This window comes from Lacerta agilis, chromosome 6 (assembly GCF_009819535.1).
Source record: "Lacerta agilis isolate rLacAgi1 chromosome 6, rLacAgi1.pri, whole genome shotgun sequence".
Taxonomy (NCBI): Eukaryota; Metazoa; Chordata; class Lepidosauria; order Squamata; family Lacertidae; genus Lacerta; species Lacerta agilis.
This window is the reverse complement of record NC_046317.1, coordinates 38,297,068-38,441,246: the sequence shown is the minus strand read 5'-3', so window position 1 is coordinate 38,441,246 and position 144,179 is coordinate 38,297,068. Positions and strand designations below refer to the sequence as shown.

The window sequence follows — 144,179 nt, the reverse complement described above, 5'->3', positions numbered from 1 at the left end:
TCTCTCTCTCTCTCTCTCTCTCTCTCAGCTTGAGGATTGCTTACAATAAATAACTGAAATGATAATTCCTTAAGGGGCAAGGTGACACACATTAATGTTCATTTAAGAAGTGCCTTCAGCAACCAAAGCTCTGGCAAACTTCACATCTGGAACCCTCAAATTAAGTTTCAGGTAATTCGAGGAAAGGCAGCATTGTGTGCAGTGTGGTATCTTCTGTCACATGTTCGATCAATTCTTCCTTCAAACTAAAGAATAGGTTATGTGGGTGTTAGACAATGGATCTGGCAGCATCGGGAACGCAATTAAGTCTGGTATTTTTAGCAGGGTTGCACCCTTTTATTGGTTAAAGGGAAATATTCTACTCTGAAATTAACTGCACACAATATTAGATTATCTTCTCTGTATGTATTCTTGTTTCATCTTTCCCCATGCTACCTAGTCAAATGTAAAGCACAATCCTATGCAAGTTTACCCAGAAGTAAAGTCTACAGTGTTTGATATTAGACCGTATAAAACCGGTCCTAAAGGATCTTCACTGGTTCACAATATGTTTTTGAGCATAATTCAAAGTGTTGGTGCTGACCTTTAAAGCCTCAAACAGCCTCGGCACAGTATACCTGAAGGAGCATCTCCACCCCCATCGTTCAGCCTGAACTCCGAGGGCCTTCTGGTGGTTCCGTCACTGCGAAAAGTGAAGTTACAGGGAACCAGGCAGAGGGCCTTCTTGGTAGTGGTGCCTGCTCTGTGGAACGCTCTCCCTTCAGATGTCAAAGAGATAATTAACTCTGCAACCTTTAGAAGACCTCTGAAGGCAACCCTGTATCAGGAAGTTTTTTTTATGTTTGATGTTTTATTATGTTTTTATATGTGTTGGAAGCCACCTAGAATGGCTGGGACAACCCAGCCAAATGGGCAGGGTATAAAACAACAACCACCTTATGCATTCATGAAGAAAGGGCTGCCAGTGTTTCAATAGCCCTGCTCCTGTGCCTTTCCCCATTGTTTTGTCTCTCTATGAGGCAAGCATAACTTGTTTAATTTCTTTACTTTGGGCTGTTGCTCAACGCTCAAGATCAGGGCCAGGAGAAAAGCTGGCAACCCTAACATGAAAGATGCCAAGCTGGTGAAATCACTTCTCTTCATCTGATTTACCATCTCTAATTTCATTGAAAAGTTAATCCTTCTGCAGTAAAATTACATTAGTGCTTCAGAGACAAAATATAATCTCTTCGTAAAAAGCAGAACATGGGGAGGGGGACATCAGCTCTTAAAACATGCTGGATTTTGCTAGTGATCATTTCAAATAAAATGGACTTTCTTCAATGCAGCTCTGAAATTTCTCAGGGGCTTCCACATAAACCTAGCATGGATACATTTCCCATGATACTTTACTCCTGATTTGTTGCTGTAATTATTGTTGAAAGCTCTCCTAACACTTTAGGATTGGTAATTCTTCAGTGGCTTGGAGGTGTTGTGTCTGACATAACTATCATGAAGATCAGCAGGATTTGTCAAACACTTCATGAAAACAGCTTTAAAGGGATGGTACAAATAATTCTGGAATCCTAAATAATTATTACTCCTTTCTTCCTTGACTGAAATATCCAGCTAGACCAGCCTCATCAATAATTCCCATGCTTTCTTACTGGAAGGGAATGTGGGACAGCCATTTGCAGCATAAACTGTGAGAAGGGAAACCCCAGATCAAGTGGCAAATAATTATAGGAGCGTCTAATCTTGATTTTTCAGCTTTCTGTGCAGAGGAGTTACTACTTCACACATTGCAAAGATGCCTCTTGTGGATCATGCACTCAGCCGGCAGCCAACTTTTAGGTTCATCATGAGTTTCCTGCATTCCATTGTGCTGGATTACACACATTTTCAAGAAGCAAAAGTTCAAGAGACTTTTAAAGATAAGACTTTGCTTGCTTTTAAAACAGAGGATTAACCTTGTGCGGAAACAAAGGACAATGACTTTAATTCCTTTGCCCTTAAAGCGATTCAGGCAAAATTTTGAAAAGATTTAAGGATGGATTTGAATAACCTGTACTATGCCAAAGGGGTGGTATGGGGTGCTAGGGGAGGGGTAGTACTTTTGGTGGGGGACACGTCATGCTTCTTCTAGGGTAGTTTGTCCTCTTTTGGTCCCTACCCTGCACTCAGCTCTCACCTGTGGCTCCTAGAACCAGCTGAGGGTAACCGCTTGGCCTCAAACCCTTGGTGAGTTAGGGATTTCCCTTGCATGTGAAGACAGGCTCTGGCAGACTGAGTGAACAAGACCAAGAGCGATCCAATGGTCAAGAAGGTGGTATCTTCATGTGCTATAGAGGAAAGTGAGGTACAGATGGGGTTTGTCAACCTGGGAAGGTAGCCCATCTAAGAAGGAAAACTCTGATCCTAAACCTCCTCTGCCTTGTGGGACATCTTTGGGAGAAAAAAAAAGGGTAAGGAGTAAACCTTACACAATCAGGAACAGAGTCCCTAAGATGGTTGGATGGTGCATTGTATACTTCCTTCTGGCAATTCCTGCGGCCAAGCTGGTGCCAAAAGTATTGCTCTGCTTTCCTTTGTACCACATCAGCAAGCCCAGGACCTCTATACACACTGACCAGGCTTGCATCCTGGGAAGGTCACTTCAGTGCTGCTAGCACATGGGTTTGACTTCACCCCTGGAGGCACACTCCATTGTCTCTTGAGACAGGCGGATGCTAACAACTACTCCAAAGTGTGTATCCCCTACCCTACGTGGCATAGATGTATTCCGCTCCTTCCTCCCATACACCTGAAAGGATTGCTTGAGATATGATACACATATGATATCCTGTGCTGAAAAATGCTACACATGTACAACCCAAATGCAATCCCCAAATACAAAAGCTGTACACGCAGCAAAACAACCTGAAGCAACTGAAGTGCAACTACTGCTGTTATTGACAGTTGCTTACCACCCACTTGAATCTGGTTATAAACTTAGCCGCATGATTGATTGATTTTGCTTGTATGAAATTCCTTTTATGGTGTCTCTTTCCTAAGGTGCATTAGATGGTTTGTTCACCACTTGATTGCCTGGGACAGAGTGGTGTGAAATGTGCAGGCACCTCAAGGGCTGGAGAGAGGCCACAGAATCCATGATTATGTGGAATTTCCATTTTTGGACAGAGCACACCACTACATAACCAGAGGAACACTTGTGGAGAAGGCCTATAGCTTCCATGCCCTGCTTGCAGGCTTCCTAAAGCAGGGATTGGGAACTGGTGGAACTTCCAGATGTTGCTGGACTCCTATTCCCATCAGCCCCAGGTAGCATGGCCAGCAGTTAGGGGTGATATGATATCCAACATCTGGAGGGCCACAGGTTTCTTATCCCTGTCCTAGCATATGGTTGGTCATGGTGGGATGCAAGTTTGAGAACCACTTCACACATCAGCTTATACTGGCTCAGTTGCGTCCATCTTTTATCAAAGCTGGACTTCCCAGACTGCTCTTCAGGGTCTATTGTGTATCTAATGCGTGTTGTAAAAGCTGTGAGTAATGTCAACAGCTGATAACGGTGAGTTTCAATGACTACTGGAGAGCAAGATTCATGCCTGCCTCGTCTGGTGTCGACTCTCTCAAGAGCTATTCTTGTTAGAGAAGGATATTTCCACTGGGGGCTAGTAACTGAAGCCAAAGCTCCAGAAATATGAACTGAAAATATATGGATGGCCAAATAAAGATAACTTCTTAGGAGCTTGGGGAGCTACCTTACTTGGGGCCTTACTGCTTTTACCTCTATGGTGGAACAGTTGCTGTTTGATCAGATTCTTTTAAGAGTGAATTTGTAGCTGATTGTGTGCCCCTTTGGTCATATGCCGCTGCTATTAGAGTGAACATGGGGTCTTTCTTTCCACACTAATGGAGGGTTTTGCCTGAATTGAGGGAAGTTCCACGGTTGTCGTAGCAACTCTTACCTACCCCCATATTCACCCAACCAGTAAATATTGGAAGTTATGAGCATGAGCTAGGGGGATAGCCCTTTCATGGCTTAAAACATATTTATGCCTAGTATTCTAGGATTCTAATCTTGTGGGAGTATGGGAGATTAGCAGAGGAACTACATGTCTTTGGTGAACCTGGTTATTGTGATGAAATGTTGTTTTCTGCAGCTTACAATTGCTGTCACGAACAGCGCTTGGACTCAGTAGCACCATCTTTATAGGCCATGCCTTTCCTCTGAAATGAGTTCACAAACTGATAGCTTGCACTGGTCAGAGGGAGGTGGTGTAGAACAGATGTCTTCCAAAACATACCCACCAACCCAGAAACCGGGATGGTGCTTGTTTACATACTGCACAAATGAAGATGTTGGGGATCCATTACAGATCTTTCAGAAAAGTCAGGGCTTTCTCGTGGTAGAAAAAAAATGTCCGTTTGTGAGTTCATTATTCTGGAAGACTCAGCTAAATAATGCTGACACCATGTGCCAGCATGGCAAAATATCTGGAAACTTCTCCCCCAGCAATTATATCTATAATTGGTAAGTTTAGAAATGCCCCCAAATCAGACAATTTGTCCAGCATCATTCAGACTGACTGGCAGTGGCTCTCCAGGGTTTTCCCCACTGTCAATGATGTAGGTTGCTAATAAACTGGAAGGGTATATATGCACTTGAAGAATCGAGAAACAATAAGAAGAAAGGCTTGGAGGGAGGATTATTCAGATTTCTGATTTGTGAACAACTTCCATTTTTGACGGTTCATAAATTAGGCTGGTTTTCTTACATTAGGCTAGCTTTCTTCAGCTTTCCGCAGCACTTTTGGTGGAGCAGCTGTGTAAAATGCCCACTAGATGGCAACCTACTCCCAAAACTTTTTCCTTCTACAAATCTCAAAGGTTTTAAAGGAAGGGAGTGCGTTGGAGGCGGACGGGGACCCAGCAGAATATTATCAGCTGCTTGAGGAGAAAAGGCCATAACCTAAGCAATCTCCCTTGCCTCCAAGCCTATAACATTAAAAAAAATAAATCCGTATTATTTCTAATTTCACTGGTGTATCCCCTGGCAGGTGGGAAAGAAGATATGAGCAACTTCATTATAAAGCCATGCAGAGGCAAGAAAAGGGTGGCGATTTTTCATTCATCCAAGAAGAAAATTGTAAAAATGGACCGATTATTAAAATCCTTCATATAAACTCAAAACTAGCAAGCACCGACAAGGACTGTGAAAATGGTCCCTAAGGCAGGCAGGCAGGCAGGTGCGCGCACACACAATTTTTTATTTTATTTTTTGGAAGGATGAATAGGAACTTCCACCTTATCACTATTAAGGCTAGTCAAATGACATAGTGGAATCCTATACAGGTCTACTCAGAAGTAAGTCCCATTGAATTAAACAGGGCTTCCTCCTAGGTAAATGAGTACAGGGAATGCAGCCTGAAGTTTGTCATTATAATTGTAAATGAATGATTTTGAGAAAGCGCTTTAAAGGGTGGGGCTATGATTGACATTTGATAGTGAATGGCTCATTTCCGTGAGGGATTATATTTATCCTGCCCCACATAACTGAGTTATGAGGCTCTTGCCTCTGTGAAAGCAATGGGGTGGGGAGGCGGGGGGGGGGCTGACAGGAGGAAAATGTAGCCATTGTGATAACAGGTCTGATTGAAAGAATTCATGGGGGGGGGTAAGCGATCTTGTGAAGCCCCCTTCCTATTTGCCTTTCATAAGCAACAACTTCATTATCCAGAGCCTGGGGGAGCCACCCATGCCATCATCCATGCAAGATTGCACACTGCGAAGGCCATGCCATCTGACAGCACACAGGGGCAGGAAGGTTATTGTCCCACCAGAGAGTCCCCTTAAGGTCTAGACAAAGGACCGGACTGTGGAGCAGTCAGTTGGCTCACTGGGTACTGTTTTCCTAATTCACCAGTGAGCCTCTGAAACCTGGCAACTGGGATCCGGTTCTAGAAGGGTCCTAAAACCTCCCTCCTGAGTCCACACCCCTTTGGCAAAGCATTCTCAGCTTTTTGCGCTGTATATGCCTAGGGGGAAGGTTATTGTAAAGTGTCCCTGGGCAGTGTTACTCATGTGTGAATGGAAGGATCTTGTTTGCATTCATTACAAACCCATTAAAAGCTGGCTGGCTGAGACCTGGGCAGGACTGGTCTGAAGGTTGCAGCTGACACTTGTCCCATTGCAGGCTCCCTGCACCATCTCCTTGCAGTGCACCAGAGTGTGGAAGGCTGCTGTCTGGGTCAGGGATAGGTGAAGGGCTGTCCAGCCTTCCTGGACTCCCCACCACCACCCACGCTTTCCCAGCGCAAGCTCTTTCCATGAATTAGCCTGCCCAGAAATTACCTCGATTTCAATTTCTCTTCCTGGATCCCAATGGCTGAAGAGAAAACTTTTCGCCATGGGCTCATCGTCCTGGGAGTTTTTCTGGTGATGATCGGAATGTTCATCATGAGTGTGGAGAAGCCCCAGATCTACATCACCTTTTGTACCTTAGGCGCCTTGGTCATCGCTGCGGGGATCATTTGGAGCATGTGCCAGTGCTACCCGAAGGTAGGAAACAGTCTACTTTCTCTTTTTTTCCTAAAGAATGTGCCTTCAACAGTTGCATTTTGGGGGTATCAAACTCAGACTTCCCAATAATATATTTGGAAGCTGCAGGAATCTTAAAAGATTATATGTTTCCTGCTCTTTATTGAGCTTGTTAGCCTTTTAAGAAGTACAAACGTAAAAATATTTTACTTGCAAAGCAATCAATTTTTTTTTGTATCCGCTCGATTGATAAATTACTTTACACATTGGTTCCCTTACAGTTGCCACAAAAAATAATGATACCATCGCAGGATAGGTATTAGAATGGTGCCACAATATAATGCAGTGGGAACTGTAGTAAGAGTAAGTTAGGTAATGGCGAATGTAAGGCTGTTCCCTGTTGGAGTTGCAGCTTGAATCTTCTTTCTGAAAATCTAGGATCTGATTGAAGACACAGTTCAGAATGTAAGAATAAAATGCCTTTCTTCTAGGGAACCCCTACATCTCCTTGGAGGTAGGTGAGAAAGAATCACTTTGCCCAGGGTGGACTACCTCCTGAGCTTTATCTGAGATCCAAATGATACATCACATTTCCTTAATTAAATTCAGTGTTTGTGCATGTGTTTGTGTGTAGCTGCTCATTTGATGGGAGGAAATAACCCCCTTGTTCCAAGGAGTTATCTTCTCTAACTTCCCCGCTTTCCCTCCCCAGATCAGAGTTGTTTCTGTTGATGTGGAGTCTGAGAAGTTTCTTGTAAAGAAGACTGCTGCTTCATCTGTTCAAAATGAGATTCCCGAGAAGAACAGGTATGTTTGTGGAAACCAAGCCTGTAAGCTTCAACTCAACAGTCTGTAATCTACTTTTTAATTAGGATACAGTACTCGACTGTGCACATCGCAAACTGTGTTCCGCAGAGGGACAAGGTCAATGTCTGGAAACGCTGGCACAGGGCAGTGAATTGTACAATTTAAGTGTATTTTTAAGCAGGAGAAAAGCGATGTCTTTAGGGAAAATATAAAGCTCCTCAGAGGTATGTGTGTTTGTGTGTAAAGCATGGAACAGCTTTGGAGACCCATGCGTAGGAAAGCAAAAGGCTGCAGCGTTTACAGCACAATCCTATACTTGTCTGCTTAGAAACAGATCTCATTGAGTTCAATGTGGCTTACTCTCAGATGTGTGTATAGGATTGCAACCTCCATCTCATTTCAGTGTCTAGCCCTGCTGTATATAATCCAATCCAGAAAAAGAATGTAGGCCTCCTTAGGGTTCGTTCTGCACTGGCCATAAGAATAGCAGCTTCTTTGCCCTCGTCTCTTTGTGTTGTGCAGAAGCTATAACTGGCCAATCAAGATAAAATTATGGCAGCTTGAAAGAGCTTCTTCTCCATCTTCCACCTCATATCCAAGCTTTTTCAGAACAGTGCCTCCCTCACCCTAGAGATGGATAAATCCTGGTGAAATGGTATTTGTAGGAGGTGATCTCCTGCAGAGTGCAGTGACAGGTTGGGTATATATGGGGTGGATCTACACCCAGGGGAAAACCGCTATAAATAAATCAGAAATTAGATCTGTTATAATAAAAGAAAGAAAAAACCCTATGGAAAATCGCATATAAATTTTTTCTGCTCTCTGGCACCATCTGGTGTTGCATGTTTATAGCGCATTCAAATAGTTGTTTCTTTACTAATGTAGCTGAGTCCCAGGGGTGAGATAATCTTTGGCTATCCTGGTCACAAGCTGCATAGAGCTTTGTGCCAAGTTCATTAGTCACTTCTTCCCTTCCTCTCAACATTGACTAAGGGCAAGAGCACAGCCTGCTGCCAGAAGGCCTATTTTATGTGCTTCATAAGCAACTGTTTTTCTGATTGAAAACCTGGACCCGGCACCAGTCTATTTTGCATTAGCCCAGCCTCAGAGGCATCCATGAGCCACCCCATTCCTGGCTATATGTCATTTACTTGCTCAGATCTCCCTTCCCACAAAAACTCCATCCATCAACTTCCCTTAAACAGGCTTGTTAACAGTGCAAGACAATTTTCCACAATACTCCAATTGCCAACAACAGAAAGGAAAGTGAAACTAAAGTAGCTGAAGGCAGCATAGCCCTGGCATACAGACTGATGGATTTTGCATGCCCCTTTCTCCTAGTCAGCCAGGTGGGAATGGAGGACAGGTAAGAAAAGCAGGTCTCCTGACAGCTCAAATCCAGATAACGAACAACTGCAACACACTTAAGAGGAAGCAAACTTGACTAGAGAAATGCTAGGTCCTCTGAAGCTGCTCACATTTCTGAATCGGCAAATAATCAGATTCCTGCCCCCTGTTAATAACAGATGTAACAAATCTGGTGAAGTAATATACCATTTTCTCATGTTGTTCGCTCAGTTCCCAGACACCTTACACCAGCCAGAAACAAACTGAAGTCTATGAGAAAAGCCTGCCGTCCTACGAACAGATCCAGATGAAAGTGGCGGGTGCAGAATCTGCGGGTGTTCTGTCTGCCTCCGTCCCACCGGTCATGGCAGAAGGATGTATCCAGCCTGTTGTACAGGCCAAGGCAGAGGTGCACAGGGATTCAGAAAGTGATGGAGACTCCTGCAAGGACCCAATGCCCCAGAAGGATGCTACCAGGTTGTGCTGGTGAGTAGCTCATGCGGTGCGTTCTGGGGCTGGTTTAAATTGCATACCACTCTGCACCTTATAATTGCTCTTGGTGATTTCTGTTAGGCACTCTGGATAGAGAAAAGCTTGCAAAGGTGGGATGGTTTTCAAATTGTATAAGCATTAGTTAGTTTTCATTGCTTGATTAAACAAAATGAATAAATGAACATCTGAATAAAACAATGTTTCTAATGCAGGTGTCAGAACCAACACAATCTTTGAAAATATATAATATTCTATGTTAGAAATTATATCCTTTTCTATGTGTGAGATATGGTGCAATGATATATATCTATATATGCACTACACACACACACACACACACACACACACTGTACATATATAGAGAGAGAAAGTGAGAGAGAGAGAGCGCCACTGATTGTTTAACTGGGAGCTCCTTTCAAACTGAACAAAACTGAACAGGGGTCGGCCACTATGACAAGAGGATGTTGGACTAAATGGACCACTGGCCAATTCTTACGTTTTTATGTTCTTCAATTGATTAATCCAACTGACTGGCAACATTAGTTGATTAATCTGTTAGATTAATCAGCTAATGTTACCATCCCCATAGAAGGTGGAGCTAAATATAAGATGCATGCTAGCTCTGTATCAATGAAAAGCCAACACAGTCTGTACTGCCCGGTGTTGTTCCTTCTAGTTAAAGCAGGCATCATAAGCGAAATACCTTCCAGGTGGAGTGCAACTCCTTTTAACTCAGACCATTGGGCCGGAGATGATGGGAGTTGGGTCCAAAAACATCTGGAGGGGACCACAATGGTGACTCTTGAGTTCAAGATCAAAACAATGCTGTTGGGCTGGCATGGTCAATAATATTTAATTTACCCTTAAAGGTAAAGGTCAAGGGACCGCTGACCATTAGGTCCAGTCGTGAACGACTCTGGGGTTGCGGCGCTTATCTCGCTTTATTGGCCGAGGGAGCCGGCGTACAGCTTCCGGGTCATGTGGCCAGCATGACTAAGCCGCTTCTGGCGAACCAGAGCAGCACATGGAAACGCCGTTTACCTTCCTTCCAGAGCAGGGACCGAGCAACGGGAGCTCACCCCGTCGCGGGGATTCGAACCTCCGATCTTCTGATCGGCAAGCCCCAGGCTCAGTGGTTTAGACCATAGCGCCACCCATGTCCCTTTGAATTTACCCTTAGAAACCAAGTTAATTAAACCAACAACAGCTGGTCATTCCAGAACCAGGGATGTGCCGGTGAAAAGCACAGCATCTGCTGTGCTTGATTTACTATAAACGTCCTAGTAGAAACACAAAACACCTCAACAAATCAGCCTTGGAAGCTATGTCCTTCAATGAACCTTCTCTTTAAATTCTAGTGAGTCGGAAAAGTTTCCTAACCAGGCGCCACTTGCTTCTTTCCAAGAGGAAGCAGACACCTCTTCTGTGGAATCTACAGCCAACAGTTCGTTTCTACAGGGGTGGGAAAATGTCTCGAAGCCTATGTCTGCAACAGAAAGCCAGCTCAAATTCAAACTTCCTTCCTATGAAGATTTTGCCCTGATCGATTCCCTGACGGCGGAAGGTCAAGGTCAAAGCAATGAAAGGATAATGGCACCCAACCAAAGCCGTTGCCCTATTCCTGCCCCCAGAGGAGATGGGGCATTGGCTACAGTAGGGCCTGAACGACTGGAACACAGAGCTACGCATAATGTAGAAGAGGATGACATGTACTATGGAATAAAGGAGGGAGCAGGAGATGTCCCCTCATCGGTTGGTGCTGTCTCTGAACCAAAGGACTAAACATTAAAAATGAGGAATGAGCCCGGGAACATTCTCATGGGAGTCCAAATCCAAAGAGATGGAAGGTTGGGTGGGGGTGGGGAGTGGCTCAGACAATAAAAGGGATGCCCAAGCAATGGTAAACTTGTCCTGGTCTCTGGGGATTTGTAGGGAGCGAAGGAGAATAAGAGTTCGGACCAAAGCAGAAGAACAAAAGTTTGGCTATCTGTTGAAGTGTCTTAAGCTGTCCCTTCGCTTATGCTCAACCTGTATATTTGTAAATAAAGTCAAATATCACCAAATCCCTGTGGTTTTTTCCCAAAGGAAATCAAACCTGGGTAGCACTGAACCCCTAAAAGTTCTCACCAGCCAGAGAGATGATTCAGAAAAAACACTATAAAGGGGAAACAGACTCTGTATATGAGAACGGCACCCCTGTTGAGAACATATATATCGTCCCAAGGGGCAGAGTCATGACTTTTCCATGAGAGTGTGGATGGAGGATCCATGACTCGCTTGAACATCACCTTTTGGCGCTTCTTTGCCATTTATGAAATGATACTCTATTGGGGTGCGGGTGGTCCTGTGGTCTAAACCACTGAGCCTTGGGCTTGCCGATCAGAAGGTCAGCGGTTCAAATCCCTGAGACGGAGTGAGCTCCCGTTGCTCTGTCCCAGCTCCTGCCAACCTAGCAGTTCGAAAGCACACCAGTGCAAGTAGATAAATAGGTACTGCTGCGGCGGGAAAGTAAATGGCGTTACCGTGCGCTCTGGTTTCCGTCGCGGTGTTCCATTGCGCCACATGACCCAGAAAACTGTGGACAAACACAGGCCTGAAAACGAGATGAGTGCCGTAACCCCATAGTCACCTTTGACTGGACTTAAGTGTCCAGGGGTCCTTTACCTTTTACCTACTAAGGCTGCCATTTTCTAAATATACGAAACTGGGAGAAAGTCCTACTGAATTTAGTAAGACATGCTTTTGAGTGGAAATGCACAGAATTACACTGTAAATGTGTTTCTAGTCTTTTAGAATCCTTTAGCATTCTTGCCCCATCTGACTGTATATTGGTGTGATTGTACTTGATGTCCATGGACTGCTCTGCTGAGGACATGTTTGATGGTGGTGGTTTCTGGGGATTGGATGATATCCTGAACAGCAACACTTTTAACATGAAAAAGAACTGGTTGGAGGTTTAAGAAGTGCTTGCGTGTGGGCGCCAAAGCAGCTCAGGGCTCATGCTTCATTAATTGGCCCGATCACTATGGAGCGGCTGACGTGCAGGAGCAGCAGCAGCCAGACAGAAGGCGGATCGTGTGCCCTCAGCACCTTGGCTTCTGAGGTCCTGCTTTCTGCTCCGATTCATGCCTTTTGGCCATTGGAGGTCTGCTTGCTGCAGTGGAAAATCCGGAGTGATTTATGTTGCTTTCGGAAGCCTGCCAACTGCTCAGCTTGTCAGATTGCTTCTTCCGCATGGGGAGGGAGCCAAGCTCCCAGGCAGCTGTGGGACAGCAGCTCCGTGAAACTGACAGCGTGAGGCAACAAAAAGGTTGGCATTGGCTCCATCTTAACTAGGCTATCTGAGTATAAAGCCAGTAGGGCCTGTTTTATAAGTTGAGCTCGTTCCTGTTCCTGGGGGGAAGACACCATTTGGAATATGGCATCAAGTTCAACAGGCCTTACCTCCAAACAACTTGTGCTTAGCATCACAGCCTTGGGAACCACACACAATAGTTTATTCTGGATGGATTAATGAATCTTAATAATAACCCCTGTACCCTAAGATAGCAGCATACCCTCCAACATTTCCCCAGTGAAAATAGGGACTCCCTATTCAATAATAATAATAATAATAATAATAATAATAATAATAATAATAATACCCTGCCCATCTGGGCAGCTTCCAACAGATATAAAAACATAATAAAACATTAAACATTAAAAGCTTCCTTATACAGGGCTGCCTTCAGATGTCTTCTAAAGATTGTAGAGTTACTTATCTCTTTGGCTTGGGGGTCGCATAACTCCATACCCTCCAACATTTCCCCAGTGAAAATAGGGACGTCCTAAGGACATGTGGGGCATTCTGGGATCAAATCAGAAACTGGGATGGCTTCTGTAAATCTGGGACTATCGGTGGAAAAAAGGGACACTTAGAGGGTTTTACAAGTTTATATACACTGCAGACACAACAACCATTAGGAAAACGTATTTTCTTCAGGAACTGAAGGGTGCTGCAGATCTCAGCAGTCTTCATGCATGTCTTGGCTTCTCCAATAAGTTTTCAAGTGACCTGGAAGCTGAGTATTTTTAATGTTTCAATTCTGCAATGGAACAAGACACTACTTGCTTGTAAGTAGACTGCAGTCAAATGCTCCAGGTAACTAACAGCAGAAGCGTTTCACACAGTTTAAATATCCTATCAGAATCTGGCTTAAGACGTGACCTGGAAGAGGTTGGTTGTCTCTAGCCTCAATTTTTACAAAACACTTGACAATACCAGAAGCAGTCTCGTGTTGCGGCCCCCTGACTCAACTTGTTCCATTTTCCATTTCTGCTCCTGATACATCACTTCCCCACCCCTGACACCCGCAGGAAATAATGAGGACTGAAGACAGATCGTGAAAATGATGGTGTAATGATGTCAGAAGTGACCTCAATGGCTGTGGATGGTTTTGTTGCTCGTTCCCTTATGTCCTGCCAGTTTTAGTACTTTGCTAAAGCATTGTGTACTTGGCATAAACCGCCCTGACAGTGGTAATCCGAAGGTGGTAATCCTATTCGTGTACTGTGTCAACAGCCATTTTAAATGTGTTGTTTGCACTAAATAGAAAAGCCTAGTTTGTGACCCTGAAGTGTCCTTTGTAGCTTCACCTGACGTTTGTAGAGGCTGCAGCCCCAGTTATTTATGACTCTTCCATCTTGGCTCTCCTGGCTATTTTGTGCGCATGCGTTGTGTCAATATGTGTGGTGTGTGTGCTGCATGTTGTGTGCCTATATGTATCCCATATCAGCTCTGACTACACCCACTTTCATTTTTGCCACACCCACTGTTTCATTTCCCTGTTCCTCTGGCATGTGGCCCCCAGAAGGCTGGATTTGAAGGAAGGTGGCACCTGGTCTGAAAAAAAAATGTTCCCCTTTCCTGGCTTAGCCCATCAAAATAGCTTTTGAGGGGTGCCAAACGGAACCATCCTCTTCTGGAGCACTGTCAGGCTGGATGGAACAAAACGGAAAACACCCTCTTGCGATTTCCAGCAAGAGCTCTTGATCTATGTGCTTTCCTAGCATTGCTGGGTGGGAGAAAGAAGTCCACAGTAGGCATGAATTTTTAAAAGGGGTAGAGAGGTTGGGGTGGGTGGGTTGCAAGGAGCAATGCCACCTTCTCATCAGCTTCTCAAAATAGATAGTCTGGTGGTCCAGTTTCATAGTGCTGCCCTTTTCTGTCTTCCTTGTGTGCCCTGGTTCCCTCTTATATTCATTGCATGCATCTCTTTTAAAGCCAGACTATAAATTCAGCAGGTATCTTTGTACTTTGCTCATTGTCTACCACAAGAAAGCACACCGCCTTCCCTGCAGATGTTTGGCCCTCTGCTCACGTACACAGAAATAAGCAGCCAAAGGTGAAAAAATGTCAGGGAGTTGAGGAGGATTGTTTATACAATTATGAGAAACGCTTGTTGGGTGTCACAGCAAGAAAACAAAAGAAAAGAAGAAAAGCACATGTTTCCTAAACATTGTTTGCAGAAGTGAGAGCAGCACACAAAAGAAAAATGGACCCCCCCTCCTTGTTTAGACCTGACTCATGTCCCTGCTCCCAGCTCCCCAGCTGCCCCAGGCAGGCCTTCCAAGTCGTGGCCAAGCTAGATGGAGTTTGCTGCTGTTGGGTAGCTGAATTATGCTAAACAAATAGCAAAGGCAGGGGGGGGCGTGGGACTGGGATCACAGCATGGTTGGAGGGTTTATAAAACTCCCTGCCCCTGTCGCTGTTCAATTTGGTATAACCTGCCCCCCTTCACACACAAGGACAAATTCACTCCAGATCACTTTTAAAGGTGAACTTGAAAGATTTGCGTTTTCCAAAACAATATGCAAACCGAAACGCTGCTCTCCTTTGAAATGTGAGCTTCTCTGCAGTTTGCAATGCAACGCTCCAGGCAATTAATGTGTACAAAAATGAATATACTATGGTAAGGCGTGCATATAAATGTGTATACTATGGAAAATAACATAGGAATGTGCATTATATGAGGAGAAATTGCTTTGCAAAAATGCATACATTAGGCAACACTGCACATAAAAATGTGCAGAGTAAGAGAAATTTCCAGAGAACTGCTGACAATTAAAAAATAAACAAATCACAAGATGATGTAGCAATGTGAAGAACTGAATTTAAGATTGGAAAAATGAGAAACAGAGAGAGACTGAAAAAGGCATATGCACTCATGCAGAAGGGTGACTCAGCACTTTTATTCACATTAACAACCTACGGTAAGCCTAATTTTTCTGGTGTGCCTGGATCCCTCCTGCAAAATACTGACAGTCTGGAGGCTGCCTAAGATACCAACAGCCACCATTTTCATCACAGAGACATAAAGCCACCAGTGTTATTGCAGTACATTCTTCCCAACAGCCACAGTGGTGTTGCAGCCATTGTTTACATCAACCTGTAAAAAACATATTTTCATTGGATTCCTTGTCTTAACAATTAAGGTACAACTAATCTGTGCTAAGTGAACATGGACTCTGGCTTAAGAATGCAAGAAGTGCTTTGCCCGGTCAGTTGTCTGTCTCCATCTAGTCCCTAATGCTTTGCAAAATCGCAGTGTCAAGCCAGTGTGAAACGGTCCACTAGAGACTGGCCAGTAGTCCTCTCATGGATCTGATGTAGGCCACTTGTGAGATGAGATCAGTGTGGCAGTTTTATTGTTACTGAAAAGCAGGATTCAGCCTCCTGGACCATTGGGACAGCACTGTCCTGTTATATGGAGTGGTAATTCCTGTTAAGTCTTCTGTGTCCTGCTGCTTTTGGCTGCATAGCTCAAACCTGGAATTATCAGCTTTGGCAGGGGTTAAATATGGCAGGGAAGGAGACATTCCTGCATGAAATTAAAACATGCAAACAGAAATCCCTGAGCTTTTTCGGCTGCCTAATTGTAGAAAAGGCTGAGGCAACACCCAGAGCCCTAGTAAATAACCTTGACATAGGGCAAGGGAGGCAATAGGCTTTGCAGCATTACCAGAAATAACTCACCTGTGAGGAAATTAAAACCAGGTGCTGAGCTTTTCAGGCACTGCAGGGTATTCCCTGTAGAATAGGCATGAGGCACTTGGCTGGGGTTGTATATAACCTACTAAGAAGCTCCAGTATTGCTCTGGTGATCCTGTCTTCCCAAGAACATAAGCGGTGCAGTGAAAATGGAGGACTTGTGGGAAATATGCGCCTAATATCTGGAGGTAATGTACCAAGAGGTCATCTATTCCAATCCTTTGCATTGAGGTAGAATCCATTTGTAAAGAGGCACCTTAATAGTTTGCGTTTGATTTATTTACTTAAAATATTTTCTATGTTGCCTCACATTAAAATAATACCAACCCCCTGCCACCCAACTCAGTGTACAATAAAAACAATCCAGAAAACAAACACAAACCGAAAGTTCTAGATTCAGGTAGGTAGCCGTGTTGGTCTGATGCAGTAGGTGTGTGTGTGTGTGTGTGTGTGTGTGTGTGTGTATATATATATATATATATATATATATATATATATATATATATATGTATGATTAAAAATTGTCCACTAAGTTTGTTCTTGGTATGAGCTTTTGTGTGCATGCACACTTCTTCTGATACACTGAAACAAAAGTCACCAGACCCTTAAATATAGTAAGAGGGTGGGGGAGGGGTATTACTCAGAAGGGAACTTTCATATTTGCTGTGCTATTCTACTCCTTGTTTTGGTTCCATTTAACTGCTTATATTAAGCAGAGAGACTGTGTGAAGTGGAGGTTAAGATGCTGGTCTTGTATGAGGGAGAGTGGGGTTTTAAATTCCTGCACAACCATGAAGCTGGTTGGGTAACTGCCGCCCAGTCACAGACTCTCAGCCTAACCTACTATTAAATGGAGCAGCCCCTGGGCTTATGGAGGGCGGGCTGTAAGTATATGAGAAATAAATACGAAGAGTACAAAAGCTCCTCTTAATAGTGGGTTGTTCTTGCCTGTACCCAGGCATAGAAGCAGGCACATCGGAGAGTATATGGTTATTTACACAAATTATTTGTGTTCCATTTTTCTCAGTGGGATCCAACACAGAGAACTCCAGAACTGGGAATCTTGTAGCAGCCTGCCCTCTGCTGACCACATTTGTACACACACCACTCTGGATACTTTATAATGCAGTACAGTACTATTGTGCTTTGGTTCCCGAACGGCTTGGCTCCCGAACGCCGCAAACCCGGAAGTAAATGTTTCGGTTTGCAAAAAAATTTTTGAAGCCAAATGTCTGTTTCAGCTGTCGGCATTGTTTCCAGTGCCAATCAGCCAATCAGAAGCTGCGCCTTGGTTTGCGAACATTTTGAAGTTGAACGGACTTCCAGAACGGATTGAGTTCGGGAAGCAAACTACTGTAGGGTTGCCATACACCTGGAATTTCCCGGACATAGCTAGGTTTGGGCCGTCAAAAACTGTGTCCGGGTGGAAATCACTTAAAATGTTGAGGGAAATCCAGATGTATAGTGTAGATTTTGGCGAACATCCTTAAAAATAGCTCAAAAATTAACAACCCCCCCCCCTCCCGATATTTCACAAAAACCCCCTCAACATTTTGAGCAAAACTACAAAAAACTAACTCAACAACTTTGGTGAAAAAGAAAAAGAAAACTAAACAAATTTGCCATTTTGAAATATGGCAACCCTACACAGCTTTTAATCCATTACCAACCCACTAAGTACAGAGGATCATCGAATTGCCCCTCAAACCACAGGTAAAAAATGAAGATGTAAAAGGAGCACTTGAGATATGACAGCTTTATTCCGTTATGCAGTATATGTATAGGCCTACTTATGATACACAGCCCAGCACAGGCAGTCGATAAGTAGGACTAGAGTTGTTCTTAGGTAGTAGAATGGAGAGCTTGATGGCAGAAATGGAAAAGACAGAATATGAGCTGGGGGGATCTGGACGCTCATACCGGGCCCTGCCAGAAGTCCTTTGGATTGTGCATTCAGGATGATTTGCGCTCAGGATGTCATATTCAGCCCTGCTATCAATACTGTTTAACTGCTTTGTGCTTGCAAGTTTTGGGGTGGATGTACTGCTTTGTTTCTGATCAGTGCATGTCGTGCTCTTCCTGCTGAAATTTCTTCTCTCTCTCTGGTTTTTCTTGTGCTGTGGGGCAATTCCCCCGCCAGGTGTCAATAGTGTGGTAACATTGTGGAAGCATCGCAGAACTGAAAAAGCAGAATGGCGTGTGGATGGTGATAGTCCCATACAAATGCATGCACTGTGTCAATGGCACGTGGCAGAAGACAACCACAAACAAGCCAGTCTGCAGTGGCCCTCAGATGAAGGAGAAACTCTAATTTCTGGTCCTTCAAAAAATAACAATATTTATTGGAGCCTAAAGTCACTTTTTGGAGAACCCACTTCTCCATTGCCTCAGTTGCAGCTTTTACAGTACCCCCTCCCCTTTGTTGTTGTTTTTTCTGGAAGCTCACCACACATACTCATAATCTCATTCATTGTTGTAATTTCCCTCAAGTGAGGAAGGGGCTGCTCCTGTTCAATTCATCTTTTCCTTGTGCCCATTTTATAAAGGGCCTGGTGGAGAAATCCTGGATCTGGGATTGAGAGCAGGATGCAACAATTCTCCTCCAGAGGCTGTCAGAAGGCATTGTAAGAGGGCACAAGGGGCAAATGCCCCCAGTTGCTCCCCCAAAGTTCAGAATTTGTAGATGCCCCTGTGGGAGCAATATGGACCTGGTCCCAAATATCAGTGTTCTGTATATGTGTATCTGGATGATAGGTTGAGGCAGAGATTGGTATATTGGTACAGTATTATGGCACTTGCTTTTCCGATTTTCTGATTCTATCAGTTTGTGCATGTCTATAGATGTCTGTTTGTATACATCAGGCATGTCCAACAGGTAGATCACTAGACGTCTGCAGTAGATCACTGGTAGATCATTGGCTCCCCCCAAAGTAGCTGAACATCTGTGGCTCCCCTAAAAAACCCTCAACATTTTATCCCCTCCCTGAAAAAACTCAACCACTTTGATCCGAACCCCCCCCCAAATGGGTCTTCCTCCTTCCTAATAAAAGCTCAACAACTTTGACCTGAACCTCAAAATTGGTAGATCACTGCCAGTTTTTAACTCTGTGAGTAGATCGCAGTCTCTTGGGAGTTGGCCACCCCTGGTATACATGCATACATATACATACATACATACATACATACAGTTAGTTATATAGCTGGTTAGCTAGAACTGATACTCGTTTTTGGGTAACTATTACAGTGCTTCCAGATTGGCTGTTTATTTGCACAAAATGTGATTGTTACCCCTGCACTTCCTAGTGCAATTTCCCACCCCCTTTTTAACTGCAAAAAAATCTGGTAAGAAAAGTCATGGAAAACTGCATTGGAAAGTGTGAGATAGCAACCACTAGGTGCCAGCGTCCTATAACCTCCACATGAGGAATGCTTGAGAAGCAGGAGACATCAAATAAACTCCATGCAAGTTGTGGATGTTAGCGGCAGGAATGCTCAGTAATCAGCCTGCCTGGGAACTCCCTCTCTCACTGATAAGAGTCTTGCCCTGCTGTCTATATTTGTGGTGAGCTGTCTGCCTGCCTTTTCGTCTTGCTATCAAAGCTTAGCTTGGGTGCCAAAGCAATCAGGATCTCATTCATGACATTCTTTTTGAAAGCAAGCACAGCCAAGTTTTTTAACACTGCAAAATCACGTTGAGAAGAGAGCATTCGTGATGTCATGAGACAGCTGCCAATCAACACTGGAGAGGATTAGGTACACATGACAATGATGTGAGTGTGCTTCCAGAACACAGCGACGACTCTTTCTATGTCTGTGCATCCCAATTCTACTACCAAAGTCTCTCCTATACAACTATTGAGCCCTGTTTCTTTCCCTGTCCTTCACTACCCTCTCATGCTTTGATTCTCAAATGAATGGTTAACCGCCTTATGTACTGAATACATGCTTTGCACATCAGCTGTCTGGATCCTTCCTTACATTCCCATAAGCAAGCAAGCGTTGAACCAAGAAAAGTCATACCATAAGAAATGGTTTGGTGCCACAAGGCTCCTTGGGCTCAGCTACATTAGTAAAGAAAAAGCATTCTATATGTGTTATAACACTGTGACACCAGATGGCGCTGTGGAGTCCCATCTTTCGCCAATGTGATTTCCCATAATAAAGCTTACAACACATTTTCCTGAAACACTTTTTTGATGTGTCTAGATCCAGCCCCAGTTGCTTTTGACCATCCCAACTGGAATTTGTCCCTCTGGAAGACATTAATTTAGCCTTCTGATATAGAATACTCATGCATCAGAAAAAGGAGACTCTTGCTGCTGCAAGATGTGTTAATTGGATTATTCCACAGGGCTCCTAATTTGCTTTCCCCCAATATAGTCTTAACATTGGCTACCCTTTTGGAACAGGATCTCAGCCCACCAGGTTACAAACATGCTGACCACTTTTACTCCATGTATCCTGCGAAGTAAATTCGTGCTTCTGGTCGAAGCTGATTAAATCAATTTCTGTTAGAATCCAGGAATATTCTAATATGAGCAGGAGCAATTAGCATTTGTCTTTTGGATAAACGAAAGCAGGTCACTGAATCCAACTCTTTCCATATCTGTTGGCTTTCCTCTTATTTTGGCACAAGGAGCCTTTGCCGTTTGGTGCCCAGCAGATTTCTTCCTGCTCATGAACAAAGATGAAAAGATCTAGCCTATTAACTCATCTTGCACCACCAAGAAGTTCCTGATGTGAAGCCTCCTATACAGGCTAAACAGACCCACTTTGTGCAGAACCTCCCAGCCCCTCGTGCTCCCAAGATCCCAGTTTCTGCTGTCTGGGAGGCCTTGTGGCCAGCTCCCCACAGTGAAAAACTGGAACAACTCATATGTGTTTCAGGATCCAGCCAACTGCCGGCTTTCTTGGCTTGCCAGTTTGCCTCTACTCCATAGAGAAGGAGCCAATCTTTCAGGGAGGCATCAAGCCAAGAGCAGCGACTGTGTGAAATTGACCGCAAGTGGCACAGAGATTCTCTCTTCCTCCTCCTTTCATTATGTAACACGATTTCAAATGTAACACGGGATGGGCTCAACTTTCCATTTTGTGTGTGTGTGCATTTTAAGCTAATCAGAGAAATTTAAATCGCCCTGTTCAGAATTCTGCAGAGTAGGAATGCATGCTATTTGCTGATATTCATTCACTGAAAAGGAGCCCTTTGTTGTTGCTGTCCAAAAGATGCAACATAAACATCTTCACTAGCTATCCAAAGCATTCTTTTAAAGAGCCCAGACATTACTTAGAAGCTTGAAGACAAAGGTAAAAGACCTTCCCAGGTGGTCATAAGTGAGGTACAGCCATTACAGGGGAGACACACTCCTTTCCTCATAATAGTGCACGGTCTGGAGGAATATTCATTCCTCAGAAACAAATTAAGGTGTCTTATATTTGCCCCTTCCAATCCACAGGTGTGAGAGCTGGATGGACTTTGATTGTAGGCAGTCCAGGAGAGGCCCTTGCCTGAGTCCCTGGAAGCTCAGGTGCCTAAGAAGCTGCCAAGGAATGAACCCTAGTTCATTCAGTCTAGAGGATTGTGGGTTCACAGAACTGTAAGATTCTGATTGGATAGTACCATGTGGCATGACTTGTGACAGGAGGCGCATTTGTGCACCTCTGAGCCCAGGCCAGTTCACACAATTCACAAACACTTTGTTATCGTACTTCTCAAAAAAAAAAATTAAAGGTTAAACAACTTAATAAAATTATTCATCTCTCCCAGCTCTGAATGTGACCCTCAGGCCTTTCCCAAGGCAAAAATGCCGCCCCCCGAGCGACAACACTGCCCCTCTCTTCTACCCAGGGCCAGATTTAGGTTTGATGAGGCCCTAAGCTACTGAAGGTAATGGGGCCCTTTATATGTCCAGTTGTCCTTTGTCAACAACAAATTGTTGCTGTTTTTTGTGTTGAATATATGCTATATGGTAATTTATGGACCTAATGGGTATCTAAAGCCATTTGCACATAACAAAATATGTATTTTATCAAAGCAGGCAGGGCCCATTACTTACATCATAGGAGCCTACACAACACAAAACACTGTTGCTGTATCTAAAGGTAAAGGGACCTGTGACTGTTAGGTCCAGTCGCGGACGACTCTGGGGTTGCGGTGCTCATCTTGCTTTATTGACCAAGGTAGCCGGCGTACAGCTTCTGGGTCATGCGGCCAGCATGACTAAGCTGCTTCTGGCAAACTAGAGCAGCGCACAGAAATGCCGTTTACCTTCCCGACGGAGCAGTACCTATTTATCTACTTGCACTTTGACATGCTTTCGAACCGCTAGGATGGCAGGAGCAGGGACTGTGCAGCGGGAGCTCACTCCGTCACGGGGATTCAAACCACTGACCTTACAATTGGCAAGCCCTAGGCTCTGTGGTTTAGACCACAGCGCCACCCGCGTCCCTGTTGCTGTATCTAGGTTTTATTTTATTTGTTTTTTATCTCATATTTTGGAAATGTACATCCAGTGTTTTTTTTCTTTAATTTTTTTGGGGGCCCCCAAGAGAGTGGGGCCCTAAGCTATAACTTGTTTAGCTTATACGTAAATCCGGCACTGCTTCTACCCATCTCTGTGCTGTCCTTGAGTGCTTTTGTCTGATAGGAAATGTGCCCTTGAACTATGATAATGCCTCTTGTTGGCCTGGATGGAGAGAGAGGGTTGTGTAGAAACCTCTGCTTGTGCAAGGCCTGTGGTACGAAGCCTGCAGTACGAAGGCAAGAATTACATCTGTTGCTCTTCCCACTTTTTCCTCTAGCTCTCCCTTCTCCTCCAGAAGGTTGTCCCTGAGGCGATGGGGTCCTTGGACTGAGAAAGGTTTGTCAAAATTTTAGGCATTCATGGGCGTACCCAGGGGGGGCAGGGGGGCAACTGCCCCCTCCCAGAAGCAAAAAATAAAAATAAAAATTAAATGGTTATCGGCAGCCTAAAAGTAAAAAAAAACCTCAAGACTGGTCTTTCTCCCCCTCCCAAAATCTCAATAACAATTGAGCTCTTCCGTTCTTGCTGAGGCAGTTGGCCACTGTGTGTGTGTGTTGCGCCGGCTGTTTCCCCCTCCCTCATGCCGACAAAGAACTATCAGAGACCGGATCCTAGCCTGCACCCTGCTTGGTCAAATGGGGATGCAGGCTGAGACTTGGGCAGTGTCAGGGGGCGAATTCATTGTTGCCGGGATTCATCGTTGCAAGGGAGCTTGGCAAACTGAGTTCCCTTGCATGGTGAGTAGTTCCTTTGCAAGGACTGAGGATCCTGGGAAACTGAGTTTTTCAGCCATTTGGGGCTTTCTGTTGGGGGGGGAGTTTTTCTGTTTTTTGAAGCTGTTTTTGTTTTTGAACCTGAACGACCATGGCTTGCCCCCCCCCCCCCAGTTTTGATCCTGGGTACGCCCCTGTAGGCATTCCCTTCTCTCCAGAGTAGTCCGATTGGGAGCAAATCATATGGGTTAAGTCCGAAGAGGTGGCCAACATCCAGAGTCACAGCGGCAACCCACAAAAACAGACAGACAGAAAAATCAAAGGCACTGCAGCATGTTGTGGTCTTTGTTGGAAATGGGCTGAACTGGATTAAGCCCCAAACATCTGAAGGAGGAGCCACATCACAGGCTTTCCAACCAAGGCCATCCGCTGAGCTCTTCCTGGTGGTTTTTCTTGCCAGCTCCCCCTCCCCCCTTCCTCCAGCGCACAGAAATTATTGCCCAGAGTTTCACGATAACACTGTTTTGAAAATGTCCTGGCCAGAACATAAAAAAGAGAGGAAAACACTGCTGTTTTCTTTTCAGTTATTCTTCCAAAAATATGACTTAGTTGAGTTTTGATCATTCCACAGCACTCTTATTTGCTTGAGAGCACATTGTGTAGCTCCTTTGGGCATGGTATGTTACGGCCTCACAATTTATGTGACAGAGCAATTTGCAGCAGAACAGCAGAACCACGGAGTCAGAGGTAGGGTTGGGGGGAGAAACTTGATTCAGCTTGCATTTAAAGGTGAATCTACCTAATTTCAAAACAGAATGAAAAATTTAAAAAAATCCTTCCAGTAGCACCTTAGACACCAACTAAGTTTGTTCTTGGTATGATAATAATAATAATAATATTTATTATTTGTACCCCGCCCATCTGGCTGGATTTCCCCAGCCACTCTGGGCGGCTTCCAACAGAAATCAAATACAAAAATATCAAACGTTAAAAACTTCCCTAAAAAGGGCTGCCTTCAGGTTTTTTCTGAATGTCAGGTAGTTGTTTATTTCCCTGACCTGTGATGGGAGGGCGTTCCTGAGACCTGTGAGCTTTTGTGTGCATGCACACTTCTTCAGATATCTTCAGGTGTCTGAAGAAGTGTGCATGCACACAAAAGCTCATACCAAGAACAAACTTAGTTGGTCTCTAAGGTGCTACTGGAAGGAATTTTTATTTATTTTTCATTTTGTTTTGACTATGGCAGACCATCACGGCTACCTACCTGTAATTCTACTTAATTTGTATTTTCCAGAGCAACAGGAGAACTGAAACATGTCTTTTGAAAGATGTGTTTCTCCTAATTTTGCAACACAGTTCTCCTTCCAGTTAAAGTGGACGGAAATCCGTACACAGAGGTGCATAGAAATGAATATATATACCTAAATGAAAATGGCACACAAAGTGTATTATATAAGGGGACATTGCATACAAACTTGTGCATATTAGAAGAAACAGGCACTAAAAGCCTGATTATTTTTTTGGAGGACTTTTTTTTTTAAAGTCACAAACTGCTGTGACAATGTGGAGAATTGAACTTAAGGAGAAATGAGAAACTGAGAGAAAATGAAATTGACACATTCACTCATCCTTAGTCAGTTGGAAGGGGTCTTATAAGTCATCTAGTCCAGGGGTCGGCAACCTAACTGGCCCATGAGCCACCCCCAACCTGAGCCACCCGCTTGGTGAGTCGCCCCACGCTGTGCTAAACCGGTGCAGCATGGCGCTGGAAATCACGGGTGCACACGCTCATGCACACGCACGATCCGGCCCACGGAGGGATCTCCGCTGGAGTGAACCAGCCCAGGCAAGGTAAACCTTGCCGACCCCTGATCTAGTCCAAACCCATTCAATTCAAGAAAGTCAGAGATCTCAAGCATCTGGCCTCTGCACAAAGACCTCCAGTGACAGAGAACCACCCCACCCACCCAGATTAGGTTTCATTGTCAACTTGCTCTTACCACAAAGACATTTCTCCTAACAGTTGACCCAAATCTACATTCTTTGCATTGATCAAGTAATTCGATTGTGTGGCTGGTTCATTTGCTCAGAAGCTGCTTCTAATTCCTTTGCTCTCTCTACTTCTGTGTTCAGGTGACAGCTGCACAGTAACTCTTAAGCCGGAATGACCTTCTAATGCTGACCATGGAATCCTGTTTCATTTGTAGCAGAGAAAATCTGAAGCTGTCCCTTGCTGCCGAAAGCCCTGGATGCAGCGCTGCTTCTGCACAAGAGATCCAGAAGCACTGAAAGGGCGTCCTGGCATAAGGTGTGTGAACACCAGGGTGAACTCTCTGACGGCAAGAGCTGTTTGACAGTGAAGGAGACTCCTTGGGAAGGCAGCGGGCTCTCCTTCCTTGGGGATCTTAAGAGGTTGGGTGGCCATCTGTCATGGATCCTTTAGCTGAGATTCTTGCATTGCAGGGGGGTGGACAATACTATGCTTATTTGATGATGCTGTTGGCACAACGCCCTTCCAGAAAGAAAGACTAGGACTTGTGTCCAGTGTTAGACCTACTCAGCAGCAGACCCAATGACATTAATGGGCGGGACTAACTTAGGATTGTTCGTTTCAGTGGGTCTAGAACGTAGTTGGATATACTGGTAATTAAAGGCTGCAGCCTTAATTCGCATATGTGCTGCAAACTTGGTGTGACTCAAAGTGATGCCACCGAGTGTGAAAGGGGACATAAGGCGATATGGAGGCTTTGTCTGTGGCAGTAGCAGCCGGTGTTGTGGGGCAGAGTCATCCTCCCAATTCTGGTGGCCCAGCAGCTTACAGAAATGGGGCTGAGGCAGCAGCAAAGTGGGGCTGCGTACCAGATTGGCTCTGCCGGTGCATCTATCCAGTGCCTTTGCCCTCACCCTGACCATCCAAGCAAGGTGCAGAAATCGGGAAGGCTGCTCCCTGTGGCTCTTTGCTGCTCCACCCCCCATGTTTCATCCTTTCTTATTTTTTTAATTGTTATCTAATCTGCTTTTATAAATGTGTGCCATGTGAGTTCATGTCAATATGGAAAGTGGCAACTAATATCAAAAGCAGAATAAGAATGTGAAAGAAAGAAAGAAAGAAAGAAAGAAAGAAAGAAAGAAAGAGATATTTGCAGGCATAATTTTACTTATTATTTTAACATTATATTGCAATCGTGCCTTGAACATACGCTGATGGGGATTAAATGATGATGATGATAATTCATAATATTTGACCTGGGCTTCATAAGGTATTCATTCTTTCTCTATAGGCTCACCTGTACTTGACAGTGTCATAGGCAGGATTCATAGCTCTGTGGTTAGGCCACATGCTTGGCTTGGGTTCGAGCCCCATGTTGGGCAAAATATTCCTGCATTGCAGGGGGTTCGACTAGATGACCTTTGGGATCTCTTCCAATTCTATGAGTCTATGATTTTAAGGTTACTAGGTTCAACCTGCAGGCCTTTCAGCAAAGAGGAAATCGACTAGCATGAGTGGGCTACATATGTGCTCTGTTTTGAGTCACTGCAGGCCAGTGGTGGGCGGAGCCAGAGTCAGAAGTGGGTGGCTCAATGGATGCCACTCTGACTTTTGTACAGTACAGTATAGCAGGCTGCCTCTGCCCAACTCTCCATCCAGGCAACTAACTGAGGCAAGCAAGAAACATTCTGGCAGTTCAAGGTCACATTCCAGCCAAGCAAAGGCACTCTGTCAGCGAGAGGGGCTGTGCCCTAGTGAGGGCCCTGGGGTGGGGGATAGAGAGGCCTCACAGCCTTTCTTTGTGTACTATGTTCATTCTAGTTCTCTTGGGAAATTCATGTTGTACTTCCATGGGATGGAAGTACTATCGTACCCTGAAGAAACAAGAGTCTGAGGAGTGATGTGGACATTTTTTTCCCCAGGTTTCCTTAAAAAATGCTTTCCGAAGCCCCATACCATAACATGCCTAATGCTTCTCGAATTCCTTACATACAAAACTTGCTCCCCCTTATCCCCTCGAGACGCTTTCCTCCAATCGTGTTCATGCATAGAATATATACATTTTTCCTCCTGGAAGCTATGCAATGGAATGCGTTTGAGAAAGAAAAAGGAAAAAAAAAAACCAGGCGAAAGTAATCTTGTAATTTGACGCCAGGAAAAGCAAAACGGGGCAGCAACTTGATCTCCAGGGATGAGAGAAACTCCAATTAATGTTTAACGAGATAGGATGGTCCGATGGGATAATAGTGGCGTGATCCGGCACATCCACGCCCCAAAAAGATTTAGAGGAGCACATGGAAAGGCAAAGGGGAGGAGGGAAAGTCGAAGCAGCGAGAGAGAAGAAGCGGGCGAGGGGGTGTGTGCGCGCGCGGTAGCGAGCGAGCAAGCGAGCTGTGGGATGCGATGCCCATTTGCTGATCCTTCGCCCGTTGCAAGGGCAGCTCGCGCCAGTAGCCCGCTGAGTGCAGGGCCCCGCCGGGTTCTAGGCTCCGCCCGCGCCGGGTTCTAGGCGTCGCGCTGCGCTCCAGAGCAGAGACTTTCCGAGTGCGGCGGCTTCTTCTCGGTCTCTGCAGACTCCCGCGTTCTTCCCAAGCGGGGGACACGATGGGCGGCCGCTGCTTGCGCGCCCCGCTGCTGCTGCTGCTGTTCATGCTGGGCGCGCTCTTTCCGGCTGCCGCCAACCTCGACGATCCGGACGACGACGACGACGACCTGGTGGCGTCCTTCGCCTTCGAGGAGGAGAGCCAGGCCGACTTTGGGAAATACCGGAGCGGGTCCGCCGCTTTCCATCGGAGCAATAAGGTGACCGTGTGGCGGAGAGGAGGACCAGAGGGACTCTGAAGGCTCCGGCTCTGGCTGGTGCCCTTGCTTCTTCTCTCCCACTCGCCTTGAGGGGTGGGGTGGTGGCCTGGAGGGGCACCTCCGTCCTCCGAGGCTCGGGATCTAGTTTGAGGACTCTGGTCGTTCCAGACAGGCGGGATTTGGGCGGCCGCTAGAGCCCCTGCAAAAGTAGCTTTACGCGCTGCAATGGAGCTTATTGATTATTTCATAAAATGTATATATCCCTCTTGACTGCCGAAAAAACACATCGAAGAGTTAAAAAAAAAAGGCTTGGGACCTTAGGCTGCAGTTGCCCGGGAGTATAAGCTCCAGCGAATTCCGTGGGACTTCTGAAGGGGATGGCAATGTAAGGATTGCCCAAAGGACCCCATAGAAGCCACGGGTTCGCATTGCACAGATGCTCGTTCCTTTGCTTGCGAGCAGTCAGTCCCTAAACCAGAGAGGGTCTTGCCTGGCTCTCCTTTGCTCCCTCCTTGCCCTCTGGTGGACCCCCCCCCCCCAAGCCGAATGTGCGTTGTTGAGAAGGAAGGGCCTCTGCTTTGCGTGCCTGCTTCCAACCCCAGCATCTCCAGGCAGGACTGGGAATTGTTCTCTGCGTGAAAACCCTGGAGGGCCGCTGCCAGTCCGTGCCGGCAACCCTGAGCTAGAAGGGTCTGACTCGGTTTGAGGCGGCTTCTTAAGTGGGCTGTGCTTTCTTGGGCGGGAAGGAAAATAATCTCTCTGCACATTATCTCTTTGCACGTGCCCCAGGCTGCTCTAGTCATTGTAGTCAGCTTCACTTATTTCTGGGCAGGGCTCTGGCATTCAGAAACATTTCCATGGGAGGATCCTTGGTGTGCTTGAAGAAGCCCTGTCTGTGTGACACTGTTTCCCCAACCCCTTCTCCTGTCTGGAAAGTTGTTTTCCCCATTTGGAAAACATCATCATCATCATCATTCATGAAGCAAAGGCTGTTGTGGGAACAGGGACCCAATTACACCCCCCCCCCGTTATTTTGGACTTATTCTGTTTCCTTATGAAGCCACTCCTCTATCCTCTATGCACGCGAAAGCTCATACCAAGAACAAACTTAGTTGGTCTCTAAGGTGCTACTGGAAGGAATTTTTTTTTTTATTTTGTTTTGACTATGGCAGACCAACACGGCTACCTACCTGTAACTGGCTCTATGGAACTGTAATTCTATCTTTTTGGGGGAAGGGGGGGTTTGTCTCTTGAAAAAGGGGCATTTGAAATGTTACATTCAGGCAGCAGGAGGCAAAGGCTTGGTGAAGCATCCATTTTGGGAAATTTGGCCAGGCAACAGTCATATACCATTGTAACGTTGGACATGCCTTAAAGGCTTCCAGGATGTTTTGCAACGAGTGCACACCTGTTGCATTTTGCCTTCACTCAGAACCTCCTCCTCTCCTGAAAGGTAGATCTGAAAGGTCTTGCAGTCTCTGGTGACATGCCTTCTATTGGAACTATTCGTTTTAAAAATGCCTGCTTTGTCTTGCATGTGATTCGAAAGATCTGGCATCCAGGGAGCGGTTGGGAAATGCAGGGGTTGTTCTCCTGGCACTCTGTGTTGTATTGCCTTTCTTTTGTCTTTGGGGCACTTCTGAGCCTTGCCTGTTTTGATTGGATCCTTCGTGCAGTCCACCTGCATTGCAAGCTTCAGCTGTGATAGAGAATATCTGCAGGGTTGACCAACCTACCGGTACTCTCACTGCAAGGGAGTGTCAGGAAGAGCCAAGGTGTCCTTTCAAATTCACTTCCCTTGCTTTGAGAGGTGGAGTCTGCCCAGCGATGAACCAGGTGGTATGGTCAATACTGGAAGCGGTGAGCAGTCAGCATCTGGATTTCCTAGATGTGCATGCAGGTTCCCAAAAATAAAAAATGGGTCACTGTATTTTGTTTTTGACTTCTTCTTTTTTTAAATCAGAACAGTGTAGGGGTGTGCGAAAAATGAAAAGAGAAAGGAACACAAGTGGAGATTGCTAAAAGATTGGGGGGGGGGAGCCCAACTATACGTGATCAATGCAGGAGATCTATAATTCGATCTCCCAGCATCTTAAGAAGCACTTATAGGTGGGGTGGGGAAATGATTTGGATCAGGACTTAGTGCTGAAAGACAGGTTTTAAAACATTTTCCTAATCCTGTTTCCACAGTTTAAATTTTCTCTCCCCAACGCTGCCACAGAGACGAGAGAAAGCACATCCTAATGGTTTCTCTCCCCCCTCTCCCGCTCCACAACTACCCAGCTTTTGGGAGGTGGGGAATTTTAATCATGGAAACAGTGCAGAGAAGAAGCTCCCCCCACCCCAATTCACTCAGCATCCAACCCTGATCCAGATCGGAGGATGTGACTGCTTTTAAGCAAAGATGTTGGGAGCTCTGATTCTGGATCTCCCATGTCCCATTCATCTTAGCCCTGTGCGATTGACTAGAAGATGGGAGAATAATTTGTGCTGGATTCAGCAAGATTTGCTTCACAAAATTCCTGGACCTTCCCCCTTTCTCATAGTTGCTTCTGATATAGGGTACAGAATCAGCTTCCTCCTAAGGGGGGTTATACATTACATGGCGATGTGTGTAACAAACCCCCATTTTTAAAAAATAAAATAAAAAGCAGATTTTTAGTAGAGGTGTGTGAGCTTGTGTTTACATAATCCTTTCTCTGCTGATCAGTTTCCTCACTCTAAATCTCTGCCTGCTCCTGCTATTTCTTACACAAAGTTCCATATGTTTGTATCCCCATATCTGTGGGTGGAATTGCTAGGAGGGAGATATTGTGAGCTGGAAAAACAACCAGCACATCTTTCCTTCACTTTCAAAATCACACCAGTTCTTAGTTGTCATTCACTACGCAAATAAAGATTGTGCTGCTTTTTGTGTGTGCGTTTAACAAGGTGTTGTTTGCTTCTTGAACTGGCTGTGTTGAGCCAAAAAATGTTAAGTCAGAGGAGTGGTTGAGTCGAATCTGTTTCCTTTCCAGTGGGGTGTTAAATACAGTGGCGCAGTAGTTAATTTTGAAGTGCAGGCCCTCTTCGTGACAGCACCCCCCCCCCCGGCCACATCTCTTCCGAGGCTATAAATCAAAAATGATTTTTGGATAAATGCAGGACCGCCTTTCCAAGCTTTGCTTAGTTTGCAGCCTGATGAAGAATTCTGGTGGACCTCTAAAGCTTGCTTACTATTTTGATCAGCCATAATAGAGGGTGGTTGGTTATCTGGTCATTTTCTCTTTTGGAAAAGCTTTATTTGGTTGGCACGCAGAGAATGCCCCCCCCCCTCAGGGGGATGTTGCTGTCATTCCTGCTGTGAAATCGGTGACGCTTTGCTCCTTCTCTGCCACACCACTGGCTCATTTTATGTGCATGTCAAAAGAACCAGGCAGAGCAGCGAGCGTGAGGAAGAGGCAATGCCCAGTGTGCGGGATTGGGAGCAGGATATCGCGCTTTCTGGAGGGCACCGGAGCCCCACCCTGGGTTTGCGCATCCTCTTAGTGGGGCACGCGTTCCTGCAAATCATCTACCGACTCTCTACTTCTGTTTTGTCTAAACGCAGGACTTGTGGCGCCTGCCAGGGCAATACATTGTGGTGCTTAAGGAGGAAACCCACAAATCTCAGACGTCGAGGACCGCCAAGCACCTGCAGGCTAGAGCTGCCAGGCATGGCTACTTGACTAAAATCCTGCATATCTTTGAGGACCTGTTCCAGGGCTTTCTCATGAAGATGAGCAGCGACGTACTGCACATGGTAAGTCCCTCTTTCTGCATCGGGGCTGGGAAACTCACCACCTCTCCAAACGTGGTTCGGCCCCAACCCCCATAAGCCCCACCCAGCATGGCCTACGGGCGTGGACGGTGGGAGTTGTAGTCCATCACGGCGTTATCAGGGATGTCCAGAGTGTGGAAGAAACTCTTTATTGTTAAAAGTATACTTACAAGTTGGGAAAAGGCAGGCCCACCAGTCCTGTCGTCTCCCCGCAGTTCCATGTCAGTCTCCTATCTCCTTCTCTTGGTCCCTGACATAGCCTGGCAGTATTTACAAGCACAATAGGTATTTATTTACGTCCAGATGTTAGCGTGCCTCTCATCCAAGGCTCCCCTAGCGCTACAGTTTTATCAGATGCAGCATAAAATACACCTTGTGGGGTTCCACCAGTCGAATGGGCGTTGTTGGCTCCCCACAGCTCCAATATCTGCTCCAGAGGGTCGGAGAGATTTGGAGAGGTGTAGGGGACCTATACTGGGGGAAGAGGAGGGGGAGAAGGAGAAGACCCATCCTGCAAGTGAAAGGCCCCCCCCCCCCGTGCCATGCCAAATGCCACCCAAACCCTGGGTCTTGTAGGCCACCTAGTCGAAACCTCCCTGCTAAGAATGGAGCAAGACTCTCTTGTAAAAGATGGATGTCTAGGCTGCGTTCGAATATATTTTGTGCAATGCCATATCAACAACAAATATAGATATTTTAAAGAAATCTGGCTAGGAAAAGCAAGGCACCATCATCTCAACAGCTGTTAACATCTGTAAAGGGGGAAAAAGGTTAAGAATTTGGCTTTTGCGGAGCAGAATCTGCTGGGATCTTTTGCTTAGTTAAAACCAGCTGCATGTATACAGGTGTTTCTTTTTCAAGTGAGATTTCTTTCAGTTTCAGATTCTTCTTTTGGTGCACCAAGCAGAATGCTTAAGCGAGCAGAAAGAAAAATTCCCCAAAACACATTGGGGGGGGGCTAATACTTGTGCATCTGTCTGCTTTTCGGTCCTGGTTTTTGTCATCCCTACAGTTATTTTTTTTTAAATCATCTCTGTTGTATGAACTTTCACTAAGTCCCTATTCCCCATTGCGTGGGGGCAATGATGTGGGTCTTCTGGCAATGTGCGACTGGCCAGGATCTACTGAGTGGTGTTTTGAGTTGTTTTTAGTACACAAAACTGAACAAGTACACCATGTGCATTCTACTTTGTTGTATAAATATCTCAAAGTGTTATTCCCATAACCAGTAGTGGGAAGGGTGTGTGGTTGTGTTGCTCTCCTGTCTTTCCAGGGCTGCGCACTGGTGCTGCTCATAGGCAGGCAGGGAGGGGGAACAAGGCCGCAGGAACCTCAGCAGGGGCAGAAGGAGCAGCTTGGCTCTGCTCTGCTCCCACACCATACTGAACGCCTCCTTCTCTCAGAAAGTGGCAGGGGAGGCACAGAGTTGTGAGAACTAGGGGTCAATGGTAGGCCCCCTACCCCTGTGCAGCTTTAGCAACAGCTACTGCCGGTAGGCCAGCTGTAGTTGAACTAAAATACTGTATAGGATTGGGGTAAGAATAAATAAATCAAGGAAGTGCACTTTTAAGAGCTTCGTTTGAAAATTATGCTTTCGTTGGAATGCTTGAAAGTAAGTTAAGACATCACAACTCGGCAGCATGCTCTTCCTTTATATTGTTTAAATCTTAAAGAGAACAAAAATGGAAGATGGACCAGTTAACACCCCAATATTAGTACAGTAAGCGTCCAGCTTAAACTTGTGCGGTTTCAGCTTTGTGTGTGGTAAAAAAATAAAGAAAAATTTAAAAGGGGGTTGTGGTGGTTCTGGGGATACATGACCCTGGCAATCCCATCCCCCATTGAATGGGATAGCTAAGGTGGTAGAGCATGTCTCTTAATCTCGGGGTCATGGGTTCGAGCCTCACATTGAGTGAAAGGTTCCCTTCCAACTCTACAAGTCTGTGATTCTGTTTTCACCATACGTGACTTTGGCTTTCGGCGGTCTCCCTGGAAATAACCATAACATAAGTTGCGGACTTAATGTATGGCCAAAGACCTGTGCACAATCACACACACACACACACACACACACACACACACAGATATATTGATTCTGTGGGAATGTTTAGGAGTGTGGATGAGTATATATTATTTATATATCTCAATCCCAGCTTGTGTGAGCAAGCTCCAAACTTAGCAGAGTTTACATTCCCTTTTAAAACACAGCAGAAAAACGTTTGCATAGGCTTGCTTAAGCCAGCTATATTCCTGGTATATTCCCCTTGTTCCCTCTTAAAAGTAGAAAGACACAATACTGATTATAAGATATAAAAGGAGTTTACTTACAGACATCCATGAGTTACAGTACATGCTTCAAGGAGGCAGACAAACTTAGATAAATGTATTTACATGCAGTGAAGCTGCTTCCATGAGGGAACAGGCTTCACCTCTGCTTCTCTCAGCTGCAGGCTGAGAGAGAGCATGCTGCTTCTTCAAAGGATGAGGCAAAATGGAGAGTGATCTTTGGGATCTTCCTCCCAGGCTTCAATTTTGGCTAAATCTTCTTCTTTATCTCCTGTAGGCTTTTGCTCTTTTATAGCCTGCAGAACGTTCCTTGCACTCAGATATACCATTAAGCGTTGCTTCCAGTGCACAAAATTATGGTCGTTCAGCAGCATACAGTTTGGCCTTGCTTCACTATCAAAAGCTACACTAGCCATCTTAAAATTCAAAAAGTTGAAAAAATTTCAAAAATCCAAAAATTTGTCAAAAATTCCAAAAATCAAAACCTCAAAAATGCTCAAAAATACAAAAACCTCAAATAAATCTTCACTGCCTCTGAGTACTGTAAACTCTGAGGGAGGGGAGGGGGTTAATCCCTTTTCAGCACAAAGAACAAAGACAAAGAAACATGTGCTCACCAGGAAGTACTTTAAAAAAAAATCTAACTCAACTCAAAATACAATCCAATGCAATCCTTCAAAAATACACAAAAATATGCAATACTGGGCCCAATAACCCTTTGTGGGAATGTTTAGGAGTGTGGATGAGTATATATTATTTATATATCTCAATCCCAGCTTGTGTGAGCAAGCTCCAAACTTAGCAGAGTTTACATTCCCTTTTAAAACACAGCAGAAAAACGTTTGCATAGGCTTGCTTAAGCCAGCTATATTCCTGGTATATTCCCCTTGTTCCCTCTTAAAAGTAGAAAGACACAATACTGATTATAAGATATAAAAGGAGTTTACTTACAGACATCCATGAGTTACAGTACATGCTTCAAGGAGGCAGACAAACTTAGATAAATGTATTTACATGCAGTGAAGCTGCTTCCATGAGGGAACAGGCTTCACCTCTGCTTCTCTCAGCTGCAGGCTGAGAGAGAGCATGCTGCTTCTTCAAAGGATGAGGCAAAAAAAATGGGGAGTCTTCTTTGGGATCTTCCTCCCAGGTAAGACCACACCTACTTCTGGTTCCTGTAACTCAGTCCAGGTAAACAGGAAGTTAAGCCTGGAGGACTGAGTTACCTTCATGTCCTCTCTAGGAGTGTTGTGTTTGGCTGCTCTGTGTTTACATCCCACAGATTCCCCCTTTAAAACTGAACTATTTGACTGGCATTGTACTCACTCCTTATGTTACTAATTGATATTATGAAACTATGCATTTTTTAAAATGGATCTTATTTTTCTGCAGAAAAATACTTAAACTTGTTCAGTGAATTTATTTCCTCCCCAGGGCTTCAGGTAGACATACAATTTGAAAGCAAAGCAAAAACACTCTAAAGCAGTTTAAATATTCTAACAAACAGTAACAAATAAGATCTAAAACTTTTGGTTAAAAACGTTTGGTTAAAAAGCAGTTACAGCTAAAACATTCTAAAAGCAATTGCTTTACAGTTAAAAGCGTTCTTCCATCCAGTGATCACAGCGTTGCCGGGAACGATATTCTTTTGCCACCAAACTGATGCTTCCCAGTTTCCCCAACCCCCTGCATTTGAATGACTGTAGTGTGGTGTTTTGGCTCAGAGTGTTGGGTTTGTTGTGGCGATAGGAAAACCTGCTCAGCCACAACATTCTCTTGTTGACTTTGTGAGATTACAGCACGGCTCATGTTCTGACCTCCTTGGCAAGATACAAATAAGAAGCAGCTTTCCTGTTTGTCCCCGTGGGAAGTGTTTGGGAGGTGTTTTGTGATGGCTTTCCCCCTTTCGTTTTACGAGAAGGGCATATTTGCATGGACTCCTATGGCTTTTTACAGGACAACTGATAACCCGGTGGTCCTCTCCAAACATTTCATAATCTTTAGATAAGGCAGCTGCCATTTGAGAAATCCAAAGTGAGGCAAGACTTAGTGGAGGCAAATAGGTTTGCTTAATCACTTCCTAGCTGCTTACGATGCCAGATACGCTTCAGGCTGGTAGCTCTGTGAAAGTCTGCTAATCAGAGAACTTGAGAGCGTTGCAACACTAAGGATGATGCCAGGTGTGCCGCTGCTTGGGGGAAATCATCCGATGCAGAATGCAAACACTCGTGGTTTGGGTTTTCTAAAACAACTCGTCGACACGGCTTTCTCTGCAGGGTTTCAGGCACCCAGGTGCAAGTTGCGACAGGTGCAGGGAAGAGCATCTCATGCCCTCTGTTTGGCTGTGCTTGCAGTCACAAAGGCTTGTCTGCACACGCATAAGGAAAGTGGAAGGGAAAATATTCAGGAGCGCTCGTGAATGGATGTGTGCGCATGCATGCACATACCCAAATAGAGAATGGGCGAGAGGATTAGAATTGTGTGGGAGCGTGAGAGATACTGAGATTGTGTATGCGTGTTTGGTGTTATGTTTGTGGGGGATAGCGACCACAGAGTTAGCCTGCAGCAAGGAGATTCTCCCACAGTCCATTGATGGAGTGTTTCCTGCATGCAGTAGATATTTACCAACAAAGGCCTCAAGCGCTGATCGCACACAGGAGAATTTATGTCTTGCCGCTACAACAGTTTGAGCTGCTTTGAAAAAAAGAGGCTGGCAAGGCTCCCTAAATGGTGGCAAAGGGGAAATTAGCAAATGTGAGCTAGAAGTCAGACAGTGGAAGGATTTTTGTCAGACATTGGAATTGCTATTAGAATTATCCAGAATTGGAGGAGTGTGTCTTTTTCCATTTGTTAAATACCCGCCGTAATGCTGAGTTCAATAATAGCTGCATAACTTTATCAACAACACTAATGGCAATGACAAGAAAATTAAAAACAAAGCCATCAGAGTTGATAGAATCAGAGAATTGTAGAGCTGGAGGGGGGACCCCCAGGGTCATCTAGTTCAACCCCCTGCAATGCAGGAATGTTTTTGCCCAATGGGGTGAATGGCCTCACAAGAACATTTATTGGAGCAAGTGTCGTTGCTGGATGTCAGGCATAGTTGAATACATTTATGAAACAGAAGCATGCACAATTTTTTAAGGAGGACGTGTTGTGCATAGAGAAGAAGAGAAGTACTTGGTCTCTGTCCTGCTATCTTTCTGGGTCTGATGGGAATCGGAGTCCAGCTACATCTGGAGGGCCAAAGGTTCCCCAGTCCTGCTCTCAGCCACTCCAAGGTTGGATGGGCAGGTCACCACACAAGGCAGGGCCTTCTCAGTGGAGACACCCTAGTTCTGTTGAGATCAATGTAGGCCGCACTCACGGCTCCTCCAGTTCACCTGTTAAGCATTCATCCTGATTTGCTTGCACAAGGTTTACACAGAGGTTAGATTGTGTCCAGTCTTTATTGAGCATTCATCCTGATCTGTTTGAGCACCCGGTGTACACCATCTGCATGTTAATCCTCTGTTGACCTACTTTTCAGTGCATTTCCTGGTCACTTTCCAAACCAGTTTCTTTTTAAAAGTGGATTTGTTGCTCCAGGGCACTAATTGCATAAATCTGAATTTGCAGATGCTCTCTCATTGGTGGGGAGAAGCCACAGGGAGAAGAGGAAATTACACAAATGGCCTCTCTCCACATTCCGTTAGATGTTTTTGGACTCCAGCTCCCATTAGCCCCAGCCAACATGGCCACTGCTCAGGGTGATGGGAGTTGTAGTCCAACAACATCTGAAGGCCCACAGGTGCCCCATTCCTGTTATATGCTTTGTATACCGGTACTTTTAGGAGAAGAGTAGGATGATGGCAATGATATTTCTTGCATGACTTGCACAGTTGTTCCCGTGTTGTCTTTTGTTCAGGCTTTGAGACTACCGCATGTGGATTATATAGAAGAGGACTCCTATGTGTTTGCTCAGAGCATTCCCTGGAACCTTGGCCGGATTGTCCCTGTGCAAGACGGATCTACAGAATATAATCCTCCCAGTAAGTGATCTTCCCGTTCAACCATTTGTTCACGAGATGCCAAATATCTATGGAGTCAACAACAAAATCCTATGCAGAGGGATGGCTCTACCTATCACTGATCGCTCGGACTGCCACTGTGTGGTTCACATGGGACTGCATTCCATGGGTGTGGGGCCACCAACAATAAGGCCCTGTTTCACATGCTTGCTGCCCTTACCAGCCCTATTTGGACCTGAGACCGTCACATGACAATACCGAGACCAGCTCAGGATCCAATGGATCTCAGGCTGGCTTAGTCCTGCTCCTCTTTCCCCCAGGAACACTCCATCCGGGGGCTTTCTGCTGGCGAATAACTTGCCAGCATGACTCTCCTTCCCATGCCTGGCAGCTGATGCAGGGCTGGGCTGAGCCAGTGGAGATGAGCAGAGGAGCAGCCTTGCTGAATCCACCCACCCAACCTGGCTTGGTGTGAGGGTTGCTTTGAATTGCTCTGCATGCATATACACGCACCTCTTCTTTTTGTAACATAGTTTTTATTCATTTCCTTCTCTAAACCGTTCAACATGATTGCATTGGGATACATCTTTGTTTACTTTAGAGCATATGACATACAACAATTACATGAAATTTAAAATGGAAATAAAACAACCCTAAGTACTCAGATAAATGTTTCTGAATCTATTAACAAGGTTGTGTCAGAGTGTAGACTTTCGGGTGACAAGCAACTAATAAGTTGAATAAATGAATGAAATGAGTGTTTGTGCCAAAATGATTACAATTGTTGCAGATATGAAATTATATATAGTAACGTGCATTGATTGTTTCGATGGGTGACCAAAAGTAAAAGGTATTTTGTATCAATAAAAATTAGAATTTATAGGGAGGGAGGAGGAAGCGGGGAAGGGGGAGAAATTAAAACATGTACTTCATTATACACATATTTCTGATTAAAAAATAAGCAGAGTGGATTTTCTGAATATCTCTTTTTGTTTTCTGTTAAAACCACTAGATGGTTAAATGCTGAGACCTCAAATAATTACTGGAAAGGCTACTTCACTTTTTAAATACCGAAGTAGACTGACTCACCCCCACCCCAATTTCCGCTTTCCAAATATTGCAAATCTGGCCTTACGACACAGGAACAGAGCAGCTAACTCACTTGTATTGCCTTTGATCACCAGAATAGAAGGGATAATCATGTTAAGTCCAATCTTCCATTTCATTTCCTTTCCTGCCTGCTGCGTACAAGTCAAAATTGGAGCAGCTCCCTTTATAAATTGCTTGCGCAAGATAAACCTCATTGTACATTGTCATACTGGGATGCTGTGTTGAGAGTAATGCCTTCACTGCCTCCTCTTTGTAGACAGAGGAGACCTGGTTGAAGTTTATCTGCTGGACACTGGGGTCCAGAGCAACCACCGAGAGATCGAGGGCAGAGTGTTCATGACTGAATTTGAGAATGTCCCAGAAGAAGACGGCACTCGCTTCCACCGACAGGTACCCCAGCTCTGTTTCTCTTCACGAGCAATGACGACTTTGTTGCCACCTTCCCCTTTTACCAACGACGTTTATTATGATGGCACAGCCCTGAAACCTTTAGCCCTTGGAGGAGATTTGTGGGGTCAAGCACCGGTTACGGTGTTTCTGTGGGAGCGGCATGTGTAATTCAATCTGCCAGTTTCTTCAGGCCCACTTCTTCGTTATGTTGAAAAGGGATGCTCGCAACTGTACTGCTGAGAAGTGGGTGAGTGTGGGTGCTGATTGTGCTTTTGTGCATCCCACTGAGATGCCATTTGTGGACAGACGGAATCCCTCTGACCAAGATGTTGGGAGTCCTAGTCTTCCCATTGGGTCTCTTCCTCTCCTCCAGGGCGGAATGGCCTCTTAAGGTGGTTTCAAATATGTACATTGCATGGAGATTTCCAGATTGAATGGCACAATTGCTGTGGAAATCTATGCACATCCTCAGTGCCATCTTAAGAGGCCTAAAGCCAGTGAGATAGGGTCCAGGGCAGCATTTTCCAAATAAAATTGAAGCAAAAATTTCACACCAACTAATTTTTGCGCTGCAATTTGACACCTGAGGCTGGGCTTTCATCCTGCCTCTGTGGGTTGAATTGAGGGGAAAGCCCACAGAAGGGGTCTGGTGGAAGCTGACTTTTCACCCCTGATGGCCTACACCCCAGAAAAGCCACGCCTTTGGGTTGGGGTACCTTGTTGAATGGGGCGGGCTGTGATGCAGTGGGCTCAGGAGGAAGGGGACTGCTCCCGCACACTGAGCAGAAGCTACCTCCATCTGACTTCTGAGGATCCCCCCCCCCCTTAGCCCTTTACACCAGAGCCTACTCTGGTCCCCTTTCTCTAGGGAGAGGTTTTGGTGGAGGTGGAGGGACTGTCAAAAGGTGGGCAGGGTGTGAAAGCCAGCTTCAGCCAGCCCCCTTCTGCAGGCTTCCCCCTTCATCCAACCTTATGGATTCTTCAGTCACAGTGAGCTTTTGTTCAGGCATTATCAATCTACGTGTTTGTGCTTCGCTGAGTTATTGTCGCATCTGAAAGGCCCCACATCCTGCATGTGCTCTTGTCATGCTTTCTCCATATGTGTATGGCAGGGGAGGCCCCGTAACATTCACAACTGCCTTTTTAAAAAAAATTAAAGATTTTCTTGATTTACAAAAGTGTATACTCTGGTTTCTCTTCAGATCGTATAAATCTTTCGCCTTTTCACGACTGCTTTTTAACGTGAGCTGTTCATGCTGACAACTTGTTCCCTTATTCTGTTGCTGTTGGAAATCCCTCATAAAAACCGTTACTGCGTTTGGCGGCACCACTGGGATGGCGTTTTCTTAAAGCGAGAAGTGTCAGTTGAGCAAGTAGGCCAGAGGCAGTTCAGTTGCTTTTTATCTGTAATGACAATCACTCCTTATGTGAAGGATCAAGGGGATTCCAGCCTCTCATATTTGTGGCACAACCTGGATCTGCTTAAAGCCCCCAATCTGTTTCTCGACCTCTGCAGCCCCCCTCTGGATTTAGTGAGGGAGGGGGGGAGCAGTCAGCTCTTCATAAGATGAAGGGAAAGGGTTTGTTTGTTTTTGGCTAGTGAAGGGGTGAATAATGGGGCTTTTTCGACAGCATAGATTTTCAAGATAGCTTTGAAATGATGAAATTATGGCTCTGGTCATGCATACCCTTTTACACTGGGAGCATTTATTCTCTTCCCCCCCCCCCCAAATAATGGTAGCATTTGTCCAGTTCCTGTTCTGAATTATGTCATATGATGGTCACCCCTGACATTCTACCATTGTTCTTTTTCCAAATAGTTTTCAGTAAAAAATAATTTAGAATTCTGTAATATAATTCAGTACTTCACATTCTTTGGGTTCCTCTTTTTCCTCATGTCCGTCAAAGGCAGCGGAACCACTCGGTTCTTTAGCCACGCAGAGGCCGCGGGGTGGTTTTGAACCCGGCGACATGAAGGATTGCCGTTCATGGTGTGCGCGAGGGGGAAGAAACAGGTGACAAATGGCGAACTTTATGCTTTGTGGCAGGCCAGCAAGTGCGACAGCCACGGGACCCACATGGCTGGCGTTGTGAGTGGGAGGGATGCCGGCATCGCCAAAGGAGCCAGCGTGAGCAGCCTCCGAGTGCTGAACTGCCAGGGGAAGGGCACTGTGAGTGGCACTCTGATGGGTGAGTAAGCAGCAGCTGTAGGCCAAGGGGGAGCGGAACTCTGGAGTCCAGTCTGTCAAATCCCAGCCAGACTTTGGATGTTGCTGATCCACTATTGCCTGGCGGAGGAGCCTGTTAGGTTGAGCAGACAGATATTCAGCCCAGTTCTTATGAACTCAGCTCTGAGTTCTTTTGAACTCAGGTTTAAAAACAAAAGGAAGAGAGAGAGAATGCAGTCAAAATCTAATTTATATTGAGAGACTGAGCTTATTTTGTGGTTTCATATTTGAGGACCCCAAAGAAGAAATACTTAAGAAATTAGTGGAAGTTTCTTGGACGTTACGTTGACCTCCACAGCCCACTTCAATGGGTGCATGGATCTGTCAGTTGGACTCTAGCCCAAGAAAGTTTCTGCCATAACAAATGTTTGTCTTTCAAGTCCCACAAAAGTCTTCTTGTTTTACTTTTTGTACTATCATGGGCTAACCCTTTTGTCCATTGCACTTACATGGTTCCTAACTTCAAAACAAACAATATGTTTTCTTCTTCCTTTTCTGCATAGGACAGATGTGTGTACAAAAAGCTCCTTCCCCTCTTTTCACATGTGCTCTACTGGTTTGTCTCCCCAACTCGGAAACAGGGCAAAGCACACACTGTGAAAAGATGTGCCCTTGTGCCCTCTCTTTTGAGTGAGAGATAAGCTCAGCTGTCCGTTTCCTTTTTTCGCACGGCAGGATTGGAGTTCATTAAGAAGACCCTGGATGTCCAGCCCTACAGCCCTCTGGTCGTCTTGCTTCCCTTGGCTGGTGGTTATAGCCACATCCTGAACACAGCCTGTCGCCTGATGGTCCGGATGGGGGTGGTGATAATCGCTGCAGCGGGCAACTACAAGGAAGACGCTTGCTTGTATTCACCGGCATCAGAACCAGAGGTAGGTGAGAGGGTTAGCTTGCTCCCTTGTTCTAGGCCTGTAGTAAAGTAACCCAGTAATTATTTGTGGTGCCCCAAGGAAGGTTCCAGATCATCTCATCACGGGTACATCTTTCACATGGTTTTAAACACAGTGCTCTTCCATGGCGACAGTTTGCCACATGGAACTGCCACTCATCCACTGTGCGGTTGCCAAGTACTGGACTAGCCTACCCGCCATTTGATGGAATATCAGCACTCCAGGGCAAGGCATGGAAAGATGGGCGACTGCTGCCACCTGCATCCTCCAATCCAAGGACTGGGCAGCTTATGGATGGAGAAAGATTCATTGGCTGCCCTAGAGCATGCTGTATCTTCAAAACCTGCTTTGGATATCTTGGCCAAGCCACACGTTCCTTTCTGCGACTACATTGACTCCAGATGTAAAGAGGGGGAGGCTGGCACTTAGAGCAGTGATTCTCAGAGCTGGGTGTACATCACAGCCCACTTACAGAGTTGGCTGAAGAGGAATGTTCAAATTAACTGGAATCTCTAGTGACATTTTTTTGGGGGAAAGGTTTAGGGAGGAAAGGTAAAGGTAGAGGTAAAGGGACCCTGACAGTTAAGTCCAGTCGCGAACGACTCTGGGGTTGCGGCGCTCATTTTGCTTTACAGGATGAGGGAGCCGGTGTTTGTCCACAGACAGTTTTTCCAGGTCATGTGGCCAGGCCAGCATGACTTAAGCCGCTTCTGGCGCAACGGAACACTGACACCAGAGCAGTGCACGGAAATGCCGTTTACCTTCCTGCTGGAGCGGTACCCATTAATCTACTTGCACTTTTTGGCGTGCTTTTGAACTGCTAGGTTGGCAGGAGCTGGGACTGAGCAATGGGAGCTCACCTTGTGGGGATTTGAACCACCAACCTTTTGATCAGCAAGCCCAAGGCTCAGTGGTTTAGACCACAGCGCCACTCTGGAGTCTCTGGTCACACTCACACCTTGCTCTCTGTCTATGGCACTATTATATCGCTTGATAATAACAGTCGTGGAGAATCTAGAGTGCTCTAAACATCTGGGGGTGGACACGACCTCTTTCTTCCAGGTGTTTCTGGGTGTTTTCCCGTTGACGTTGCACCCTGTGCTTGTGCTGTTTAAATATACACTAGAGTTTAAACATAGGTTTGACAGAGGAATTAATTACGGTACTGAGGCAGGTTGGCAGTGGGCTGTCGCTTGCAGAGGCCAGACATCCACATGCAGGAGGTTTCCTGCATTGAGTGGAGGATTGGATTCGATGGCATCTGCCATCTAAGGCACTCTGCACCTCTAGGAGTTTGTCTTTGTTCTTTGCTCCGCGCCAGCCATGATTAGGTCTCGTGTCGTCATAGGTTATCACAGTGGGGGCCACCAATGTTCAGGACCAGCCTGCTTCCATGGGCTCCTTGGGGACCAACTTTGGCCGTTGTGTGGATGTTTTCGCCCCCGGAGACGATATCATCGGTGCCTCCAGCGACTGCACGACTTGCTTCACGTCACAGAGCGGGACGTCCCAAGCAGCTGCGCACGTGGCAGGTAAAAAACCTTATGGCAGAATTTGTGTGACTGCTGCTCAGCTCCCAGCGGGGTCGAACTCACGGCCTCTCTGTGTCTTTGGTCACACCCACTCCAAACATTTAAGCCACATGGCTTCCCCCAAGGAATCCTCTGAACTGTAGTTTGTCAAGGATGCTGTGAATTGTAGCTCTGTGTGAGAGGTGAGCTGCGGTTCCTATAATTATTTTTTATGGGAGTGGGGAGCTGTGTGCTTTACATGTGTGCTAAATGTGCTTCAAATGGTATGGTGCAGATGTGACCTTTGAATTTGTCATTTTGAGCCTCCTATTCTCAATGGTGAAAGGCAAATATTTTCTCCTGCCTCATTTTCTCTATCTCATCAAGCAGTCACCAAAACCCAAACACAGAACAGTGAATTAATGAAGGTTTTCCTCATAGTGGCCCCCATCACTCAGGACTGCATGCAATTGCAGATATGCAGCCACTCCTGCAGCTTCATGCTTCATCTATGGCTGTTTTCCGCACACGATATTCCCCTGCCCCCATCCCACATATTAAGCACAAGCATGATGGCGGGAGGAGGATGGCACTAGCTAGCCACTGCCTTGGATGTAAATGCACCTGTTGGATTCACCTCACACTTGGCAGTAGTGTGAAAGGAACCCCATGTACATAGGGCTTCTCCATGGGTCTAAGCCTAGTTTCAAGACTAAATCTGCCTTGGTTGCCCTGATGGATTACCTTTATCACAAGATAGTGGGAGAGCAACCTTGTTACTCATACCCAGCCTCTCAGCTGCTTTTGAAAAGGTTGGTCTCCTAGATGGACCGAGTGGGGTGTGTGTGTGTGTGTGTGTGTGTTGGAGGCTCTATATTAAAGTGGTTCTGTTCTTACCTGTGTGTTCAAGCCTGGAAAGTAACATGGGGGAGGTGCTTTTTGGCCTGGTCCTAATGCTATGGAGCTCAATAGGGTGCCATCTTGTTCCCAATGCTATTTAATATCTATATGAAGCCATTGGGAGTGCTAATTAGGGGTTTGGGAGCACAGTGGCGCCAGTATGATGACGACATGCAGCTCCGTTTCTTCATAACATCTAAAAACAGGAGGGGCTGTGCAAGCCCTGGACTGGCGCCTCAATGCAATGGTGGACTTGATGAGGGCTGATGAACTGAATTTGAATCCTGAGAAGACAGGGTTTCTGTAGATAGGTGGTTCCATGTCTGGAAGATAGGGCTATTGCCTGTTATAGTTGGGATTGCACTCTAAAGGAGCAGGTACACAGCTTGGGGGTTTATTTGTCATTTCAAACCTGTTAGAGCACGGGTTCCGAAGGTTTTGGACTACAGCTCCCATCATCCCTGACCACTGCTCCTACTAGCTAAGGTTGATGGGAGTTGTAGTCCAAAAACAGCCAGAGACCCAAGTTTCAGAAACCCTGCATTAGAGGATACATCTTTTTGTTATTAGAGCCTCTGTAACGAGAGAGGAAAATGGGGATATAAATTTCATAAATAATAAATAAGCAAGTGACCTCTGTGGTTATAGGTGTGCCTTTTACCGGCTTCATCCAGTACACAAGCTACAGCTGTATCTGGATCGGGTCAGCCTAGCCACTGTAGTTCATGAATTGGTAATCTCGAGACTGCATTTCTGCAATATGCTCCATGTACGGCTGCCCTCGGGCCTGGTCCAGAAATTCCTGCTGGTGCAGAATGGAGGCAGATGGCAGACTGCGTGTGACACCACTGCTAAAACATCTGCATTGGCTGCCCACGTGCTTCCAGGCACATTACAGAGAGGCCTGACTGGACTCAGCTAGAAGCTGAGCATGTCGTGTTGCTGGTCCCATGGCATTTGAATTTTGAAGACCTGTGCATCTGCTTAAGTTTTTGGGGGATTAGCCAGTCATTTTCATGATTATTTTGAAATGGTTTTTAAGGGTGTTTCATATTGCATGGTGGACATTTTGTTGTACATCGGCCTGCTATTTTACGAGATGGGTGGCTGCATATAAATACATTGATGAATAACTAAGTAAGTAGCTTGGAAGCTGCCCTGTGGCCCATCAGATCCTCGATGTCCGAAAGCTGTGGCCTTGGCATGGTACATCCATGTGAAATGACAGCCTGACCTTTATGCCACAGAATATTTTCCTGGCATGTGCACATGTGCATGCTCTCGCCCTCCTCCACTCCTCAGGCTCATTTGGCAGCTTTGTGCGGATGCAGCTGGGAATGCCAGCGTGTGTGTCATGGTCTGATAGTGACATGCCTCGTGGACTGCTGGGCCGAAGGCTGAATGCTTCAAAGAGTTAACTGCTGCCAACACATCTCCTTACTAAATGGTTCTGTGCATCCCAGAGGGTCCCTGTGGCGAGTGTAAAAACAGATATTTTAAAGAAATGAAATATGCAGCTTGAAGGGGAGAAAAGGAAAAGGCATTTACTTAATGCAGAAATAACCCCTCCAATTAGGCTATACTGGAGGAAAGGAGTTCCAGATGGCTGAATAATTTGTATTCTGAATTATCAGCAGAAGTAAACGCCCAAGAACAACAAAGCAATTTGCAGATTAGAAGGTGGTTCTTGCTCTTTGCTTTATCCTGACCAAGACCACCTGGGTGTGTGCGCCATTCCGTTCCATGGAGAAATTGGCTGTTCCATCCATTGAAGTGAATGGGGAAGCTCTTTAGAGTAAAGCAGTGCACCCATCAGAGAACCCCCTCTGCCCACAGTGAATGGCTGTGTTGTGCCAATTATCTTCTGTGGGGCCCTTCTAAAAAAGCAGACATTTGCCTGAGTTTGCCTCTTGTTCTCCTCTTTCTTTGGCAAGAGCATCAGACCCAGTTAAGTAGCCTGGATGTATAACAGACTATGGGGTACAATCCAGCCAAAGTTAAACACTTCTATGTCTCATTGAGTTCAATGGGATTCAAGCACATGCCCAGGTGAGTGGAAGAGCGATGCAACTGGATCCAGCCCCCTCACTTCTTACCAAACAGCTGATCAACTGTTAATGATTACGTGAACTCCATCTAAACAGCTGCACACACAGAGAGCCAAAACACTGAGCTGTTAATTTCACAACCGGTGCCAAAGAATGCAGAGTAATATGCACGTTTCTATAGGAATTGCAGCCATGATTCTGAACTCCAACCCTGACCTGTCCATCTCCGAGTTGAGGCAGAAGCTCATCCACTTCTCCAGAAAAAACCTCATCAATGAGGCTTGGTTTCCAGAAGACCAGAGGCTACTAACTCCAAACAGGGTAGCTGGGCTTCCCTCCAAACTGGTAGCAGGTGAGTGATCCTTATTCTCGTTGGCTTCATGCTTTTGTAGAAGAGCTTTGACAGGCCGTGACAAGGGTCCATTTGACTTTCCCCTCCCCGCCTTCCAAAATGCCACTTTTCCAGCTCAACTTTCGAGTGGTTCCCAAGCACCTCCCTGTGATAGGTCTTGCGAATACTTGTGTGTTCTCCAGTTGGCTGAACCAGGGAAAACGTAACAGGCTGGAGAGCTGCACTCTGCAGGGCACTGCTAGGCATCTCTAATGGCCACGGGCCACTTCCTTTCAGATGAGCAGCTGTACTGTCGTTCCGTGTGGTCTTCCCTGTCGGGGTCAACCAGCAAGTCGATAGCTGCTGCCCGCTGCAACAGCAACGAAGAAATGTTCAGCTGCTCAAGCTTATCGAAGAATGGCAAGCGGCGAGGCGAGCGCATGGAGGTGATGTTCTGTGGGGGCGAGGCTACATTTTGGAGTTGCTGTTTTACATGCAGACACAAGCTTTTCAGTGGGTTAAGGAGGCTTGCTGGCACTTCCCTGTGTCTCACTGCTGTGCTTTCCAAATTCCAGGATTACGGAGGCAAGAAGGAGTGTGTGGCTCATAATCGATTTGGGGGCCAAGGTGTCTATGCCATCGCCAGGTGCTGCATTTGGCCCAAAGCCGACTGCCAGGTTCATGCCCACTCGCAGACTGAAGAGGGCACAGCACTGCAGAGTGTCAGCTGCACCAAGGACGGCCATGTTTTGACAGGTACGTGACGACAGCTATGATGGATGCAATCCATATTGTCGTGCCAAAGCATCTTTCCCACGTGGGCTCTGTGTCGCCAAGTGCAGGGAAGAGGACTCCCTTACTGGATCCAGACTTAACGTGGCCAATAATGTGTTGTGGCACACTTGCAGATCTTATAGTTTGATGCACCCACAGCCCCAATCAGCATTGTGCTGTGTGGGTTGGGATGGGCTTTCCCACCTGCCATCTTATGACCACTGTGCAACATTTGCATGCAACTCTTTCTGGGCTTGCATAGTTTGCACAATAACTACTGGTAATGAAAATGGAACAGTTTATAAGTAGTCGTTCCTTGGATCCCAAACGCCTTGGTACTTGGACATTTTGGCTCCCGAACGCTGCAAACCTGGAAGTGAGTGTTCCAGTTTGCAAACCTTCTTTGGAACCGGAATGTCCGATGGGGTTTCTGCAGCTTCCAATTGGCTGCAGGAGCTTCCTGCAGCCAATCAGAAGCCCTGCTTTGGTTTCCGAACGTTTTGGAAGTTGAACGGACTTCCAGATCAGATTCCATTCGACTTCCAATGTATGACTGTATTTGCACTTGGGGAATTCTTCAAAGCTGGATAGGATTACTTTGGAAATTGACTAGCACTTTCTCCAAACTCATACAAGCAGAGTTTATTTTTTTAAAAGCAGAGGGAAAGTAAAGCGCTGGTCAGGGATCCTTAAAACAGCATGTAAACCTATTGCATGGTCGTGGCAACATCCGCACACATAGCTTACGCATGCACAATGCCCATGAGCAATACAGTGCATACACACCCAAATGGGCAGACTAGCTTGTGGAAATGGGCCTTTCAGTAGGTCTGAACAGACAGGGCTGTATCCCACACTACTGCTTGGTCTTTTCAAGGACTGCAAATTGGGTGATCTGGGTTTATATTTGGGTTCTTGCAAAAGACAACATGTGGTAGGATGATGGTGTGAAATGGAGCGGGTGGGGACAGACAAGCAGAGTGTGGTGCTGATGCACAAACCTCTTCCATACCCCAGCTAATTTCTGACCTGCAATATAAAACAAAGCAAATAGAACAAACAAAAATGGGGATTCCTGGTGTGAATAATAATAATTTATTTCTACCCCGCCCATATGACTGGGGTTCCTCAGCCACTCTGGGCAGCTTCCAACAAAAGATTAAAAATACATTAAAACATCAGTCATTAAAAACTTCCCTAAACAGGGCTACCTTCAGATGAACACTCCAAATGTAGCCATGATTGCATTCATCTACACACATCTGTGTCACTGAGCATATACCTTAATATGATCTAAACTGGCAGGTTGCAGCTCTCATTCTCTGGCTGGAGATTTCAGTGACAGCATCAGACCAGAACTGGGGACAGAAAACCGTCGTGACCAGTGTGTCGGCCAGGCAGGTGCAACCGTGCATGCTTCCTGCTGCCATGCGCCCAGCCTAGAGTGCAAGGTGCAGGAATACTCTTCTCTGGAGTACGCAGCAAAGGTATGTGGGTGTCGTTCCTTTAGGGCATGGGTCACCAAGCATTGTGGGTCCATGGGCCCATTTGTGACCTGGAGAAGCATGCATCCCACAACTTACTCTGCTGGCTATGACAGACAGCTTCTTTCAAGCCTAGCTTCAACCTCTGGCAGAGTTTATTCACTTTTGGGCCTCAAGTGGAGGCCACTCACCACGATTACTGGAACTTGCTCTATACCGAAGCTAAGAGAGACAACAGTGGGGATGGGGGCGCCTGCAGGCTTATCACTCACTTGGCTAAAAGAACACAAGACCCTTCTACACAGTGGTCTTGTGGTCTTTTAGCTGCAAGTCCATCTCTTTGGGCAGGGGTACTTGAACCAGGTGCAGTGGCAGCAGGGTTGTGGGATTCTCTGTACAAGAGGCTGCAAGGGAGAATGAGTAGGCTTATTTGAGGATGTCACCTTTGGGGCTGCCTTATCTAGAGGTTTTCATCTTTGTCAGTGTTGACTAACCTTGCCTTCTCTATCACAGGTATTGGTGACTTGCGATGATGGCTGGACTTTGACGGGATGCAGTGCCCAGTCTCATGGCCCCAACACACTTGGGGCGTATTCTGTGGACAACACGTGCGTCGTCCTGAGCAGCCCAAGGGGCAAAGGAACAGCAGCTCTGGCCATCTGCTGCAGAAAGAGACTCTTGGAAGATAAGCATGGTTCCAATTATAAGTGACAGACCTGTTCCCACCCACCCTTTATTATCTATCCCTGGAACTACTGTCTTAAGACCACACCCCCATAACATCACCCTGGTGAAGAAGATATTGTTCCAGGTGGGACTCTAGAAAGTGTTTGGGGTGGCCTCGATAGAATGCTCCCAGTGTACCAGTTTGCCAATAGTACCACCATCTTCACTATGGGGAGATGGTTCTAGTGATGCCCCCTCAGTAATACCAATTGAGATGCATCCACAGAATGATGTTGACAGTAGCTTAATCAATACATCCCCTATCTGCCTTTTATATGTATGGCCAGCCACTTCCAGTCCTTTAGGATATATGATAGCATTGGCTCCTTCCAAGTTTCTTCTTGTCCCCAAACTGCAGAGTAGCCAACCATACTCCTTATTAATGTGAACCACCTAGAGTGGCTTCCTGAAAACAGCATGGATTGGGCAGTGCTCTGAGCTCAAAGTGATATTAATGCATATTACATGTGTTCACTTAATGTGTTTGACTTCTATGGTTTTTGAAGAACTGTTCAGTGTTTCTTCAAAAGCTGGAGATAAAGAAGAAGAATGGGAGCTTTGGAGAGGACAAGTTTTTGTGGAACCTCAACCCCTTCATGGTGTCTGAGGTATAACCAACAACTCCCCTTTTGCAGGAATTAGCAGCTTTTGAACTATAAATGTTGAGTATCCCCCTTAAGACTTTTAATCTGGTATCTGAAGCAGGATTTTGGATGGACATAATCAACTAAGTAACTGCATTAGAGATTACGCAGTGGGACTGCCCCCCTTTAATATGTGCCCTGTGGTGCCCCCAAATCTACTGCAGAGGGTTGAAGGAACTCTCGGAAGAGATATAGGGTGTGTGGGGAAGAAGGACCCATTATGCAATTGGAGGTTGTTCCACTCGTGCAACAAGTTTCCTACGACTCCATGTCATGCATTGTATGCTCAGCTTCTCTCCCTCAAAGGGGTCATTCAATGTTTTTTTAAAAACCATTTACTATGTTAAGTAGCATTGTACCTATCAGACCAGTCTTGTTGTTTTGTAAACGTTTTGTTTTCACCTTCTCTCCCCAGCAAACCATGGTTAACAAGGTTGCCTGTCCAAGACAGAGTAGGAAAATAAGGTTAGTCCAGAAGACCCTCTACTGGGATTCTTAAGCCATAACCTTTTACAAGAGGGAAGGGGAGCCTGTGGTCCTCCAGTTGTTGCTGGACCTACAACCCCCATCTTTGCTGACCACTGGGCATGCAACTGGGGAGACTTGGGAGGTCCACAGGTCCCCCACCCCTACCTAAACACAGAGAAAAAGTTCCAGTGCCTAAAGATTCTCTCCTGTGTTAAGGCTGAGGAATCTCAGTATCTTGCTGTGGTTTAGCAGAGATTGGGGGAGTCGTCATGCCCATGGAGGTGCAGCACTCAGCTCATGCAAACACCCCCCTACATTTCTTCAATATTTCGAGTTCTAAAGTGCCTTACAATCCCCATTTGCAATAATTAACAGAGAGCCTTGCAAATTTAAAACCCTCCTCCCTGAAAAAGGGGAGTGGTCAGGATGGCTTTTGATGCTGCCTTCTAAATGCCCCATCTACAAGGGCTGTTTACTGTGATTCCGTCTTCAGGCGGCCATATTTAATTGGCCACTGTTGCCCCTACCTGTGACTAAGGAAGGCACTGCAGAAGTCATAGCTGAGGTAGAGGGAAAGGCCAGATTTTATTGTTGGCCTCCAAAAATACCACTGAGTTGTTGCAGAACATTTCTTTAGGTAAAAGTACCCAAAGCACTTAAGAGTCAGGAGACCACGTACTATTATTGGCCATAAGCCACACATGAGATACTGTGAAGTCAAGCACACTGTCATTAATTTAGGCCAAATAGTTTGGTTTACGGATAAAGCACTTGGTAGCTACGATTTTAATTTTTGTTTTAAGCAGGCACAAGTCCTTCCCTCCTTTGCCTTTTTAGTCAAGTTTGCCAAATGCTTACATAAACTATATTTGTTGATGTATGTGGAAATAGTATGTTAAAAATACTCAGACAGACCAATCCTTCCCTGTTTTCTCAGAAGTGAGGCTTACTTTCCAGGTAAGTCTGCATAGGGTTGCAGTCTAAACAGCTTTTTCATGAGTAATGTAGACAGCATGTTATACTTTGTAAGTGTTTTTGAACTAACACACATATAAACTACTGTAATTGATAGGTGCTTAACGTAAAGAAAAGCTTTCCTTGTGCTGTGGATTTTACATTTTTATCTGGAAACTATTTATTCTGTTTTATATAAACATTTTATAATGCCATCTTTTTTTGGAATAAAGTTTCATATGAATTTTCTTGGGAACGCATAACTGTGTAGCCTCCTCTTAAGCAGAATATTAACTACAGGTAGTTCACAACTTATGCACATTTAAGTTGTGTGCATTCAGCTTGGCTTTTAAAAACAAACAAACCCAAAAACCTGGCAGTCCTGCCAACTATTTGCACCCAATGTGTTTTGACTGGATGCATTCTTTTTCTTAGACAGCTACCGACATGACAAAGGTACAGATTTCTGCTAGTCTTCAGAAGGGCAATTTCCTGGGTAAAACACCAGCAAAATGACATCTGACCTCTTTTCAGAACCTAATGATCAGACTGGTCCTTTTTGTGTGTGAGAGAGGAATAAACTTTATTCCATTGACCAGGATTTCCCCCCATGAGAACTGCCTTTTCTTTTCCAGTACCAGGTGCCTTAGGAATTAGTTGGACAAATCCACACACAGTTAAGAGTGCACAGTTGAATCGCAGCTGCCACCCCACCCAATAGAACATTCCATTAAACATATATCATATCCATTTTTCATCCAAAAAGACTGGCAGTAAAAGTGATCACAACATAGAAACATGTCACAATTTACACAGCAAACTAGATTTGTTGCATTTGGTTTTTTTTAAAAAAATATTCTTCAGCAGATTCAAGTGATAGCAGCCAGAAATCAAATAATCAACCAATTGTTGTAGTTGAAAACGGTAACCATCAACTGTACAAGCGGAAAGAGGATCAGAAAATAGCCTGCAATAATGTTATAATGTATGGTGGTGAAACAGAACATTCCTGGGGTTGAACGTTCTGTTTCAGTCTGAAAAGAGACCATCTTTTCCATAGGAAATGATGGAAGCGCCAATGCCTTTGGACACGCCTGTTAACACTTGCTTCTGGTTCAACTTAAAAGTGAAGATAGGTGCTGCAATAAAAATGGGGTGGGACATCAAAATTTATTCAAAATTTTAAAACAGCACATTTAAAATTTTGGAGGCTTTTGATAAAATATCTGAATTCTGCCACATTTCAAAGACGACATGTGTCTTGAGAGAAGCTAATTCAACTGAAATGTCATTGTTTTGCACATGCAGTGTTATCAACACTACTCCTTTGACTCAAAACACATGGCAGAGAACTCCAGATGGAAGATGTACAGCTGTTTCCTTCAGCAGTGAAGTGACCTGTAATATTCACAACCAGTGCACAACTGTGAAGAAGGCTATTATGTCAGATCAGGTTTTGCAATAGTACATAAAAGTGAAAAGACAAAAGAGGCACTTTTTGGCTGTTTGTGCCTTTGACTTGGCAAACCTTTCTATAGTGGAGGTGACCCAGGCACTCTACAACTTCCCCTCAATTCATGTGCATGGTGCATTTCATTTAAATTAAGGCAAAATCCATGAACAAAGGCAAAAGCAGTGGGGGGGGGGGAATGTGAAAAAACTAAAAATTAAAAATTGGCACAGAAGAAGCTAGTATCCAGAGCTGCTAAAGACACCACTTAACTGCATTTCACATGGGAAAACTAAATTGTACCCATGTAGCTCAATTGGTTTCCAGTTATTAAGGAACAAATGAACCTGTTGTGTTTTCAGTGCTGCCTGGCCAAGCAAAACAAAGCCTACAATCTTTGCCTGTGTTATTATTATTTTTAAAAAGATTCATATGTCCCCATGTCACTCAAGGAACCATATATAGCCAATTCCAACTCTCAAATTCAAAAGCATAAGCAAATGATTGCAGATCACATCATTAAGACTACAATTTATTCAATATGTCTCCAAGTGTTAGAATGATGATTTAAGGAGGCAAAACAGCAATAAAATTCTGTCTTAAAGTGCTCTTTTTTGTGTTAAACTTACTCATCAACATTTTTTTTTAAAAAGATCCATTGATGCCACAATACATAAGTGTATTCTTGGAATAAACAAAGCTACTTTATTGCTCTTATCCATTTACTTTTAGCATCAGGAAAAAAGTTACCAATTTCAGACTTCCTTGTACCAAAACCATTCCATAAGGAATAACCATCCTTACACAAAAGGGCTGCAAACCCTTTCTGCAAAGCGCTATACAAATGACCTAGGAGACATATTAAATACAAAGGTCCTTGTGTAAACTGATTCTTAACTAATAATTTACAATGCCAAGTGTAAGTCACACATTTTTACATAATTTTGAATATCACTATTCAATATTTTCAGAAAGATTAAAAATTTGCCCTCCATACCTAAAGGCAGTCAGATTTTTTTCTTCTTCTGTATAAAAACTGAAAGTTTTTTTTTTGCAGCATCACAGAAAAGCAAGTTTTTTTACATTCACTCATTAAAGGTTCACATAATAAAAATTTCAACCACTTGATATTTTTCCTTAAATTGGTAAAATCTTGTGACAGATTTTAAAACTCATGCTTGGACCAGCATCCCACAAGAACCACAAAGGATGCTGGAACTTCCCCCACAGCCTGATGCTTAAACTTCTCAGTTGGAGAATCTCTCTTTAGGAAGTAGCATGGCCACTTTTTCTTAGAAAGCTTCACTTCTAAAAGATGAAAGCGGTGGGATTTTAACAATATCAGAAAGATGCCAGGGGTTCAATGCTTCCGTTGAATGCTTGTTCTTCAGCTTGCAGCTAACCACTAAGGATCCACATCATCAAGGTCACTTTTAGGTTCACCAATCATCATTGGGGACACCGTGCCCTTTCAAAAACACAAAAGAGTTAGGAAAGCGTATGTGCTCTTCCAAATATCACATAATGCAGGGGTCCCTAGCCTTCTGGGGTTTGAAAGCACATTTAGAAATCTGAAGCAGGCACCACAATACACCCATTTCACAGAAGCAAAAGGCAATGCTGAGACCACCCTCTCCCAAATAAAACACATACAGATAAAAGCAGACAACCTCCTGACCAAAACAAGCAAAACGCCCCCCAACCAACAAAAAGCACGCAAGCAAGCAGGCAACCTTCACGAAACCAAAACATGCAACTGAACAAAAAAGTGGGTGGGCAAGAAGCATTCTGGAGAAAAGGAGGCAAGATGAAGGTGTGGCTGGATGCATGCCCTTTTATTTCTACCCATGAAAAGTGGGTGGAGCCAAATGCTCCTTAAAAAGAATTGGGAGGGGCAATGGGTCTTAGCAAGTGCCAAGTGAAATGTCTCAAGATGCTATGGAGATCATGGTCAGCATATCGCAGACCCCAGGCACTGTGAACTATCGCCACATAGCTGGCAATTTATAACTTCTCAGCAATTATTTTGTTGATATGAATGGCACAAGAGTCACCAGGAAGGCGCACTATGGTAAACCAAATTAAGCCTCCAAGATGCTGCTGATAGAGCTAATTCTTGCCTGAGTTCTTTAAAGTCTGAGGGTGTGAATTTCATCGAAGAAAGTAATGTGTTTATTAATAACTCCACTATATTGCTTAGAAACAGATGCATCTTAAACCAGGCTAGTATCAAACCTATCTTGGCTATATTGTGAAACTGTTCTGTGCCTGTTACCAAAGTATTTCAGTATTCTGATGCTTTGTGCTCATCACTCTTTGGTGCTAGACTGGCCTGAAGTCAAATCAAGCTTTAAAACAAGGAACATTGCAAATGGTTCTTGAGGAAGACAGGTGGTAAGGTCCTACCTGGCTTACAAAAGTTTACATTTCAGCTGTTGGCAGGAGAATGCACAAGCTCAATTCATTTGCACTGGGTGGGGTTTAAAGCTAGTTGGAACCACGTGGGGAGCTACTTGCACAAATGACTTTCTATATGAAGCTGTCTCTGCGAGACTCTCAAGTCAAGTGACCACTCTCACAGCTTACTGAATGCATGAATGGGAATTAAGGTCATCTATAGAAAACAACCACTATTTCATTATAAAACAGGTGAGCTTCTGGGGTGGTATTCAAGGTGGTAGGAGCCCTCGAAAGTTTTAAGCATCAGGTTATGCAAAGCAAGAACGGTGAACGGAAATCAAACCTTTTCCTAAGTATTAGTCAGCTTTGAAGAGGCAATGCCAACAAGGAAGCCAACAGCAGCAAGCATGCAGGTAACAGATTCACCTGTCCTTTACCTGTGGTAGATGTCTGCCACCATTCTCATTTGCTGGGCTGCTCTCGGATCCGTTACTGCTTCCTGATTGATCCTTCTCATTCAGCAAGGCTGTGGCATATGCCAGCGTGTCCTAAAGGAAAACCACAGGACTTAAGAGCCAAGTAAATACTTTTTACACAATGTTGCTGCTCACCAGGAAAAAGAAATGCAATACCTGCAAACAAGCATAAATTGGCACTGGTTCAAATATGGCAAACTTTTTTTTTTTTTTTTTAAAGCACATGGTAGCGATCTCATATAGGAGACTTTACAAAAATCCCTTGCTATGCTGCATGGAAGGGGCTCCTTTTTCTTAGCCTGTGGGCCATATTCCCTTCTGTGCAACCTTGGAGGACCACATGGCAGTGGAGGGCGGAGCCAGAAGCAAAAGGGGGAGGAGCAACAAATACAGCTTTCACCTTTGCACAGTAGGCTAGTTCACACACACTGCCGGGCCAAAGCACTCCAAATGCAAAAGCAGAACAAATGAGGAGTGTGGCCTGGGGAGAGCGCTGAGGGCGAGATGCGGAGAGGGCAGGAGAGTTGGATTCGGCTCCTGGGCCCCAAGGTCCCCCACCCCTGCCGTATGAGGTTTATTTTTTAAAAGAGCAAACGGGAAAGTTATGGCACTTCAGTCCTGTTTCAATGTTTAAAGCAATGGGCAACTTGAAATTATTTAAAAATCAGTCATGCTAATGAATTTCAAGCCTATGAAGGCTGGCAATGTATGCATACATGCATGTAGCTTGAGGCATTTGTGCACCAAGTTTGCTGTGCTTTTCATAAATAAAATTTGGCAATCATCGGCCAATATTACATAGTAATTAGACAGAGTTCTGCACATGAGAGCAAAAATGCTAGACAGCATTACCATTTTCATTATATTTGTATAAACACACACACACACACACACACACACACGGTAACTACAGCCCACAGAGATTCTGTGTAAAGAGTGTCAGATTTAGGCTGACCTGTGCAGAAATAGTGCGCTGAAAGGTTTTGGCGGTTGAGGTTTCATTGGATACATTACTCTGTGGAGCCCAGTAGTGTTCAGACATCTAGGGAAATATGAAAGCATCCATTAATGGAAACTGGGGAACAGTACTATAGTCACGTGAATAAACTTGTAACGAAAGGGTTTAAATTACCTTTATTTGAAGCCACTGTACAGCCCAACTCCAATGATGGGAATTCTCCTTGAAATAATCTTTAGCAGCAGAGCACCTTTGAAATCCAAAACAAATTATTAAAACTATTTATCTGAAGGTAATTTAGGATCACATTTCCTTTTCATACTTTATGAACTGTCTGGCTGTGCAATCAATTCACTGTCTTTGCTTGTGTGCTGCAATACAGAGCAGGATGGAGTCCCATGTTTCAGAATGTCTCCAAAGTACAAATTCTTCCAGTTTACAAAAGCTTTCCTTCCTTGTCACACAGGGGCAATTCTTTCTTGTCACAGTCAGTCAGCTGAGTGGCTATTTGCAAGCCTTTCCCCTATGATATGTTGCAGTGACAGGACGATTTTACAAATGACAGAACATCACTATTTTTCAAACAACACAGGCTTCATATTTGCTGTTGTGTACAGTGTTTTCTCTGAGCCTGCTACTATTACAATGCAACTGAATGCACAGCACTTAACGTTCTTTAGGTATCCATACAACTAGTCTTTCCTGGATCACAGGTTCACAAGAAGCAGACCCTTTATCTAGATTATAAATGGATCCTACACATTTTTATTTGGGCCTGAAAAAGGATAAAAGAGAACTGGCAAAGGCTTGCTGAAGACACAGCTGCTTCTTGTAAGCACGTGACTTAATAAGAACAGAACACACTGACTTCCACTTCACTGAGTGTTATACTTACTTCTGAGCAAGAGTGACCAAGAATTTGACACACTGATAACAGCGACTGCTGTCCACATGGTTATTACTGTGGTGCATCAGTGCTGTTGAAGGAAAAGAAAGGAGATTAATCAGTATTGAAGACTTCAGGAGATTTGATTCTACGTTCAAGTTTGGGCTTCATGTCAGACCACTAACCAAAGTGTAGAATCTAAACCATGGTTGTAATTTAAAAACGTTCCACAGACAAACCATCATTTCAGGCAGTTTTTCATAGATATTTCTCATTTTCATTGTGCAGCACCAGCTTTTGTAGACAATAGCTGTAACTACGGTTCAGTAACTTAGACAAAAGCATAGTTTGGTGCAACGTATGAATTTAGCCTATATTCATGTCTTACTTGACAACAACAAAATGTTAAGATCCCCTTTCTAGTTAAAACATACAATGAGCTGTGTGATTACAACCTAGGTTATAAAAGAGCAATTAAAGATGATGAAACCTGGTTACCAACATACCCCCCCCCCCCACTGTTACCTACAGGATTTCTGTTCTTTTGATGCCACCTGCTTCTGACGTAGTAGTCAAAATGATAAAAAGTGCTTCAGTTTCTATATGAATCAAGTCTTCACAATAAAAAATAGCTCCTTTTGAATTCACACATAATAAATTTGTTTCTAATTACAGTGGTGCCTCGCAAGACGAAATTAATTCATTCTGCGAGTCGTTTCGTATTGCGAAAAATTCGTCTTGCGAAGCACGACCATAGGAATGCATAGGAATTTAATTCCCATAGAAATGCATTGAAATTTTCGTCTTGCGAAGCACGGCCATAGAAAAATTCGTCTTGCGTGTCACCCTTTCGTTAGCGAATGCCTTTCGTCTAGCGAGTTTTTCGTTGTGCGAGGCATTCGTCTTGCGAGGTACCACTGTATTCACTTGAATATATTCAAGGACAGAGATTGTGAGCAGTATCCATTAGCTGTGGAAGTGTAAGGTTGCTTACGCAAATGATCTTCCTCCCCCCACAGTCTTCTGTACAAAATGAAAACCCTGCCCATAAGTTGTTGTTTTTTATGGTGCTGGTGAGGCTGAACCATTTTCAATGGAAGGGGGGAATTCTCTCCTGCATTGCTGCTCTGTATCACATGGCCCCATCACCCACCTTGAAAGTTTTCAAGGTGGAAAGAAGAGGAAGATTGGTTGTGCAACCTGCCTTTCACTTGTGTGACCACTGGATTTAAGCCACTGATTTTCTTCCTGCCAATTATGTGTTTTGGAAGTTTCCCACAATTTCAAAGTGATTTGCCAGGAAGCTGAGAAAAAAAACCAAATCCTCTTTGGATGCATGGAATTAGCTACAAGGTTCTTTGGATCCATTAACACCTCACAGCGGGTTTACTCACCCAGCAATCCATTTTCAGTCTCAAATGCAAACTTGACCCGCTCTATTTGCAAAGGATCTTCAATAATCTGTGAAAAGGAACAGAACAATTAGTTTATACAGACAATTGGAATCTATCGTATAGTTATACATTTCTTGGTTGTACCCAATGAAGTCTTTCCACTAGTACAAGGACTTCTGCTTGCACAATAGGGCTTTCTCTCAATTCTACCTTGGCTAGATTATATCCATTGTTATGTTATCAAGATAAATAATATTATGACACTGCAAAAACCAGATAAGGGAAAATCCGTATGGACATAAGACACATTGGTTGTATAAATTAGTTTCGTTTTTGGCATTTTCATCTGTACTCCAATGCATATCGACTGAGTGAACAGCATAACACAAACAAGCAAAAAAAAAAAAAACCTGTTTGGTATTAAGGTGTGTTAAGTTACCAATATCTCATGAAGAAGCTGGAAGATGTTCTTCAATTCATGGGGTGGAGCAGTCTCCAGCTGATTCTGTAAGTTAAAGACGCAGATTTAAGCAGGTGGAAGGGCACGTACATGAATATCAGATTTAGGATAATAATTCATATATGATTTTGCATTTTTTTAAAAAACCTAAATTATAACAAGGTGGGGGCTAGATATTTGCACTTTTATCAGAAGCCTGTGTCATCAGAGAAATACATTTAAATATATATATTTTTTCAATTTGTTCTGGGGAAGAATTTTTTATTTGTGATTTTTTTCCCTGAAGAGCATTGGTTCAAAGGATAGGGTGCTGGAGGACAGGCAGCAAGAACAAAACATATAAAATAGGAAAATTAGAGAAGTGAGAGGAGTACAAACTATGGGCTAAAACCATAAAGATCTGCTTCCTGAAAACTAAGCAATTTTTGTTTGTTTTGCCATTTCAAATATAAAAGTTGTGCTCTCGTAAAATCAAGTAAGTTACATTTATAAAAATGAAATATGTCGCACTAGGACCTAGGAGACCAGGGTTCAAATCCCCACTTGGCCATGAAGCTCACTGGGTAACCTTGGGCCAGTCGCAGTCTCTTAGCTGAACCTACCTCACAGGGTTGTTGGGATTGAGGAGAGGAAGAACCATGCATGCCACCTTCAGCTCCTTGGCAAAAAGGGGTGGGATACAAACGCAATTAATATGCATTCCTCTGTCTGAATGCATGGAGGAATACGCCAGAAGCTCTGGCTATTCATACTTTTTTGCAGAGCCTTTTCATGTGCTACAATAGCTAATGTGTACAGTGAAGTGCAAATAAGCTCTTTCTTTCTGAATAATTGACACCTGCCAATACGTAGATTATGCAACAGGCAATTTGATTCTGTACTGCAAAGAACTGCTACGGTCACAGACATGCGTGCACACACATGCCTCAGGCACCAACGTAGAACAGGCTGTGTTTTGAAAGTGTAGCCTGACTGGTTTCTTCTTACCTTGATGAAATGCAGCATGGTAAAGGAAAAGTGCTCGTTACAAAAGCAACAGTACACCACCATCTCAATGAGGACCAGCAACGATCCAGTTAGCTCCCTTAATGCATACATCACCTAATGAAGAAACACAAAGAGTCAGATTAGGCAGCCGTTCTTTCTTAAAAAAAATAAAAAAATAAAAAATCCAGCTTTGGGAAGCTTGTAGATTTATTTTTAAATGTTCTTTAAGACCCAACCCAACCTTTGTAATTTATAGGCCTAAAACAGTAGCTTACCTCCATTAAATAAGGCTTCCCCTCAGGCAGGAACAGTAAAGCTTCTACTTCTTCATGGAGGGCCAGGAGCGGCCCAGAGGTGGTAATGCTAAGGGGTGAATGCAGAACACACAGACCAGAAGCTGAAAAATAAACGAAAAGAAATGAAATATGGAGGCACGAAACATGCAGAGGGACGAGTGGCGGAGAGGATAGCAAAAATTTTGATCCACGTGATTTTCCGGCCTTCCTGAACAAATATGAGGAGACACCCCCACCTGCCTGTGTCCTGAGAAAATAGTTGAACCACTACTTCTATTGAGTAGCAACTTTATATGCAGAGAGTAAACAACAGGGGTGTGCACTGGTTCTGTATAATGCAAATTACAAGGTGAATCAGAGTGATTTGGGGAAGATTCCCACATCAGACTGTGCTGCTAGCATGGTGCCTCCAGACGGACTGGGGACTCCCTAAGCCTCCAGGTGGCTCTGTGGCCTTGATTCCCACCCCATGCCTCCCAGAAACTAAGTCAAGCTGACTGGGGGAAACTCCCAAAGCTCAGCAGGGTGGAGAGGTGGTAGAATCTGAGAAACAGGTCTAGCTTTGAAACACTGATTTCTTTTCCCAGAGCACTCCAATCAGATATTTAGAGGAGGGGTTGAAAGCTATTTCTTTACATGTTTTCCTCTATGCAAGTGAATGGAAGTATTTCCACTGGTGTCTCAAAGTAAGTGGGAAAGAGGCCGAAGATCAGCCCTTTGACCCTTATGGTAACAGGTCCTTGCTGGGAGAAATCCCCTTTTTCCTAGGGATTTGTGCTGTTTTGCAGAAACCCATTTCCATGCAAGTCTCCTTGGCAGAAGAGAATTTGCCTACAAATGTCTGTGCGAGGCAGAAGCTCAACCCCCTAATAACAATTTGGGCACTAGGGTCTTTGCTAGGGGCGACATTCCCCACACTCAATATTTCCTGAGAATCTAGCACTTTTTTTCTTCGCCCGCAATTACTAGTGTGCCCACCCTAAAATGGTCAAGTCTGTCCTTGTGGGAGAAGCACTGTTTTTAGATTCCCCATTATCATGAAGGGGTTGAGAAAACAGGGCTTAATTTTTAACAGATCTAATTTGGCTCTGCTCTGAATAACAATGGGTTGAATTGGAAAGACTCAGAGTGGCTCCAAACAGATCAGGCTGCTTCCCAAAGCTGCAGATAAAAAGTTTAATATTGCGGCTGGTGTACACTCCTTCCAAATAGTCACTGAAAACCAGGAATTGCTCTTGGTGGGTAAACTGAGGAAGTTTAATCTCTTTACTGAAGATCTGCCAAGCTGCATTATTATTAACAGCGGCCATTTAACTTTTTGAAATAAAATACTTACCCACATTCCTTTGTGATGAGACATCAGAGTGCAAAACAAGCAGTGCCACGGTGTTATGGAGGAACCCAAACTCTCGTGCTTGTGCTGAACTCCACCTGCGATTCTGTTTTTGTTAGACAATAATAAAAAACAGCAGAAGTTTATTTTGCAAGCCCTGTTTAAATATCATTGCCTGAACATACTTTTCAGTTTTGTGTCTTTTTTATTATTATTTTAAGGGACGAGCAATTCTAAAACCAATCACATGCTTGCTTTAAGTAAGCGGCAGCTGTGTTCATATACTAGTAGCAAAGTATAGGGTACTATATGGAAAACTCATTTTGAGTTTCCAAGGTAGACTCAATTTTATGGTACAGCAGAACATAGGCATATCACACCATGAATCAGGTCACGTTGCAAGCAGACACCCACTTCTGTTTGATTAATGCAAAAAGCCTTCTATCAGCAACTTGTCCCAATAATTGGCAAGGTGTTCCAAGAGGGAGAAGCAATGCATGCAGCAAGTTCAGAACAGGGCTGAGCTGTGCTGAGCCACCTACAGGCTTGAGGCAGTCAGTACCAGCAGCTGCCAAGGCAAGCCAGGCACATGGCTCTGCCTCCCTCCTGCCTCAAATGCTGCTGGCAGTGCAGAGCTGGGCCCAAGGGAAGCAGCTGCAGGGAGTAGATGAGCACACAGATTAAATTTCCTTGGCTGCTTCTCTTGGGCTCTCAGGTACAGGAGCAGTGGTGGTAATCGGAAGGCAACACAAATATGCTACCCAGACTACTGGATTATATTAAGCACCTCTCATTACCTGGTTATTCTGACGGCTAGGACCAAGGAGAAAGTTGATCATATGCCTCAAGGCAGAATGCCTGAGAAGGAGATCACAAGCTCTTATACCCTGCTGTGAAAGGACAAACAGAACATAGGGTCACATCTGTTTCCATATGCAGAGCATGCCTGCACATTTTAGATTATGGTTCCTTATTATGCCTCGTACGGTACTTTGCAAAAACACATATGATTAAATTAAATACTACTGACTGGCAGGGTTTGAATGGCTCCACAGCACCAGATTCCCTGTGATTTTCAGACATTTTTTCTTTCAGGCTTGCTTGCCTACCAGTGTTAACAATAGGATGCTCTGAACAGAAAGGAAGTCCTGACAGTTGGAAACACATGCCCTAAAGACTGCAACAGACCATTGGAAAGCACCTGGGGAAAGGCATGCTCTCCAGTCAATAGGGCTTGATTTGAGCACCTGTAACAGGTTTAAACTGTAAATGGCTATATAAAAAATCCAGAAAAATAATCTACCTTTATGTGATAATGGTAATGTTTACCCATAACATAAATTTGTTCTAGGACATAGGGCAAATAAAGAGAGAAGTGGAAGAGTGAGTATTTGGTTTACCTTTTGTACAAAATTGTTGAACAAGAAGAAGTACTGGGCACAGTTTTTGCAGTTCTCAGGGACGTCCTTGTCCAACAGGCCAAGCAGCACATCCACTAACTGATGCAGACTTTTCAACTGTTGAGAAGTAGAGATGGGGAGATCTTGTATTATCAGGAAGGGGGATTTAATCAAGGCACATTTAACAATAAGTACAAAAGGCGCCTAGTGCCTATGGATTTATTAGGCTTGCTTAAGACAAATGCCAGGCAGCTTGGTTCAGCTGGCCATTGTGCATTGCTTCCTTAACACCCCCCCCCCCCGAACAATTCTATTACATACATTTCAGGACTCACATATATCCTTAGAACAAAATAACTTTATTTAAGAAGGGTGTCAGCATATACACTCTTAGAATAGAAGGACTATAACACTTTCAAGTCTGACCACTGGCTCAGCAAATTTAAGTAAAAACACTCAAGCTTAAAAAGCTCGGTATTGAGCACAGTGACAACAACTTTGGTGCGTGTGTATGCAAGGACCTAGGCAGGACATTTAAGCCTCTTCCTCTGACCACCAACCACCTCCTGAGATTTTACCAAACGTCACCCATACATTCTCAAATGGATCTCTGCAGCCGTAAGAACAGAAACTTAATTTTTTTTAAGTAGGAGTTTCTCACAACACAATACCGCACAGAACCATAGGATTTGCAAAGGTCTGAAACTAGTCACAAGGTTCTGGTAGTGAACAGACTAAAGAAATAAGATAGAAGAGCAAGGGTGGCGGAGGGGTGGGGAAGAAGTAACATATACCATTAATGAAGCAGCAGCAGCATACAATTTTCTGAAGTGCAATGAAATGTTTCACACACCAGCAGTTACATATTACTGACCTTTTCCTGATAAAACAAGGCACTGTCTAAGGTTTTTTCAAGAATGGTGGCTACAGCAACTCGCACCTCTCTTACACTGCATTCCAGCAGAAAAGTCCTGAAAAATGCACACATGCAGTAAAAATGAAGATGCGCGATAGAATCCATCTCTCTCATGTGCTAGTAGAAATCTGCAATCCCTGCCTTTTACTTAAGTGTGAAATCCAATATTTACACTTCTTTGAGAGTAGAAAGACTGGATACGGTCACTTAATAGCCAAACTGAAGGTGCCTCATAGAATGTAAATGATATCTATGTGCGTCTGACAGGAATTCTTTAAATCAGCAGGATTTAATACCATAACAAAATAGACAGATTAAAAGGAAGCAGTAATTGACTGCCTAAAGCAATGTAGATAGGCTTTCCACTGAAAGTCATTCAGTGTGACAGAGCTTGTCGTTTGGAGCAGACACATGCTCCCCCCCCCCCTCTCTCTGACTCACTGTGCACTTAATGGATCAAGCAATTTTTATATTCATGTCATAAATTATATTTAAAACTCCTGCCAGAAAATATATCTAAAAGGCTATCTGCCTCTCCACAAGTAGATCATTCTCTCATATGGCTTATTCATCCAAGTATACAAATTTTTGGGTACATGCCTCTAGTGAGGATAAGCAAGTAGTACATAATAGTTAAGACTTGTGTACTTATTTTGATACTTACTTTATGAGCTCTCGCCCTTCTGCCTCAACTAAATATTCAACCAACCATTGACAAGCTTCATAACTTTTAGAAACCAAAGCATCAATGGTTGCAATCCATTCTTCTATGTCAACCCTTAAAAAAACACAAAAAACCAATCACAGCAAGGTCAGCAAGACTTCAATATGTGAAATATACGTTTTCTCTCTTTTAACAAGTTTTTAAAAGTGTTACCTGAGTTTTTTCTTGGTTCGCAGACACGTCTGGAAGAGGAACTGGACTGCTAGTTGTAAACTTACTCTTGCCATAGATGGGTAATGGGGGTGCTTTAACTTTGTCTAAGAAAAAGAAAGTGCATCACATAACACCACAAGTACTGGTCTTTCTGATAAGATTCTTAAACAGTTTTCAGACTGGAACTGAGATGGTGTCAAAATAGTTTTAGGATGGCACAAGAAGGTGAAGAGAATTATCCGAGGTTTCAGAAAAAGGCTTTGTCAAATGTCTGGTGACTTCCACTGTTCCGCTAAGCTCCTTGGTGTTTAAAGAAAGGGGGAGAACAGCTTCTGTCCTTTAGATTATGCTCTGGGAGCTGCGATCCAACACAAACTTTTTCTCATTTTTTGGACCTTCCTCTTTAGCTCAAACCAAACTATCAGTGTGTGCAGTGGCCTCAAGATTTGCCTTGTAACTGTATGTGTTTTAAAATTCTGATCCATTTTCAAATTGGTTCCTGCTATTTGATCTGTTTTTTGTTTTCTGTAAACAAAGTTCTGAGGTTCCCAGTCACTATGATGGAGAATCGAAAAATGGTATAACTCCCCCCCCCCTTGACCAAAGTGGATGAAATTTACAGGGGTGGGGAAAGCAGGTATTTGTCTCTTGCCTTTTCTCTTCATACAATAATTAAAGGACTGTGTATTAAAGGCTTCATACCAGCCTTTTTATTCCAGTGGTTGTGTCCTCTGATGGGTTTTACAGGCCTACGATAAGCCTTACGGTGTGTAAAATGTTGGCTGCAGAGTTTTGGTGTTTTACTTTTTTTTGTTAAAGCAGAACAACACAGAAGCTAACATATATTTGTGTGTGAATAGCTTCTAACTTCTTAAAATGTCCTACACTGCTGTGCTTTGACAAAAAAAAACACAATCTAGAGCCCTTCAACAACATTTTGGACAGCCTCACCTCTTGCAAAGAGATGTAGGAAAACACAGATATATGAGAAAAAAAAGTACAGAAACAATGTGACAGAACAACATAAAACTTTGTGGGATCCTTGATCCAACTTGGTGGAGGGCAGCCCCACAAATCACCCTGTAATTTGGCCCCCACACAGGAAATGAACGCCCCTAAAAGATATAATCACGGACTGAACATATGTTTAACTGCAGTTAAGTAATCAAAGATGCCATAGTATGCTATATCAACAATGCATTCATTTTTCAAAATGAAGTTTGCTGCTGGATAGTCTTAATTTCTCCCCCTCTTCCCAATAAGGACAGTTTATCTTGTTCTGGCTCCACTGAGCCTCAGCAATTCACTTCACTTAGTATCTGAAAGATAAAATTCACCACTCACAGCATTTAATGAAGCTAACGATAAAACAAAGCTAAAATAGTCACTGCTGTAGACATCTCTGTTCTTCATAAACTTCAGGTTTTCATCCCTCACCATCTGCAATGACAACACATGTCTGGTTTTAGAACTAAAAGTCAAGGATATGTTTAGAATTTCTAAAACTATCTTACAGAAAATATTACATTTTTTTAAACAAAAGCATCATTAAAAGCAGGATGTTAGAAGCAATGTATATCTCAAACTGTATGTTTGAAATGGCATGATTTGGGCTGAATTAGCTGTAATTATCACCAAGCTTATTATCACAGAGGATGAGATGGTTGGACAGTGTTCTCGAAGCGACTGGCACGAGTTTGGCCAAACTGCGGGAGGCAGTGGAGGATAGGGGTGCCTGGCGTGCTCTGGTCCATGGGGTCACGAAGAGTCGGACACGACTGAACTTGTGAATACCTGACATTTTCATAATGTTATCTAGCTGCCATTAACACTGTTTACCTGATATATCCGAACTGGCATTTTCTCTACAAATAAGCCTTTTTTCTCCCCTTTCTTGACCAGCTTTGTCAAGATGGACAAACGGTCACTACTGGGTCTATGGGGCCGTGGTGATGATTGTGGTGAAACATCTGGTGAAGATGGAGCAGACCTGGGAAATAAAACGCATGTGAGCTCAATGCTGAAAATATATTCTTCCATTTGCTTGACAAAGTGCAAAGCCAAAGTTCTCAAGTATGTTGTGCATCTAGCAATGCACAGTTGATCATAACTTTTACGTTCTGCGTATGGAAGGCCTGAACTCATTATATGGCTGGTTGTGGCTACAATTCTGCATCCTTTGCTAGGGCAGCAGGCTGTGGAGCAGTGTTTTGTAATAAGCCAGTGTAGCTTCTCCTTCATTAGGTCTCCAGGGCTGTTTACTGTTGTGGTGCTGAGTACACTGCTCTAAACAGATGCTCCTATGCATTCAACAACCTGCTAAGCCCTCTCTCACAGCTCTGCTTCTGCTACTACTAATACACTGTATCTGTAATACCCAATGATGTTCATAACTGAACCATTTCCTTTTCATAGTGAAAATAGGCTTCATAAGAGTCAGCTGGCCATCCCCCTGCTAAGGGGAAAAAATGAAACAAGGTAAAGAGAAAACCAAAGGTTTCTCTGACTAAGTGTTTTTTTTGGCCGTTTTAGCAGGATTTGAGTTTCATGGTGCAAGTATTTGCCTCCAAATGGTTATGTTCTAATTTTTCAAGGTTATACCTTTAAAAAGTTTCAATACTGTAGCTTGTACAGTCCTATTCCTTCATATAGTACCCACCTCCTAAATGTCATGGATGCCCCTAGTCATAAACATACTCACAGAAGCTGTCCAGAGCTTATGTGTAACCAAATTATAGCCTCAAGAGTACTCCTCTGAACAGAAGATTATAAATTCTGCAGAGGTCCCCCATGGAAGGAATAAGCTTCTGGTTAAGTAGCTTAAAAACACACACACATAAAAAGAAATTGGAGGGGAAGCAAGATGTTCTGCTTGTGCAGGGATCAAATAACCGGGGTTAGAGGCAGGTAAACTTACAAAGACAGGTCCTCAGCTTCCTGACGCACGACGCTAACTCTGCTTTTCTTTGGCAAAACTGGCGAGTTCTGGTCAGAGACTCTCTGGTAGAAGAGCATGTAGGCATTCCAGTAGCGGCGGCGAACATCAGGATATGGATTTGCTGTGAAGAAGAGATAGCCTTATAGTTAACTGACCAGATTCTTGCAGCAGGAACACTGGCCTAACTACAACTTTCAGGCGGTTGTTAATGGAAATCCACGCATTCCAACAGGGAAAGGATAAACTGCCGATTAAGGGGGTCAACAAGCAATTGGGGGGGGGGGAGTAACCATAGTCATTAGCCACAGCGGCTGAGAAAACGGTAACATTTTCCATGGCATTTTGTTTTCCAAAGGCAGGTGGCTCACTTCCGTTTCACATCAAACATTCTGCTCACTCCCCCTTGGCCAAGAAAGGAGGTCTGTGCAGGAAACAGCACAGCACTGATATACATGTATCTCTCTCTCTTTCTCTGTGTGTGTGTGTGTGTGTGTGTGTGTGTGTGTGTGAACGTGCTGCCAAGAAGCAATACACTACACATCACACACATGTTTCACTTTGCTTCCTACATGGAAATGCCTTCTGTGTAGAAAAAGCATGTGTTTGTGTAGCAACTCTGATCACACCAGTTACACTCTTCAGTTCCTAATTTGTTAGGGAGCCATATGAAAAGAATAAAAAACAATAGGACAGCAGCCATACTGTATGTCAGTAATATGATTAACTTTTTCTGAAGACAGATGCCAAACTTTCACATACGTTTGTGCAACTTTTAAGCAAAAGCTTGAGAATTATGAACCTGCCTTCAATAAACCTTGCTATAGGAACTCAGGTTATCATAAGAGAGTTGGAACAGATAATGTAAGCTTCTTTTTTGGTTTGCTTTTTATTTTCACCACATTTTTTTAAAAAATTCTTTGGAACAGTATGGGTTGGATGGATCTTCTAGGACAGTGTTTTTCAACCACTGTTCCGCGGCACACTAGTGTGCCGCAAGATGTTGCCTGGTGTGCCGTGGGAAAAATGGAAAAATTACTTTATATATAGTCAATATAGGCACAAAGTTAATTTTTTAAACATTTTCTAATGGTGGTGTGCCTCGTGATTTTTTTCATGAAACAAGTGTGCCTTTGCCCAAAAAAGGTTGAAAAACACTGCTCTAGGACATATTTTAGGGGGGCTGCAAGGGGAGGAGAAGAAAGGGCAACCTGATTGTGCAAGTTTGGATGGCACCCTTGATATTTTTCCAGCATAACATAAAATGAATTCATAAACCAAGTGCAAGCTGCAAATTAAAAAAAGAGAGTGTGCATAATCCAAATGTGCACTGATCCCTCATCAATTTAGGGGCACTAGAAAATAAATCAATCCACATTTTCTAGAAAATCCACACCAGCAACTGTGATCCTGTAACTCAGCCCTGAAGTAAGATTCAAATGCAGGGGAAAGTGATAATGGAACACAAAATTTATACTTACACTGGTCATAAACTTTGGGTCTATACTCTCCGCCAAAGCATTCATACTCCAAAGTTTCATCATTCAACTCAAATTCTTCAACAACTGTGTCATTGAATTTGAACCATTTTCCTTTTCCACATCCCCTGTTGGTAACACACAGAAACACAAGCCATGTTCACTGTCAAAGATGATAGCTTAAAAACCTCAAAAAAGTTTCCTAATAGCTTTCCAATTCTCATGGCTACCAAAGAGATAATCTGCATTGAGAATGATTTCATGTTAAAATCAAATATGGAACAAAACAGATCTGAATGTAAAGGGATCAGAAATAACAGCAAAATGGCAGACACATTCACCACCAGTCCGTTTCATACAATGATTCAAAGCTTTATAAAGATTATTCCTCCTGTCACTTACATCATTTGAAAGGAAGATTCTGGTTTTGTTTTAAGCCAGAGCTACCCCATTACATTTGCAAAAACTTTCAAGCATACTGGTATACTTTCATACAGAGCTTTAAAACGTGCTATACAAAAATGATGTATTTGCTAAGAGGAGTTTGCAAGTTTAACACTGCATGGTCTTAGCTGCTTTAAAGTACTCAAAGAACTAGTAGAGCCTGTCCAGAGCAGACTTTCTCCTTACCTTCTATCTTTGATAAAGGAATAGTAGTGCCCTGCATGAGCCTGACCGCTGTGCACTATCACCCCAACCAGCTCATAGTTTTCTGTAGGGGCTACTTTCTTCCGTGGGGATCCTGCACCTCCCTGATCGACGTGTCGCCCATTGTCGCCAACTTCTGAGGAAGAATCTTGCCGGGCCATTCCTGAAACTGTATAGGGTTCCATGTTCAGCATCCAGGGGAACTGTTTGAAAGGAAACACTTCAGATTAAATTTAAACCTGAGCCCTATTACTTGTTTCTAAACCTTTAATTACCTAAAACACAGGGCGCGTAATCTTTAAAGGTTGAACACAGGAAATAGTTTATGGGATGCAGAGAGTCACAGAGCAAACCAGAAGGTCTGTCTGTTTTTCCAGGATTCTGCATGGAACTTCCGATTTTTTCCAGTGAGGAAGATTATGGACTTCAGCTCAGAAAGCAAGTCACAATCACTTCTTTTGAAACTCTGCAAGCACCATTAGTAGTTAGGGCAGGTAACGTTAAAGGCCTATCAGAGGGACAGAGATACACCGTGGGCAACATGCATACTTGGAACAGAATAAATAATGGTGAGAAGTAAAGATTCTGTTCCAGAAAATGCCTTTAGAGAAATAAAAAGCAGCTGTGCTTACCTTTATCTGTTCATCGTACTTAATGGAACGTCCACTTTCCCAGTCAAATCCAAATCTCATGAGGTGGATCACCAACAAGCTAGGCAGAGCTTTAATGCATGTCCGCTTTACTGTAGTTCTCTTAAAAATAGAAGAGAGTCACCTCCAGCTACTCATTTTAGCATCAGGGAATGCATACTTCCTGCTCACTGTAGAGAAGTGACCTTACAATTATGGATTTAGGTTGATAGAATCAAAGAGCAGGAAAACTATTCTCTAAAGACTAACTACTAATTCCTTATCAAATCATTTACTACACACCTTTTGTCAAAGGCAAAAACTTTCAAACATACAAATATTTTGTCTCTGCTTTGCCCAGAACACCAATATTCTGAAGTGACACCCCCCCATATATATATATACTACCCCAGTACTCATCAAAGGAAGCGCAGAATATCGATGTGATAAAAACAAGCACACATTAAACTTGAGGGCTTGGACTAGACGCATTCTACAGATCTCTAAGTGTATTAACACACCCTGGGTTGTCTCTCTCTTGGAATATCACAGGTATTTTAACTGTCACCAGGGGAGGGGTGTGTGGGAAGCATTACCTTTTCTTTACATTTCTCACAGTAATATGCATTACTTCCTTCCAGAATTTCTCCTCTAACAAACTGATCCAATGAAATTTCCAGGCTTTGACATGAAGTGACTCCTAGATTGAGTGCCATAAAGGCTTCCTCTCGTTCATACCTACACCAAAGAGGATAATGAAAAAGGGTTAGAGTACAATACTACAAACTCTATTGTTTCTTGGTTTAAGAGATGTCGCTTTTTGGCAATATCTTTAACAGTTAAACCCACTGCAGACATGAGGCTTATCATCTCTTTTGATGGTTTACAGAGCAATCTTAAATGTAAAAAAAGGTAAAGGTACCCCTGACCATTAGGGTCCAGTCGCAGACGACTCAGGTTGTGGCGCTCATCTCGCTCTATAGGCTGAGGGAGACAGCTTCCGGGTCATGTGGCCAGCATGACTAAGCCTCTTCTGGCAAACCAGAGCAGTGCACGGAAACGCTGTTTACCTTCCCGCCAGAGTGGTATCTATTTATCTACTTGCACTTAACACGCTTTTAAACTGCTATGTGGGCAGGAGCAGGGACTGAGCAATGGGAGCTCACCCTGTCGTGGGGGTTCGAACCGCCAACCTTCCAATCGGCAAGCCCTAGGCTCTGTGGTTTAGACCACAGTGCCACCCGCATCCCTTAATCTTAAGTGTAGAAAATCTTCATTTACACTGGCTTAAGTTAAACCTATTTCCAGCTCTGTGAAGGAAGAATATGATTCACACCACCCATTTTGCTGGCTAAATTATGCCAGATTGTGAGGCCACATGACTTAACTGCAAAGGGGTTTGGAAAAGGTCTGTCCTTGCCATGTTCCACCTCTGCCAGGCCCTCAGAATGCCTCCCTTTTTTGAGACTTCTGTCAGCAACCCTCTGGCTCAGAGAGGGTGAAAGACTTCTGCCAGCATATCCCCAACTGAGGAAGCCCAAAATCTGCCAGAAACAAACCCATTCATCCCAGAGGATCTTGAGTTTGGATTGTGCTGTAAGATGGCAGGCTATAGGCTCATGGCTCCATCCTATCCTGCCTGCAATTTCAATCCTGGTGTAGGATTTGCTGCTTAAAAACTAACCATGGTTACTATTTGAGCTTTCGTGTGCATGCACACTTCTAATGAGAATTATAAAGGCTTGAGAAATTAATTGAGAAATCTAATGTAATGCATTGACTGAGAAACAATCAGGCTCCTCTCCCATATAATCCAGGGAAGGGAGGATAGAAATGGTTGAGCCTTGAAAGAATTCTGTGCAGTTGCAGAACAGGCAGGGTTAGGACTGGGTAGGCCATATCCCATGGAATGCTGAAAGCGGCCAAATGACTGACATGGCCCTGCCTGTGGAAAGGAGAATTCCATGCCTGAATTGTGCTAATCTGGAAGAGGAAAAGTCGAGGGAGGAAATCAGCAGTGTACTTATCAAGAGCTTTTACTCCGTTAAAATGAAGTCACTGAATGGCACTAAACAAAGATGAAAACCAAGTACTTCTCCTACAGTGTTCCAGTAGTTAACTTTAAGAGTTCCTTTTCCAAGCAGGCTACCCATAACTAGGAATAACCTAGTTAAAACTCACCCACCTATGAGGACAGTCCTTGCAGATTTTCTGATCAGAGTAAATTCCCTGGAAAGTGTTCTTAAATATTTGGTCTCGTCCAATTTTCTGTAAGAGATAAAAAAAAAATGCTAATAGCAACTAACTTGTACATGAAGCGGCTTTTAATGAAAATAATTACTGTGTAATTATAACACCATAACAAACATAAAAATAACCTTGAGGTATTCATCCAACTGATCTATAAGACTTGTGAAGAACTCATAAGCATCTTGTTGTTCACGTACATAGAGCTCCTTGTTCCACATCTTGAAGATCTAAAATATAAAAATGTATTCCATAGAGTCACTGCTTTAAAATACTGAGACTCTTAAGGGAAAGCAGCAGATGCATCTTAGTTCCCTGGAAAAAGCTTGCCTCCCAGTGGAAGGAAAGGAGAACACCCCAGTTATCTGCACCACTGAATTGTGACCAATAGGGAGAACTATATGTTACAGGCGTACCTTGGAAGTCGAACAGAATCAGTTCTGGAAGTCCATTCGAATTCCAAAACATTCGGAAACAAAAGCACGGCTTCTGATTGGCTGCAGGAAGCTCCTGCAGCCAATCAGAAGCCGTGGAAGCCCTATCGGACGTTCAGCTTCCAAAAATAGTTCGGAAACAGGAACAGTCACTTCCAGGTTTGCGGCATTCAGGAGCCAAAACGTTTGAGAACTAAGCTGTTCGAAAACCAAGGTATGACTGTATATTCAAACAGATAAGAGCCCTTTTAGTATTGCTGCATTTCAGTATGTTTACACCTAAATCTACATGTTAAAAAATTTGGGGTGGGGAGAATTACCTTCCAGAAATTTTCAGGTATGTAATACTGCAGCTTGCTCTCCATTAAGTGACCAAAGAGTGACTGAACTTGATAGAACACATTGTCGTCGGGATTGTCCATGTCATCGTCAATCGAAAGCAATGCCTTTAGAAACAAATGGCAAGGAAAGTTATTGAAAATGCATCACACTGAGGAACAGTTCAGTTTTGACAGGAGCTGGTAAGAGCAGTAACCAAGGTATTTAATATTAATATTCAACATACCCAGAGCTTCCTTATTAGCTGTTCCGACCTTCAACAAGCATACTGGTTAGGAAGATGGAAGGGACAAAGAGTAGGGCCACATGGCTGGCCTCACTGAGAGGCTTCTCACTAAACTGCACTACCTCAAAGGACTGGAATTCATTCTGTCCCCTCATAGGAACTGAATGGAGGAGAGATCACAAGGCTCCCTTATCTGTTCTCCAAGCAAAGCAGAGCAAGAGCCTGGGCTTCAAATGCCACTGTGCTCCAACTATGGCCCATGTGGACCCAGAGGTATTCTTCAAAGGAAGGGGAAAGAGGGTGAGCAAGCTCCAGCTCTGTGTTTAGCCTTCAAACCTTTTCAGAAAAGAAAAGGAATCCTGCTGCTGTCTGGGAGGCTTGGGGGATGATGGAGCAATTGTGTGTGTGTGCTTCTCCTGTTGTTTTGTTTTTGGTGCTTGTGTTTGTGTGCAATTTGCTTTTCTTGTTTGGGGCTGGGTGTTCTCCTTGCTTTTAATTATTTCCAAAGTTATGCTTTTTGTCGCTGTTGGGGTGTACGTGTTTTGCCTGGTTATTATTGTGTTTATTTTGCAATGTATGTGTTTTTCTGGGGATGTTGCATGTTTGTTTTGCCTGTATTTTGTCATCTACACAAGTGTTTTGCCCGTGTGAGCGTCAACAGTTTTTATTCTGTGACCTGGGCATTTTATGGTGTCCCAGAAAGTTTTGGATTTCTAAATGTGCCTCAGAGCCAAAACTCTACCACCAAGGCTAGAGATCCCCTCATTTACTACATATGAATCTCAGCCTTGTAATTTCTGAACTAGGTAGTTTTGGATTTACCTCAGAGTTGTGGCCCATTTTCATGATTCAGTACTCCTTCCTTCCCAGAGTCCATACTATATGTGTGAAGCTAACAGGCACCCCAAAAGAATTTGCTTTAACAACAGTAAATAAAGATTACCTCGGGAAGTCCTGGCTGCATATAGAGCTGTTGGAAGACTGCATTCATGTAACATGTTGCACCTCCATTTTTTAGCCCCACAAATCCTGAAATGGATCGACCGTCTACAGGTGGGAGATACTGGAAGATAGGGAGGCAAAGAGCAGAAATTTGTAGCACAGAAGATTTAAAGCATTAATGGATATAATTATTTGAAAAACTGAATATGCAAGAGACTTTCCAAAAGTATTCATTATGCTCCCTTCCAACGCTACAATTCTATGACTCTCGTGATTTAATCCATTCTGAAGATCTGACACTTAAAGCTTCATATATACATAGCTGGAGTGAAAAAATTTACTTCCATTGAAGTAACCCACTTACATCAAATTCCTTGGAAAGAGCTGGATCAAGCTGGTGATGCATAGAGAGCAGCTCTTTTGTAATAAGCTGTAGATTTGAAGGCGAGCTATCTGCCAGCATCACCAGCACTTCATATGCTGCTAATCGGCTATTCACTGTACTGCACCTAGAAGGGAGCAAAAAGAATCTGTTCATGCTGCCTATTCAGTTTTCATGCTAGCAAGATATATCAAATGACCTACTTCCAATAGTTGCCAAAGGGAATCCAAGTAAAGTTTAATGCCCATCTGTGCAGTCCAATTTAAAAACCGTTCAGGGCATTTTTATTTCCTGGACCAGTGGATGTTATTTATTTTGCAGAGGAAGGCAAGGAATAAAAAAAAAAAGTCTGTGTGCTTATCATTCCCTCCTAAAGAAAGGCTGGTTCCGGGATATAAATAAAATGACACTTAAGCAGAAAAGTACTTAGATTTCTGCATAAAATCCCAAGCTCAGTGGCTAAGTTACACTCATAAGAGAAATTTACGAAAACAGTTGACCCAATTTCTTTGTTTCTGGGTATCGCATTCAACATTTTGAGGGAGTGATGGACTGTGATAATGCACGGGTTAGTTATACCTGCCCTACGGTTCAATAAATTGTTCAGGTGCCTTTGTGCTTCTGAAAGAGGGATTGAACTTTGCTTTTTAAAACAACTGAGCCCTTTGGATTTTGTAATGGACCGACTATAGCCATTCAAATTACGCACAGTAAAATAAATAGATCTGGAGAAGCATTTACAACATTGCTTAATAATCTTCAAGAATCTGAAATGTGATTCTCCACAGATATGGAACATCCTGTTCTAAAAATGTAATAAAGGACATGAGAGCAATATAGATGATTTATAATTAAGTAGTATTTCAATATGTTTCTTAATAGCCTCTCTCAGGAACCACATTTATTCTCAGTTATTTAATTTCTCGGCACACTCAAGCACTGCTCATGAAGTCTACTTTAATGTCTTTTTTTTTAAAGGAAATTGTTCCATTCTGCACAAAGCTGATTGACTATTCAAGGATGGTAGACCCGAGCCCTCTGTGCTTCTTTGTTTAATACAACAGAAGTCCTCATGCACTCTTTACTTTGGATGAAAGTCTTGCTGAGTGGCAGCCACACTGCCAGCTGGAGAATGGCTGTTCAGAATAATCCTAGATGCTCGGAAGAGGAAGTCATCTAATAACGGTTTGATCAAAGACGAACCTATAAAGGGAATAACACTATGTTCAATGTTGACTGTTACAGGATTTATAATAAATGATCATGCAAGAAAAAGGTGTCCAGTGAGGGATCATGCTTAAACAGGTCATAGGAAGTAGAGCTGAGAAAGGTCTTACTGGATAAATGCTGCCAGTCAGAACAGATAGCTTCACTTTGGCGGAACACAAGCCAGACTATAGCAGCTTTCACCGTATTTAAAGAGCACCGCCACCAGAGAGTTTCCCCTCCCTTTACTAAAATAACTAAGCAATGATGATCAAATGGCATCACATGCTGTTCCTGTTTTATTGTAAGCTACACATATAGCTATTGCCCTCCACACCCCAGAGAACTGTTATTCTTGTTCTAATTGTCTAGTTTATGACCAAAGCACTATGAATCAAATGTGGAAAACAGCAAATAATTTTCATTTAAGACCAATGCTATTTGAAGTATGTTCTAAGGGGGCAGGAAAGTGAGACAACCTCTGCTCACTCAGGTCTTATCCTAAGAGATTGTTGTTCATACAGTGCTACCTCTGGTTACGTACTTAATTCGTTCCAGAGGTCCGTTCTTAACCTGAAACTGTTCTTAACCTGAAGCACCACTTTAGCTAATGGGGCCTCCCGCTGCTGCTGCGCTGCCAGAGCACGATTTCTGTTCTTATCCTGAAGCAAAGTCTTAACCTGAAGCATTATTTCTGGGTTAGCGGAGTATGTAACCTGAAGCGTATGTAACCTGAGGTACCACTGTATTGGCAAATTTGCTGCATTTGCTTATTTGCCTGAAAGCTTAAACGTTGCTCCACAAAGGAAGTGAAAAACCATTCTCTTTCCACTGTGAAAATTAGAACTCTTGTTGCCCATGGCAACAAGATGCAAGCAGCCTGACCTGACATATTAGGAATTTTGGTGATCTGAAGCCTGAGCGATCTCAGCAGCGAGGAAGAAATCGCTAGGTTTAACATTGTAATGACACAACTAAGCACTGAAAGCAAGTTACCTAGCATTTCCTTCTCTGTTCCGCAAAGTGACAGGAGGGTCTTAATAAGCCTCAAATGTCCCGCCAACAGCACATTGTCAGCTTCACTGGTTTCACATTCAGCAGCACGGGTAGGTTCAAAGTTATCCAACCACGTGATCTCATCCTCCAACATAGCAGCTGGGCTAATCTTTAGTTGTTCCATTTCTGAAGCTAGGTAAGAAAAACCACATGGGTTAAGCCTACAGAACAGATGGACAAACTTAGGTTAACATTTTGTTTCATATAAAAGATATCATTTAGCTTAAAATGAACACAGAATTACTTTTTGGAAACGAAATGTCAAGACACAGGTAAACATTCCATTTGTTTTTTTAAAAAAATAGTTATTATGAAGACAAATAGCATTTTTTTGGGCTCTTCTGCCTTTCTATCACTTGCTCATACTCCTACATACATCCCCTGGTGGCAAAGAACATGAGAGCATTATCCTGCCCACTTTTCCTAGTTCTATAAAACAATGTAAAAAAAGCCAAAGTGGCTCTTGTATGTTATTTCCATCCACAAGAAAGTGGAATGCTACAATAGTTGTAGTGTGTAGTTACTTATGGTCTTGAAAAGTTAGGAAATAGTAATAATAATACTTTTATTATTTATACCCCACCCATCTGGCTGGGGTAGTACTGCTACCCATCTGTGTGCTCAGAGTCAACTACTAATCACTTGAAACAATTAGATTGCACACTAAAACCAAAGTGAAGGCCCAGGCAAACAGTTCATGAGAGAGGCAGATGATCTCTCACTTGACCTCTGACACAGAGTTTTTAGCCCATGCAAATACAGAACTACAAAAACACAAATATTGGAGGAAGGATAAGAATCCAAGAGAAACACATTTCTCTCTCTCCATAAGCGCAATCAATATTAATTCTTGACTCAACTTTGATGGGACTGTTTACTATGTGGATAAGGGGCATTTACTTACGGTACATTAAGTTTCAAGCAGTTTTTATTCCTACTACAGTACTTACATGTGAGATCGTCCAATAACTGGCATCTAAGGTCAAAGTACTCTGTACACTGGGACAAAAGCCTAAAAGCAAATTCAGGCAATTAATACTGGGGGGGGGGGGGAGAGAGAATCTCAGAAGCATGTGAAATATTTACAGAAACCTTTAATTTCCTGGGTACCATGTACACGTACAAGATGTTTATTCAGACCTAGCCAACATGATGACTTACATTCTATGCTATAAAACGAAGGTTTGCTTTTATTTTAAGTTCACAGTAATGAATTGTTTGTAATGATGATCATCATTCATCCTAGAATAATACGTTGAAATGCTATCAGCTTAAAATCCCCTTCTCTGAAAGCAGATCTAGGATTTGGTGTTCATATTTAATGTTTAGCTTTTAAAGCAAACATTGCTGCACATTCAACATCATGGACGCATATTTTCTTATTGGAAATCTAATGGTAATAGGAAGAAGGCTGAAGTTTTGTTACTGGCATGTATGTAAGTTTTAAACAGCGCAACCCCCCCCCCCCCAACACTATTGGTTTTTTCTGCATTTACTATGATCAACAAATCTACAAAGTAAGTTAGCATAGTATGCTGGCCGATGCTACTGCCTCCAAATGCTTATCCTCTCTTCATACTGGGTAGATTGTGGTTCAATGCTGCGGTATGAATCAGTAACTTCCTGGCTATCCAATTCCTATCAAGTAACCACAGGGGAAATCATAACTTCTCAGGTCACTTCTAGCACTCTTTTTTTCCTGTTTCACAAGTTTTTACTGCACTTGTCTTAAATAAGCATTTAAGACAAATGCTTATTTTTAATTCTTACATTCTCTATTGAACAAACATGCCTCCAACTTGCCTCTGGTTGACTCCTCTCATGATGCTGGTAGGTGACCAGAGCGGCAGCTGAGCAGTAAGGACGACACTCAAAAGAAATTGGTTTGGTTTTTGTATATCAGGGTGAGCTGATGTGTCTGTCTGACTGAGGGTATATAATTGGTCACAGGCCACGCGGCGAATCTGGAACAGGGCAGAAAGCACATGTCAGATCACAAAACCTGATACCACTCTCTTAGAAAACTGTTAAAACACCCAAGTTAATATCATAATTTGTCCAAGCTAGCTGAGACAGACAAGCATGTAAGGAACAGAAGTGACCATGCAGGCTCTTTCTTGAGTGGGCAGTAGGACAGCACCAAGTGGCTGTCATCCCCCAACTGCTCACTTGAGGCAGGAAAAAATGTCATCAATCCATTGCTGCTTTTGAGGCAAATCTTAGTGTCAGTTTTAAAGTGGCACATCTGTATAAAGCATGAGAAAAATGCTTGCAGTTAATTTAATTCCCAGAAGTCCAGTCCTCTAAAGAACACAGCTTTCTCATCCTAGGTACTTGCTTGCTTGAAAGTCAGTGGCATAGCCTAAGTAACTTCATCTGTAGCAAATGTTTTTCAGCTGTCACTGGCATGAGCACTTTGTCCATGCTACAGGGCAGAACATGCCCTGCTCTCTGCAAGAGAACTGCTCTGAATATAAAGGCAAGCACCTTACCTCCGCACTTGGCGAGCCAAGCAGTATGTCTATGATAAAGTCAGCAACACAAGGGAGGTTGTAAAAAGATCCTACGAAAAACACAATGTGGATTGTCACAATTTGTTTCGTGAGAAAGCACTATAGTACTTAATACTCCTAGTATTAAAATATCATTGGGAAAATCTAATAGAATCATTAGCGTTATATGGGGTTACAGTAAAATGTGGGTGCCAGATATAAGCAGAAGTTGAGAGAAAGTGAAAAGAGAGTTGGATGGTAACAAACTGGGACTGGGTCTTTGTGGCTCAATTGTATGTAGTGTCAGGAAACAATAGAAAAGCTTCACCCACTTCTCTCAAACCTACCTAGCTGCTGACTGCGGAGCTGTAGGCATGTAACTAAGAGAGACAAGGCCTCTCCTGCAATCAGTGCATCTTTGGTGGATACAGAATGCTGCCTCACACAGATCCCAGCATGCAGAGCTGTTGGTTCTCCTTCACTTCCTGAACTGCAATTGCTTCCTGCAATATGTTAACAAGTGACAAAAGATTAAAAGAAGTGTACATCTCTCATGTTAGGAATGAACGGCTACAGTTGTGATAAAGCCTTATGAGCAACACAGAGCTGAGGTCATTGCCAAATCTCAGCTGTTTCAATTCTGTTAAGTCAGTGGCATACCTGAGCTGCTAAGACGGTTACGGATCCCAACAGGGAACAGCGTGTTGCTTTCTTTTATCGGCTGACTGCTTCCCACCAGGTCAAGCCGCCCTGCAGCAGCAGCCCATGAGAGTCGCATAAAACAAGCAACTGTGGAAGTGAAGTCATTTGCTTCCATTGTCTGGGGGAGGGGGGAGAGAGAGAGAGAGAGAAAAAAAAAGAATTATTGTTCAAGATACCAATGTGTTAGGCCAGAAAAGCACTTACAGGTGACACCAAATCCAAGGAACATAGTTGGAAACAGGAGAAAAACTCTGGTTTTCTGGCAGAGTGGCATTTTTAAAAAAGGTACTAAAATTTTGCAGAGAGGATGTTTGAACTCTGCCTTTTGCAGGGCTACTGCTGCCACATTGGACCTACTTACTTGGATTGCAACCCGTGCAGCAGGAATGATCTCCTCCACTCTGATAGAAGACCTGTCTGACACAGATAGCTGGCGATAAGAGGACTTCTCTGGGGTTCCACACATTGACATCTGCCTGGAAGTCTGCCGGCTCACATTACGGAATGGGCGTGACGATAGTGTTTCCACTCCATGTTTAACAATATCGTCATCAAGAAAGGTAGGCATGGTTTGCCCAACAAGCAAAAACCTAAACATAAAAGAATTGTGCTGTTTTGAACAGTGAAGGCACTATGTACCTTAGGAAGATCAAACACTGAGCTGATTAGGGTCATGCATATCTATCTACCTTTGAAAAATCAATCACATACCTTGCCAGCTGCAGACAGATTGAATAAACTCCCTGTCTTGTTTCATAATCCACTTCTGATGGGATGGAGTCTCTCTGCATAACATTCACCACCAAACTGGAAAATAAATTTATAGATTTTTAATTCAAAAGTGTTGTTTTTTTTTAAGACAAGAAACATATAACGCATGTAGAAGTCTGCTGGTTGAAAATATTTCCCTGTATTGATGAGGATTAATTTAATGTGTTAATCACATAAAACAGAGCAGCCTCACTAACACCATCACTAAATCAGGGGGCCAGTTGACAGGCTCCACCAAATTCTGACTATCAGCGGGTGAAATGGGGGAAAGCAAGGGCTCTGGTGTAAATCAACTTCTTTCTGCACTCCACAATGTTCTGGACACCGATCCAATGACCGTGCCATCACAATAACGGCAGCACCTGTCACTTCCTTCCTTTCTGTGGTCCAAAGGCATACTCTTCTGTTGGCATGTTATGGCTCAGTTGGTTAGAGCATGGTGCTGATAATGCCAAGGTTGCAGGTTCAATCCCTGTATGGAACAGCTGCATTGCAGGGGTTTGGACTAGATGATCCTCGGGGTCCCTTCCAACTCTACCATTCTATGATTCTAAGCACACAACCACTGGAGACTAGAAATATAAGCAGCTCTCATTTGCCAGTCAAGTACTGAAGTGCAAATATGCTAAGAGATGACATTTAATACTTACAACCTTCAGCTTATTTTTAAAAATTCTAATCAACTATTTAAATTTATTATGACTTTATCAGTAGGGCATAGTCAATGCCATCTCAGTGCCTCAAACTGTCTACTCCCATTCAAAGTTAAGTGCAGATTCAATGGTCAAATGGCATAGTACTATCTATTATCCAGAACTCTTTGACAAAGCATTTTCTGCAAACACCTTAACAGATTCTGGGAGGACAGCACCAACCACTGAAAGCAGTATTGAAAAAGCAAGGATATCCAGGCTGCACTGCAGTTTTGGCACCTCTTTGCGTAGGATGTGCGAAGAAAGGCTTATGGAAGTGGAAAGCTAACAGGAAAAAAACCCTTGCTGCAATTTATTCAACATCATACACACAAAGGCAAACTACCTAGTGCAATTTATGCTATCCCCCCAGTATTTGGAATAGCTGCTCAAATAATACTATTGAGAGCACCATTTACAGTATTTATACTGGTATTAAATGTATACTAAGTTGAGAATGCTTAAAGGCTAGTTCTCGCACAGCTGGAAGGTTCCACTTCAGAATATTTCTTTCAACTAACCTCAAGCCACCTGCTCTGAGAAAATTTTCGCAGAAAGATTTGGCACAATTTCTTGCCATTTCATCATCCGCTGTAGGCATTAGCTTGGAACTCAGGACCTGAAAAATATTCAGACTTTAGGTAAGTGGCAAAGTTTTAATGGAGGAATACACTAAACCCCTCTCTCACCCACAGGCAAAGTATGCTCAGCTAGGCAGGAATTCATATTACACTCTAACACTGCTACTCAGAATTAACTCACCATCCTATGGCACTTGGACATCTGAATTCAATGAGACCTTTCAATAATGTTAATTAATTCTTTTATCAACACCTGTCATATAAGTAAGAACATTAACACAGTCAGAGGTCCTTGAATACTAACAAAGCTTTCACGAAGTGTGTTTCAAGTCCCATGACAATCCCTTTCATTTCAAGAGAGAAGTTATGGCATATTTACATAGTATGTAAAAAGAATGGAAGATAAGGAACTACAAGGTGGTGAGGGACCTGGTAAACAGATGTTTAGGTGGTTGCAAGAGAGTGGGATCACTACTATGGAAACCATGCAAAAATAACCTAACAGTGGACCACTGGAAACACAGTGTCACTACAGCAGAGTTTCATCTTAAGAGAATTCAATGACTCCTTTTTATTTGCTAGCACTGTGTGTATTCTGCATGTTGGCATGCGGTTGCAGGTGTTTTGTGTGTTTTTGTTTTTTGTTAGTCTGGGCTGCTTTTTATTACCTGCCTTTCCCCCTTTGGGGGATGGAGGGTTTTACATGTTTGTTTTGCCAGCTTTGTTTTGTGTGTGCTGGCATCACCCCATTTTTCTTCTGTGAAATGGGTATATTGTGGCATCCATTATATTTTTGAGTTTTCCAGGCGTGCCTCAGGACTCAAAATGTTTTGAGGACCCAAGCACTAAACTATAGTTTAGCACTAAATGGATGAGTCTCAACAGATCACTGGGTTCACAGACTGCTTTTCCTCTCTCCTCCTCAGTGTTTGTTGACACTTGCCTAAGTCAATTTTAGTATTATGGTGTAAACCAGGTCGCTGACTGGTGGCCTAGTTTCATACAGAAAACTTTCCCAACTCTACCTGGAGATGCCAGGGACTGAACACGGGGTCTTCTACATGCAAAACAAAACAATTGTTATTTGACCCTACCCCACACTTCCATGCCAATTTACTCTTACCTCAAGATTGTAAAGTACTCTAAAAGTAGACATCCCTGGGGCAAAAGACCTGAAAAGACTTTCAAGTATTGAAGTAGCACTAGGCTGGTGTTGATGCTTTGTAGACAAAGAAGGCGACTTTGAAGACTGGGCGTTTGATTCAGAGAGTAATGTTTTCTGAGAAAAGAATAAGCACAGAGAAATACAAATAAGAAGGCAGTTCTGATATAACATGGTTATATAGCCATGACAGCTAGTCTTCAGAGTCCTGAACTTCCTAAAAGTAATGAAATCTCCTGCAGGCACCTTTTGCTATACTCTGTACCAGGGACAGAGGACTCATGGCCCTCCCAATATCGTTGGATTACAAGTCCATCCCTGACTACTGGTGCAGCCAACTCAGGCTGATGGGAAATTTGACATCTGGAGTGCCACAGATTCCCCATCCCTATTCAATACCATAAAAAGGTAAAGGTAAAGGGACCCTGGACCATTAGGTCCAGCCGCAGATGACTCTGGGGTTGCGGCGCTCATCTCGCTTTATTGGCTGAGGCAGCCGGCGTACAGCTTCCAGGTCATGTGGCCGGCATGATTAAGCTGCTTCTGGCGAACCAGAGCAGCACATGGAAATGCCGTTTACCTTCCCGCTGGAGCGGTACCTATTTATCTACTTGCACTTCGTGCTTTCGAACTGCTAGGTGGGCAGGAGCAGGGACCGAGCAATGGGAGCTCACCCTGTCACGGGAATTCGAACCACCGACCTTCTGATCGGCAAGCCCTAGGCTCTGTGGTTTAACCCACAGCGCCACCCATGTCCCTATTCAACACCATAAAGAACTATAAAATACAATCTGTAGATTTTTACAAAGTTTATGCCACACCCTTCTTTTTTGATGCACCCCAGTGTAAATACCATTTCTCTTTAGCATTTTTTGTAATTTACATTATTATTTTTTCATAGCTGGCATCCATCTGTCTTGGGAGACAATGGAGGAGTGTGCCTTTTGGGGTTAAGTAAAACTGTTGGATGGTTGCAGCGCAGGAAATATGGGAGAGACATGTTTTGTGAATGCCAGATTAATTTTAACATAGTTTGCTAACTTCTATGAAACATGTTTAGGACCCAATGACTATTTGCTACTATCCTATATAGGTAGGTAGGCCAGCCATCCTTAAGGGTGAATGCTAAATGAGCCTGTGGCTTAGGAACTTTACAAGTAACAGATTCTGCGCCAACTTTACAGACGAAACTAGCAAGCTAATACATGGCTATGCTAACATGGCATTTTCCTGCCCCAGTGGTGATAAGCACATTAGCCATGCTATCTGAATCCCTAGAAGGAAAGTAATGTGTGCCAAGCAAAGGAAATATTTTCCCCCTGTCAAAGCAACACATCATTAATAATAAGAGAAATAAAATTAATTTAGCCAGAGATGGTTCAATTCTTGCTCCACAATGGCTAGCGTTTCCCCAGCATTTTATAATGCCTACAATGTAACACCCCACCTATTTCTTTCTCCATTCCTTTCAATCCCAATCTCAATCAGTAAAACTAGACTATGATTGTGTAGTTAACAGAAAAATATATACCTTTCGTCCAAGAGAATCTAGCTGATCAAGAGATTCCTGAATAGCTGGGTCAGTAGGAATCAGCAAAAGAAGCCTCCGTACTCTCAAAGTAATCCTGAAGAATACAAGAGACATATAATGTACTCAATTTCTGCTGGGGTGGACACTATGTCTACTTGTAAATTCTTCCAAAATTATTATTATTTTTTGCAGCCACAGTATTTCTACAGTGTCTTCAATAACACTACTTACCTTGGCTCTTCTAGGTTCGCAAGCTGGTACAGCATATCAAACACATTACACACAAGAGCCATTACCACTCCAGGGAGGGATTTTTCCTGAGGATTAAGAACACACAATTAACTTCCCTATTTCTTAAGCAATTTGTTAGGGTTCTCAATTTTTAAAAATTGAGCGATATAAATTGAAAACCTGGCCTAGGGATATCAGCTACTTGTCAACACAAGGCACTGAATCCTGTATACTACTTCTCTCTCTCTCACTCACACACACACACACAAAACTGCAGTGTTGACCTGAAATTCTGCTAAAGAAACCACAGCTTCACATTTCCAATCCTTTTAACTTTTATGTACAGAGTAAACCAAAACATTACACCTTGGAATTCTAAACTGTGTCATCAAATATAATGAACAGCAGCAGGGAGGATGCTTTCTACTTTTTCCATTTCTGTTTACAGTTAAACTACTGTACTTCAAACTATTCAGATGCATTCATTTCTGAAATGATCACTGAAATCCCGTGTTCATCAAAATCAGATGATAAAACCAGAAAGGTGTGCTAGCAGTTCCTGCTGGATTTATCAAGCATCTCAATTCGACTGGGAAAAGTGCAGGGTCAGTGTAAGTAACTGCATGTAGCACCAGCTCACTTCAGTCTTTCCAACTGATTTTCAATGTCTGACAAACTAATTTTATAAAGATCTGAATCATGAATGACCAATGCAGGGTACAGAGAAATGGAAGATACTGGAAATCATTTTTAAAGTGGAAAGAAACCAACTTAAAATTTATTATTATTATTATTATTATTATTATTATTATTATTATTATTATTATTATTATTTATTTATTTGTACCCCGTCCAACTGGCTGAGTTTCCCCAGCCACTCTGGGCGGCTCCCAATCGAGTGTTAAAAACAATACAGCATTAAATATTAAATACTTCCCTAAACAGGACTGCCTTCAGATGTCTTTTAACAATAGGATAGCTGCTTATTTCCTTGACATCTGATGGAAGGGCGTTCCACAGGGCGGGTGCCACTACCAAGAAGGCCCTCTACCGAGAAAAAAGTGTCTTTGTGTGTGTGAAATCTATATTTACTTCCCCCATGTTGTACCTGTTCCATTGCATATGATGAACTGAAGACATTACTACTGTTGCTGGAGCTAGTGGAGGAATCGGCAGAGCTTGCTGATGGGGTTCCACTTCCTGATGTCTTTACAGTAAGTGCTTGTTCTTCAGAAAAGCCCAACTGGTGAAGTAGCTTTTGATCTTTATTCACTGTTAGCTGAAATACAATATCTTTTCTTAGCCTCTGCAAACCGTACACATCTAGAATATTGGTAAAATCATCCTAACATACCAAACTGTCATTTGCAAATATCTGTATGTTTTCCACAGGAGCATTCAACAGCTTTGCTATCTTCCATCTGACACTCCCTATGATCTCATTGCTATGAGCCTGCAAAAATGAAGTGGAAGTTAGTTCATTCATGTTCTTAGTTCTAGGAAGTATTATTAGATAGAAACAAGTGACCCATAAGGGAAAAGCGCATGAAACTTTTCCACATTATCCTGCAAGCCCCATTTACTCAGCATACCCTTGATATATATATAATATATGTGTGTGTGTTATTATAAAAATACACTCAAAACATATTATTTAGCACATCCCAATGCTATTATATTCTTTGAATCAACACCCAACTCCCTTTTGGCTGAGAATTTTCACACCTTAAATATGAGTATTTCAAAATGCAATAAAATTGCAAGAGCATACCTCTACTGTAAAGGTATCTTTGGTAGATTCATACGTAACATTAAGTGTTAAAAGATGTCCATGAAAGGAGGCACCGTGAGGTAGAATAGTACGTGGAACAGAGTAAAGGTCCTACGGAAAGAAAGTGGTAAAAATGACCAAGGAACAAATGATCAAGGAACAATTTAACATGTAAACTGGCATAAGCTGATCAACGGAACATTTTTATCTGTGTTTTAGCTGTCACAATGATGCGTCCATTATACAGCAAAGCCTTCCCCAACCTGGTCCGCTCCAGATATTTTAGACTACATCATCACTGCCCATGCTGGCTGGGATCCAGTGGCAGAACATCTCCTTTGTATGCAGAAGGTCTCTGGTTTAATTCCCAGAAGCTCCAGCTGGGGCTGGGAATGCTCCTGCTGTGAAATCATGAAGAGCCACTGCCAGTCAGTATAGACAGTAATGAGCTAGAAGAACCAATGGCTTGGCATGGCGTAAGGCAGCTTCCTACATTCGGTTCCTAGGTGGCGCTGGCAGTAGTTGCATCTCATAGCACCTGGAACGTACCAGAAAGCTGATGACATAGCACATGCAACTTAACATTACTATTAAAACTCCCACCCTCTTGACAGGCTCAACCTTTGTGTCTGTCACAGGGTGTGGCCCCCAAAATGTGAGACGGTATGCCAAAGGCCATGCAACTCCAAGTCCATGCCTTTGCCACTGCACTGTTCCTGGGTCTTGTCCCTCAACGAGTCAGCTTGGTGCTGCATGGCCTGTGGGTGGAGAGGGTTGCAGTGGTCCAGAATGGAGATCTTCTCTCCAGCCTGCTCCTAGATCATTCAAAGGAGACCCAATTTCGAGTAAAGCTCAGTGTTCTCATTCACTTGGGTAGTAAGCAGGGCCCATGATCAAGGAGCAGGATCCGATCACTGCGTGCTACTGTTGTTGCAGTGGGCTGTTAAGGGGTTGTAGTAGTAGTTGTTATTATTATGACTTCTTGGTCATCTTCCAAGGTATAAATTTCCTCCCAAAACTTGCCAGACTGGGGCTCCAGGACCAGTTCACTAGATCACTTGCCCTGCCACAGTTCAGCCAAATACAAAAACAGCCACCACTAATAAAACTGTAGCCTTTTCAATCAAGTTCTGCATTGGTTCTCATCCTCCTCACTCTCTGATGCAGCCCAAATCTTGCTTGCTTAAACAATGAGTCTACAGTGGGATGTGTGTGTTATTGGGTTGTTGTTTTTATTTTGATTATGTATTTTGTGGTTTTATATTTTGATTTTATTTTGTAAACCACCTTGAGACCTTTGGGTCTCAAGGCAAATAATTTTTTTTTTAGTATAAACACCAACAACTGGGAAACACTGGCTTGTGAGCACTCCAGTTGGAGAACAGCCTTTACCAAAGGTGTCATGGGCTTTGAAGGCACCCGGACTCACAACGCAATGGAGAAATGTGCTAAGAGGAAGGCACGCTTGGCAAATCCACACCATGATCAACTCCCGCCCGGGAACCAACGTCCCCACTGTGGAAGGACGTGTGGGTCCAGAATTGGCCTCTACAGTTACTTACGGACTTATTGTTAAAACCGTGTTTATGGAAGACAATCTTACTCAGCTACAAATGATCACCAAAGAAGAAGATAGGGCGGTATATAAATTCAACAAATAACAACAACAACAACAACAAACTGAACTTGAAGCCTAAACTTAGCATTGCACTTACTGGGCTACTCAAACTAAAGGGACACAGGTACCAAAATTAAGACTTTTTTTTTTTTACCTCTATAGTGATGACGTAGCGTTCTGCCAACAGCAGCAGTCTCTCAATTATCACAAGCTTCGTTGACCTGGAGATTGCAATCAAAATAAATGGCAGACAGTTGGGTGAGACCTCAGTTGAGCTCCTGGAAAATACCTACCAGCCTGACAAAAGCCACCAACACTGTGGCCACTATCTGATAGGTGGCCCAAACAAATTTCTCACTATCAAGGAGTATGCAGAAGCTGGAACTAAGTTTCAAGGTGGCAACAGTCAAGGAGTTAATTTATTCACTTAACATTGAATGCTGGGGAGAAATGTGTGGCTGCCACTCCCCCCCCCCCATCACCTCAGTAACATTTGATTTTAAAAAGAGGAAGTGTGATGTGATGTCTTCACACTGTTTCGCTGTACCTGCTCCTCATTACACAATGAAGTGAAGCAGAGCCAGAGAAATTCCTGAACTGGGTCATATCATATTATGCATTCCAAGTAACCACAGGTTAGTGGTGAAGCAGCAAGGAGAAAAAAAAATCTTCCTTAACACATACTTCCAACCCTAGTTTTGCTTAGCGAAATAAAAGAATGGAGGAGTATAAGTAGTAAACTCAGTCCAGTTTTTCCTAAACTTTTGTTATTTGGGGCCCACATAATTCAAAGATAAACCTGGCAACACACTTTATTATTTCACCTGAAAAAGGCTTAAAAAGTGAGGTACAACATACATTTTAAAGAAATGTTACCGGGGAAGAAGGTGTGAGAGAAGAGCCAAGAACAAGACAGCGCTGCAGATTATTGCAGTTTTTGATGCTGTTTTATACCTCCAATTTGCCCTCCTTCCCCTCAGGGCCAGGGGGAATGTGGTCAGCGCTTTAGGGAAATAGCACCAGCTTCTGCACTTGGCTGTATTCCTGGACCAATTAATCTTTTCATTTAATTAATTAATTAATTAATGTATTTATATCTCACACCTTTCTGTGGTAACAGTAAACTCAAGGCAGCTTACAAATAAAAATACAGATGAGACCAAACAGCAGTAGAAACAGCATGACAGAAGCCATATCAGCAACAGAGAACATTTAGATTTAAGAATTTTACAGTGCTGTTGCTGGTAAACTGCAGCCTCACTGTAGACTTCTCCCACTTACATAAATGACTACTATGCTGTTGTACATCCCCTGAGAAATACGACTAATACCAACTTTGATCTTCTTTAAGCAGCTGTCCAAATCAGTTTAATGGAAGTGCACATTATTTGTTCCATGATTACTACACTTGTTTAATACAGGAACAACACCTCTTTTTTGGAATTGGAACAGAGCACCACTTGATTTTCCAAAAGGTAAACTTAAGGTATATTGTATTGTGCTGTGTTGTATTATTTTCCTTCTCATCACAGGCCAGCATAAGTTGAGCAAACCTAAAAAAAGTGTTTACTCATCACTTCTTTTTATAACCAGAGACTTGCATCACCCTTCTGGCAACTACCTTCTGCAGTGAATCCTATTGCAAGGTATTTAAAAACAAAAAAAAAAACCAGAAACATTCATTTGTGGGGACAAATACACTGAATGAACCTATCCTTTGTAAAGTGTTTTATGTATGATGAAGCTGTGGGTGCCAGCAGCCTTTCAGTGCAAGTTCTAATTTCGGTAGTTTCTTTGGCCCATATCCATTTCACACAGAGACAAGAATACCTGGTCCAGATGTATGGTCCAGATAGTGGATCAGGAATGTGAGCTACGAGACTCCTCATTACTAAGGTTTCTTTGAACACAAGCAAGTTGGGCAAACTGTGGTTACAGCTAACCACATTAGCATGATCTAAAGAGGATTTCATACCATGGTTTAGCAAGGCACGGTTATGGAAAACTTGGAACTGAAGGAATGTGTAAGCCTTCAGCATATTCCCAGTCCTCTAAATCATGGTTATCTTGAACAAACCAACTTAGATCATATTTATCTCTTCCTAAACCAAAATCTTACCTGTATGGAGACTGTACCGATGTTGCCACAGTAGGCATCGCAGTTGCTGTTAGCATTTTGGTAGCTCTGGTGACAGCATGTGTCAGCGTTGGACCACCAAGTGCTGAACTGGCTGCCTAGAATGAAAGCAACATCATGCTATTTCTGGATTACAAGTAAGGCCACGTAATGGTGGGGCAACTTTTCAGCACTGAGAACCTAAACTCTGCCTTTTATCTGCAAAGTAATTTGCTAGCGCCAAGGCACAGCAGACAGACATCTCTACAAGCCTTCATTTTAATGATATTCAGGAAAGGCTACTCCCTGTGAATGCTCTATCTAGTTAAAACGTTTGAGGGTTGTATCCAAGGCAAGGAAACAGGTAAAAGATCTCTGACCCTAGGCTCCTGGCTCCAGTTCCAACCATGGCAAGAGATAGAGATGGTAAAGGGCTTTCTGTGCAGTACAAGGTGGAATGCTGGAAATTATTTTATAATTATGTAAGAAGAATAAAATACAACTGGACTTTTTTTTTAAAAAAAGGATTGACACTTACTTCTAATCTTGTATAACAATCCGCAATGAATTTCTTATGAAGTGACACCGAATCCTGAAAGAATGAAAAGTATTAAACAATATTAAAAACATTAATTCACACACATGCAGAGAGAGCAAGAGTACATACAGAGAACTGCTACTATAAACATATTACTGAATTTAAGCATGAGCATGGGCAGGAGAAAGAATGTTGGTAATACGAAAACTTACACGGTCCATTTCTCTATTCAGACAACCAAAACTATGGCTTGCCATTATGAATGAACAGCAGCAAGCAAACGCGCACGCACACACACACACTTCCCCTTCCCTCTTCCTTCCTATGCAAAGAAGCATGCAGATGCAAAGAACTTCAACTTTGAATCAGTGACAAGTTAACTTCAACTTCAAATCGGTGACAAGCTAATAGTTTGTAGTTTCATACAAATGCAGCAAACTATCAATTGTCAACAGGTGGAAGCTACTAATCTCTTTCCTCTGTGCATACAAAGAAAGAGGTGTGAATTGCACATCTCAGGGGCAATACATGCAAGGTGGAAGAGTGAGGACAGGGACACAACCTCTGCCTTGCCACCCTCCTTGAGCTGGAGGAGTAACTTCTTCTGCAGCAGAGAGCCTGCTCTACTCATTTTGGCAACCTGTGAGATTTAGAATCCTTGAAAATCACACGAGGAACCCACATAAATAGAGCAGGCTCTCCTCTGCAGAAGCAGCTATCCCTCCAAGTGATGGAGAGCAATGAGGATGGGGTGTCCACATGGAGCTACCAGGTCAGTCTTCGCTGCCTACTCTCACATGTTCTTTTAACACAGATGCCGAACACTGGGTTAGGATCGTCAGAAGGTAGCCTACATCTCAACTTCTGGGAAAAGTACAGCCACCAAAACAATTCAGAGTTGTTACCTTCTTTAATCTTGGATTTAGATTGATGTAACTATAGTTTATTATTAGCTGAATAGCTTCATTTGCTATTTCTTCATCAGGTGACTCCATTGCGATCTTCCAAATAAAATCCATTCCTATTAATTCCAGTTTTTCTACATGCTAGACAAAATAAAAGAGAGAGAGAGATTAAGATTGTTAGCACCAGATCAGAGTACACTATTGAAATATTTCACATGTTGCAGAGCTTTATCCTATCACAAACTGAAGATACTATTATTACTACTAGTAATATGAGTACAAATAAGGACTCCTCTAGTTATGTTGGTTAATCCTAGAAAAATCCCCTCCCTCCCAGGCATGCAGAAGCAAAGAATTTAACTGTGCTCATGGACTGTCTCATATGAGTAAGTTAAAGAAAACTGATCTGAGCCCTAAACTTAACCTTGGCTTAGGACAAATTAATGTACTATAGTAGGGTTGCCATATTTCAAAAAGTAAAAACCAGGGCACCCCAAAATTGTTGAGATTATTTAAAGGAACCCCCCAAAATTGTTGAGCTTTTGTTAGGGGAAAAAATACGATTTTTTTTTAATTGACTTGCCTAAGATCCAGGACAAAGTGCTGCCTTTCAGAAATTTCCCCAGATATCAATTCCGCCTTTGAAATCCCAGTAATATCAGGGAAAATCCGTAACTATAGATTTGAAGAGCCACATTCTAACTGCCACTTCCCAATGGTCACTATTTTATAGTTGACACTATTTTACAAATAAACTTGCCAGCTGTGACCTATGAACTGCACTGGAACAAGTTTATAGAAAGCTGCTTACCAGCTGAGTTCCTTGACGTTTCAATCGATGATCACAGAGGTTCACATTTTCAAAAAAGGTCTTAAACAAACCAAAACCTGTTTTTAAAAATTAACATTTTAAAGGAATTCTGCTATTTTCATTAAAACAAACACAGAAACATTACTCATGCAAAATAAAATTTCAAGTCTGACTTCATTAGTCTCTGAAGCTGTTTGCAATCTTCAGCAATTATCAAGCCCCCCAAATTTTATTCTAAGATATCAAAATTATACAGAAGGTTGATAAAACAAAAATACTTACATACCATTCATAGTGATTTCATAAGACTCCAATTTAAGAATTTTTTCTTTAAAAAGCTGCTGCTGCACATCACTCTCGAGATCGTGCTGCCCCTTTGTAAACCATTCAAAGCACATCTGTGAAAAGAGTTTACACTATGGTTCACATTCGGTTTTTAAATGATATATTTTACATTGCTCTAAAATATCCGACACACTATGGTTTACTCCACGCACCAGAATTTGTTCGGGGATTGCTAACTATTTAAGAAAACTCTAGTATCAGTACGATTGAGAATTAAAAGTAATTTTTGTCTATTCTGATAGCCCCTCAAACATTCATAATAGTACTTTATTTTTCTACAGATTTGTGAAACGATTTTGTTTTCCTGGTGTGTTTTGATTTTAGCCCAAATCATCTTTAGGATACATTGTTTCCAAGTAAATTAGTGCTACATTTATTCCAAGGACATTCAACAGCAGCATCTCACCTCTCGATCTAGCTCACAAACATCTTGGCCTGTCACAAGGCATTCCCAGATTTCCCGAGCACGATTCCATCCTAAGTATAGTGTAGCTTCTTGGAGGAAAAATGCCAGAAATTTGAGGTGTGCCTCCAAGTACTGAAAAGGAAGCAAACACAAACTGCATTTAACATTTCCGAACAGACCTTTATGAAACGTTTTGTAAAGTTAAGGTTTCAGAGATTTAAGCTCTCTGCCTCAGCAAAGAGACAAGGTGCTTCTATACAGGGCTATCCCCAAATGATGTGGTTTTTAACGTCACAAGTTTGCTTACCTCCCGATACGTGTATCGGCAATCCACTAAGGTTGCTCCTGACAGGCCCCCAGGACCTGCCACGGATGCGGCCAATCGGTGGCATGCTATTAAGCTGCTGGTCACCAGCTTCACTATTTCAAAGTTTTTCTTCAGATCCTGAATAATGCTCTTGGCAAAAGTATTGGAGAAGATGTGTTAAGCAGAGCGTTTACACCATGCGCAATTAGACTTTCAAGGCTTGAATACAAGTTTCCCTCGCTGCATCCCCCTGGCCATCTATTCAATCAGGGCCTCGAAAGTCTCATAATTTCTATCCTCATTCACCAGTTTCCAGTCATGCCACTAGTCGTGCAGAAAGAAGTACTAAGCACTTCAAATATATACTTCAGTTAGCACAGCACAAAATCATGTGCTTTTGTTTCCGAAGCCAAATCTGAACTTACTATGAATACTTAGCATTAAGAATGACACTAATATGGCATGGCATGGTGACAGCGATTGCTTTGTTCAAAGAGGAAGTCTAAGTCTGATTTCTATGCAGCAAACACAGGATTTGATAGTTGTTTTTCACATCAGTTCCCTACACAACAGGTGCCTTGTTAAAGGGAGAAAGTTAGGAAGAGGGGGGCTAAGTACAAATAAAATTTTGGATTAAAGGATGAGACTTTAGGCCCACAGTGTCAGCCAATACGTTTCCTCTACTTAGTAGAACTTAATCAAGAATTACACAAGTAAAGTTTAATAAGGTTAAAAGGATAAAATACAGGGTAACCTTACATATATAAAGTATTGATGCAGAGCTGAAAAACCCTAATTAAATCCTAATTATCAGGATCAACAAAATAAGTAAGGCTAGGGTCTGATATAAGCCTTCTAAAGGATAGCTCTTTCAAAAAACGTTAAGAGGAGAGGGGGATACAAAGATAAAATGGGAAATAATAGAAGATCCTGCTGATGGAGGGTGGGGTCTGAGGAAAAGTGGCTCAATGTAAGACAGCCTTTATTGTGAAAAAAGGAGAGTTAGAAGAACATCTTTAATCAGAACTAATATATCTGACAACGCCAGAGTTTACAATGTGATATGTGAACTTGTGAGTTACACCAGACCCTTATTCAAGTCCGAATATTTAAGTACAATCTGAATAGTGGGAAATTGCTATTTCTGGGGGATCCTACTGCTGACAGCTCTTAAGACCACCCTCTTTTACACATTCCCCCCCCTTTTTTAAAATCTAGCTTGAGAGAGTGAGTTGCATGCTGTATTGAGTACATAATAGTGATTTCTCAATTAACAGAGCCTAAAATTGCAACAATTTGTATGCAAGGGTTTTGTATGCAATTTTGTATGCAATTTGTATGCAAAAATTGTTGTTGTTGTCAGACACGACTGAACAACAACAACAAAAATTGCAACAACTAAGAAGTGATAGATTATTTTGGAGTAAAAACTAGATTTTAAGAAGTATGTTTAGTTTTGATTTTTGAATGATTTATTTTAGAGATGAGAAGTTACTAAAGTAAAATTAGAATTGGAACCAAAGGAGAGAAAACGGGGGAAGTCACCTAGTATTGATTCGAACAAGAAAAGTTTTTTTTTTTTGTGCAAACAAGAAAAAGAGTTATTGGTGTGATTTGTATTTGTTTTTATTATGGTTTGATTGTTGGGTTTGTGTTTGGGTTTGTGTTGGGGTATGTGTTACGTTGTTATTTGTGTTGCAAAAGCCAATAAATTCTTTATAAAAAAAAATTGCAACAATTTGTATGCAAGGGCCTGCAAAAAATAAAAATAATATAATTTGAGGTTAAAAGGGGGTCCTCATATTTGTAAAGGCTGGGAACCACTGATCTATACACTGAAATAACAAACAAACATTTTCAGGTCCCAAGTACCCAAACCCTCAGTATTCAACGTTGTCCACTTCCTGAATGCATCCCATTTTTTAGATCAGGGGTCAGCAAACTTTTTCAGCAGGGGGCTGGCCCACTGTCCCTCAGACCTTGTGGGGGGGCAGACTATATTTTGGAAAAAAAAATGAATTCCTATGCCCCATAAATAACCCAGAGATGCATTTTAAATAAAAGCACACATTCTACTCATGTAAAAACACGCTGATTCGCGGGCCGGATTGAGAAGGCGATTAGGCCGCATCCAGCCTCCGGGCCTTAGTTTGAGGACCCCTGTTTTAGATCCATTCCCTCCTGATCATTTCCCCCTCCAGATCATATCAACAAGACACAATTTTGTCTCAAAAATTATCTTACCTTATCTTGCTTTTGGTAGGTCTGCTTAATAAATGAGCGTGTGATTTCATGGAGCTGACGTAAAGCTGGTACCACCCACACAACCTGAGGATTATTATGTTGGGATGACTATTAGGAGAAGGTACAGTAATAGAGATGTTTAGTAACAATGACTGCATAAACATTCAAAGTTTTATTCCCCATTCTAGATTACTTTTGTAGTCTGTACTATAGCTATTCCTCAATTCTACAAAATCCATTGTTTATTTCTCTATGTAATATATATAGATTACATTTGTGAAGGACACGTGGATCTATTTGCAAATTTCATTCTTGCAGCTTCCCCACAGCAGTCACTCCTTTTGGCAGAAACAAAGGCAAGATACTGGCTATGACTCTCACAAGAAGCAAACTGATACACACACTCTCCCTTTTCAAGGCGTCCTGTGAAACATGAGAACTAAAGAATGTGCCAAGCTTCAAGTTCTGTAACATTTCTAATCAAATAAAGTTATATCTAAAAGACTGGGGTGTGCAGCGCACAGAATATACATTCTGAGAGATAAGGCAAACTAACCCTCTTGATGTCTTCTATGCATTTGATGATGTAGCTTCTTTTTATTGCCTCCTTCACTGCATATGCATCACTAAGGATTGTCAAATGCTCCTCCAAGGCTTGTTGAATCAAACTGCTGGGCAATGTTGGAAGATGAGCCAACTCCCAGAGAACCTCAAGAACCTACAAGGATATACACACACAGATAAATATCAACATTCATTACAGAGGTTAGCCTCCATGTTAACTCTTAAAAGTGCAATTTATTACTCATGCCTTTCCAGTGGTTGTCTCTACACGTGCTTCCCGGCCAATACGTCCTATCAAGCTTAGCAGTTTCTGTCTCACTCTATCACTCTCAGATTCCCAACTCTACAAAAGGGGAGGGGGAAATGAAGAAAGACAAAACAAAAAAAAAAACAATTTGAGTTTCAACTGGGCCAAGCTTTGGTTATCCATATTATGATCTTTAGATCCAAACAGACTTCAAAATATATATTTCAGTTTCTTGCTGTAGTTGCCTCACCTTCTGAATAAGGACAAAGAGATGATTGAGTTGGTCTGAGCTGAACTTGACAGCAGCTGCTGCAATAATGGTGTGGATGTTCTCTATTACAGTTGACGGCTGTCCTGACTTTAAAGAGGAGAGAAAACCAACAGTAAGGAGACAGCTATGAAAAAAGGTGATCTTGAAAAAACGATCATAGATGTATATTAAACAGAAAAGCTGGAATCTTAGGCATTCTCACGCTGGAGTAAACCCCACTGAAAACCTAGATGTTTCTGATTAAACATGCTTAGGTTCACACTGCATATTATCAAGCAAGAATGAGGAAGTCTGTAGCCCCATCTTAGGGACTGAAAGAAATACCACACTGACAACTTTGTGGTTTTACATTTAGGTTTTGGACACAACAAAGGAAGTATTTGTATTCTGTGAAAGGTTTTATACTAAGTGTAAAGGGCAGATACCGTTTGCTAGGTGTGTCATTGAGTAAACTGATTACTAATTCAGAAGCGCTTTCTGTTTCAGGCTCTGGGTATTCTGGAGGCTAATGGAACCAGTAGAAATGCAGGCATTGTGTAACTACTACTACATAATTAAATAAAGATGAATCATTCATTCATCTCTAAGAAAAGATGGTGCTTCTGAGAACCTTGGAAGGTAAAATTTCAGAAATAAATGCTCAAGCCACATCAGAAAGGACTCACAATCCTTCAGGAAGGCTGAATTGATTTGTTTGAAATCAAAAGAAGTTGCTGACATAGGTGCTAAAAACCCTTATATGAATGCAGATTAGCACAGTATTGGAAATAAACATCCTAAAGGTAATGCAAATATGAAGACTGTATGGAACACTGAGCTGCTAATTTATCAACCAAACTCTTGGTGCTACATATTGCAGCAAGAAATAATACTTGTGAACGGGCAGCGTGCAAATGTTATTTGTTCACATATACAACTGAAGTTAACATACGGCCAAAATCTAAAGAAATGAAGTAAACCTAAAAATATTGTAGCAGTATTCTTAGTTAAAAGTATCCTATGTAATGTTGAGAGACTAAAAACACACTGAACCACAGAAGTCATCCATTTGGAATACTGGAAATTGTGTGCTTAAAAGCAGTGGACTTCACAACTTTCTACATCAACTCAACCTGCATCCCTGCTACGCTGTGGCAATGATTTGCAACTCACCTTAGTCAGTCACAACCCACCCATGTCCTAGAGTACTGGAAAGGGATAGACTACAAATACATTCTATAATGTGTGATATTCAGAGACGCACAGAGCCTTAATATCTCTTTTTTTAGAACATGTCACAGGTTTGTCAGCAGAATGACTGTGCTCAAAATAAATGATGAAATACGTCACATTGTTGCAACAATGCCAGAAATAAAGAGCTTTGTCACCATTTTACAGACTACTGCATATTTATAAGTTTAATGCTGTGTGGATATTCTAAAGACGTCCATATCTAGTTATAAAGTAAATGGGAGTGGCGGTCCTTGTGCTCAGTACATTTCTACACTCTGAGTCCAGCACAAATTTTCGTGCAGAATTTTTCATTAAATTTCTGAATAACCATAAACTGAGGTATAGAGCAGGCCATAGTTTCTTAACATATTCAGTGCACAGGAAGATTTGACATAGTTGCTTCATATAAGAGTACTAAAATTAAGCAGCGAGGAGGCAGGGTAGGGAGAGAACATGCAGCCTTCAACACATGTGAAATCTGAATGAACATCATTTCTGCAAAAAAGAAAAGTGATAGAAGAGCCCTTGAAGATAAATGAATTACTAGAGCTCTGTTTATCAAAGTGCAATAACTAAGTTAAACAACCAAATAATGTAAAGGTGTGTGGGCGGATGGATGGATGGACGGATGGACTGAATAAAATGTACAGATATGCAAAGGTATGTGGGTATCAAACAAATCTAGCAAAGCAATTAAAAAAAAAACTAGTAGTTCTAAACTAAGATTTTAAAAAATTCATACATCTCTCAATGTTTTCTCTTTCACACAGAATTTGAAGAATTTGAAGAGATACGACTAGAAACAAAAGAGATGAACCTTGAAGTGTAAGATTCTATCTTAGATTATTTTTTTCCAGGGCCTCAGCAAATGTGATCACCATACTGTTTGCTTTCTTGCTCATATAGCATCAGAGTGTGGTTGTCACGCATCTTCTTGGAAACTTGCCTAAATCAGATTCCTGGTCAGCAGGACATGAACAAGGTATGTCTTATGAGGTTTGGGAAAGTCACAACACAAGATACAGACGTCAGGAATTAATAGGGCAATAGGAAAGTACTGAGAAGCATGCATTGAAACAAACCCTGCTCTCTGCTTGTGGCATATTTATGTGATTGAAAAGAAAAGAAAAGAAGATTCATTGAGGTGTTCTTTGTATTACAATCAACAAACTTCCCTTGGGCAAGTTGTTTAACAAGATGACCTACTGGCCTCCTTCCAATCCTAGGATTGATGCATCTATTTAGTGTCCATGAACACAACTTCCTGCCACGAGTCCTAATTCTGTAGAATAACATATACTCCATCTCCATGGATATCTATTATATAGTCAGTCACACTATTATTATCTGCTAAGTTTGGATAGTGTTTGGGATCTTTATACATGCACCTGATAAAGACATTCCACAAATGCTGTCAAAAGAATTTCAGACTCTGAGACATACTGCTACACATCCTCACCTGTATTCTCCAAATTTTTGACAGCTCATCTAATGATAACTTGCTGCCCAGGAGTTCAATAATTCCTTTTATACGATCACAATATTGTGCTTGGTCTATGTTACCTAGTGAAAGAAACAGGACAGTGAGCCTAAGAATGCCTTAATCAAGTCTTTGATATGGTAATAACAAAATATATACTCCTTCAAAACAACTAATAAGAGGTTCAGTAACATGAAGTTCTGTTTTCTAACAACCCTCTCCATCTCATTCATTACACAACTAAGGCCCTTAATTTTTTTTTTTAAATGCCCTTTCTTACCCGATGGATTGGTGTTGGTAGCACCCAAGATACTTCTAAAAATACCAGAGAATTTGAAAGACTCATTAAAATATGAACTTTTACCAGCAATATCTACACCAAAACATTCAGATACATGAATGGTTCAGACAAAGTGCTGTGGTTTAGCAATACGAGTCTTAGCTCATCTACTTTGTTCTCTTACTCTGGTGTGACTGCAAAAAGTACACAATTTTAGCTTCTGTCTTGTATTAACCATGGTTTTTTTAATCACCCAAAGCCAAACAACACTTCATCTTAACAATGGTTAATTGAAACAAGCCAACTTTCTAAACTATGTTTTTTGTTAATCGACCACTGCTAAGATAAACCACAGTTTGCCTGGGTTTGGACAACATTCTGAATTTATTTTAATCTTGTAAGTGGAAGCTTCATATCATTTCCTTGCAACCAACCTGGAGGAGGAAGAGTGAGGCAGCATGCAAGTACAAGACTCACTTTCATTAACACCAAACATGGTTTAGCACTCCTTCTGACTGCAACCACAATATCAACTTTCTTTCTGTTTAAGAACTTCAGAAATGCAGCAGGATATTCAAAACTTACCTTCTAATGCAATTGAAAGAACAGAGTTTTCTACTAGCCAGTTTAATAACCGATCCGTATCTATTGCGTTCTTTACTGATTTGGATACAGTGCTGTCTTCAATTAGTTTTGTTACCTAAAAATTAACAGAGTCACTCAGAGGATTTGTAACAACTAGATATATCAATAGCCAAAGAGGATGAGAAATTAAAAAAAAATTAAACTTAAAGGTCAGTTTCTGTATGTAGGGGTGGTTCTTGGGAGGGCTGTAAATATGTGTCTTCACTGTGAAGGTTTGTAAGGCCTGAAATACTAAATACTTGAAGATTCAGGGAATAAGCAAAACTATATTCTATTTTTCATTACTGCACTGAGCAGTGCCCAGCTCTGTAAAATCATTAATATTTCAATGGCCTCATGAAAAGTTTATTAGGCCTTTTAAATGCACACTAACACCATATATTTGTCACTTATTCCATAAGTGAACTTCAAATGGATTTATAGCCATGGATAGAATCTAAGAATCTTTCGATTCCTCCTATGCCTCACTATGCATTTTCTCTTTGAAAGCTTTGTGAACCAAATCAGCAACGGTTGTCATTAAGTTGTTACAGTTAATATGAGCTAGAGAACTAGCCTTTTACTGGATCGGGACCCATTTGTGGGCAGCAGCCTGATCCAAGGTGGCTCGCAAGAAGAGCACTACCACCATGCACATATATGGTAAAAGATCAATAAAATGGTCGCCAAATAAGTGATGGAATAAAGGTGTTTCCTGGATCTGCAAAAGTTGAAAATACCCGATTGTGAATGTGAATCTAATAAACTGAAGATTTTAGCATAGCAAACTTACTTCTTTGAGAGAGTTCATTTTTGCACTGAAGTGTGGCGATTTCAGCATACGCAACAGGATATCTAAGCGCAGGTCATCTACTACTGTTACCAAGTCAGGTTGGAATCGCATGCAAAGGAGCTTGATGGCAGACAAGAGTTCAGGGATACTGACCAGCCTCTGTGAAACGTAAGAATTATGAGCACTTTTTAGAGATCTCAATGATGAATTCAAGTGGCAAGGAAGATACCACCTAAGTTGATGTGGCCTTTGAAACGGTACAGGTAGGGCTGCCATATTTCAAAAGGTGAAAATCCGGACACAAAAGTTGTTGAGCATTTTTTTTTGGCAAAAGTTCAGCTTTTTTTTTAGTTTTGCTTTGTCTATCAAACAAGCTTTGAAAAAGCAATAGATAATACAAGATTTGAACCTCCTAAAACAAAGAGTGCAGATTTGAAACTATTGAGACTATAGACCAGGCATAGGCAAACTCGACCCTCCAGATGTTTTGGGACTACAACTCCCATCATCCCTAGCTAACAGGACCAGTGGTCAGGGATGATGGGAGTTGTAGTCCCAAAACATATGGAGTGCTGAGTTTGCCTATGCCTGATGTAGACTGCTACACGGAAGGAACCATTCTAGCAGGGCCACTCCACCAGCTCCACTAAAAGACTTGCTTTATCGGGCTCTTCCTGTCCCTGAACAGTTTCCATTCCATGCTGTCATCATAGAAATTACTATATTTTTTTATATAAAAAATGGGTATCCTGAGTTCCCTCTTCCTTCCCAAGCCCTTCTTTCTTGTGCATCATGTGTTTTAGACTGTAAGTCTGTAGGCAGGCACTTTCCTGTATTAACTGACTGCATGTAAGTTGCTCTGTGAACCTTTTTGGCTGAAGAGCTGGGTAAACATGTTCTAAATAAATCATAAATATAGAACAAATTACTTTATAAAGGAAAGTGTGTACTAAGCACACTGCAGCTGACAACATTAATGGCTAAATCTTCTAATGCTGATTATTTACCAAGTGTCATTACAAGTGTTTCACTAAGCATTAGTTAAGTACACACACGCTTTTAAGCATGGGAGCAGCAGCATTAGCTAATGGAATGTCAGTTTTACATTTTCAAATTGCAGTTCAAGTTGTAGGTCGTATCTGAAAAATCAGTTTTTACCTTGTCTTTCAGGTCCTTCTCTTCAACATTCTGTACATATTTAATCATATTATGAATTACTGGATCCAGCATGGGCTATAAAACAAGAAATAGGCATTCTGTATGTTAAAGAGAAAATGTATCTCCCCGATCCAAGGGCCTTCTTCCAATGGAAAACTTTTATTCCTGCACCCTTCTGAAGATCAGGGAAGTTTCCCCAAGTAGGATTTGATGTGGTGCAGAAAACAAAAATTACAACCACTCTCCCCTGAGTAAAAGTATATTCCACTCATGCTCAGAACGTAAGCATTATGCTAGTGTTCCAATATTTGACACAAACTAGGTACAATTAAAATAGACATAAGCCAATTTGATGTGAGTATATGTGAAGGAAGCAAACAAATTAATTAATTAATTATACAGTGTTGTATCCACTGCTTGCCTGAGTAGAAAACTGCTCACTCAACCAATCTTTTCACCCCTGCCCCCCTTAGACCCCTGAACAACATCTCTGGAGGGCTTTCCTATGGGCTGTGTCATAGGCAACTCTCCCCAAAATGGGTAAAGGAAGCAAGGTTTTTGTGTCCAATTTCAGACAACACCCCCCTTCCAGGTAAACAGCCTACGCTGTTCAATGAAGTCCTCCAGAAAAGCATTTTAAGTGTCTGTAGGGAGGAGGAGAAAGATCAGTTGCACAAGCAACCTTCACATGTGACTGTTAAGATACTTCCCAATGTAAAAATAAATACAAATCTATATTGGGGTGGGCAGATTAGGACCTACTGATTGATCTCTGGGTGGGTTAAAGTAGAACAAGGATTTCCAACTTCCAATTGGTTAACAATGGCAGCAAAATGACTCCCCCCCCCCCATTCAACTGCTGGAGGAGTGGTTTTTTTATGTGGGAGGACTGCAAACTCAGTTTGGTTCTGTCACTAAAAACAAATTCCAGGGTTCAGAATTATTTAATTCTAAGTGTACAAATTGGATCTCACAGTCCACCCACTTCCAATCTGTCCTATAAAGGTATCTTGCAGATTATCTAGAGTTATCCCAAACTGACTGTTGTTTTTTTAACAATAATAGTATCAATGTTAATATGAGCATCATTTGTTGTTATATTATTATAATATTATGAGTTTCAAAACAAATATTTTGCAAATGCATTAACTGAGAAACAAACATAAGGCTTAGGGCAATGAACTCCACTTGCTTCACTTAAAAAAAAAAAAATCAGAGCAAGTGACTAATTGTACATAATTTTAAAGAGAGAGTGCTGTTCATTACCTGTACTACTGAAGAATTGAGATACTCTGCACAAACCCCCAAAGGCTGAACTAAAGAGGATACTGCCTAGAAGAAAGAGAAAGCATTTTAAGAACATACACAGAACAGACCTAAGGTAAATACCGCAAGAAGGATGCTCAAACAGGTCCCTAGCATATGAGGCTAAAGACGAGAATGGTATTTGATAAAACAGACTGATGAACATGGCTAGTATAGTTTTGACTGACGACAGCAGCAGCAAATACAGCCTAAAGGTAATGCTACAAAGCACACCAATTCACAATGCAGTTTTAGAAGTTGTGTTTGCTTAACCCAGCACACCTCAAGACTAAAATATTACTTCAGTTCCTTCCACAACAACAGAAAATTTGTAAGTATTAAACAAGAGCTATCTACTGTGAAAGATTCATACAACAGAGGGAAATGATCTGGATTTTAACTTACCCCAAGTTCAATATCGTCTGAATGAAGCTTAGACTGAATTGCAGAAAATCCACCTAATTCTGCAAACTAAATAAGTATACAAACAACACCGTCAAAGACATGAACTATATAAATAAAAGTAGTGTGATAGGTCTCAGAAACAGGCATGAATAGATGAGCATTTCCTTCAGCTGTCCACCACAGGAAAGTGTATCAGTAAGGTATGCTGAGTCTAAGGATTTTACTATTTCAGTAATGGAGGTAAAGGTACAACAATTCTCATAGGAGGATAGGAAAAGGGAAAACACTACTAGTGCAGTTCTCTCTGTTAAACCTCGTATTTTTCTGAAGCTCACCTAGAAAACTCAGTTCAATGGCATTTCACAGGTAAATTGATGACAAATCCCTTTAAGAGGTAAAACTGTTTTTCCATATGCATCATACATTTCTTCTTACTCTATTACAGCTCCAGAAAATGATGAAAACTCACACATGAACCTTTTGCAAGAAAAATGCTGCATACATGCACATGTGTGCACACACATACACAATGAGCCTCGGAAGCCACTCCACAGAACTCTAGCCTCTCCCTCATATTTGGTGCTAAAAATACTCATTCTGCTGACAAAAACATTCACCTCTCCCATTGCGCAAGTGATGGCCGCTCTTCATTTCCCTTCAAATACTTCCATTTCCCTTCAGTACCACTATAAATTCATGCACTGGATCTCATTTAAAAATATATGCCTATATATGATCCTCATTCTTCCAGTGCTAACATCCTTCACTGACAGAAGTCCTCTTGCTTTAAATTACAACCCATTCATTCTCTTTTGTGATCTCCCTGAATATAGACATGGTGCTAACTCTTCCACTTCAGATCCTTCCTCAAATGTATCTTATTTCCCTGTCTTTTGACCAACACTTTCACCCTTATTTCCAACTTAAATATTTGTAACTGTATTTCTTCACAGTCATTCTTCTCATCCTCTTGTCGTCCCCCACCCCAACCCAGGAACTGGTTTTATTTTTGTTTAATGAGAGTCTGTATAGTGCCTTACATGTGCAGATGGTTCAGAATAAATAATGCTTTATCATTTACTTACCCTATTCACTAAGTCCACTAGCCATCCATGTGGTTCCTAGCCAACAGAGATGTTAACAAATTAGCAGCATTTCCTCCACAAGGATACTTTGTAAAATAATGGTGTTTTAAATGAGCGTTTCATTTAGAGCTCTAGATTACTTCATGCATAACTGGTCACTGCAAATACAACACATGCACTGCCTGCTAACAACTGCTCAGATAAGGCACCTAACATTTCTGGATTAGATTGTTAGCACTATCCAAACATTGCCTAACCTATTATAATGTATTCTGGTCTATGAGTATATGATTCTATGGCAAGATTAGGATATGGAGTTGGTGACTCAGAATCAGTTATATTTATAACCCATAATGGAGTAGAAGGTTTTTTTTGTTTTTGTTTTTTAAAGGAATGAAATTAGAAGCAATATTTTGGCACCAACAAGCTCAAAGCTGCAAATGTGTCTAAAAAGTCTCATGACCAAAATTTTATTTATGCATATATATGGAAGTTATATCACTTCCTTAACCACTATTCAGATCTAAAAGGACTGGAAATTATCACACCCATACGATAGTCTAAACCACAGCTACAGTGTTGTCACCACTAAGATCTAGTAGAGAGCACTGTAGTCGGAGTGGTAATTAAACCCTTATTATAGTCAAAGTAGCAGAAATAATAGCACACCAAAGGCTACTGTCAATGAGACAGATTGATAAATTGTTAGGTATGGGAAAGGGCGTGGGGAGGAAATGGCAATGTTTATTTCAAGTGACACACATACTGCACTAAAACACAACTTAAATTCTGTCTGACTTCTAGTATGAGACTTGAAGTGTACACATTTACCTTCTGGAAAGTAGATATGGGTGAGACAGCATACATATTGCCCTCTCCAAATACTTCTGCCCAGTTCCTTTGGCACACTTTCATTCGGTTCTTGAAATGGTACTCATTATCAGGATTAAGAGCCTAGAGAGAAAGGTGTGACAACAAAGCAGACATATAGGATTAGCAATTTTCCAATGTAAAACACTTTTGGATCAAGTGGCTTTTCATCAGGTTTTCCTTTCTAGGAAAGAAAAGTGTTTCAACATCAAGAAGTACATACACTTTTGGAGAAGCAGCACCAGAACTTCAGAGTGAAGAAACAGAAGACATGGTTTTAGTATCCCAAAACCAATTTTCTTTGACAAAACACTGGGTGGCTATTGGAGCCTAGACTGGTGAAATGCATTGCTTCGGATTTTGTTTATACAGATATTAACATGGATGCTTAACTTTGGCTTTTAAAATGAAAAATGAAATATTGTGTACACGGACACAAACCTCAAAAAGCAGCCCTATACCAGGTTAGACTGTTTGCTAATCTGCTCCAGTATGGTCTATTCTGACAAGCACCAGCTCCTCAGGGTCACAGACAGAGGGAGATCTTTCCCATTGCCTACTGCCTGATCCTTCTAACTGAAGATGCCAGAAATTGAACCTAGGATCTTGAGATTGCGGACTATGTGCTCTACCACCGAGATATGATCACTCCCTCTTCACATTTCTTAAAAACAGTAAATTGACAAGTTTAAAGTCATTGCAGACAGTGGAATACCAAGTGTCAAAGCAATGTACTAACATACATCTTGCTAAGTAATTAATTACATTATCTGTTGTTTAGAACCTAAGTGGTTTGAATTTCCAAATATACAGGAAAGCCAAGGTTTGGAGCTGCTTGCCTGCTTTCATTTCTCCAGTTCTTGGAAAATGACACAACAGCCATAACTATGGTTTGTTAGTTCAGACATGGCAAACCAGAACAGTACAAACCATGGTTCAAAAAACCATTTCAAACCATGGTTTCTTATTCTGATTCAATGGGTGATGTCTTGTCAATTCAATATGTCTTGTCAATTCAAACATCACACTAAGTCATAGTTAAAAGCTTCCTTAATCATGATTTGGTGGAATGTATTGATTGAGTATGCAAATATAACCAAGAAATGTCTTTTCTAGATTTTACATTTTAATAAGCCATGCATTTAGGATGAACAGATATTCAGTTCTAAGATTTTCATGCTGAATAGCCTTGAGATCAAGTAACTGCAATACCATTGTGAGTACAGCGAGAAGACCAACAGGGATAGGATCTTGCTTTATCCTTTCTGCAGCCAGATCTACTAGTAGCATCAACATGTTGTAGATTCCCTCATGGATTTCGGTACCCCATTTATGAACAGCGCTCGATGTCAACAGCTGCAAAGGAGCACAGGATGTGTTAAAATGCTGACATGGATCTACAAGGGGAAGAGAGTACCTTTTTGCTGGCCTTGAAAAGCTTTTGGAGCTACCTATTTAGCAACAAACAACTTCAGAAGGCAGATTTTAAACCTGGAAAGAACAGCCAGCTTCTACCTTAGCTCCCTATCCCGGTTTTAAGAAGATTCCATTTTTAGGCATAGCATATTTACAGAACACAGTATCTTCAATACATTCTAAGACCAGAGGTGACTAGGAGAACATCTTCACTTGGCATACCTCATTAATCCACTTTAAAAAACAAAAAACAACTCCTGTTCTTATTCCTACAAACCTTTCTCAACATCCCCATTCTCCTGCTCCCCATTTGCTATCCCAATAAAAATGACCTATTTTGTAGAAAACCACAAAATTGCTGCAACATGCAAAAGAAAAATCAAATGCAGCTCTTAACTCTGCAAATTTGAAGAGGAATAGCAGAAAAATATTTGTCAACCATGTCCATTAGTAATATTGTAACTTGCCCTCTCTCCTTACTTGCTACAGTATCAGAATGTAGCAAGCTGCCACTTTATGAGTTATACACCGCCTACTCTCCTATCTACAGCACTGGATAGAATCCACTGTAATTTTCTCTTACACCTACTTTTTTAAATGCTTCGGGCATACATCTGTCCATAAACCTTCTGCAGTTTTCATCAGAATCCGAAAGCCCTTATTTAACAGAGGAAAAAAGGAGTTAGGATCCTGCAAAGTTTTGCAAGCTACAGACTACAGGGCTACCCAAACAAGATTTTTGTTGGTTCACACAAACACCACTACTGCATACCAATTATTTTAATAACGAAGAAGCTCAAAGAAGTTATAGTTTTAATAAGGAGAAATGAATGAAATAAAACAGTGCAGATTTCTAAAAGTCAACACAGAAGCAACAATGCTTTCTAAAGCTCCATATTTTTGTGCTTAAAAGGAAGGGGCAAGGTATTGCTCACAAAGGCCAGGATCCAGAATACTATGAACAAAGGAGACTTTAGATATTTTCTTATTCAACTGAGGGACTTTCAAAAGTAGTTTATGATATGGCACTGGAGTCAGAAATTCTATGAGGGTAGTTCACATGAGACAGACAGCTCTATGGATCCCAGGCAGAGTTTGCTGGCTGGCACAGTACAACATTACAGCAAAGGTAATAAAAGGTGAGCATTGCTCTGTTTTCTCTGTGGATGCAGATGCTTCCTGCTGGAGCGTATGCAGTATCAGTGACATAAATGTTCTTCACTTCATCTGAAGCATCCAGATGAAAAATGGGGAAGGGGGAGAGATCATACTCAAAAGCAGAAGACTGAATCCCCAGCCTAGGAACTATTTTGTTTCTTTAATGGTGTTTACTGTCAAACCCTTGGGAAAGGATACAGACATTTCTGAGCGCATCAGATGTGCCACACACCATCTGCGGCAGAAGTAAGCAGGCAATGCTTCGTGCTGAACAGCTGCAATTTACTATAATTTCATGATGATACTGATTATGCACAGACAACTTAAATAGTTCCCTGAAGCATAGGTCTTGCAGCATCACTTATCATCCTGAGTAAGGATCATTGCACAAAGCACATGCTATAAACCTGAAGGGTGCAAATGCAGACTGCTTATATTTACAGGGCTGCACTAGACCGAAGTACATATCTGCACTGTAAACAAAAGATTACACATTCAACCAACATCTATAAGAACTTCCTTTCAAATGGAGCGCCCAATACATATCCTGTGACTTGGTGATTTTCCACAGCATGCAAAATCAGAAGAGCCAATATGTGCAGGCATGTATAGAATGTATTTATTTATAAGACTTCGCACCTGTGAAAGCCTATCTCAACAACAGTGAAAGCCTCTGTACTCCCCTCACCCACCATGCTATGAGTTCACTCCCAGCCCCTTCAGAAGTAAGAAGAGAGTGATTTCTGCTTGGAAAAGAAAGCTGAGAGAGGAAGTGGGAGGAGTGCCATTCCCACTTCCTCTTCAAACTCTCTTGTTTTCTAGCCTGAAATCACTATCCAAGGAGAACACAGAGTGACCAGGAGAGAAAGTGTTTTGTAAAAAAAGAGGCAAGAGGGGGCTAAGAAAAGGGGGACCTAGCGAGGGAGAGAAGGGAAGGAACAGAACACTGTGTATAGGTTTTGTCCTTCTCTCAGGGTGGAGGTGGGGGTGGGGTTCTGCATTTTTATTTTTAAATTCTTGTTTCAACTTCATTCCTCTCTGGAGCAGTCTGTATTTGTCATTCTCCCTTTCCCAACCTTCTCCTCTTTGGTCATCTACTTTTTTGTTTGTTTGTTTTTTGTTTCCCATACGTTCCTGGCCACCGGTGTCTGCATTTGACTGTTTGTTTCCCCCAGTTCTCTGGGGTTTGTGAGCCTTTACTTGTTTTTTCTTCCTCCAGGCCTGCCGACCTCCTTCCCAGGAGACATACAGTGTAAGCAAGTCACAGGGTGGGGGTGAGAGACGCACTTCCCAAAATTTGTGACTAGGCATGACACTCACAGCAGTCATGTTATGACCTGCAGCCTTCTCTGCCCTGCCTTCTCCACAGCAGCAATTTTGTGGTGTTATTCACAACACCTTTTGAAAATGGCAAATATGCCCATGGACCCAGGAAAGCTAGGGGTCCTGCTGTAAATCAATGCAGACAGCTGATTGCTACCATATCTGTAAAACAGTAATTATTAATCTGTCCACTTGCACCCTCCTCAATGTATTCCTCTTTCTGAGACCCCATTTCAGATGAAATGTTTTTTTTTTATCCCAACAATTTGCATTTGCTCTGATTTAATAATAAAGGAAAGTGCCTCTGAGTACATGAACAATTAATTTCCCTTAACTAAGGCACATTTCATTAAGAATGTATGTGATCAGTGGGAGGGGGGTATCTAGGGCACACAACTCCAGTCCTATATAGGTCTGAACCTCAGCAGGGCCCCACTGCTCTTGGCACACTCTATAAGGCTGGATAACATGCATTCCTCGTCATACAAGGTTCACTTTATTCTCTCCCTCTTCACTTCCTCTTCTGCAAAGAAGGCTCAACACCTTTACACTCCTGTGGTGCAATAAAAGGAATCTGAGTGAGCCTTCCACTCACCCTTAAGTGCTTGCAGGCAATCTCCAAACATGTTCAGTTTAGTGTGGGGAGATAGCTTATACAGTCCTTGGCTCATTCTATATAGCTGAATCACCCCCGACTGTGCACCACACACACAAAAAGCCAAAAAACTATGTTATCCTTTGTCACCAATAAAAGAAGTTTTCTCAGCTTTTGTTTCCTGTGTCTGACCATATGCATAAGCTCAGTAATGTCTACATTGTCTGGCAGTGGTTCTACAGGGTTACAGGAGTCTTTCCTCAGCCTACCTGAAAGATGCAAGATATTGATCTTGGGATCTTTTGCATGCAAAGCACATACTCTACCAATAACTTTTGGTCCTTCTCTTATACAGAGATGCCATGCTACTTCCTCCCCCCCCCCCAAATTAACTTTTAGCACCATCAAAAGCTCAGGGGTGAAATCCAAATAAGCAGTTCTGCTAACACAAATATTTCCTCTTTTCAAGGGAACTTCTCTCCTCATGCTATCTCCCCAAATCTGCTCCAGAGGGTTCAGGCTATCTCCAGAACACATTTAAGGGGCACACAGGCAGAGAAGTTCTGTTGCGCAATCAAATTTGTTGCATACCACCCCAAAGTGTAGTCAATTAGACCCTCCACACCAGCCAAGCAAAGAGATTCCCCAGACTTCATTGGAGAGTTAAGTTACGATTTAGATCCCTGAAATGAGGAAAAAGAAGGTGTGCACGCACATACAGATCTAAGCCACAGTTATAAGTGATGCCACTGGAAGCATTTTTGTGCCTCCCTTTGCAAATACCTTTCCAAGTTCCCTTTCTATGTGCCAAGCAGAAACAACTAGGAAATAATTGCTAGGTATTCCAGTTTGAGAAATTGGTTTTCAGAAGACCTCGTGACATTTTCATAATGAGAAAAGACCAATCTCTTTCCACACCCCCATCACAACTTAACTAACACCAAAGAATCTCGTTTAGCATCACATGCATACACTCTTCCAAGTGTGCAAAAGTTCCACTGAAATGTTGCAAACTAGTGTTTCCACCATGTAATTATACTGCAATTATACTACAAGCATTTCCATATCAAAAAGCATTACTACTAGCCTTTTTATAAATTAGCAGGTCATTTGTTTTTGCTGCAACAAAAAAACACAGTTAATTTTCTATAATTGCCTGAAGAGCCCTGCTCTTGGCAATATGTTTAAGCAAGTTTATAAAATAAAATTTCATTTTCACCCCAACATTTGAGCATACCAGCCTATTCAACAGTTTGTTAAAATAATATTTAAGAAGGGATATATTTGTGCCTGTCTTCACATGTTCTAAAGATCACCTATAATTGAACAGTGATTCTGAAACATTTGATTAAAAGGTGAAAGCATCAACTTAAAAATGCACAGTACTCTACTGAAGCCAAGAGATTCATACTACTTCCAACAAGAAAATATTTTGTTAATTAAACACCTGTTACCAACATGCAAGGTGGGAAAAGGTGAAGCCAAAAGCTATTTGAGTAGACAAGTTTTTACTGTCAAGTCATTATTAACATAAAAGTCAACATTTCTATGATTCTACTTTTAAAAAAAGGTTACAACTTACCCAGCCTTGCAAGATAAGTGGATGCAATTAAACACTTGCCAAGAGATTCTTCCCGCTTATATGGAATGGACCAATGATCTGTTAATACTCTGCTCTCCAGTTCATAAAGATTTGTTGTAGGAAACTCGATACCTTCTCCAGAGCAGTTCCCATTTTCGTCATTTTTCTGTTGAAAAGAAGCCAGTTAGCTGTATGAAGAAGCCACAGTCAGTTGTTCTAGTTACTGGCTGTTATAAAAAGGCATTGTAGCAGATCCATACCAGAAAACCTGACATTCCAACTACAAAGCAACTCCAGTGCAACAGAAATTCTGCTTCTTAACTCAGAAAACAAAGCCTATTTGCTGTCCTCTTTTCTCACCATTTCTGCACCCAGCAGAAAAATAAGGAAGTGCCAGAAAAAGTAGGGAGGATTAATGCAGAATGTAGCACTGTGGCACATATATGCACAGTGGTGAGACAGATGTACTATCATCATTGACTTAAAAGTTTTCCTAGATTACTGAATCAAAAGTCTGGAAAGGATTTAAGGATATTATTCCAATCATTTTCAAACCAAAAAGAAACCACCTAACTATTTAACAGATATAGAATACAACTTCTGATAATCACATAATTGATCCAACATGCTAACAATGAAGTATTAACTGCCCATCCACTGATCTGGTCATACCAGACCCACAAGCCAGCCACTCTAGTAAGGTTCTGCCTCCCCACTATGCAACAAAAATGCAGCTTCTTCTAATAATATAAGAGCAGAAGTCAATCCATGCCAACATTCTGTCCCTACAGTGACCCGTCAGATACCTATGGAAACCCCCAAGCAGAACATGAGCACAATAGCATTTTCCGGTTTACGACTCAAAGCAACTGGTATTCAGAGGCATACTGCCAATCATACTGGAGACGGTAACTATGCAGCCATTATAAAGAGCAACCACTAATAGTCTTACCTTGGTAACAACCTCTGCTTTATGGCAGGAGGAGATACGGAATATACAGCTACCATAGTTCTGCATTCCAGTGGATGTGTACACTGACTGTGCCTCTCTTTTCTGCCTTTACTGGACTACTCACCTATCCAAGATCATAATGCATACAAGAAGTGAGCGCACCACTTCTGAGGTAAGAAAGAAAAGCATGAAAAAGTCCACCACCATGTTGGAGAGCAGCTGGACCTACAACTTTGTGAAGGGCTCTTTCCACGCTGAAAGGCTTACAGCTATCACAGCTGCATCTACATAGGGATATGGCCATCATATCAAACAAATCAATATTGATCTATTTGGCCTTGAACTTATCTTCTTTATATCTAAATAACCAAATCATCACTACTGCAGTGAATAAGGAAACAGAGTACACCATAATCTCAGAAAAAAGTTTGGTTTAGATTCTTTACAGGTATCTATTCTTTATGTTACCGTAGGAGTGCCTTATCTAGTTTATAAACTATTCTGCTATATGTAGTTACTTTCTAATTAAGTTTTCACATTTTGAGCAAAAGATTTTGAAATCCATAGGCACAGATCTACAAGGATAAGGTGTAATAATAATAAATAATAATATTTATTATTTATACCCCGCCCATCTGGCTGGATTTTCCCAGCCACTCTGGGCGGCTTCCAACAGAAACCAAATACAAAAATATCAAACATTAAAAACTTCCCTAAAAAGGGCTGCCTTCAGGTTTTTTCTGAATGTCAGGTAGTTGTTTATTTCCCTGACCTGTGATGGGAGGGCGTTCCACAGGGCGGGCGCCACTACCGAGAAGGCCCTCTGCCTGGTTCCCTGTAGTTTTGCTTCTTGCAGTGAGGGAACCGACAGAAGGCCCTCGGCGCTGGATCTCAGTGTCCGGGCTGAATGATGGGGGTGGAGACGCTCCTTCAGGTATACAGGACCGAGGCCGTTTAGGGCTTTAAAGGTCAGCACCAACACTTTGAATTGTGCTCGGAAACGTACTGGGAGCCAATGCAGATCTCTCAGGACCGGTGTTATGTGGTCTCGGCGGCCACTCCCAGTCACCAGTCTAGCTGCCGCATTTTGGATTAATTGCAGTTTCCGGGTCACCTTCAAAGGCAGCCCCACATAGAGCGCATTGCAGTAGTCCAAGCGGGAGATAACCAGAGCATGCACCACTCTGGTGAGACAGTCCGCGGGCAGGTAGGGTCTCAGCCTGCGTACCAGGTGGAGCTGGTAGACAGCTGCCCTGGATACAGAATTAACCTGCGCTTCCATGGACAGCTGTGAGTCCAAAATGACTCCCAGGCTGCGCACCTGGTCCTTCAGGGGCACAGTTACCCCATTCAGGACCAGGGAATCCTCCACACCTGCCCTCCTCCTGTCCCCCAAAACCAGTACTTCTGTCTTGTCAGGATTCAACCTCAATCTGTTAGCTGCCATCCATCCTCCAACCGCCTCCAGGCACTCACACAGGACCTTCACGGCCTTCACTGGTTCTGATTTGAAAGAGAGGTAGAGCTGGGTATCATCCGCATACTGATGAACACCCAGCCCAGACCCCCTGATGATCTCTCCCAGCGGCTTCATATAGATATTAAAAAGCATGGGGGAGAGGACAGAACCCTGAGGCACCCCACAAGTGAGAGCCCAGGGGTCTGAACACTCATCCCCCACCACCACTTTCTGAACACGGCCCAGGAGGAAGGAGCGGAACCACTGTATAAGGTGTACTCCCATAAGGGGTAATAAAAGCAAACAAAGAGCAAGATGGTATCTGACCCACCCCCCAACTAATGTAGCCCGTGTGGATAGCACATTCCTTCAACTTATTTATAGTAAAGCAAATAAGGTAATTTATGCCATCAGTTTCATTTCCTATGGAGCCATTTCTACAAACAGAAAAGCACATAACCCACATTTCATTTTATAAATCCCTGCTCTCTCTCTCATTCCCCAAACACCACTTAAATTTACCTACTTCCATCTAGCAGGCCTAACAATTTGAATCATTTGTTACAATGAACGAAGAGAGGCTTTAACATTTTTTTTTAATTGTGAACAAATAGTTCGAGCACCCTAGGTCTAAAGGCATTCAATGCTGCTCAAAGCAGTGGAGCCTATGAAATCCTTCACCATGTACAAGATTGGGTAGTAAGCGCTGACCATTGTTCAGCTTGAGATTTAACCTTTTTTAAAAGTGCCAACAGGATGCAAATTGATGCCAAGCATGGATCTAACAATAAAACTCTCATGGACACACATAGCTACCGCAAAAAGACCAAAACCATGACTCACTGCACACTGGCTAGTCAGTGAGCAGGCTATTTTCGATCATTGTATGTACTTGGACAAGGTTCAAAACTTGTGAACTAGTAGTCACAGGTTGTTTTTCCAGTACCACTCCACTGTCTCATTTATTGCTTTCATTTCCTGGTCTAACAAGCACTCTCTCTGTATTAAAAACAACTGCACATTCATAAAATAATGCTTCCTATCTGAGAATGAACATTAAGTACTGTAGAACAGGAAACTATTATCTAGGAAAGCAACAACAAACTGAAAGCACGGGTATTACCGTATTTTTCGCTCCATAGGACGCACTGGACCATAGGGCGCACCTCATTTTTAGAGGAGGAAACCCAGGAAAAAAACATTTTTCTGGTTTTCCTCCTCTAAAAGCCCTGTTTGTTTGTTGTTGTTTTTTTGAGGATCAGCTAAACGTTTTGCAGCATTTTTGCAAAGGGAAAAGCCCTGGCTTTTTTGAGGATCAGCTGAAAGTTTTGCAGCTGTTTTTGCAAAGGCAAAAGGCCTTTTTTAAGGATCAGCTAAAGGCTTTGCAGCTTTTTTGCAAAGGGAAAAGCCCTGGTTTGTTTGTTTTTTGGTTTTTTTTTGAGAATCAGCTAAAGGTTTTGCAGCTTTTTTTGCAAAGGGGGAAAAGCAAAGCTCCTTTTGCAAAGGGGGAAAAACAAAGAGGAAAAGCCCCATTTTTATGGGGTTTAACTCACATTTCTGAAAAATCTTAAGGAAAAGGAGCCATTTCTACTGTTTCCAGACAGATAATCTAATCCGCCAGTCACATGTCCTGGGGAATCAAACAACCTCCCTCTGCAGCACATTCAACAAAGGAGGGCGGGGCTGAAAGGGAGCCGGGACTCTTATCTCTCTCCCAATCTATTTCTGATCAGCTGCTGAGCGGGGTCCTTTCAACACTCCCTTTTCTCTTTGTAAAATAAAAAGCACAATCTGCTTTTGGCTCCTGGGCAATTCAGCTCCAGGGACCACCATTCGCTCCATAAGACGCACAGGTATTTCCCCTTACTTTTTAGGAGGAAAAAAGTGCGTCTTATGGAGCAAAAAATACGGTAAATACTATCTTTTCAATGGTTTGAAATATAGAAAACAACATTGTGGTTATAGAACAGCATTTGAGAACGGTGAGCATTGCAGTAAGAATGTAAGAAGAGCCCTGCTGCATTTTCTCACAGTGGTCAGCTAGAGGTCTATGGGAAATTCAGGAGCAGTTCATAAGTGGCCATCACTAATTTAACAGTGTGCTACATAAAGAAATACAGTACTTCCTTTTGTCCATCTTGAATTTTCTGTTACCCAGCTTCAATGGACAGCCATGGGCTCTGATATTCTGAGAAAAATACCCTACCCACTTTCTCTGCACCATGCATGCATCTTTATCATAGAATCATAGAGTTGGAAGAGACCACAAGGGCCATCCAGTCCAACCCCCTGCCAAGCAGGAAACACCATCAAAGCATTCCTGACAGATGGCTGTCAAGCCTCTGCTTAAAGACCTCCAAAGAAGGAGACTCCACCACACTCCTTGGTAGCAAATTCCACTGCCGAACAGCTCTCACTGTCAGGAAGTTCTTCCTAATGTTTAGGTGGAATCTTCTTTCTTGTAGTTTGAATCCATTGCTCCGTGTCCGCTTCTCTGGACCAGCAGAAAACAACCTTTCCCTCTTCTTCACATTTTTTTCTAAGCAAATGTTGGAACCTTCCCTCACACCCCTCCTCTTATTGAACCCTTTTCAGCATTACAATACAGTCATACCTCATGTTATGGATGCTTCAGGTTACATGTTTTTGGGTTGCGGACCGCGGGAAACCCGGAAGTACAGGAACGGGTTTAATTTTTTGGTAAATAAATTCCATTAATCCGTTCACAATGTCATTTATGCTCTTCCAGAGGTTTTTGTAAGATTATTGGGCAGTTTCTCTGCCTAAAAGATATTATCACAGATGCTTGGTTTACTTTTGCAGTTCTCAAAACTGAATTTGACTCAGCAGAGATCACATGCCTCTTCTTCACAGCAAAAATGTTATAACATGAACAGAGTTGAGAAAAAGACCTTAATCCTATTGTTCTACAAACCTATGAATACAGAATTCATACAAACCTATGAATACTTAAGTTTCAAGAAGTTCAGCGAACAGAATAGAAACAATATTTTTCTGATTGTTTGGAGTGGAATGGATCTAATAAATCTATTTAAATTGTTATTATTAAGGTAATGATTATTTTTCTCCTTCCTAAGTACAACAGAAAAGTTGTCCAAATATTAATGATTAACCTATTAAACTGGGGATAAAAAAACTAATATGAAAAGTTGTTAATATTAAGAGAACACTTAATATTTGCAAAGGGATCTTCCCTTCAAGAGGAAAAAAGACTGCACAAGCTCAGAAGTCTTGGCCTTACACTAATGCAGTTTCAACAAAGATTCCAATCCCGTCATATATCCCCATTTATGTCCCAAACTCAATCTACTTAACTGGGCTAAAACAAGATACAGCCAATCTTTGATAGAGCCACTACCCATGACCTCCAGCACAGTGGAGAAACCTCTGAGGCTTTGCAGAAGAGCCTCATGATGTTAGACTGCAGAGCAAGTAGGAGAAGTACAGGGTCAGAGGTTGCTGCTAAGAGCAGAACAGCAGTCTCCACACTATCCATCATGGCAATGAGAGCCAGAAACAACATCAGATATGTTATTCAGTCAACACTGAGCTACTGTGAGGCTGTGCACGGCATCACATTATTTGCAAAACTAGCATACCAAACAATGCTACACATGACAGCAAAATCACAGAGCACAAAACTACACATTATTTATCTGAATCATTTATAAGTCACCTTTCAAGGTGTGCCCTCCCAAGGTGCATTTTTTTAGCACAATACAACTACATCATAACTACTGAAAAAATAGCAGCACAAAAATCCAGCAACAGGATCACAAAAAGACTGACAGAACAAAATAAACTCTTCAGGGCCCATATAAAATACTGAAGTGTAGGGTTCAAACAAATTTCTTGTGGGAAAGACTTTCAGAGATGTGGTGTCCCGACTCATCCCCAAAAGCCCTGTCCCTGGTATCTGCAAACTGGATTGTTCTTTATGGTGGGCCAGACAAAAAGGGTCCACAAAGATTATCTTGCTTCTAGAGTTCACTCATAAGAGCGTGGGCAGTCCTTCAAACAACCTATTCCAAAACCATTAAAGGCTTTAAATGTTAAACTCAGCAGCAGTTTGAATTGAGCTTAGAAGAAACAGGCAAGGAAAGTAACTGAAGCAGAACGGGTGTTATATACACACAGACTTCTTTGCTCTCCAAGCAACCTGGCAGCTGGATTCTGTACCAACTGAAACTTCTGAACTGCCTTCAAATGTAAGGTAAAGGTAAAGGGACCCCTGACTGTTAGGTCCAGTCGCGGACGACTCTGGGGTTGCGGCGCTCATCTCGCTTTACTGGCTGAGGGAGCCGGCGTACATCTTCCAGGCCATGTCGCCGTTTACCTTCCCGCCAGAGTGGTACCTATTTATCTACTTGCACTTTGACATGCTTTCGAACTGCTAGGTTGCAGAAGCAGGGACCAAGCAACGGGAGCTCACCCCACTGCGGGGATTCGAACCGCTGACCTTCCGATCGGCAAGCCCCAGGCTCAGTGGTTTAGACCACAGCGCCACCCGCATCCCGCCTGCAAATATAGCCCTACGTAAAAAGCATTACAGCTGCCTAGTCTGGAAGTAGCCAGTGTGTGGACGACTATAGCAAGTGCAAAATAACATCTCACTATCCTAGAAGAAAATCATGTAAGTAACCTAGTCAACAAAGTGGCAAGCATGTGCATACAAGTGATATTCTGATTTTGCACAAACAAAGTGTGAAATTTGAGGGATATTTGGATGTAGCTCAGCCCTGCATGTTATGCTTTCTTCTATAGAATGAATTATTGTTGCCTGCATTTCTTAATGCAAATGCAGGTATAGCTCTTTAATGGAAGCCTAGGAAAACACAACAGTGCAATTCATTTTCTACAGCACAGTTTTCATCAAACATTAAACCACAAGTTGCCTATTTCTTTTAGTTCATCTATATTGCTGCAGGATTATATAAGTTATGGGTACTTTGGCAGCTCTCTCTAGCATTACTTCTTTTTCCCATTCCCAAGGGAAAGGTGCTAATCACCACTGTCTTTTCCTCTGGGGTGCCCAGGATTGTACATTCACAAAGATAACACATTCAGAATTTAAATCCTATAATACCAGCTAAATGCATCAAGTTAATTCAGAGTGAAACAAGGCTAATTTTCCATGGCATAGTAACAGGAATGCTTCCCCCCTTTTTCTGTCAGGTGTTAGCACCCAGATCAGGATGCTGCCATAGACATAACATATTATTCCATACTTGACAGTCACAGGAAAAAATATTTGAAACATAGGTGCATCGAATGATTCACACAATAATTCAGAGCATATAGATCTATTACAATTTTATAGCTTATTTCCTAGAACATATACCTTTTGCTCCCTTTTATATTTGTCAGTTAACACTGAATTTGAAAAGTTCATCTAGACAGTCGATAGTAAGCAAAGGAAAGCAAACAATACATGCAAAAAATAGGTGAGAAAGAGTTGACACCAAATGAGGATCTGTTATAAACTGTCAGACCTTTGCCTCCGCTATCCCAGACAAGCTTTTTGTATAAGTAAGTTGTTTTCAAATAAAACCTAGAAAAGATTAGGATCCTCCCAGGCCTTTTCTTATAAGAGACTCCTGTTCTTATCCAGAAACATTCAAAATGTGTTTGGTAGAATTAACTTCTAACACTGGCCTCATTTTCCTTCAGCATTTCACTTCCTTATTAAGCAGCTGTCATTGAATAGAACTTCTGACTGGGAAGATGACCAGAAAATGTCTCTACTGAACATTATTTGAAAGACACTTCCTGCCCAGCTGAGCTGCTGTTTGTTCCATGCATAAATGGCCTCCCACTTCCAGCAATGATAAACATTTAGATCACATCAAGTGTTAATCTTTGCCTGGAGGTTGCTTCAGTAAACAGAAAAGTATTTCACATGGGATTTGGAAACCCTTTAAAGGTGGAAGTTAACAATAAGAAATATACTAAAGACTATAATAGCTCGGGGGAAGGTTAAAAAGACAATGTCCATAAATATTTTTTATTCAAGAAATGAAAGTGCTGAAAGGATACTGAGATTACAGTTTTGCAGAACCAGGAACCCAAGAACACCACATAGAAAAATGCTTTAATCCTGAAATGTGTTATACACAAAATGCATATGGATGCCATATTTTGCAAATTACACAAAAGGGTTAACATGCTGGTGGCACAGTCCTTCCATATCTAAGATTTTAAGAACTCCTCCTTTAAAAATCAACAGAACAGAGGCATGACAAAGTTAAACAATAAAATCAATGCTATCACTTGACTTAACTGCAACCCGTAATTTCAGAAAGCTATGAAGTTGGCACAAAAGTGATAATGAACATATCTATGGAGAATGTGAAGAAACTACTGTATACTTAAGCTTTTACACTATTTTTCAGGCTTCAGCTCTCCCACTTGATTTATAACCAAAAGACAAAACAATATATATACAACTAGAACTCATCCTACTCTTGATTGTAATCTGCTTCAACTGTTTTTAATATTGTATTTTTAAATTGTTGCAACTTGAAGGGCAAGTTAAGAAATCTGAGTAATAATAACATACAGGAAAATAGAGGAGCAACTAGGTAAAAACCAAACCATTAAAAACAAGCACTCTTAAAAGCTGTGCACAAGGAAAAAGGTATGCACTTGGCAAATATGTGTCAGACCACTATGTATCAGGTGCTTGGCCTGATATGAATATCAAAATTGTTTCGGTGTTTCCCAATGAGTTAGAGCTCTGAAACTGTTGCTGTAGTCAGACCTTTACCTTCAGAGAAGGTACCACATAACTGAATATACATGTTTTTGAAAATATAACATCTGAATCTGTACAGTATACAGTATATTTATTCTATACAATAGCTGTTCAAACTTTCTAAGTTAACTTGTAGCGCTTCAGGATGTAGTACTAAGCTATAACTGGAAGGAGAGGTGACCATTAGAAGCTCCCAAACTCTTCCTCAGCCCAATTAAAAATCAAGCCAGAAAGGACTTTCCATTTTACAACTTGCCCTGAAGGACTGTCCTACTACAGTTACTCCCATAAAGAGACCCTCTGGTTCCCAGAGCCACCTGTATGGTAAGCTTCTGTCACCTGCCCATCCGAGTTACCCTAAGAGTAGTCCTCTGAAGCAGCCCCCTAGCTCTAACTTTTAAGCCAATGTAAGCCACAGGAGTGGGGGAAGAGAAGCTCACTCAACTCTGGTTAAAATACTCAAGTTCCTTCATCTAAAAATTAAGATAGAAACTTTCTGTCTCACAGGATATATATAATGACTTCTACACTCCAAACACACTATATCTTAAAATGATTCAGAATGTTTAGTGAATGATGCAATGCTCTTAAATATATGAAGCTATGCATAAGCATAGTTCGCCACAGCAATTGTACATGTGTGAATACACAAAACAATAAAGAACATTATTATAGTGGACCACATGTTATGGTGAAGTGTTCTGCTACTCTCAAGTCTTCCATCGCCCAAGATGGGATGGATGGGAAGGGTACTCTGAATATGAATGTTATAGCAACTCATCTGTGAGGAACAGGTGTACAGTGCAGAAGTACAAGTAGTGGACTCTCTGCGAAAAAGAATAGTCCCGTTATTTTTTGGCCAATGTGTTATTTTAGATTATTAGTAGTGGCACTGCATAGCTGCTGAACAAAACTGTACAGGAAACTGTAAAGAATGCTGCTCTCTGTTAGGACCAAATATTTAGATATCTGTATTTTCCCAAGAGAGTCAAATAGAACAGAAATTGACACAGGGGAGAGAGTCTCTTCTTTTCCTCAGCACTACTGATCAGATCTAGTTGTGGGACTCCTGTGACAGCTTTTAAAGAAAGAATCAAAACGTTAGCTAATCCAGTCACAAATGTCCTACGCAGGTGTTGTTGTTTTTTTTTTTGTAAACTGCTTTGAGGTTTCATTACACTCAAACAGTATATAAACATTGTGAAATAAATAAATAAATAGTTTGGCCCTTACATGGCACACCAAAAACTGAGTAGGCAAATATTTGGTGGTTATGCGGCACTAATCACTGATGTGGCACTATAGTAATGACAATTGGGAAGAAGAATAGTAAATGCTTAAGAATCAAAACAAGACTTCTGTGCTGGTTGCCAACATAATTAAAATTCCCAACTTACTACAAGAATATGCTCATGGATTCCTATGTTTATTTACCTTTTCAGTCGTGATTCAGTTGTCAGCATGTAATTTAGGAGAATTAGGAGCAAGGCAAGGAAGTTCATACACAGCCAAGCCTGGCAAAAGACCTCCCAGCCAGAGTTGTCAGCGCTACAGCAGACAGATCCAAGTTCTATACCCCAGACATCTGTTTCTTTCTTCACAAAAAAGCCCAGCTTTTCAAATTTGAAAGCTTTTTATTTATCTGTTAAAATGGTTCATACAATATCATCACTTCTGGAGTCTTGGGGTGGGAATATTATAAGGAATGTAAGTAGTGTTTGTTTGTTTGAAGGATTTTTACCTCACTCCTCAGCCAAAAAAGGGGGGGCTACTACTTAGAAAAGCAAGTAATAAGACAGTCTTTGACCTAAAGCTTATAATCTTACTTGACTCAAAACGAAAGTGGCATTGGAGGAAGGAGACAAAAACAAACTCAGGCACTTGTTCTTGGTTACAAAATACAACTAGAAACACAGGGCTGTACCCAAAACTGCAGCTTCACCAGTGCAATGGAGCTTCCTCTTCTGTCCCTTTCAGGCCATTGCCTGCTGTCAAATTCAGCTCCAGAGGGTTCCGGGGAGTAGTAGAAACAATCCCATTGTGCTAGGTGAACTGTGCTGGTACATTACTAGAGACAAATCACAAATTCATACCTGAATGTTATCTAATAAGCACTGTAGCTTGGAATGAGAAGAAAGTATGGAACAGAAAGTAGAGTACAGTATAAGTTAGTTCTTGTATGATGGATCAGAATAAGATTGTATCAGAAGGCTACAATGTTGTCATGTTGCTTCTCCTGCCCCTCCATTGATGGCTTGATGTGCCAGATGCATTCTGAATTCCTATATTGTGCAGAAGTCAAAGGAGTCCATGCTGGCCTGGGCCAATATTTGGTAGGGTATCTCCCCAGGAAGCCCCCATCACCTTTCCTGCAGGCAGCAGAGAATATGCACTTGGTAGAGGTGCTCAGATTGACTCCACCAAGGAGCAGTTGAGAAGGCTGCCTACCTTTCATTTCTATTCCCAAACCCATTTAATTGTAGGAAGGCTATTCATTTTCTTAGCAGCTATTGCAACATAGTCAGAAGCAGCTTACCCAATGGGGAGAATCGCATCACTCCCAAGAGGAAGAGGGGCAAGGGGGCAGAGACTGTGCAGGTGTACTGGCAGGACTAGATGTGCCTAGACAGCCCCAACCTCCACACTGCCCACCAGGCAAGCTGCTACTGAATGTTTGGATCAGCTTACATGATACAAACATTAATTATTGCACTCAGAGAAGATCCACTGGAATTAACAGACCTAAACAGCCATTAATTTCAATGGGTCTACTCTGAGTAAAAGTTAACTGACTACAACTCTTAAGTTCCTGACACAATATGCTTTTATGAGGTTTTGTCAGAATGCGTATTTTATACCTCTATTTTTTGCCCATGTCTGAATATGCTATGACTTGATGCTCATGCAACATAGCCACCAATGTGATATTTTGCATACAATCATTGAGCTTTATAGCTCTAAGCAATCTGGGACAAGAATATTTCAAAAAATCTCCTTCTCCCAGATGAACATGACTGAGAACTTTGTTTTCTTAATGAGACTCTTTGCTGGGTCTTTCTACCACTGAAAGTATAGCAGGATAGTGCCAGAGATATAGTATTTTCAGATGTGGTGCCTAAGATTTGGAATAACCTCCCCAAAGAAGTGCACCTGGGCCTATCACTATCATTTTAGATTAACATCTAAACCAGTTCTACCTCAACCACTAATGATGTGATGGTTGCTTTTAAAACCTCCTACCTGATTCATGGTTTTGGATTATTTTACCGGTTTCGTTGCTTGTAAACTACCCAGATTCTTTCAAGTAAGACAATCATGGCAGAATTGCTATAAGTGCTCAAAGAACTCCTTGATTAACAAAAGCTGCCAAACTATACACACATGGGAGCCAACTCAACTGAAAGCAATATGGCCTACATCGGAGTAGACAGTGAAATATTAGTATGGGCATCTCATAATGAAAGAATGTGTCTGCACAAACACAAGTGACCAGCTCCCAAACCCTCCAGCACTGCAGCCTAGGCATAACACAGCAATCCCTTTTCCTAGGCTCCAGGCTACATTCCTCTTCCGGTGACAAACCAGGGCAACCAAATGCAGATCGCACTTTAAGATAGGGTTATGCACCTGACAGCTCAAGCACAAGGAAAATCCGCCTGATTTGTTTGGGGACGGGAACTCAATTCCACCAAGACCCCCCAAGGAGCGCGTGGCGGGCCCCCTATTAACTCGTGGAAGCTGGGGGAGGGGGCCCCTTGAGAAGAAATCGAGGTGAGGATTCAGAGCTGCGCGGTTCCTAACCTTGCAAGCTCTTGGTACCCCGAGTCCTCTCTCTCTCTCTCTCTAAAGACCAAAGCGGTATTTTAAGGCGATCCCGCCCACCTTTCGATGCGTTTCCAATGGTGCGGCCAAAGGTCAGACTGGGATCCCCGCTTAACGGGCGGCGGTGCAAAGCACAAGCGAGCCTCGCCCGCTCCCATCCTCCGCCCAGAGACCGTTACCTCGTTCTCCACCACCTCATGGTAGGCAGGGGGCGGGTCGAAGCCGGTACTGCCGCCGCTGCCTCCACCTTGGCCTCCTCCTCCACCACCACCACCACCGACGGTGCCTTCGCCGTCCCCTCCGCCGCGGGAGACGCCGCCGCTCTGCTGGGGGCCTCCCTGTCCGCCGCCTCCTCCTCCGCTGTCCATGGGCTCATAGTGCAGGCCGGGCCGCTCGTTGGTGAGCAGCGCCACGGCCTCGTTGATGTCGTTCTTGGCCAGGCGGAGGGCCCTGCGGATGGCGGCCGCGTCCGAGAAGCCCATGCAGAGCAGCGTGGTCATGTGCTGCTCCTCCTCGCTCTCCATGGCGCCTCGCTCCGCGACGCCTCAGGCGCTGCTGCTGGTGCTCCCGCTCCGGCGGCCGCCGCCACCGCCGCCCGCTCTGCGCGCCGCCATGTTGACGGGAACCTCCTCCTCCTCCTTTGGCCCGCCTCCCGCCGCCGCCTCAGGGCAGGACAAGCCCCACACCCACCCGGAAGCGGCGTGCTGAAGCCCGGATGCGCGTGGGGAAAGAGGGGGGGGGAAGCGCCGCCGTGATCACGTGCGGAGGGAGGGAAGGCGAGGCCAATGCCCGAACGTGAATGGAGGGGAGGAGGGGTGTGGTTGTCATGGAAACGACAGAGGCGACAAGCGATGGAATCCCGCAAATGCCGCTTCGGGCGAAGAAGCAGCTACTATACTGAGCCAAGCTTGAAAAGCATTGAAAGTATTCATTTATGTGAGGTTCTTCCCCTCCCAAGAAGCCTGCTGCTCCCCCCCCCCCCACAATATCCTATTTACGGGATATTTTTACCAAGAAAAGTTCGACTTCGATTTCCTAAAAGAAGCTCAACATCTTTACTTCTTGCTGGTGTTGTTATTTTCCAGACCTCGGCCTCACTGTTTTGGAGAAAAGCTCCCCGCATAAATAAAAAATATTGTTTTTGGGCTCTGTGACTTTGTGGCTGAGTTGTTTCATTTATATGTATGTATGTATGTATGTATGTATAGATAGATAGATAGATAGATAGTGGCATTGTTCTTTTCTGTTTTGTAACTTGCCCTGGGACCTTTTGGTGAAGGGCAGGTGGTAGATATATTTAAATAAATAAATCCCCACGAGCCAAAGTCTCAAAAAACAACACCGAGCTTTGTCTCTTTGTTTCATCAGTAGCTGGAAAGACAGTGCAGGTCCTGAACTTGTTTGGAGATGCTTTTAAGGCATGTAGGGACCAGTCCCCTCTCCTAAAGAGGCATAAATTACCTCCCTGGTCCAGTCCCCTCCTTATTAGTTTGAATCAGACAGGAGGGCTCCAGAGCACAGTTACCCACACAAGCCTTGTCCAAAACTTTGAGCGGTATACAGTACTGTACAAATCCCCATATCCAGGAGTTGGCAGAACAACATGTCCTTCAAAGGCTTAAAGGTAAAGGGACCCCTAACCACACTGTGTCCGACTCTGGGGTTGCGGTGCTCATCTCGCGTTACTGGCCGAGGGAGCTGGCGTACAGCTTCCAGGAGCAAATGTGTATTTTGCGGTGCTCCCCTTGGATGCAGTCAGTGGTTAAGAGTGCCTATGACCAGTTTTGACTTGTGCGCTGACTGTAGCAATCTCTGGATTGGGATTGCCTTGCTATGATTACTCATGCTCTGGTGATCTCTAAGCTGGACTACTATAATGTGCAGTATGTGGGGCTGCCCTTGGCGATGGTCCAGAAATTAAAGCTAGTGCAAAACGCAGCAGTCAAAATGCTAGTAGGGGGTAGCAGGATGTGACCATATTACTCCTATTTTAAAACAGCTGCACTGGTTGCCGGTTGTTTTCTGGACCCAATTCAAGGTGCTTACTTTGGAAATTTAATGCCCTAAATGGCATGGGACCCAAATATCTGCTAGAATACCTGCTTCCATATCAACCCGCCTGTGCCTTAAAATCAGTAGATGAGATCCTCTTGGTAAAATGTGGGATCAAGTATGTGGTGTGGGGGTCCAAGGGAGGGCCTTTGCAGTGGTGTTTCCCTACAAAAGTGTACTGACCTGATTCCTCTATAATTTTATTCAACTGGATAAGACAAAACTTTTTCCTTTGGAGGAGGAAAAACTGCTGAGCTTCATTCAGGTGGTCCAAGGCACATCTGTAACAATAGTTAAGAATCATACAGCAGCTAGCACAAGCAACTACAAATACCAGTTGCTGGAAAGTGCTACTGCTCTCATATCCTGCTCATGGGCTTCTGATAGGGATCTGGTTAGCCCCAGTGAGAGCAGGATGATGGCCTAAGATGGGCCTTTGGTCTGATCTACCAGGGCTCTCCTTGTAGCTGAACAGAACCTCCGTGCTTAGGGGTAACATATCATTCTATCAAGGATGCGGGAGATGATGTCCTCCATATGTCACACTACAGCTTCCATAATCCCTAACCATTTGCCATGCTTACTGGGGCTGATGTGATTTAGAATTTAGCAACATCTGGAGGTTCCAATTCCCCACTCCTGCTCTAAATACCAGCACTGCAGACAAACAAGAAGAGATGCTATATTCACTTCGGAAGTTTTCGTCAGAAGCTTTTGGACATATTTTGCTTTTCCGTATTTCTTTGGTCCATGTGACATTTCTAAGGGCAGAAAATGAAATATTGGATTCAGGTAGTTAGCCATGTTGGTCTGACGCAGTCAAAATAAATTAAAAAATTGTCCAGTAGCACCTTAGAGACCAACTAAGTTTGTTCTGGGTATAAGCTTTCATGTGCATGCACACTTCTTCTTCTTGGTCTCCAAGGTGCTACTGGACAATTTTTATTTATTTATAATGACATACTGGTTTTTATCAGGTATTTCATCCTCTGCTACTAGTGCAGATTCCCCACCACTGCTTCACCACTCCATGAAAAAACCTGCACCTGTTCAAATTCTGCTTAAAGTGCTGCTGTTGGAGGCATACACAACAATCCTCACGCAGAATCAGAACTCTAAATTGAGATCCTGCTGCTTAATTGTGTATGTAACTAGCGGGCAGTCTTTGATTTCTGCTTTCAGAACCTGCTGCAGCTTTTAAAATTCCCGTAGACCTCAAAAGCCAAGAGATACCATAATTTATTGAACTTCAAAAAATTCCAGACCTTAAGCCAAATTCCAACACTGAAGTGTGGATCTGGATCTGTTTAACGTGTTGATGGATTAGTTAATCATATTATCTATAGTGGTGCTTATATGCACTGTCACCAGGGGTTTATATATCCTGCTGTGACTCTGAAGCATGGAATTTGTGTGTAATCAGTTATAGCCTGCTCATAGTTGCCTGTCTATGCTATCTGCCATATTTATGCAGGCTCTGGATTTAAATTCTCCGTGGTCTTGTCCACCCTATTTGAACACACACACACACACACACAGACACAGAGAGAGAGAGCCCTATCATTATCTCTTTTTCTCTCCCTCCTACATTCTCTCCACTTTTTGTTTCCTCTTCTGGGTCTCTACGGTTCTTCCTCATAGGTCATTGTGCAAGTCAGCATCACTTTATCTGCATGCTGCAGGATCCCCCTCAATTTTTTTCTTAAACGTTCTGGGTGTTTTTGCACAAGAATAGCATTTCACGTGAACAATGTCGTTCTGGAATGTGCAAGTAATGCCAGGATCTTAAAATGAAAGCTGAACATGAAATATGTTTCCTGATGTCAACATAATTCCTGTTTGACACAGGCCAAAGCATAACCACAAACCATATGGGGGAACTCACACTTCTGCATACAAGCAGACACAGCAATGAAACATTGAGATACAAGCAAAGTGAGGCGCAAAAAAGGAATGGTGGGAATGCACATTACTAAAGCTTATGCATCTGTATTTCTATTTTCCCAAAGCTCTTCACGACATTGTTGCAGTAGTGAAACCTCAAATTAGCCGCTTGCGGTATAGATGACAGCTTGCAATAACCTGAGCCACACTGCATGCCTTGTCAGAAAATGGCCTATTGCTTGCCTCAATCTCTAGCCAGTCTTGCAGTGGGCGGGACATGGACTCATAACTTTTGGAAGCGCAATCATACATGACCTAGATTATTATGTCATATGACTGTCAAATACACAGCTTTGCAAGTCTCTCCGCTTCCTCTTGTAAACTCCTGATCCTGGATGTCTAAAAGGAGCAGATGGAAGCCTTTTATTCTTTCTTTCTCTGAACCTAATATATAATAGGAGCTGGAGCAGCAATAATAGAGATTAGATGGGTTATGGAAGGTATATTAGAGGCATGAAAACTGCATGGGTGCAAAGCACTGAACCTCCAGTTCTGGGACAGGCCCTAAATTTGAACTCTTTAGGATAATATTGGAGAGCTACCTTAACTTGAAAGGCAAAGCATACTTTTTGGGTTGTGCGTGCAACAATGAAGAAAGCCTAGGGCTCATCTGGTAAGATGCTAATTGCAACATTTGTTGCGTTGTTGTTGTTGTTGTTGTTGTCTTGCACATGTTTACATTGCAGAGATGCTGGAAAACACCACTTGTTTCATAATACAAGGCATATAGAAATTCAACAGTGTCTCCTTCCTTTCTGTGCCGAGAGTGCTGCATCTATTAAACTTCTGCCTGCCATGGAACTATTAAAAGAGCAGGACCCCTGTAATGAAATAAAGGCTGACCCAAGCTGCAATGGATATGAATGTTTTTGGATCTTCCAGAGACCTGTGACCTTTCAGTCTCTCTTTGGAAAGACTGCAAGAACTTGTGGGAGTTTGATAGCTAGCCAGCCTAAAAATAAGCTGTGACTGAGTAAAATATACTGGCTTTTGCTAGACTAGGTATTTTTGAATACTATGTGAATGGTTATATTTGCACTACATGTTTTAACCAAACACGATTTATATACCTGAAGGTAGGATTTTGAAGCTGCAAAAAGATAATTAGGTGGTTTTGCAGTAGCATTTTTTTTATTATTATAGAGCACTTAATTCCATATTTTAAAGAAATCAATAGTGCATACTGGTTTCAGGATCATTTATATTACAGTACATACTAGGTGCTGCCACTGCTCTCCATCACTGCCTACCTGCCAGCCAGCCCCACTTCCCCAACTCCTAGCAAACCCTCCTCCCTTTATGTTCTTACTGTAAAATCAACATGATTCTCAAATGCCATTTTGTAATCACAATGGCCTGAAGTGGTCCTGAAATGACCTGAAGTGGTCCATGGAGGGTTGGTCGTTTCTGATTCCAGTCCTCTGTCCAGATCCAATTCCCCAACCCTGTTATATATCCATTGACAGAACACTGAAATGATTTGCTAAAGATGCACCCCCTCTTTGATGCTAATAGCAACCAATAGTTTTGTTTCATCTATCCATACCTTCATCAACTAGGTGCAAAGCAGCAAGGTTTTGAAAGAGAGATGCTGTTTCTCCAAGAACAAGTGAGAAAGTAATCATTTCTCCATAGAGCTAATGAGAGTGAAAATGGATAGATGCAGTGCTTCCCCCCCCCCCGGGGTACGCAGGGGTATGCATACCCCTAAACATTTTGTGAATCTTTGTACTTTTGTCCATTTACTGTATTTATTTCCCCCAATTTAAACTATAAAATGGTGATTTTCTTGAGTCAAAATGAGAGCACCCCTAAACATTTTTTTAAAGGATAAAAAGCACTGGATAGATGTATTTTCCTGAAGGTACATTACTGCCCTCTTCTGGATGTTGGCAGATCTTTCGGATGAGCCATCGGATTGAACATAATCGCAACCTTCTCGAGATTTCTTGCTGAAACTGGCGTATGTCTTTAGATAACAAAATAAATACACAACCTTGACTAGCAAGCTAGATGAGGGACAAACCACACACGATGCGGGAAATCCATGATTTGCTCTCTGAACTTTTTTTTGTTTCCTTTCCTTCTTTTACCTTAAAACAGATGCAGGGGTCTCTGAAGTTGATTGGAGCACTGGAAGTGGACACATGAACCCTTTTCATGGATCTATTTTCCATTCTGAATCCTCTTGCTCTCCCAAGCTACAATTAGCCGTGTGTGTGTGTGTGTGTGTGTGTGTCTGTGTAGGTAGGTATTAAAAAAAATAAAATCATCATCTATACTTGCATTTTTCTCCCCAAAGGACTATTAGCAAGGCAATTTCCAATGCAGTCTAACACATGTCTGCTCCAAAGTTAAGATACATTTAGCAAGGCCAATGTGTTTGTGCTCCTTGTCACTAACATGGCCTCTTCAATGGTCACTGTAACTAGTTTGCTTTTATGCAGTTGTGACTGGACTGTCATAGAACTAGAATAACACATGCATATCCCCCCCTCTCCCACACCACACCCACCTGTCCACCTGATGAGGGAAATTTTTAATGTTTGATTGCATTATTATTATTATTATTATTATTATTATTATTTATTCTTATTCTGTTGGGAGCCACCCAGAGTAGCTGGGGAAACCCAGTCAGATGGGCGGGGTATAAATAAAAAGTAGTAGTAGTAGTAGTAGTAGTAGTAGTTATGAATCTTATTTTGAAAGAGGGAAAATAGCATAGCAGCTCTGCCCAACCCAGCCAGCTGTTTCTGGGGATCGCAAAAAGTGGATGAAAATCCAACTACCTAGGCAAATTATGAGAAGGCCATCAAGAACAAAGGTGTATGTGGTGCCGCAAGATACATGACAATCAAAGGGTCATATCCAATACTTCAGCTCTATGGGTGTAATTGACTTCTGCAAACACAATAGAGCTTTCCCCCCTTTCTCCTGTCACCTCCAGCATCCCCTACTCCTGAGCAGATGCTTTGCTGTTTATTATTTTGTGTGTCATTTCTTATTCTTTTGTATGTTAAAGGAGCACAGTCGTACCTTGGTTGTCGAATGCCTTGCGACTCGAACGTTTTGGCTCCTGAATGCTGCAAACCCAGAAATGAGTGTTCCAGTTTGCAAATGTTCTTTGGAACCTGAACGTCCAACGCGGCTTCTGTGGCTTCTAATTGAGTGCAGGAAGCCCCTGCAGCCAATCGGAAGCACTTTAAGCGGGGGGGGGGGGGGGGAGAGAGGATCTCTGCTGGGGAGTGTTGGCACCACATGAAAAAACAGTTCACAAAAAAATCCCCACACTATTCTTTCTCTCTGCCCAAGGTGAGGGAAAGTAAAGGTACACGAGGCCTGCCCTCTTTCCAACAGGTCACACTATAATGACCTCACCCTTCTCTATCACCTCTCATTTTATTTCTCCGCCAAATTAGGACAACGCTATGCATTGGATGAAATAGGCTCTTGTTCACAAAAGCTTTTGCCGTAATATGTCTGTTTACTCTTCAAGGTACTGCAAGACTCTCTGTCCTTTTTGCTGAAACTAACATGGCTACCAATCTGAAAATGACTCGAAAACAATTCCTGTGACTCTCAAACCGGGAAGCCAGTGGATCAGGCCCATCTTCCCACCCCATTTTGTTAGCAGTCAGGCCAGTAAAGGTTGAGGGGAGGAGGAGAATGTGAGTGGGGAGGAGAAGACAGAAGGAGGTGGTATCATCTGCCCACCTCAGGCGGTTTAATTTCTTGTGCCAGGTCTTTTTATGCTTTAAAAACAAACAAACAAACAAACAAACACCAAAACAAGGCACAGCTGCAAAATTTGGGTGGTCTAAAGGTGGATTATTCTCATCCCCTCATGCATGCAGGGCAAAGTGAACTCCTTCAATCTTCCAAAACCAGTGCCCTATGCAGTGGGCCACTGAGGGATGTTGTTGTCAGTGTTTGTGTGTTTGTGTGTCTGGCTGGCTGGCTGGCTGTGTGGCTCCCCTTATTTCATGCTGTTAACTGCCATGAGATCCACGGATGAAGGATGGTATGCAACTTAGATAAATACATACATAAATAAATATTATATCTTGGCCCTTCCCCTTACCAGCTTGGCAAAAGCATACTCCCTTCACTGGCCATGTCTCGAACCCATGTCCCAAGAAGGCTGTGTTTGCTCTCTGTAGCCAGCCTGCTGAGTGCTGGAGGGGTTCCCTCTTGGAATGAGTTCATTGGCTCCATCCACATGTGGGCATAATTGCCAGCACAGTCCTTGATTGGTTGGTGTAAGTGAAAGTTCAGGCATGCTGTCGACCATTTTCACTCTATTTTTGTATTTTCTGTTTGCGTATTATCTCCCCCTCCCCTCCTTGCCTGAGCACATGCTGGATACAATTGCCTAGTGCTGGCATATCTCCAGTTCTGGCATAAAGTGAGTATAAAATTGCTCTGTCCAAAGTGCAAATACTTAACTTTACACTGTTAAACTGATGCAATCACCGGTGTCCAACTTTCAACTTTGGAAACAAATTTAAAGATGTCATGAACTCGGATGCCTAGCTATGGTCATCCACTTAATCTGAATCAAGGTTATTTATTAATTCTAAAATGCAAGGTCACATTGTTGCCTTCAAGGAACAAAGGCTTTGCCTTCTTAATTCTTGCCGAGTTCCACCAGATGGCACTAATGGATAACATACAAACAGATTTAACCCCAAATTAGAACAACTCAAATCTTTCTTTTGTTCTACCACATACTATTTATCCTTTACCTTCTTGGCTTAAACAGATTTGATGTCCTTGGTACTCTTTATTGTGACACCATATTTTCCCCAAATCTGAAGTTATCCCCTGAATTGCTGACCATTCTATTTTGTAGGTCATGTATCACCGAAGGCAACATGCTTAAAACTCACTCTGTTCTCTTCTTTTGCTGGAGGCAACACGCTCTAAATGTAGCACATCCACCTTGGGCACATCAAAGATCTCCGTGTTATATTTCAACATGCGATGGAAGTGGGTTTGCATCTAAGACTTAATGGCTGGAAACTAAGCCTTATGAGGAGTGCTTGAAGGAGATGGGTATGTTTAGCCTGGAAAAGAGGAGACTGAGAGGAGATAGGAAAGCCATCTTCAAATATCTTAAGGGCTGTCAGATGGAAGAGGGAGCAAACTTGTTTTCTCCTGCTCTGGAGGGTAGGACTCAAACCAATGGATTCAAGTTAAAGGAAAGGAGATTCTAAGTAACCACAGGCAGGAATAACTTTCTGACAATAAGAGCTGTTAGGCAGTGGAATAGACTCCCACGAGAGGTGGTAGACTCTCCTTCCTTGGAGGTTTTAAAGCAGAGGTTGGATGGCCATCTGTCATGGACGCTTTAGCTAAGATTCCTGATTCTATGACTAAGAATACAATACTACATACAGGGCCGTCTTAAAGGGATCGGCCGCCGTGGCGCAACGATCCCTCGGCACCCCCGGTGTGCTGCCTCTCCACCCGCCTCCCTCCCGTGCTGGCCGCCCCTCGGGAGGGGGGGTGGGTGAGCGGGAGATGAGGGGCGTGGCGCTGGAGCGGCGCGGGGCTTTGCGCGCCCTTCCCAGCGCTCCAACTGGTGCTCCGGAGGGCGGCCGGCTTGCAGCCCGCCCGCCCGTGGGGGCGGGGGTGGGTTGGGGAGGGGGCGCCCGGTATGCCAGCGGGCTCGCGGGGCGCCCCTGAGGGGCCCGGCGCCCTGGTGCGCCGCACCACCCAGGCCCTATGACGAGACGGCCCTGACTACATACACCATTGAAGATTACCCTTTGAGCAGTGGAACTTCTGAATGAATATACATAGCATTGTGTCCCATGAGCCAGAGTCCATTTACTGCACAGATAGAGGTATTGAGAATTTGGGCCTGTGATAATAGATATGTACATTAAATTAATTCTATTACATTACAGGCATGTGAGAGTTGTCATTGCTGTAGGTTTTTGGTCCTCAAAGCAACTGACTACAGCAATTGCACCTCTATCTTCCACACTTTATATGTAACCTAGATAATCCTAAAGCATCCTTTTTATGTGGGCAAGAGTAAATTAGTCAATGAAGCTGACTGCCTATCACATGCAAATCACATTTGAGCCTGCTGGTGTCTCTTTTCAGTATAAAGAGTTTGATGGCACAGTTAACAGCTGAACCTTAGGCCATGCTTTTGATAACAAGAAGCCACCATGTCCTATATTCTGAAAAGTGCCACAGCTGGGGTAGAATATTGTATAATCCTATATGGCATATTCTCTACCAGCAGGCATTTCATTTTGACTTGGAATGGATCAAGCAGGACTTGAGCATTTGTCCATTCTCCTTAACTCTTGTGAACTGATAAAAGGAACCAAAACATTTTGTGAAAAGTTACTTACTTGGAGGGGAGTGGTTTTGGAGAGCGCCAGCAGAAAACTGGAACACAATGTAGCATCGTTTTTTAAATCAGCTGTAGCAAGAGTTTCATAATAAAGCTTCACACACACACACACACACACACACACACAGTCTTTCTGTGGTAACATTTTACAACGTTTGTAGCAGCAAATCTTATATCTTGTGGGGATGTATTTAGGTTACTCTCCCGAATTGACTTCAATGTATTTAAGAAACCAGGAGGTGGATGTGGATGACTGGTGTTTCAGAAATCAAAAGTCTCAAACTGGGAACAAAGCAGGTCAGGCAGAGGGGGGTTTAGTGGAGCACATTCAGACATACTGGGTGCAGAGCCTTGCGGGTGCCACAGGGGACATGGCAACTATTATTTAGAATTTGAGTATCTGAAGAAGTCTATCTGAAGAAGTGTGCATGCTCATACCAAGAACAAACTTAGTTGGTCTTTAAGGTGCTACTGGAAGGAATTATATATTTTTAATTTTATTTAGAATGGAGTGTGAGAGGCAAGGGGGTGGCAAATTTTGACAGGACAAAGTATTGCGGATTGAGGTGTTAAGATGTGGAGAACTTTAGAAAAAATATCCCTGAATTTACAAATCACAGGCTAGTATTCCCCCCCCCCCTTAAAATCCTGAAACTCTGATGCCAGTCTTTGTTGTTTTTGAGGCTTTATTTTATTTTTCACAGAAATTCCTATGAAGTTCACCAAATGCCATATATCTTCCTCCAGATTAAAAAAAACAACAACATATTACCGGTACTGTGTTTTCAGTTGCAAAGCATCTCTGAGCAATGTCTTGGGAAATATGCAGAATTTCACCACTAAATTACCAAGAAAACACAGAACTATCAATTGTGTTAAAAGTTTAGTGATTTTGTTGATGGGGGAAGTAGATAAGCACAAATCCTTTAGAAGCCTAGCTTCAAGAGAGCCTCGTAATCTTGGTCTTTTGTTTCAGAGTACCCAGGGCAAAGCCCATGTCAGTGCATTGGATAAGACAGGCTCTGTAGGAATGCCCCAGGGGTGCTTGTGGATTTAGCTTGCAGCTTCTGAAATCTGATTTAAGATGTGCTTGGTAGCATTTCTGTATTTATTGTACTTTGTGCGGTAAGGCAAAAGCTCAAGTGTGTGAATAGATAAATGAACTGGTTCCTTCTCACATGCTTCTCACTGTACATGAGACCCAAAACATGTCCAAGTCAGGAAGCTCTTGTTGGCTTTGAGCCAGGAAATGACATCATTCCAATCAGTTGTATCTTTTGAGTGTGTGTGTGTGTGTGCACAGATCTATATGGTTGCAGTAGTAAAACATTTGAGGTTGCCAGTAGTCTGAGAAAGCAAGTTCTTCCTGGAAACCTTTATAATTTCCCAGATCTAGAGTGCCACATCACATTGTACCTTTATGTTGCCACATCAGTGCCAAGGATTGAGTTGTCTACCAACTGAGACATTTCCAGATATGCACCTGTACCATGATGCTTTGCAACCAATTGCACTGCAGCCAGAATCCTTGTAGGGGCACACAGCGAACATCAGAATTTTTTTTTATGAAGGTTAAGGCTGGGTTCAGCAGAATGATTTGGTTTATTATGGCCGACTTTCTGCGACAAACCATGACTTGTTCAAAAGAGGGTGGAAACAGCAGATACCAAGTGCACACTTATCAATAGGGTATGTGAAGACAGAAAGGCTCAGTACCCTTATTACAGCTTTTTCAAGAAGCGTGTTTTAAGGTGGAGGTGGAGGGAGGAAGGAACTGAAGGAGTGGCAAAGCTGAAGAACTTCCAGTATGTTTTTGTATATGTGCGGATTTCATTTTTGAGAGCGTTTTCTAAAATGCTAAGCCACAAATGCCCGGGTTGTCGATTCCTAGCAAACAGTATGAAAAACAACGTCAGAAGCAATCAGCATCCTTAGGGCGGTGGCCCATTAGTGGAGGGCTTGCTAACTGGAATCACTTTGGGATACATAATTGTTTCTGACACCCAAGCTGATCCGACCCTGGGTATCTCTATATCCAGCAAATCACCCATGACAGTTTTGATAATTTGAATTTTTCGACCCAAATCAACGTATGCAAAATTGCTTCAAGAGAGAGGAAGAGAGGAAGGCGGGGCGGAGAGACTAGGTAGAAAAGAATGGCTGCTCAGGGTCAGGCTATGAAAATGTAACCACATGAGTGAGCCTACAGACATGTCAATTAGTGGAGGGGGGCCACTCAGCAGGGCTTGCAAGACTCCCTCTCCTTTCCCTTAGGCTTAATTAAGAAACGAGAGGAGGTCTGCCATGTGAAATTAAAATTTGGGGGAGGAGGTCACTTCAAACAGGACAAGGTTGGCATTGTAAAAGCGGGCTTCTGGATTTGCTGGGTGCTCAGAACTGATTAACACGCCAAATGTGATGAGCTCATGCATCAGTAACCCATCCAAATACTATACATTTCAGAAATGAACAGTATTTCTAGTGCATGTGTGCTTTCTGCTTTAATTTAGTCAAGCTAAACGGAAGAATATGGGAGATGTCAAATCACATCTTTATAGGATGGTCTTTTAGACCCCGCTTAGACAGGATGCCACACCAATAATTCAGGACGTTGGTGTGTTATAAAGAATAGGTTAGTTTAGGATTAGTCAGCACTCCTTTTGGACTTCGGCACTTATTTTAATTAAAGTGTCATAGACGTTGTGAGAGTAGGATTGTCATTAGACTGAGGAGTGCCCTTCTGCTTCCTATCTCGTATGGGAATCTGAAATATCACAAAAGAAAGCAAGGGTAGTGGGTGTAGTGGTGAGATTTTCTAATAATCCAAGAGAACTAAACAAGGAAAGTTGGCATTCATAGGATTCAATTCTGCAAAGTTGCTTTGCATCTCAGCAAAGAGAACATAAGAATATAAAAAGAGCTGTGCTGGATCAGGCCAGTGGCCCGTCTAGTCCATAATCCTCCCCCCACAGTCAGATGTCTTTGGGAAGTGCACAAACACACTCTTCCCTCCTGTGGTTTACAGCAACTTGTCTTCAGAAGCATACTGTCCCCAACAGTGGAGATGGAAGATATCCCCTGGGATTAGAAGCCAATGATAGTCTTCTCCTCCACGAATTTTGCTGTTGAGAGTAATGCATCGCTGCTTGTTACAAGTTCCCTCAATCACTTGGAGGGGAAGGGGTGACAGACAGAAAGACAATCTAATTTTCCTTTCCCGATACTTTCCTAAGTAACTATATGTTGATATGTAGAATGTTTATCCCAGGTTTTCCTTCCTTCCTCCCTCTTGTTCAGTTAGGCTACCTGTATGTTGGTACTCAGAATAAATTTGTTTCGCAAGGGTAATAAACCTTAATTTTATTTTTTTATTCTTTCAACCAGCCATCTTACCAGACAAGTCATGTCTGCATTCTGCTGCTGTACATTCAGACCTGCAATATTTGTATAATCCTCTTTCGAAGCTCTAGTGTTGTGAGAGAGGGAGAAAACATTTTTTTAATCCACTTTTTCCATGCCATGTGTAATTTTACACATTTCTATCATGTCACCTCCTACTTGTTTTTTCTAGAAACTCAAAAGGCCCAAATGCTTCAACCTTTCCACATAGGGGAGTTGCTGTATCCCCTTCATCATTTTGTTTGCCCTTTTCTGAACTTTTGAACAGAGAAAATGTGAGAGCCAGCAAGTCATGTTTGTTGAACAAAACTGGCTTTAGCCTTTGAATCTCTAACCCAGGGTTGAAGGAATTGCTGGCGTGTTGCGCAAAACATAGTCCTCCAGTTGTGAGGAGGGCTTTATTCCCCTCATGGAACTACAATTCCCAGAGTTCCCTGGGAAGTGGGATTGTTAAACCACTCTGGAAATGGTAGCTCTGTGAGGAGAATAGAGGTCTCCTCACAACTATTAGTATCAGCATACGGTATCAGATATGGTACCAGCAGCCTTAAAAGCAGTTCCCAGGATTCTATGTGGGAAGCCATGATTTGGTATGATTCTTCTTTAAACGTATAGTACAGAGAGAGCCTTAAACAGTGTTAAATTAATAGAAGAAACAATTAGTGTTCCAATTAGGTATCAAAAACAGCTTCTGCACCAGCACTGGTGAAGCTTTGGTGATGAAATCCCATCCAAGATTCAGGGACTCCTAAACCCAGAAGGTTTCGACCTAATCAGCATAAGGGTGAGTTGGCTTGTTTTGAAGCACAGCAGCAAAAAGCACATTGCAGATGTTGTTTGAATGAACGTTGGCAGCTTTCAGAATGCTGGATTCTCGGCATTCTTGGCTGCTGTGGAGTAATCCAAAGCACTGCAGCAACTGAATTCGGAGTGTCTTCATTAGCACACTTCTCAGAGTTTGGTGGAACACAGTATAAATCCCCAGGTACTCTTCTACTTCAGGCTCAACATTCTCAAAATACATATGGAAATACTTTTGACTTTGCATTCCCTTCTCAAGCCCCTCCAGTTTAAACCTACATTTGTACTGCACATTAAAAAGGGAAACCTTTCAAGCCCTGAGCAATGTACACAGTTCAGAAATACATGAAACTCAAAGCTACACATTAATCACAGTCACGTTTTAACTTTGGAGTGGAAACTCTGAATGTTGCTTGGACTTCGTTGCACGGTTAAAAGGGAAAGGGAGATTTCCAACCTTTGAAAGTCAGAGTTCACGAGCTGCCTCAGGTAAAAGGAGAAATTGCGTTAATGGTCTTCATCATATTTCCTCCCTGGGGCACTTGGAAAAGTCTCTACAAATTTTTAGCACGCTACTAGATTTCTGACTGTGGTCCCTTACAAGCTGACAGTGGTGCAACAAATACTTGCTTTTGCAAAGGCAGTAGCGAAAAAGAAAATGGGCATATGGTGCATTTTGAGAGCCACATGACAGATTACTGCTTTGACAAATGAATCTGTATGCTGAAAGGCTGTTTTCGAGCCATGGGCTTTAATAATTGATTATTGTTTAATTGCAAATGTAACTATATTTTGCTACTTTGTTACAGTCTATGGTAAGAAATAAACCATTGATCTGCCTCTCCAGCTGTCAAGAGGGTGCATGTTTGACCAAGGCACTGAGCTAGTATGAAGTGGAGAAGCTGAACTGTCAAATGCTAGGCATGGAAGAAACCTATTGGGAGAAAAATGGCATCTCACCAAAGTGAGTCATCATGGGAATGTGGTAGAGAATATGCAAAAAAAGGCAATATTTAGAGGGGGCGCTGTCTGCTTCCAAGGGCAGGAATTGAACAGGCGTTGGCTGCTCAGATGACAGTTGGTTAGAGGCTACTTGTGTTACAGTTAAGATACATCCAAAAATAAAGAGTCTTGTTTCCTTCATAAGCTGGTTTTCTGCTCTTTGGCAGAAGATAGATAACACTGGTGGAAAGCCTATTACCAAAGTGGGAAGATGGGGTAAGAGACAAGCGAGAGGCTAAATGTGGGGTGTCATGGTGGTTAGCTAGTCTCACCTACACCCCCTCATTGGTTGTATATAGAAATGGTGGGCTGCAGAGGACCTGCAAACAAAGTCCCTTCCAGGCTGGCAAATTGTGGCATTTGTAGAAATCCAAAGCATTGGAAGTCAGTTCTGATGTAGAGTGAACAGAACACATTTTTTAAAATGCTGTTTTCATGAATATATGCATTTTAACACACACTTTACCTTAGTGTATTCATTTCTGTACTGGCAGAAGGTCTTCCATGCCTGCCCCATGGAATGCCCTCCCATCAAATGTCAAGGAAATAAACAACTATCTGACTTTTAGAAGACACCTTGAAGGCAGCCCTGTTTAGGGAAGTTTTTAATGTTTGATGTTTCATCGTGGCAACTGCCCAGAGTGGCTGGGGAAACCCAGTCATATTATTATTATTATTAGATAACTGCATCGCAAAATTGGGGGAAGTGTGAATTTCCCCTCAATATATGCCCCCCCCTACAGATTGTTTGGTTAGAGAGCTCTCCCACAAAAATTGAAGAAGTGTAAACTTCCAAAAAGAAAAAAAGCATTTGGATTTGCACATTGGTTCAAAAAATGTGCACTGGGAAGTTCCTTATTAAAATGCAAACAAACAA

General features: G+C 42.6%; 3 protein-coding genes across 3 annotated transcripts; 2 read left to right on the top strand and 1 right to left on the bottom strand.

Annotated features, from left to right (window-relative positions):
* Nucleotides 1-5,861: 5,861 nt before the first annotated feature.
* BSND (barttin CLCNK type accessory subunit beta) lies at nt 5,862-11,221 on the top strand. The gene is made up of 4 exons (XM_033151010.1): nt 5,862-6,543; nt 7,235-7,329; nt 8,908-9,162; nt 10,527-11,221. The coding sequence occupies exons 1-4, from the start codon at nt 6,367-6,369 to the stop codon at nt 10,948-10,950; spliced, it is 951 nt and encodes a 316-aa protein (XP_033006901.1). The 5' UTR covers nt 5,862-6,366; the 3' UTR covers nt 10,951-11,221.
* A 16,633-nt stretch (nt 11,222-27,854) lies between these two features.
* Nucleotides 27,855-52,122, top strand: PCSK9 (proprotein convertase subtilisin/kexin type 9). The gene is made up of 12 exons (XM_033152026.1): nt 27,855-28,224; nt 31,814-32,005; nt 38,217-38,340; nt 39,686-39,819; nt 41,868-42,009; nt 42,723-42,919; nt 44,286-44,469; nt 47,578-47,748; nt 48,025-48,173; nt 48,303-48,483; nt 49,807-49,988; nt 50,499-52,122. Exons 1-12 carry the CDS (start codon nt 28,027-28,029, stop codon nt 50,694-50,696), a joined length of 2,052 nt encoding a protein of 683 aa, XP_033007917.1. The 5' UTR covers nt 27,855-28,026; the 3' UTR covers nt 50,697-52,122.
* Nucleotides 52,123-54,642: 2,520 nt separating this feature from the next.
* USP24 (ubiquitin specific peptidase 24) lies at nt 54,643-128,255 on the bottom strand. The gene is made up of 67 exons (XM_033152025.1): nt 127,911-128,255; nt 114,724-114,889; nt 110,655-110,722; nt 109,862-110,005; nt 108,611-108,733; nt 107,780-107,815; nt 106,695-106,760; nt 106,251-106,316; nt 104,985-105,059; nt 103,827-103,985; nt 102,995-103,109; nt 102,109-102,212; nt 99,417-99,524; nt 99,167-99,262; nt 98,912-99,073; nt 98,356-98,463; nt 96,112-96,261; nt 95,805-95,936; nt 95,340-95,451; nt 95,054-95,130; nt 94,243-94,383; nt 93,338-93,391; nt 92,803-92,918; nt 90,838-90,904; nt 89,066-89,176; nt 88,649-88,747; nt 88,403-88,573; nt 87,295-87,380; nt 87,064-87,157; nt 85,494-85,649; nt 84,311-84,408; nt 83,038-83,133; nt 82,688-82,916; nt 82,285-82,444; nt 81,972-82,127; nt 81,625-81,695; nt 80,936-81,096; nt 80,083-80,144; nt 79,073-79,264; nt 77,956-78,073; nt 76,853-76,997; nt 76,490-76,609; nt 75,302-75,427; nt 74,679-74,777; nt 74,486-74,568; nt 72,897-73,038; nt 72,304-72,423; nt 71,654-71,874; nt 71,027-71,151; nt 69,528-69,669; nt 68,450-68,600; nt 67,955-68,050; nt 66,611-66,714; nt 66,398-66,511; nt 65,692-65,788; nt 64,818-64,934; nt 64,215-64,307; nt 63,421-63,523; nt 62,064-62,185; nt 61,789-61,902; nt 60,781-60,846; nt 60,342-60,408; nt 58,957-59,038; nt 58,236-58,311; nt 58,059-58,145; nt 57,065-57,175; nt 54,643-55,695 (listed from the first exon to the last, which is right to left on the bottom strand). The coding sequence occupies exons 1-67, from the start codon at nt 128,253-128,255 to the stop codon at nt 55,633-55,635; spliced, it is 7,836 nt and encodes a 2,611-aa protein (XP_033007916.1). The 3' UTR covers nt 54,643-55,632.
* Nucleotides 128,256-144,179: the final 15,924 nt, after the last annotated feature.

What these genes read in the sequence shown, in the direction of transcription:
- USP24 (XM_033152025.1), bottom strand. Translation starts at nt 128,255, where the DNA reads ATGGAGAGCGAGGAGGAGCAGCACATGACCACGCTGCTCTGCATGGGC. An exon ending in GCGAACCTAGAAGAGCCAAG is followed by an intron (nt 87,158 to 87,294) that starts GTAAGTAGTGTT and finishes TGTATTCTTCAG; the next exon opens with GATTACTTTGAGAGTACGGA. An exon ending in CCATGCTGCATTTCATCAAG is followed by an intron (nt 60,847 to 61,788) that starts GTAAGAAGAAAC and finishes TTTAACTTACAG; the next exon opens with AATCAGCTGGAGACTGCTCC.
- PCSK9 (XM_033152026.1), top strand. Translation starts at nt 28,027, where the DNA reads ATGGGCGGCCGCTGCTTGCGCGCCCCGCTGCTGCTGCTGCTGTTCATG. An exon ending in TACAGAATATAATCCTCCCA is followed by an intron (nt 38,341 to 39,685) that starts GTAAGTGATCTT and finishes TCCTCTTTGTAG; the next exon opens with ACAGAGGAGACCTGGTTGAA. An exon ending in TCCCTCCAAACTGGTAGCAG is followed by an intron (nt 47,749 to 48,024) that starts GTGAGTGATCCT and finishes ACTTCCTTTCAG; the next exon opens with ATGAGCAGCTGTACTGTCGT.
- BSND (XM_033151010.1), top strand. Translation starts at nt 6,367, where the DNA reads ATGGCTGAAGAGAAAACTTTTCGCCATGGGCTCATCGTCCTGGGAGTT. An exon ending in TGTGCCAGTGCTACCCGAAG is followed by an intron (nt 6,544 to 7,234) that starts GTAGGAAACAGT and finishes TTCCCTCCCCAG; the next exon opens with ATCAGAGTTGTTTCTGTTGA. An exon ending in GATGCTACCAGGTTGTGCTG is followed by an intron (nt 9,163 to 10,526) that starts GTGAGTAGCTCA and finishes TTTAAATTCTAG; the next exon opens with TGAGTCGGAAAAGTTTCCTA.